The 144,179-nt window shown below is 45.4% G+C and overlaps 1 protein-coding gene across 1 annotated transcript; it reads left to right on the plus strand.

The window, feature by feature from the left end:
• Positions 1 to 21,613: 21,613 nt before the first annotated feature.
• SRD5A2 (steroid 5 alpha-reductase 2) lies at positions 21,614 to 115,353 on the plus strand. Its single transcript, XM_063919759.1, has 5 exons — positions 21,614 to 22,000; positions 90,364 to 90,527; positions 92,154 to 92,255; positions 94,372 to 94,522; positions 114,866 to 115,353. The coding sequence occupies exons 1-5, from the start codon at positions 21,720 to 21,722 to the stop codon at positions 114,930 to 114,932; spliced, it is 765 nt and encodes a 254-aa protein (XP_063775829.1). The 5' UTR covers positions 21,614 to 21,719; the 3' UTR covers positions 114,933 to 115,353.
• The last annotated feature ends 28,826 nt before the right edge of the window (positions 115,354 to 144,179 follow it).

Here is a 144,179-nt window from a genome sequence, read left to right on the forward strand (position 1 = left end):
GAGTGGGTGGCTGACCGTAAACCTCCAAACCAAGAGTCAGCAGCCCGAATGACAGATGAGTATCTTGCTAACCGGGTCAGATTGTAGGCACCCAGTGTACAGCAACCAGGAACACAGAGAATGGGAATGAGAAAGACCCAGAAAACCAGACCATTATCTGCCCCAGCTTACCAGAGGGATGCCGCATCTCGACACTCACTAGTGCAACAGTCCTATCCCCGCAGATGTTACCAATGTGATCAGCCAGGGCACATGCAGAAGGATTGCACCCGGTCTCGAGGACCTTATGTGGGAGCTCGTCCTGCCCCAGTTAATGTGGTCTACCAACCAGTGGGGGAATTTGAAAGGGAATATCCCCATCCTGATGCACCAGAGGTGATGGATGGTGTGTATGTGGTGTACTTGGTAGTGGGGGAGGGATGCCAAACTCCCAGAAACATGAAAGGTCATTTGCAGTCTGGGTGGATGACCAGGAGGTCCAGGGTTTGAGAGATTCCGGAGCCTCCCTTACCCTCATAGAACCTGACCTGGTGTCGGTAGACAAGATCCTGGAGGACCAAAGGGTTAGAATCGCTACGGGATATCCCAGTAGACCAAGTGCATCTGGACTGGGGGGCAGACCATGGCCCTGTGGATGTAGGAGTTCTTAGCAGTCTGCCAGCAAAAGTCATTCTGGGAAATGACCTAGGACAGGGACTGGTCACACATTTTGTTCAAGTGGTGACCAGGAACCAAGCCCGGAGAATGACCCCCTCAACAGAGACAAACTCTGCATCTTCTTCCACCCTGGGGCCTGCTCTCACTCAGATCCAACACACTACTGCTTCTGAACCCAATCCACAGGTGCTGAGTATGCCCATCGCTGAGAATGATATGTTTATAAATAGGAGTACTGCAGTTGACCTGGGGGAGGTAGATAGAAGTGAATTCAGAAAGCTACAGAAAACTGACCCCACCTTAGCCAAACTTTAAAGTGCAGCAGATAGTGGGTTACCTAACTCTGAAGGGTATAAGGTAGGATGGGTGAACGGGCTGTTGTATTTGAATTTCTCCTCATAGTGATGATCTGGACCATGGCAGTGCCTTGAAGCAATTGGTGGTTCCCCAAAGATATCGACTGCAGCTGTTGACCTTAGCCCATGACATACCAGCAGCTGGACACTTTGGGGTCAGGAAAACTCTTGCTCGAGTTTTGAGAAGTTTTTTTTGGCCCAAGGTATCCCATGATGTGAAGTATTATCGAGCTTCCTGTGATACCTGTCAGAGGTTAGGCAGTATACCACAAAGAGCCCCTCTACATCCTTTACCTATAATTGGGGAACCCTTTCAGCAGGTAGCCGTAGATATAGTCGGGCCTCTTAAGATTCCTAGTCATTCAGGAAAAAGATATATTCTTACCCTCATAGACTTTGCAGCTCGATATCCCGAGGCTGTAGCACTCTCCTCTATAGATGCAGAGCATGTAGCTCAGGACCTGAGTGACATATTTAGTAGACTGGGCTATCCCCAAGAGATTGTAACGGATCAGGGGGCCCAATTTCAGGGGGAATTGTTACAGACATTATGGGAAAAATGGGGAATACGTCCCTTAAGGACCACCCCCTATCACCCACAGACTAATGGATTATGTGAGAGATTTAATAGAACCCTCAACACCTGTTGCAGGCTTATGTGTAATCAGAGGGGAGGGACTGGGAAAAGGCACTGCAGCAGCTCCTGTTTGCATATAGGGAAGTGCCACAAGACTCTACTGGGTTTTCCCCCCTTTCAATTGTTGTATGGCCGCAGGGTCAGAGGACCACTGGATCTAGTCTGTGAAAGCTGGGAAGGAAGCTTTATTGATCATGGTCAACCCATCCTGCAGTATGTGGCACAGATGCGTGAAAGGATGGCGAGGTTAATGGCCTTAACACAAACAAATCTCCAAGGGGCACAGGCCCGCCAATATGAATGGTATAATCAGAATGCCAGACTCAGGGAATAACATGAGGGACAGAAAGCAATGGTGCTTATTCCTGTACGCAATAATAAATTACAGGCTACCTGGGATGGCCCTTATACTGTGGTAAAACAGTCAGGCCCAGTGAATTACATTGTTGCCCTGGATAAGGCTGGCCGACAAGTCGGGTATTTCCACATTAATCATCTCAAAGCTTATGTGGAAAGAAATGTAGCAGCAATGGTAGTATGTTGTCCCCCCATGGAAGCCCCTGAGTTAGACCCCTTACCTGATTTGTTAGAAGAATGCAAGAAGGGCAAAGGATTGGAGGCAGTCCAATAAGGGGAAGAAATAAATGTGTTGCCCAACGTCAGGACATGGGGAGGTGTTAATGGCCCAGGCTTTGCAATTTACATGTATTCCAGGAACCACCACCCTCACTCAGCATGTGGTAGATACAGGGGAGGTCAAGCCCATCCGGCAAAAACCATACCGAGTCACACCTGAGGTAACAGACAGCTTCAAAAGGGAGATTGATGAGATGCTGGAGTTAGGCGTTATTGTGAAGTCCAATGGGCAGCCAGGGTAGTCTTAGTTCCCAAGAAGGATGGGACCACCAGGTTGTGTGGATTACCGACGTTTGAATGAGGTGACTGTCACAGATGCATATCCCATGCCCCGGGTGGAAGAGTTGTTGGAGAGATTAGAGGGAGCCACCTATGTAACCACTCTAGATTTTAGCAAAGGATACTGGCAGGTCCCCTTAAGTCCAGAGGCCCAAGAAAAATCTGTGTTTACCACTCCATTTGGGCTTTATCATTTTTTGTCTATGCCCTTTGGTATGAAGAATGCCCTCGGCCACTTTTCAAAGAGCTATAGATGTAATGCTGGAAGGGTGTCAGGATTTTGCACAAGCATACCTAGATGACATAGCTATATTTAGTTCTTGCTGGGAAGATCATCTATCACATGTGGCCGAGGTCCGCAGGCGTATTTAGCAGGGTGGGTTAACCATCCTTCCTGATAAATGCCAAATAGGAATGGCTGAGGTGCAATATCTGGGTCACCGAGTGGGAGGGGGTAAGATTAGACCAGAGCCAGCTAAAGTGGAAGCCATTCTAAACTGGCCAAGAGCTTCCAATCAAAAACAAGTAAGAGCATTTGTAGGAATAGCTGGCTACTTTAGGAGGTTCGTTCCCCAATACAGCACATTGGCCAAACCTTTGACTGACCTGACCAAAAAGAAATATGCTAGACAGGTTGCATGGTCCCCTGAGTGTGAGAGTGCATTTGTGGCCCTGAAAGATGCTCTCTCCAGTGCCCCAGTACTAGCTGCCCCCGACTTCTCCAAGAAGTTTATTGTTCAAACTGACGCCTCTGGTTGTGGTTTGGGAGCAGTGTTAAGCCAAGTAGGGGAGGATGGCCGTGACCACCCTGTGGTATATTTGTCCCGTAAACTGGTAGATCGGGAAGTGGCTTATGCCACCATTGAGAAAGAATGCCTGGCCATTGTGTGGGCCTTGAAAAAGTTACAACCGTACCTTTATGGACGAGAATTTATGGTGGTGACTGACCACAATCCACTTCATTGGTTACAAAAGACAGCTGGGGACAATGGGCGATTACTACGATGGAGTCTTGCCTTGCAAAGTTTTAACTTCTCCATCTCTCACAAAAAGGGCCGTGAGCACACCAACGCCGATGGATTATCTAGGAGAGAAGAAGGAAAAAGCATTGCACCTGGTAAAGGTCACATGGCTGGTCCAGGAAAAGGATCCAACCCTGCTCCCTTGATTTAAGAAGAGGAGGGTATGTGACAGAATCTACTGTTCAAGGTCCATTCTGACAATGTTGTAGTACAGAATTGAACCATCAGCTATTGTTCTTAAACAGGGCCAGGTGTGATGTTTTATGCTGGACCAGTCACTAGACACTAATAACAGGAAGCTGGGAGCAGTTGGAGCCCTCTGAGGTCACAAATGACTATAAAAGGTTAAAACAGGGAGTGACTGGCTATCTTCCCCCATCACCAAGGGATTAATTGCATCAAGATCCCATTGTTCTCCCCTAGGACTGAGTCAGACACTGGGGCATGAGAATAGCAGGGGGGATCTCTGCATGACTCATCTATTTTACAGACCCTCATTGAGCTCTACCAATCAGGTAGGACCTTTCCTTAAAACCACCCTTGGCAGGAGGGACTTTGGTGGTGGAAATTGGAATGTTGTTTAAAAAGGGAATGCAAGACATCTCCAGGGTGTGTGTGAATTTGGCTTCTAAAAGCTACTAGTCCTGGAGTCTCAGCTCCTGCTAGTGTCCTGAGGATTTTGCCTGGGAGCATTGTGGCTACTGGATTACCAACTTTTCTCCGGATATGCAGACTTGTTGGCTCTGCTGTGTGAACACTGCTTGAAACTCCTGTGATCCTACAAAATTATACTACATCCGGACAAGAGCATGTGGGAAAGTGCTGGGAAGTCTGACGGTAAACTGCTGTTTATTGGGACCTGTTGTTCTGGGGTTAATTTCAAATGTGTTTATCTTATAGTTGATTTAGAGAGCTTGTACTAAGTAAATCTCTAATAAATATATTGTTATATCTTTATCTGTCTCCTGTCTGCGTGACCTGACCCAGAAGTCCTGGAGTACACTCTGAGTTTATGCTCTAATACTCCTGGTCTTCACAATTAGTGTGGTCCTCTTATATTATCTTTCATAGGACAAAGAGCCTGTATGTGCTGCACGTTCTAATGGATAGTCAGTTAAGAACTATGGTGACTACCCTTTATAAATCTTAATGCCACTGCTAGTTATTATAACTCATACTTGGGATACATATACCTACAATCACGAACATGGTCCAGGATGACCATGTCTGATGCAGGCTGCAATTAGTCACGGCCCATTTCTTGAGTGTCTTCACTAATATTAATTCTCAATATGAGGGAATGTCGTGTACTCAATACCGGTAACCTGGTATATCATATGGCGCATGCAAAGTGCCCAATAATTTTACCCTGGTAAACACACCACTATTTCTCCCTAGCAGCTCTGAATGCTGTAGGGAGTTAGATCGTGTGCACGTTATAAGTACCATGTCTGACTACTTTTACACTGTTAGGTAGGAAGTGGTAATTGTCACTTTTATAATGGTTTTCTTCACGGTTTGTCCTCTATTCACACTTTCATTTATTGCCAAGCTGTGGCATATTTCGATAAGGATAGATGTCTTGGTATGACATTGCGTCTTAAATATAAACCAATATGTGACAATCATCACATGTTTGCTGATCATTAGGCATTATGAGTTTTTCACACTTCTGCCTAATATATAGTGGATCCGTTATTATATCCGGTCACATCTAAGAGTCCGACTACTTCCTAGTGTACTATCTAACTCCCTACAGCACTCAGAGCTGCTAGGGAAAAATATTGGTGTTTACCAGGGTAAAATTATTGGGCACTTTGCATGCACCATACCAGGTTACTGGTATCGAGTACACGACATTCCCTCATATTGAGAATTTATATTAGTGAAGACACTCAAGAAATGGGCCATGGCTAATTGTAGCCTGCATCAGACACGGTCAACCCGTACCATGTCCGTGATTGTAGATATATGTATCCCAAGTATGAGTTATAATAACTAGGAGTGGCATTAAGATTTATAAAGGGTAGTCACTATAGTTCTTAACTGACAGTCCATTAGAACGTGCAGCACATACAGTCTCTTTGTCCTATGAAAGATAATATAAGAGTATCACACTAATATTGGAGAATATGCGGTACCTATATTTATACAATATCGATGAACACCATCATTATATTATATATAGTAACACACGTAGAGTCACAGCATTTGCATAGGGGGTCCACTTTTTATTGATCTTGCAAAAACTCTGTGGAATATATAGGAAACACTTGTAACGAGATATTACCATTGGAGATGGTACAAATCATCTACAAGTTTATTGAGAATTACTTGCAACCAATAAATAAAACAACTATATACATTTACAATCACTCCTGAGTGGGGCTATTAAGCCTTTATTGGTAGAGGGGCATGACAGCCTTTATTTAAAAAAAGTTTCTCTCTACCACAGTGTATTATAGTAGCTTTGACTATTTAATTCTATTTTAGGTGCACTGTCTCTACCACAGTGTATTATAGTAGCTTTGACTATTTAATTCTATTTTAGGTGCACTGTCTCTAGCATTACTGATATCATACAGCTTAGCATATAATAAATAGTGGAGTTTAGTTATGAATTGATCAATGCATGAAGCTGCAGCCCCGCAGCAAGGGACTCCACTCTGCTGCAGTACCTAACACTATAGGGGTTGAAACCTAGGGCACGGGACCCCCCAAAGAAGAATAGTTCAGAAATGGGGTGGCTCCTGGGGTACGGGAAGGGGGGGTACGGGGCCTCCTGGACTGCCGTGGCTGGGCGACAACAGGGCATCGCAGCATTACATTTAATTTGGCACTTTCACCGTTTGTTTATTATACATGTTACACATTTTTTTCACTTATATTAATTCACCCCATAACACCCCTTTTTTTCTCACCTATCCCTTAATCCTTCTCACTACACATAATTATTCCCTGCGATGCCCTGGGGTTGCTTGGCTGTGGTTTTTTGGGGGGTCCCGTGCCCTAGGTTTGAACCCCTATAGTGTTAGGTACTGCAGCAGAGTGGAGTCCCTTGCCGCGGGGCTGCAGCTTCATGCATTGATCAATTCATAACTAAACTCCACTATTTATTATATGCTAAGCTGTATGATATCAGTAATGCTAGAGACAGTGCACCTACAACACCCCCCTTTTTTCTTTTGTAGAACTACAAGTCTCAGTAGGTAGCACCTCACATTACTGGCAGCTATAGGTGTGCAGTCTAAGGCCCCTCCCTAGCAAACTAAAAGTGTTTTGTATAGACACACCTGAAGGAGTGAGACACCTTCATTCTTAGACTTGCACCCACCCGCACCTGACCCTCATTTATTTTAACTAGGGTACCTAGCATGACTGCACTTGTGAATGTGGCACAATTTTAGGTAAGTCCAATTATTCAGAAGAATAGGTCAGAAATGGGGTGGCTCCTGGGGTACGGGGCCTCCTGGACTGCCGTGGCTGGGCGACAACAGGGCATCGCAGCATTACATTTAATTTGGCACTTTCACTGTTTGTTTATTATACATGTTACACATTTTTTTCACTTATATTAATTCACCCCATAACACCCCTTTTTTTCTCACCTATCCCTTAATCCTTCTCACTACACATAATTATTCCCTGCGATGCCCTGGGGTTGCTTGGCTGTGGTTTTTTGGGGGGTCCCGTGCCCTAGGTTTGAACCCCTATAGTGTTAGGTACTGCAGCAGAGTGGAGTCCCTTGCCGCGGGGCTGCAGCTTCATGCATTGATCAATTCATAACTAAACTCCACTATTTATTATATGCTAAGCTGTATGATATCAGTAATGCTAGAGACAGTGCACCTACAACACCCCCCTTTTTTCTTCTGTAGAACTACAAGTCTCAGTAGGTAGCACCTCACATTACTGGCAGCTATAGGTGTACAGTCTAAGGCCCCTCCCTAGCAAACTAAAAGTGTTTTGTATAGACACACCTGAAGGAGTGAGACACCTTCATTCTTAGACTTGCACCCACCCGCACCTGACCCTCATTTATTTTAACTAGGGTACCTAGCATGACTGCACTTGTGAACATGGCACAATTCTAGGTAAGTCCAATTATTCAGAAGAATAGGTCAGAAATGGGGTGGCTCCTGGGGTACGGGGCCTCCTGGACTGCCGTGACTGGGCGTCAACAGGGCATCGCAGCATTACATTTAATTTGGCACTTTCACCGTTTGTTTATTATACATGTTACACATTTTTTTCACTTATATTAATTCACCCCATAACACCCCTTTTTTTCTCACCTATCCCTTAATCCTTCTCACTACACATAATTATTCCCTGCGATGCCATGGGGTTGCTTGGCTGTGGTTTTTTGGGAGGTCCCGTGCCCTAGGTTTGAACCCCTATAGTGTTAGGTACTGCAGCAGAGTGGAGTCCCTTGCCGCAGGGCTGCAGCTTCATGCATTGATCAATTCATAACTAAACTCCACTATTTATTATATGCTAAGCTGTATGATATCAGTAATGCTAGAGACAGTGCACCTACAACACCCCCCTTTTTTTTTTGTAGAACTACAAGTCTCAGTAGGTAGCACCTCACATTACTGGCAGCTATAGGTGTGCAGTCTAAGGCCCCTCCCTAGCAAACTAAAAGTGTTTTGTACTATAGACACACCTGAAGGAGTGAGACACCTTCATTCTTATAGGCCCTACACACATGCCGATATTCTGAAAGATATGAACGATCTCGTTCATAAATGAACGAGAACTCGTTCATATCTTTCAGTGTGGAGACTCCAGCGATGAACGATGCGCGGCCCCGCGCTCGTTCATCGCTGATCTCCCGTCGGCTGTGCATGCAGGCCAATATGGACGATCTCGTCCATATTTGCCTGCACTTCAATGCAGCCGGGTGACGGGGGGAGTGAAGAAACTTCACTCCCCCCGTCACTGCCCCCCCGCCGCCGGGTTGCTCGTCGGCCGTATCGGCCGTCGGGCACCTCGGCGGCGCATTGCCGAGTGTGTAGGGCCCCTTAGACTTGCAACCACCCGCACCTGACCCTCATTTATTTTAACTAGGGTACCTAGCATGACTGCACTTGTGAATATGGCACAATTCTAGGTAAGTCCAATTATTCAGAAGAATAGGTCAGAAATGGGGTGGCTCCTGGGGTACGGGGCCTCCTGGACTGCTGTGGCTGGGCGACAACAGGGCATCGCAGCATTACATTTAATTTGGCACTTTCACCGTTTGTTTATTATACATGTTACACATTTTTTTCACTTATATTAATTCACCCCATAACACCCCTTTTTTTCTCACTTATGCCTTAATCTTTCTCACTACACATAATTATTCCCTGCGATGCCCTGGGGTTGCTTGGCTGTGGTTTTTTGGGGGGTCCCGTGCACTAGGTTTGAACCCCTATAGTGTTAGGTACTGCAGCAGAGTGGAGTCCCTTGCCGCGGGGCTGCAGCTTCATGCATTGATCAATTCATAACTAAACTCCACTATTTATTATATGCTAAGCTATATGATATCAGTAATGCTAGAGACAGTGCATCTACAACACCCCCCTTTTTTCTTCTGTAGAACTACAAGTCTCAGTAGGTAGCACCTCACATTACTGGCAGCTATAGGTGTACAGTCTAAGGCCCCTCCCTAGCAAACTAAAAGTGTTTTGTATAGACACACCTGAATGAGTGAGACACCTTCATTCTTAGACTTGCACCCACCCGCACCTGACCCTCATTTATTTTAACTAGGGTACCTAGCATGACTGCACTTGTGAATATGGCACAATTCTAGGTAAGTCCAATTATTCAGAAGAATAGGTCAGAAATGGGGTGGCTCCTGGAGTACGGGGCCTCCTGGACTGCCGTGGCTGGGCGACAACAGGGCATCGCAGCATTACATTTAATTTGGCACTTTCACCGTTTGTTTATTATACATGTTACACATTTTTTTCACTTATATTAATTCACCCCATAACACCCCTTTTTTTCTCACCTATCCCTTAATCCTTCTCACTAAACATAATTATTCCCTGCGATGTCCTGGGGTTGCTTGGCTGTGGTTTTTTGGGGGATCCCGTGCCCTAGGTTTGAACCCCTATAGCAGGGACGTGCAGTCAGGGGAGGCAGTGCCTCCCCTGTCATTAATGAGTAAGATAATACAAAGAAGATGCATATGACACATATTCTGTGTCATATGTATCTTCTTAATATTATTCTTAGGATTGCTCCCTTCTGTATGTGTTTGGGAGGCACCGATCGTGGTGCCTCCCGTTGTCACTGGGGAAAGTATGGGGAGCGGGGGGCGGGGACTAGCCTTGGGCTGTAAAAGCCCATTGAAAATATATGGGAAAGCGGCACCATTAGAGGTGCCGCTTTCATACAGGGACGTGCTTTCAACCTATGAAAGCACGTGCCTGTCAGTGAGGCCACAGTGATTGGCCAGCGGATCCGTCACTGGATCCGCTGTCAATCACTGTGTGGGCGACGCCGGCGGAGGAGGTGCGGGCGGCTGGATGCGGCGATGGTGCGGGCGGCGGGATGCGTCGGTGGTGCGGGTTGCGGCGGTGGTGCGGCGGCAGAAATGTACCTTTATCCAGCAGAGTTTGGCAGCGGAGCGGTTCCAGTTTCAAAAATGGCGCCTCAGCGTCATTTTTGAAATTCAAGATGGCCACCGCGAGCCAATCACGGCTCGCCGCGTCATCGGCCCACCCCCTCGGCTGACTTATATAAGTCAGCGCGAGGCGGAGGAGAGTCAGTCCGAAGGCAGAGGAGGAGCTGTGAAGAGCTCCTGAAGAAAGAAGACGCCGCAAGTCCTGGCTGGGCGGCGGCTATGCAAAAGAGCTTAGCAGCCGCCGCCCACCAGGTGAAGAAGACGCTGGAAGCCCTGGGGAGGTGGCGCCCCCCCCCCCCCAGGTAAAGACGCCGGAAGCCCTGGGAAGGCGGCGGCCACGCAAAAGAGCTTAAAGGCCGCCGCCCCCAGGTGAAGGTCCGGTTTAATAAAGCTTATTTTCAAGACGTGTGGTGTTTTTATTTTAATATTTTCTTTACAGGTGGACTACAGGTGCCAGCAGGCCCTTTATGTCCGGGCATGCTGGCACTTGTGGTTCTCCAAGTGCCAGCATGCTGGGGCAGGCTTGCTGGGACCTGTAGGCTACCTGTAAAGAACAATATTACTATTCTTTGCAGGTGGACCACAGGTGCCAGCAGGCCCTTTATGTCCGGGCATGCTGGCACTTGTGGTTCTCCAAGTGCCAGCATGCTGGGGAAGGCTTGCTGGGACCTGTAGGCCACCTGTAAAGAACAATAGTAACACAATGAACCCCGCACCCACCGCTACCAGGGGTGTGGGGCATAGCACTGGGCTATCAGCCCAGTGCTGGTTATTGCTCGGGAGGGGGGGACCCCATTTTTATTTTTTGGGGTTCCCACTTTCCGAGGAATTCCAACCCTGGGCTGACTGGCTGGGGGGGCAGATTAATGTTATGGCAGGGGGACCCCACACTGAGTGTCTCCCCTGCTATGGCATTACTCCCCCTGGCTGGTTCTGCCTAGTGCTGGTTTTACTGATGTGTCGGGGTACCACACTTTTTTTTTTTTTTTTTGGGGGGGGGGGGGGGTTTGGAGGGCTTGTTAGCTGCCAGTGCCTCCCCAACCAGTGACCTCACCGCACGTCACTGCCCTATAGTGTTAGGTACTGCAGCAGAGTGGAGTCCCTTGCCTCGGGGCTGCAGCTTCATGCATTGATCAATTCATAACTAAACTCCACTATTTATTATATGCTAAGCTGTATGATATCAGTAATGCTAGAGACAGTGCACCTACAACACCCCCCTTTTTTCTTCTGTAGAACTACAAGTCTCAGTAGGTAGCACCTCACATTACTGGCAGCTATAGGTGTGCAGTCTAAGGCCCCTCCCTAGCAAACTAAAAGTGTTTTGTATAGACACTAGAGATGAGCGGGTTCGGTTTCTCTGAATCCGAACCCGCCCGAACTTCATGTTTTTTTACACGGGTCCGAGCGACTCGGATCTTCCCGCCTTGCTCGGTTAACCCGAGCGCGCCCGAACGTCATCATCACGCTGTCGGATTCTCGCGAGGCTCGGATTCTATCGCGAGACTCGGATTCTATATAAGGAGCCGCGCGTCGCGGCCATTTTCACACGTGCATTGAGATTGATAGGGAGAGGACGTGGCTGGCGTCCTCTCCGTTTAGAAATTAAAATAGATAGGAGAGTGAGAGTGAGACACTTCATTTACTTACTGGAGCTTAGGAGGAGTTATACTAGTGACTGATGACCAGTGACCTGACCACCAGTGCAGTTTTATAATTTATTATTATTTAATAATCCATTCTGTTCTTGTTCTCTGCCTGAAAAAAACGATACACAGTGACTCAGTCACACTCACATACCATATCTGTGCTCAGCCCAGTGTGCTGCATCATCTATGTATAATATCTGACTGTGCTCACACAGCTTAATTGTGGGGGAGACTGGGGAGCAGTTATAGGTTATAGCAGGAGCCAGGAGTACATATTAAACAGTGCACACTTTTGCTGCCAGAGTGCCACTGCCAGTGTGACTGACCACTGACCACTGTGACCAGTGACCTGACCACACTGACCACCACTATAGTATATTGTGATTGAATGTCTGCCTGAAAAAGTACACTCGTCGTGTGACTTGTGTGGTGTTTTTTTATTCTATAAAAATTAAAAAACTCATTCTGCTGACAGACAGTGTCCACTCCAGCAGGTCCGTCATTATATAATATATACCTGTCCGGCTGCAGTAGTGATATATATATATTTTTTATATCATTATTTATCATCCAGTCTACTAGCAGCAGACACAGTACGGTAGTTCACGGCTGTAGCTACCTCTGTGTCGGCACTCGGCAGTCCATCCATAATTGTATACCACCTACCCGTGGTTTTTTTTTTCTTTCTTCTTTATACATACTACATCTCATTATCATCCAGTCTATATTAGCAGCAGACACAGTACAGTACGGTAGTCCACGGCTGTAGCTACCTCTGTGTCGGCACTCGGCAGTCCATCCATAATTGTATACCACCTACCCGTGGTTTTTTTTTTCTTTCTTCTTTATACATACATACTACATCTCATTATCATCCAGTCTATATTAGCAGCAGACACAGTACAGTACGGTAGTCCACGGCTGTAGCTACCTCTGTGTCGGCACTCGGCAGTCCATCCATAATTGTATACCACCTACCCGTGGTTTTTTTTTTTCTTTCTTCTTTATACATACTACATCTCATTATCATCCAGTCTATATTAGCAGCAGACACAGTACAGTACGGTAGTCCACGGCTGTAGCTACCTCTGTGTCGGCACTCGGCAGTCCATCCATAATTGTATACCACCTACCCGTGGTTTTTTTTTCTTTCTTCTTTATACATACTACATCTCATTATCAACCAGTCTATATTAGCAGCAGACACAGTACAGTACGGTAGTCCACGGCTGTAGCTACCTCTGTGTCGGCACTCGGCAGTCCATCCATAATTGTATACCACCTACCCGTGGGTTTTTTTTTCTTTCTTCTTTATACATACTACATCTCATTATCATCCAGTCTATATTAGCAGCAGACACAGTACAGTACGGTAGTCCACGGCTGTAGCTACCTCTGTGTCGGCACTCGGCAGTCCATCCATAATTGTATACCACCTACCCGTGGTTTTTTTTTCCTTTCTTCTTTATACATACTACATCTCATTATCATCCAGTCTATATTAGCAGCAGACACAGTACAGTACGGTAGTCCACAGCTGTAGCTACCTCTGTGTCGGCACTTGGCAGTCCATCCATAATTGTATACCACCTACCCGTGGTTTTTTTTTCTTTCTTCTTTATACATACTACATCTCATTATCAACCAGTCTATATTAGCAGCAGACACAGTACAGTATGGTAGTCCACGGCTGTAGCTACCTCTGTGTCGGCACTCGGCAGTCCATCCATAATTGTATACCACCTACCCGTGTTTTTTTTTTCTTTCTTCTTTATACATACTACATCTCATTATCATCCAGTCTATATTAGCAGCAGACACAGTACAGTACGGTAGTCCACGGCTGTAGCTACCTCTGTGTCGGCACTCGGCAGTCCATCCATAATTGTATACCACCTACCCGTGGTTTTTTTTTCTTTCTTCTTTATACATACTACATCTCATTATCAACCAGTCTATATTAGCAGCAGACACAGTACAGTACGGTAGTCCACGGCTGTAGCTACCTCTGTGTCGGCACTCGGCAGTCCATCCATAATTGTATACCACCTACCCGTGTTTTTTTTTTTCTTTCTTCTTTATACATACTACATCTCATTATCATCCAGTCTATATTAGCAGCAGTACAGTACGGTAGTCCACGGCTGTAGCTACCTCTGTGTCGGCACTCGGCAGTCCATCCATAATTGTATACCACCTACCCGTGGTTTTTTTTTTCTTTCTTCTTTATACATACTACATCTCATTATCAACCAGTCTATATTAGCAGCAGACACAGTACAGTACGGTAGTCCATGGCTGTAGCTACCTCTGTGTCGGCACTCGGCAGTCCATCCATAATTGTATACCACCTACCCATGGTTTTTTTTTTCTTTCTTCTTTATACATACTACATCTCATTATCATCCAGTCTATATTAGCAGCAGACACAGTACAGTATGGTAGTCCACGGCTGTAGCAACCTCTGTGTCGGCACTCGGCAGTCCATCCATAATTGTATACCACCTACCCGTGGTTTTTTTTTTCTTTCTTCTTTATACATACTACATCTCATTATCATCCAGTCTATATTAGCAGCAGACACAGTACAGTACGGTAGTCCACGGCTGTAGCTACCTCTGTGTCGGCACTCGGCAGTCCATCCATAATTGTATACCACCTACCAGTGTTTTTTTTTTTTTTTCTTCTTTATACATACTACATCTCATTATCAACCAGTCTATATTAGCAGCAGACACAGTACAGTACGGTAGTCCACAGCTGTAGCTACCTCTGTGTCGGCACTCGGCAGTCCATCCATAATTGTATACCACCTACCCGTGTTTTTTTTTTCTTTCTTCTTTATACATACTACATCTCATTATCATCCAGTCTATATTAGCAGCAGACACAGTACAGTACGGTAGTCCACGGCTGTAGCTACCTCTGTGTCGGCGCTCGGCAGTCCATCCATAATTGTATACCACCTACCCGTGGTTTTTTTTTCTTTCTTCTTTATACATACTACATCTCATTATCATCCAGTCTATATTAGCAGCAGACACAGTACAGTACGGTAATCCACGGCTGTAGCTACCTCTGTGTCGGCACTCGGCAGTCCATCCATAATTGTATACCACCTACCCGTGGTTTTTTTTTTCTTTCTTCTTTATACATACTACATCTCATTATCAACCAGTCTATATTAGCAGCAGACACAGTACAGTACGGTAGTCCACGGCTGTAGCTACCTCTGTGTCGGCACTCGGCAGTCCATCCATAATTGTATACCACCTACCCATGGTTTTTTTTTTCTTTCTTCTTTATACATACTGCATCTCATTATCATCCAGTCTATATTAGCAGCAGACACAGTACAGTACGGTAGTCCACGGCTGTAGCTACCTCTGTGTCGGCACTCGGCAGTCCATCCATAATTGTATACCACCTACCCATGGTTTTTTTTTCTTTCTTCTTTATACATACTACATCTCATTATCATCCAGTCTATATTAGCAGCAGACACAGTACAGTATGGTAGTCCACGGCTGTAGCTACCTCTGTGTCGGCACTCGGCAGTCCATCCATAATTGTATACCACCTACCCGTGGTTTTTTTTTTCTTTCTTCTTTATACATACTACATCTCATTATCAACCAGTCTATATTAGCAGCAGACACAGTACAGTACGGTAGTCCACGGCTGTAGCTACCTCTGTGTCGGCACTCGGCAGTCCATCCATAAGTATACTAGTATCCATCCATCTCCATTGTTTACCTGAGGTGCCTTTTAGTTGTGCCTATTAAAATATGGAGAACAAAAATGTTGAGGTTCCAAAATTAGGGAAAGATCAAGATCCACTTCCACCTCGTGCTGAAGCTGCTGCCACTAGCCATGGCCGAGACGATGAAATGCCAGCAACGTCGTCTGCCAAGGCCGATGCCCAATGTCATAGTACAGAGCATGTCAAATCCAAAACACCAAATATCAGTAAAAAAAGGACTCCAAAACCTAAAATAAAATTGTCGGAGGAGAAGCGTAAACTTGCCAATATGCCATTTACCACACGGAGTGGCAAGGAACGGCTGAGGCCCTGGCCTATGTTCATGGCTAGTGGTTCAGCTTCACATGAGGATGGAAGCACTCAGCCTCTCGCTAGAAAACTGAAAAGACTCAAGCTGGCAAAAGCACCGCAAAGAACTGTGCGTTCTTCGAAATCCCAAATCCACAAGCAGAGTCCAATTGTGTCGGTTGCGATGCCTGACCTTCCCAACACTGGACGTGAAGAGCATGCGCCTTCCACCATTTGCACGCCCCCTGCAAGTGCTGGAAGGAGCACCCGCAGTCCAGTTCCTGATAGTCAGATTAAAGATGTCAGTGTTGAAGTACACCAGGATGAGGAGGATATGGGTGTTGCTGGCGCTGGGGAGGAAATTGACCAGGAGGATTCTGATGGTGAGGTGGTTTGTTTAAGTCAGGCACCCGGGGAGACACCTGTTGTCCGTGGGAGGAATATGGCCGTTGACATGCCTGGTGAAAATACAAAAAAAATCAGTGTGGAGGTATTTCAACAGAAAAGCGGACAACAGGTGTCAAGCCGTGTGTTGCCTTTGTCAAGCTGTAATAAGTAGGGGTAAGGACGTTAACAACCTCGGAACATCCTCCCTTATACGTCACCTGCAGCGCATTCATAATAAGTCAGTGACAAGTTCAAAAACTTTGGGCGACAGCGGAAGCAGTCCACTGACCAGTAAATCCCTTCCTCTTGTAACCAAGCTCACGCAAACCACCCCACCAACTCCCTCAGTGTCAATTTCCTCCTTCCCCAGGAATGCCAATAGTCCTGCAGGCCATGTCACTGGCAATTCTGACGAGTCCTCTCCTGCCTGGGATTCCTCCGATGCATCCTTGCGTGTAACGCCTACTGCTGCTGGCGCTGCTGTTGTTGCTGCTGGGAGTCGATGGTCATCCCAGAGGGGAAGTCGTAAGCCCACTTGTACTACTTCCAGTAAGCAATTGACTGTCCAACAGTCCTTTGCGAGGAAGATGAAATATCACAGCAGTCATCCTGCTGCAAAGCGGATAACTGAGGCCTTGACAACTATGTTGGTGTTAGACGTGCGTCCGGTATCCGCCGTTATTTCACAGGGAACTAGACAATTTATTGAGGCAGTGTGCCCCCGTTACCAAATACCATCTAGGTTCCACTTCTCTAGGCAGGCGATACCGAGAATGTACACGGACGTCAGAAAAAGACTCACCAGTGTCCTAAAAAATGCAGTTGTACCCAATGTCCACTTAACCACGGACATGTGGACAAGTGGAGCAGGGCAGGGTCAGGACTATATGACTGTGACAGCCCACTGGGTAGATGTATGGACTCCCGCCGCAAGAACAGCAGCGGCGGCACCAGTAGCAGCATCTCGCAAATGCCAACTCTTTCCTAGGCAGGCTACGCTTTGTATCACCGCTTTCCAGAATACACACACAGCTGAAAACCTCTTACGGCAACTGAGGAAGATCATCGCGGAATTGCTTACCCCAATTGGACTCTCCTGTGGATTTGTGGCATCGGACAACGCCAGCAATATTGTGTGTGCATTAAATCTGGGCAAATTCCAGCACGTCCCATGTTTTGCACATACCTTGAATTTGGTGGTGCAGAATTTTTTAAAAAACGACAGGGGCGTGCAAGAGATGCTGTCGGTGGCCAGAAGAATTGCGGGACACTTTCGGCGTACAGGCACCACGTACAGAAGACTGGAGCACCACCAAAAACTACTGAACCTGCCCTGCCATCATCTGAAGCAAGAAGTGGTAACGAGGTGGAATTCAACCCTCTATATGCTTCAGAGGTTGGAGGAGCAGCAAAAGGCCATTCAAGCCTATACAATTGAGCACGATATAGGAGGTGGAATGCACCTGTCTCAAGTGCAGTGGAGAATGATTTCAACGTTGTGCAAGGTTCTGATGCCCTTTGAACTTGCCACACGTGAAGTCAGTTCAGACACTGCCAGCCTGAGTCAGGTCATTCCCCTCATCAGGCTTTTGCAGAAGAAGCTGGAGACATTGAAGGAGGAGCTAACACGGAGCGATTCCGCTAGGCATGTGGGACTTGTGGATGGAGCCCTTAATTCGCTTAACAAGGATTCACGGGTGGTCAATCTGTTGAAATCAGAGCACTACATTTTGGCCACCGTGCTCGATCCTAGATTTAAAGCCTACCTTGGATCTCTCTTTCCGGCAGACACAAGTCTGCTGGGGTTGAAAGACCTGCTGGTGAGAAAATTGTCAAGTCAAGCGGAACGCGACCTGTCAACATCTCCTCCTTCACATTCTCCCGCAACTGGGGGTGCGAGGAAAAGGCACAGAATTCCGAGCCCACCCGCTGGCGGTGATGCAGGGCAGTCTGGAGCGACTGCTGATGCTGACATCTGGTCCGGACTGAAGGACCTGACAACGATTACGGACATGTCGTCTACTGTCACTGCATATGATTCACCATTGAAAGAATGGTGGAGGATTATATGAGTGACCGCATCCAAGTAGGCACGTCACACAGTCCGTACTTATACTGGCAGGAAAATGAGGCAATTTGGAGGCCCTTGCACAAACTGGCTTTATTCTACCTAAGTTGCCCTCCCACAAGTGTGTACTCCGAAAGAGTGTTTAGTGCCGCCGCTCACCTTGTCAGCAATCGGCGTACGAGGTTACATCCAGAAAATGTGGAGAAGATGATGTTCATTAAAATGAATTATAATCAATTCCTCCGTGGAGACATTGACCAGCAGCAATTGCCTCCACAAAGTACACAGGGAGCTGAGATGGTGGATTCCAGTGGGGACGAATTGATAATCTGTGAGGAGGGGGATGTACACGGTGATATATCGGAGGATGATGATGAGGTGGACATCTTGCCTCTGTAGAGCCAGTTTGTGCAAGGAGAGATTAATTGCTTCTTTTTTGGTGGGGGTCCAAACCAACCCGTCATTTCAGTCACAGTCGTGTGGCAGACCCTGTCACTGAAATGATGGGTTGGTTAAAGTGTGCATGTCCTGTTTATACAACATAAGGGTGGGTGGGAGGGCCCAAGGACAATTCCATCTTGCACCTCTTTTTTCTTTAATTTTTCTTTGCGTCATGTGCTGTTTGGGGAGGGTTTTTTGGAAGGGACATCCTGCGTGACACTGCAGTGCCACTCCTAGATGGGCCCGGTGTTTGTGTCGGCCACTAGGGTCGCTTATCTTACTCACACAGCTACCTCATTGCGCCTCTTTTTTTCTTTGCGTCATGTGCTGTTTGGGGAGGGTTTTTTGGAAGGGACATCCTGCGTGACACTGCAGTGACACTCCTAGATGGGCCCGGTGTTTGTGTCGGCCACTAGGGTCGCTTATCTTACTCACACAGCTACCTCATTGCGCCTCTTTTTTTCTTTGCGTCATGTGCTGTTTGGGGAGGGTTTTTTGGAAGGGACATCCTGCGTGACACTGCAGTGACACTCCTAGATGGGCCCGGTGTTTGTGTCGGCCACTAGGGTCGCTTATCTTACTCACACAGCTACCTCATTGCGCCTCTTTTTTTCTTTGCGTCATGTGCTGTTTGGGGAGGGTTTTTTGGAAGGGACATCCTGCGTGACACTGCAGTGACACTCCTAGATGGGCCCGGTGTTTGTGTCGGCCACTAGGGTCGCTTATCTTACTCACACAGCTACCTCATTGCGCCTCTTTTTTTCTTTGCGTCATGTGCTGTTTGGGGAGGGTTTTTTGGAAGGGACATCCTGCGTGACACTGCAGTGACACTCCTAGATGGGCCCGGTGTTTGTGTCGGCCACTAGGGTCGCTTATCTTACTCACACAGCTACCTCATTGCGCCTCTTTTTTTCTTTGCGTCATGTGCTGTTTGGGGAGGGTTTTTTGGAAGGGACATCCTGCGTGACACTGCAGTGACACTCCTAGATGGGCCCGGTGTTTGTGTCGGCCACTAGGGTCGCTTATCTTACTCACACAGCTACCTCATTGCGCCTCTTTTTTTCTTTGCGTCATGTGCTGTTTGGGGAGGGTTTTTTGGAAGGGACATCCTGCGTGACACTGCAGTGACACTCCTAGATGGGCCCGGTGTTTGTGTCGGCCACTAGGGTCGCTTATCTTACTCACACAGCTACCTCATTGCGCCTCTTTTTTTCTTTGCGTCATGTGCTGTTTGGGGAGGGTTTTTTGGAAGGGACATCCTGCGTGACACTGCAGTGACACTCCTAGATGGGCCCGGTGTTTGTGTCGGCCACTAGGGTCGCTTATCTTACTCACACAGCTACCTCATTGCGCCTCTTTTTTTCTTTGCGTCATGTGCTGTTTGGGGAGGGTTTTTTGGAAGGGACATCCTGCGTGACACTGCAGTGACACTCCTAGATGGGCCCGGTGTTTGTGTCGGCCACTAGGGTCGCTTATCTTACTCACACAGCTACCTCATTGCGCCTCTTTTTTTCTTTGCGTCATGTGCTGTTTGGGGAGGGTTTTTTGGAAGGGACATCCTGCGTGACACTGCAGTGACACTCCTAGATGGGCCGGTGTTTGTGTCGGCCACTAGGGTCGCTTAGCTTAGTCATCCAGCGACCTAGGTGCAAATTTTAGGACTAAAAATAATATTGTGAGGTGTGAGGAATTCAGAATAGACTGAAAATGAGTGTAAATTATGGTTTTTGAGGTTAATAATACTTTGGGATCAAAATGACCCCCAAATTCTATGATTTAAGCTGTTTTTTAGTGTTTTTTGAAAAAAACACCCGAATCCAAAACACACCCGAATCCGACAAAAAAAATTCGGTGAGGTTTTGCCAAAACGCGGTCGAACCCAAAACACGGCCGCGGAACCGAACCCAAAACCAAAACACAAAACCCGAAAAATTTCCGGCGCTCATCTCTAAAGACACACCTGAAGGAGTGAGACACCTTCATTCTTAGACTTGCACCCACCCGCACCTGACCCTCATTTATTTTAACTAGGGTACCTAGCATGACTGCACTTGTGAATATGGCACAATTCTAGGTAAGTCCAATTATTCAGAAGAATAGGTCAGAAATGGGGTGGCTCCTGGGGTACTGGGCCTCCTGGACTGCCGTGGCTGGGCAACAGCAGGGCATCGCAGCATTACATTTAAATTGGCACTTTCACCGTTTGTTTATTATACATGTTACACATTTTTTTCACTTATATTAATTCACCCCATAACACCCCTTTTTTTCTCACCTATCCCTTAATCCTTCTCACTACACATAATTATTCCCTGCGATGCCCTGGGGTTGCTTGGCTGTGGTTTTTTGGGGGGTCCCGTGCCCTAGGTTTGAACCCCTATAGTGTTAGGTACTGCAGCAGAGTGGAGTCCCTTGCCGCGGGGCTGCAGCTTCATGCATTGATCAATTCATAACTAAACTCCACTATTTATTATATGCTAAGCTGTATGATATCAGTAATGCTAGAGACAGTGCACCTACAACACCCCCCTTTTTTCTTCTGTAGAACTACAAGTCTCAGTAGGTAGCACCTCACATTACTGGCAGCTATAGGTGTGCAGTCTAAGGCCCCTCCCTAATTCTATTTTAATATACCCTTTATATTATAATTTCACCCTTTATTATTTTTTTGTTTTGTAAATTTCACCTTATTCACATTATGCAATTTTTTTTAAAATGTATACTAATAAAGACTGAACTTTTTATTGTTGTCCCAGTACACCCACGATTGAGCTCTTCTTTTCTTTGTGTCGACAGTAATAGAGGTGTCTGTTTCCTAACGTAGTATTTATAGTGAATGGAGAGGTGGATATGAGAGCACTGCATAGCTAAGTCTAACACTGCAAGTGATCCTGAGTCATCATCAGACTGAATAATGCAATGCACCCAGAACCCGGACTTCTTCTTCAGTATTTTACTGTTCTTCGTTGGACTATTGTTTCTTTTCAAACAACTGACTGAGCCTGCAGGTTATGGAAAACATGTACAGAGAAAAGCTATTCAGCTTGGTGTTCTTGTTCCAGCAAAGTATGGTTGGTTTATCCAGGAGTTACCATCATTTCTAGTGCCTTTATTGGTGACACTATACAATCAAGGCTGTGATACTGTGGGACGTCAGATGCTCTTCTTCATGTTTTGTGGACACTATTTTCAAAGGTAAGAAGAAACTTACTAATTTAACAGACATTATTTGTGAAATAAGCTGTTTTCTCACAAAATTCCAAATGCATGTTTGCCTTGTTCAGCACTCCATCATAATGAGAAACATATAGACCTACTAAAGTTTTGTGTCTTAAATGCACTGAAAACGCAAATATCACCTAAGACAATATATGGCGAAACTGCATACTACCCTATCCAGAGCAAACATTCATTTCTACTAGTGTTATTGTGCAGCACTTTATTTATTATTCCATTCATTTATTAACAGTTACTTATGTAGTGGCAGCATATTCCGTTGCACTTTACAACTGGAAACTAAACAGTAATAACACAAGACTGGGTAATAGACTGAAACATTTGCTCAGATTTTTTTCATTAGATTTATATTGTGCTGTGTTATACATTCAGAAAATTAACCGAACATGAATATTTAGAGAATGTAACTGTCCTCCACAACACCCCCCAACTAAACAATGTTTCAACATTTGTACTGTAATATAACACGTTTTCAAGGACAGCAAGTATGAATTCAGTCCCATTCTTTCCCTAACAATAATTTGGGGGAGGGATGGAATCACTTGTATGTCCAACAGAAAACAATATTTCTTCATACTCGTAATATATAAATGAATATGATTATATTTCCAAACAGAACTTTTCAGGTAAACAAATTAAAGTAATGCTTTTACTGAAATAAAACAACAAACAGACCCAGCCCCCATTCAGGTCTCTAACTCACTTCTTTGTCCCTCACTATATTTGTGCAGCTAGACTGCATCACTGTCCCAGTCCTGTCTCTGACAGGTACAGTAAGATTGAGGTCAGTATGGGCCTGGAGCTGATATTTCTGAAGGGCCTATTGTGTACCACGACAGGGAGTGTGAACAGCACTGTGGCATTGTGACTAATGATGTGGAAGGCGTGACCAGTGCTGTGGGCGACTGGCCTTTATGGGGAGGTAGTGTCATTGGTTGTGGACCGCACCTACCTTCAACTACCTCAATCTCCCTTCACTTATATAAGATCTATCTATCTATCTATCTATCTATCTATCTATCTATCTATCTATGTCCCCCCCCCCTTCCCCCAACCTGCTGACTTCCCCCGTTAGTGCCCATTAGGAATAGCTCTGAAAGCTGACAGAAAAAGGGGAGTGCGATTAGTGGCACAACCAGGGTCCAGAGCTAAGTTCCATGCCCCTTTACCAGTCAGGAAAAAAAATAAAAACCATGCTGCCTGCTCTGCAATGGCAAAACCATCGACTATCGGTGGTTAACCGTCAATGGTTGGTTAATGGCCTTCCTAGTACATATTGTCTATTGCTGCAATCTACCAATGGAAATACGGCATGACGGCTGTGCGATACTTAGCTCCTTGATGATACTGGCACGAAGTGGTGAGAGTATTCTTACTGCTTCATTGTCCAGTCCAGGTCCTCTAGGTATGGTTGACCTGGGTTTGTTGGATAACACATGCACACTGTACTGAAAGCCTGGACTTGAGCTTTCAGTGGCAGATTCACAAAGAATAGAAAAAAAAAAGTATTGCCCAGTAGCTCTTGGGGACCACTTCAATTACAATTAGGTGAGTGAGTTGCCATAGCAACAGCTGGAAACACCAGCAGCTGTGACCAAACTCGCCCCTCTCGCAGCCTGCCCTTACACTGGACTTGTTGATTTTTGTACACAGCTCTATGGGGCTAGTGTACAAGTCTGAATCAAGCCCAATGTGCAAAAGGAAGCTACATAGGGTAATGACAAACCACAAATGTAAGGTTTAGGTAATGAACAGCTTGGTGCACAGAGCTAGCACCATACTTGCCTATCCTCCTGGAATGGCCGGGAGGCTCCCGAAAATCGGGTGGCCCACCAGAAAGGTGGGCAAGTCTCCCGCTTTTGCTGGCAGCCAACCACACTCCCCCCTCGGCCGCCCACAGCAGATAACAAGTGGGCGGTCCGAGGGGGATACAATGACGCGATTCGCTCTGAATTGAGTCATCTTAGTTCGCCCCCCACTGTACAGTGCCTGTTTTCTAGGCACTGTCTAGCAGGGGCGGGGCCACGATGATGCAATCATGACGCCACGCCCCTGGACTGCTCACTTTCCCTGCCGGCCATACCCCCGGACTACCCACATTGCCGCTGGACATCCCCCAATTAGCCTACGATGCTGCAGACTCCCTGAGGAGGGTGCAGCAAGGTAGGCACCTATGGTTAGCACCTCACACATAAACACCATGGGCCAGATTTAATGAAGTCCGAGTTGGCTGGAGGTGCAGGTTCCCTGCCGAACTTTGACGTTTTTTTAAAGGGACAATCGTTTACAAAGCAAAACCATGCCTTGAAAATGATTGCCCCTTTAAAAAAACGTCAGAGTTCGTCCGGAAACCCGCACCTCTGGCTAACTCAGACTTCATTACATCCGGCTCCAGGGGTTCAAATTCAAACATTGGATCATGTCACAGAACACAATGTGATAGTTATATTTTATGACAACAAATCCTTTACTTCTTGCTGTACATTTATTATAACCACCATTACATCATTGTACATATATAACATGCTTCAGGGGCGTTTTTAAGAGAGGAGGCCAATGTGCAGCCTCCTTTGCCCAGGCCCCCTCTAGCCGTAAGAACATTAGTGTCTGAGCACTTGGGGCTCAGACTCTAATGAGCACGCGCAGATCTCCAGGAAAATGACGCTACTGCCATTTTATTGGTGATTTCTCTAGTGTAAAAAGAGGAGGGGGCTCCTATCAAATTGGCGCCTTTAAGCTGCCCTTAACTACGTCCCTTCCTGAAAGAGTCACCACACTTTCAACGAATAAACAATATAGACAAAAGAGTGGAAAGGATATGGCTCTTGGCGCTATATCGCGATATTCAACACTTTACATGTACATATATATTAAACTTTACACAATACGTTCCTCTGAATGGATCCCCAGGTGATTTCTTTTCTTCTTTCAATGTTCATCCAGTGTTATATCCCAGTGATATGAATCATATGTAAAAATAATATATGTGTAGAACAGTCTCAATTTCTCAAGAAAGTCTCTTTTTTAAAACATCATACAGTATCATTCAGATGAATAAATGAAACGTGATATGGGCGTACCCCGACTCACACAATTCAACGTGAAGCTATGTATATAAAGGTATCTTTTTGCCACCACCAGACCACCAATTGTACTGTGTTTGGGTATGCCAATCTAAACACCGCACGTCCCTACTATGTACTAAGCCTTGGAGAGAGATAAAGTACCAGCTTCTAAGTGCCATGTTACAGGCTGAGGGGGAGATGTACTATGCCTTGAAAAGATATACATTTGACGGTGATAAAGTACCAGCCAATCAGCTCCTTTGAAAAATGACAGTTAGGAGCTGGTTGGTTGGTGCTTTATCTCCCTTCACTTTCTCTCTCTCCAAGGCTTAGTACATAGACCCCTATATACAGGGCTGTTTCTAGACAATTTGGCTCCAGTGCGAGCAGGAACAAAATGCACGCCCCCCCATAGACATTCAAAAGTACGCCCCCCCCTCCCCCCCTCCCCCCTAGACATAAAAAAAAAACTATTTGTGCACGCCAAATGCACACTAACTCCCTGTGAGGGGGCATGGCCTCACTAAAATGGCCATGGTCTTGCTAAAATTGGAATGGCCTCACAGGAAAAGACACCCCAGTTTTGCACCAACAGACCTCGGGCACCACAGGAAAAAACAACAACATTCCACCATATTAAGCCCCACACAGAAATGCCCCGTGCACCATATTATGCCACACACCACAATACCCGTGATACAGTATGCTCTACAGCAAAACCTCTAATTACTTTTAAATTACCTGCTCATTTCCAGGGGGTTCATACGCTGGGTGTCATGCTCATTGCCAGGAGTTTCATGCGGTGGGTGTCATGCTCGTTGCCAGGGATTTCATGCTCCTGGCGTCGTGCTTGTTGCCAGGGATTTCATGTTTTTGATGTCATCCTCATTGCCAAGGGTGTGTAATGCTCGTTGCCAGGGGTTTCATGCTCTGGCTTTGTGTAATACGCTCGTTCTCAGGAGTGGGTAATGCTCATTGCTAGGGGTAATGCTTGTTGCCAGGGGTGTAGCAGTACTGGCACCAGCACGCCAGCACTGCTATCCTGCTCCACCTCCTCCCGCCTATAGTACTCAGCTCGGGGGGCGGAGTTTCGCAAAATTACACAGTTGCGTTGTGACGTCAGGACATAACCACATCATTCCGTGAAACTGCACCCCCCAAGCGGAGTACTATGGGAGGGAGTAGGCAGAGCAGCATAGGAGCCTGCAAGTGCCGCGACAGGTGTCATGTGCTCGCCCACCACTAAAAACGGCACTGCCTATATATTACATTATAGCAGACACTCCAAAAATGTTAATTCAATAAAATCATCTTTACTCTGGATAAAGAGGCTTCATGATTTCAAATATTGATATACCCTGGTTGCAAATATTGCTCTGGATAAAGAGGTTTCATGATTTCAAATACTGATATACCCTGGTTGCAAATACCCCAACTCAGACAGCTGTGAGGCCAGATTAATCAGGGTGATAGACTATGGTGGAGATGTATGAAACCTTCCAGAGAGATAAAGTAGAGAAATTGCCCATAGCAACCAATTAGTTTCTGTCATTTATCATAGTCTGTAAAATGACAGTTAGACATTAAATGGTTGCTATGGGCAACTCCACTTTATCTCTTTTTCCAGAAACCTAGTATTCAGACTATGGGGTAAATTTACTAAGGTGGGAGTTTTTTCAGAAGTGGTGATGTTGCCCAAAGCAACCAATCAGATTCTTGGGTCTATTCATGAAGCAATGAAAAGTTTAGAGAAGTGAGCCAGTGGAGAAGTGGCCCATAGCAACCAAGCAGTATTGAAGTAACATTTATAATTTGTATACTATACATTTGCATGGAGCTCTTTTCACTGCTTCATGAATAGACCCCTCTTTCTAACTATTGTCGTCTAGAAGCAGCTAGATAAACCTGATTGGTTGCAATGAGCAACATCACCAGTTCTAAAAAACTCCCACCTTAGTAAATGTACCCCTATGTATTGGAACCTTTTCTCCATGGCAGCTTGAGGACGGGGAGAGTGCCCCAACACTCCCACGAACACTGGATACAGGGGGTCATTCCGACCCGATCGCTCGCTGCAGTTTATCGCTGCGCAGCGATCGTGTCGGAATTGCGCATGCGCCGGTGCATGCCGGATGGCCGAAGGCCGTCATTCAGTAGCGATCGCCTCTGCCTGATTGACAGGCAGAGGCGTTCGCAGGGCAGGAGGGGGCTGGACGGCGGCGTTTAGGGGGGCGTGGTCCGGCCAACGCAGGCGTGGCCGGACCGTTGGGTGGGCGGGCCGCGGCGGCTGCGTGACGTCTCACGCAGTCACTGCGGCCAGTGGCAGCGACAATCAACTCCCAGCCAGCCGCAGGAGCTGCGCTGGTCAGGAGTTACTCCACAAATACAAAAGCATCGCCGCTGTGCGATGCTTTTGTATTTCTGCGGGGGGTGAAACTGGACTGACATACAGGGCGGACTAGCCCTGTGCTGGGCGTCCCCCCGCATGTCAGGGAAGATGATCGTAGCTGTGCTAAATTTAGCACAGCTACGATCAACTCGGAATGACCCCCACAATGTAATGTGAAACATTTCCTGGGTAAGCATTTGCTTGCATCCAGGGCCGGCAACAGAAATCTTGAGGCCCGATACAGGGATATCTCTGGGACCCCTCAGATTATATATATATATATATATATATATATATATATATATATATAAACGACTTTTGGCAGCACTCCCAGGTACAAATAACTCAGTCCCGGTGCCCTCCTAGACCCGCAGAGCCACGGGTCAATACAACAGTCCACTGTAGGCGGCACACTGGTCACAAAAGGTACAAAACAGCAGGTTGCAGCAACAACGTTTCGAAGTTTATTCTTCGTCCTCAGGTTACAAAATAACAGAGAAAGACATACCTTTTTATTCCCCCCACACATGTGCAGTGAGCTCCAGAGTGGTTCTGGCATTCTGACGCCCATTAGTGACATCATCCAGCCTCCCCGCCTACCAGAAGCATCACACTGAGATAGTATCAAAATACTATCAACAAGTAGTATAGTGAAAATGACTCACCTTACATTTAAAAACATTTCAGGACTCACAGTTAAAAACAACACATAAGACAGAGACAGATGCGGTGTATATACAAAACAGCATGTGCAGTCACCATCTAAACTCCACAGCTACCCCCACAGGTGCTGATAATCGTCAAAGACTTGCTCATTAACTCATTCAATGCTTCACATGATGGATACTCACTACATGGGCTATAAGAAACTATGTAAACCCAGAGATTCATTAAGCCCTTTAGGTGCTAGGGTCTGCAACTCATAAATCCATTTAGATTCTTTTTGCAACAAACGTAAAGATCTATTACCCCCTCTTAATCTAGCTGGTTCATGATCAATAATCATATATTTTAGGCAGGCTATGCTGTGCCTAGCCTGCATAAAATGACGAGCGACCGGCTGGTCACTTGTACCATGTTGAATTGCATTCCTGATGGCCATTTTATGATTAGCCATACGCTCCCTCAATGTACGGTCGGTTTTACCGATATAATGAAGTCCGTAAGGACAACTGATCAGATAGATGATAAATTTAGTAGTACATGTGACTCTATAATTAATACTATATTTCCTACCACTAAACGGATGATTAAAGGTATTGCCAGTCAGAAGAGACCTACAAGTGATGCAATTTAAACATCTAAAACAACCCTTGCGCAGGGACAAAAACATATTTTGTTCACTTTGACTGGATTGTAACCCCGTTACATCTGTTTTGACTACCCAATCCCTTAAATTTCTTCCTCTCGTATAAGTGGGCATGATAGTGATATCAGTCAGATTTAGATCTTTGTCGGTCTGTACAATTGGCCACAACGCTTTCGCTGTACGGGCAATTGATGTACTATCAGTGTTGAAATGATTAACCCATGGTAAGCGTTTAGAAACAGGTTTCGTTTTCTTAGATAGCAACAGGGAATGTCTATCCTGCATAAGGGCTTTCCCTTTTGCTGCTACCAATTCTTTCAAAGGATATCCCCTCTGTCTAAATTTTACTATCATATCATCAATTTGAGAGATAGCATCCTGTTTGTTACTACAAATCCTCACCGCCCTCAAAAACTGAGAATAAGGCAGGCCTAATTTAGAGGAATGAGCATGAAAACTCTCAAAATGAAGTAAGGTGTTGCGATCAGTGCTTTTATGATATAAACTCGTAGTCAATATACCATCAATACACTTAATCTGAACATCCAAAAAATTCACACTTTCCTTGCTGGCATTAAAGGTGAACTTAATAGGGTGTTCAGACAAATTGTGAGTGTTGACAAAAGAACAGAATTCCTCCTCTGTATGAGACCAAATAATCAACACGTCATCTATGTAACGTAAGTACAAAAAAATTGCATCAGATACAGCTATATCATTAAAGAAAATTTCTTGTTCTGCTGTAAACATGTATGCATTTGCGTACGACGGGGCCACAGGGGACCCCATCGCACAACCAGCAGTCTGCAGGTAAAACCTGCCATCAAATACAAAGTAGTTGTGTGTCAAGGTCATATTCAAAAGATTCAACACAAAATCAATATCAGGACCGGAGTACAAGCAATTATCCTGAATTAATTTGCGAACTGCCAATAAACCAGCTTCATTGGGGATTACCGTATATAAACTAGCAATATCAACACTACATAAAATGCTACCCACAGGAATATTCTTCAAGGATTGTAGATGATTAATCAATGAAGTAGTGTCTAAAAGATATCTATCACGGTTGACAATACACGGTTGCAACAATGAATCCAAATAAGTTGCCACATTTTGAAATAAGCCCTTGCGGGCAGCAATAATAGGGCGACCCGGTGGATTGTCAAGCCGTTTATGAATCTTAGGTAGTAAATATAACACTGGGACTACCGGATGTTCCACAATCAATGCCTTCATAAGTGTATTAGAGATAATCCCCGACTTTACTGCCATCTCTAATTTATCATGTAACGCCTTGGCATACCTAGTGGTGGGGTCACCTTCTAAAGCTCTATACACAGATGTATCACTTAATTGCCGGTACAATTCATCTTTATAAGTACCCAAGTCCTGTATCACAATACCCCCACCCTTGTCGGCTGGGCGTATTGTGATATCTGTATACGATGACAAATCTCTCAAAGCATCATACTCAACTTTGCTAAGATTATTATAACCTTTGATGTTCAAATGGGAAATCACATCACTAGATACATTATGATCGAGTAAGCGTCCATAGGTTTTAATAGCAGCATTATATGATACTGGATCAAATTTGCTGCGATTTTGTAAACGAGACAATTGGACAGGTAATACTTCAGTCACAGTAGGGCTCTGACTCGACCATGCCCCATTGAAATGTTCATGTAACTTCAATTGTCTGTTCAGCTTATACTTCTCAATTTCCCATTGTAATGGTTTAAATTTAACTGTAGGGACAAATGACAATCCCTTGCTCAAAACCTGTAATTCAATAGATGTAAGAACATGAGAAGATAGATTAAACACTATTTCTTCCGGAATAGAGGGGGTCGACCCACTCTGCCGCGACCTCGACCTTTTCCACTGGCCGCCACGGCGCGTCCACCGCCTTTGTCGTTGGCAACATCTTGGGTGCGCACCCCCAAAGGGGAATGAGAGGAAGATGGAACATTATCAGAAGGAATATCGGAATCACTGTTGGTATTTCTCTCTGCTGACGAATCAGATTGCCACATCTGTTTATAGTTGCGTTGGCGATAGTAATGTTGGCGTTCATTGCGGGTCCCACTCGCCCAGGTATATACACGGTTCTGTTCATAATCAGAATTCACTTTCGCTAATTTCTTGCGTTTAAACTGGATCAAATCTTTACGGTACGTAGAAATTTGATTCTCCAATTTTTCCAGCCAATTACATCTGGTATCACTGGTGACAATGTCTTTATATTTGGTCTCAAACACAGAGATCTTATCTCTTGAAACAGCCAGTTCACGTGTCGACTCTTCAATAACCAGCAAGAGGAGATCAAAGCTGCACTTATTGAGTACCGCTATCCAGCGCTTACAAAATGTGGTGTTAAACCGGCCAATAGTCGGTGCGTTTCTAATTCTGAATCCCCGCGGTATACGTTTTTCTTTATAATAATCACTGAGGGTAATACCGTGATAGAGGTAATCCACCTCTTTTTGTTTCAGTTTGAGCCAATCTCTGTATAGCAACTCAACAGATTGTATATCAGAATCATCAGCTAGACCTTGATCACGTAATATTGCCTCAGCCTCTGTCTCTGAAAAGGTGAGTGTAGACCCCTGAGTCAGCAATGAAAGATTGACATGGTCGACCGCATCTGTGACCCCAGACACTTTCACTTCAGCCATGAAGTGAATCTAAATGGATTTATGAGTTGCAGACCCTAGCACCTAAAGGGCTTAATGGATCTCTGGGTTTACATAGTTTCTTATAACCCATGTAGTGAGTATCCATCATGTGCAGCATTGAATGAGTTAATGAGCAAGTCTTTGACGATTATCAGCACCTGTGGGGGTAGCTGTGGAGTTTAGATGGTGACTGCACATGCTGTTTTGTATATACACCGCATCTGTCTCTGTCTTATGTGTTGTTTTTAACTGTGAGTCCTGAAATGTTTTTAAATGTAAGGTGAGTCATTTTCACTATACTACTTGTTGATAGTATTTTGATACTATCTCAGTGTGATGCTTCTGGTAGGCGGGGAGGCTGGATGATGTCACTAATGGGCGTCAGAATGCCAGAACCACTCTGGAGCTCACTGCACATGTGTGGGGGGAATAAAAAGGTATGTCTTTCTCTGTTATTTTGTAACCTGAGGACGAAGAATAAACTTCGAAACGTTGTTGCTGCAACCTGCTGTTTTGTACCTTTTGTGACCAGTGTGCCGCCTACAGTGGACTGTTATATATATATATATATATATATATATATATATATATATATATATAATCTCGTGGAGATCAGCAGCACTCCGTCCAGAAGTATGGTAAAGTTATTAAGCCGGTGCCCTCCAAGTAACTACCCCAAATGGGGTGTCCATAAATAAATATAGCAATCAGCGGCACTCACGGCTCCCCGATAGGGAAATGAAGACTCTCAGTCGTTGTGCGGTCAACGTTTCAATGTTATTGAGTTTAACATTTTCATCAGGACATAAACATACATAGTGGAAACACATACCTTTATACCTGTCCAGGGGAAGTCCGTGGCGCCCGCCGTCCGCCGGGTCTCGGTCCTCAAATGATGACGTCGCGGAGCCGCAACAGCCGCGGCGTCACGGAAAACCCTGGAACACCTGTGTGTGCTGATTGCAGCCGAAGCTGCGTGATACACAATAAAAATCAAAAACATATAAACACAATCATAACTTATACATGCTGGAAACTAACTTGGATATTTTGCAACGTTGTGGATTCACATTAACAGAGATATAGCTGCATAAAGTGGCATGGATGGATGCAATGTGATGCATGATCTAAAATAAACAGCAGTAATGGGGTCTATACAAATTAACCCAATACATCTCCTAGTTAACCCCATAAGGGAAATACATACGATAGCCAAAAAATAATAGGGAGGACTTCCCAGGTTATGATCGTCTAATGTTATATTGCTTGGTTCTATAGACCAAACTTATAATATAGCGAGAGGCCAAATTGTCTGCCCGTGAACCCACAAGTACAGAATATTAGAGAAAACAGTGTAAACCCGAGTGCTCATTGAGTCCTCTGGGCGACAAAGTGTCTAATAAGAAAATCCACCAGGCTTCAGCTTGAAGTAACCTAAGTCCCCTATTGCCACCACGTTTGAGTGGAGGGACATGATCAATAATTTGATGTTTAAGAACAGCTAATGAATGTTTGGCATTTAAAAAATGTCGTGCGACGGGTTGGTCGCTTCTACCAGTGGTTAGGGCTGCTCGGATCGATGTCCGATGTCCGGCCATGCGTTCTTTGAACGAGCATTCCGTCTTGCCGACATAATGTAGCCCGCAAGGGCAACTTAACAAGTATATTACATATTTGGTGGAACATGTAAGTCTATAACGTATTTTGAACCGTTTGCCTGTATAGGGGTGGCAAAAACTGGTGCCTACTATCATATGATTGCACGTAGTGCAACCCAGACATTTAACACATCGAGCCCTTTGTGGATTTAAAAAGGTTGTGGCAGTGGATATTTCCACCAGCCGTAATATCCACCACCACAACCTTTTTAAATCCACAAAGGGCTGGATGTGTTAAATGTCTGGGTTGCACTATGTGCAATCATATGATAGTAGGCACCAGTTTTTGCCACCCCTATACAGGCAAACGGTTCAAAATTGACTTGTTTTAAGGACATTACATCAAAGTTGGATCAGCCTGTAGTGTGTTTTTCCACTGTAATTTTGAGTGTGACTCCAAATCCAGACCTCAGTGGGTTAATAAATATGATTTCCGTTGAAGACCGGACCATGCACCGCGCCGGTAGACGTGCGTCTTCTCCCATCCGGCTCACACATCCCGGCTGCTTCACTGTGAGTGACCTGACGAGTTCGGCTTTTACCGGTGCGGTGCATGGTCCGGTCTTTGACTGCAGCAGGTTTGGTGGATAGCCTGGTGGATTGTTTCATGTGTTTTAACTGGCCCAAAGAGTGGGTCTTTTATGGTACGAGTCTTTTATAATCCATGGAATGTCCTGTTTTTAATTTATGTGTGAAATAAATTACTGGGCGCATTCTCCTGATTTTTTCCAGATATATATAATATATATATATACACATATACACTGCTCAAAAAAAGAAAGCGAACACTTAAACAACACATCCTAGATCTGAATGAATGAAATATTCTTATTAAATACTTTGTTCTTGACCTAGTTGAATGTGCTGACAACAAAATCACACAAAAATTATCAACGGAAATCATATTTATTAACCCATGGAGGTCTGGATTTGGAGTCACACTCAAAATTAAAGTGGAAAAACACACTACAGGCTGATCCAACTTTGATGTAATGTCCTTAAAACAAGTCAAAATGAGGCTCAGTAGTGTGTGTGGCCTTCACGTGCCTGTATGACCTCCCTACAACGCCTGGGCATGCTCCTGATGAGGTGGCGGATGGTCTCCTGAAGGATCTCCTCCCAGACCTGGACTAAAGCATCCGCCAACTCCTGGACAGTCTGTGGTGCAATGTGGCGTTGGTGGATGGAGCGAGACATGATGTCCCAGATGTGCTCAATTGGATTTAGGTCTGGGGAACGGGCGGGCCAGTCCATAGCATCAATGCCTTCATCTTGCAGGAACTGCTGACACACTCCAGCCACATGAGGTCTAGCATTGTCTTGCATTAGGAGGAACCCAGGGCCAACCGCACCAGCATATGGTCTCACAAAGGATCTGAGGATCTCATCTCGGTACCTAATGGCAGTCAGGCTACCTCTGGCGAGCACATGGAGGGCTGTGCGGCTCCCCAAAGAAATGCCACCCCACACCATTACTGACCCACTGCCAATCCGGTCATGCTGGAGGATGTTGCAGGCAGCAGAACGTTCTCCTTGGTGTCTCCAGACTCTGTCACGTCTGTCACATGTGCTAGTGAGAACCTGCTTTCATATGTGAAGAGCACAGGGCGCCAGTGGCGAAATTGCCAATCTTGGTGTTCTCTGGCAAATGCCAAACGTCCTGCACGGTGTTGGGCTGTAAGCACAACCCCCACCTGTGGACGTCGGGCCCTCATACCACCTTCATGGAGTCTGTTTCTGATCGTTTGAGTAGACACATGCACATTTGTGGCTTGCTGGAGGTCATTTTGCAGGGCTCTGGCAGTGCTCCTCCTGTTCCTCCTTGCACAAAGGCGGAGGTAGCGGTCCTGCTGTTGGGTTGTTGCCCTCCTACGGCCTCCTCCACGTCTCCTAATGTACTTGGCCTGTCTCCTGGTAGCGCCTCCATGCTCTGGACACTACGCTGACAGACACAGCAAACCTTCTTGCCACAGCTCGCATTGATGTACCATCCTGGATGAGCTGCACTACCTGAGCCACTTGTGTGGGTTGTAGACTCCGTCTCATGCTACCACTAGAGTGAAAGCACCGCCAGCTTTCAAAAGTGACCAAAACATCATCCAGAAATCATAAGAGCTGAGAAGTGGTCTGTGGTCACCACCTGCAGAACAACTCCTTTATTGGGGGTGTCTTGCTAATTGCCTATAATTTCCACCTGTTGTCTATTCCATTTGCACAAAAGCATGTGAAATTGATTGTCAATAAGTGTTGCTTCCTAAGTGGACAGTTTGATTCCACAGAAGTGTGATTGACTTGGAGTTACATTGTGTTGTTTAAGTGTTCCCTTTATTTTTTTGAGCAGTATGTATGTATGTATGTATGTGTATATATGTATATATATATATATATATATATATACACACACACACATTATTTTATAGCGCACCAAATTATTTTGCGCAGCAAGTTCTGCGCTATAAAATAAACTCTCCCCAATGACTCCATGCTGAAATCCCAGCTCTTCCACCCCATCTCAAAGCCCTGTATACCCTACACAGTACCCAGACACCGCACAGCAGATACCATGTGGCCCTCACACCCCACCAGAAGAAGGCGGTGCAGGACACAGGAATCCTGGCCAGCAGAGCTGCTGCCATGTTCTGTAACTGCCTGCAACAGAGCTGGACCAAGAGGAGCAGATGCACAGTCCTGCCATACAGTCACTGTGTGTGAGAGGCTCCTGTCATTCTGAGGCTGCGGCCACACTGCCTACAGCTCACTTCCCTATTTGGACAAGATGGCTCACAAGCCTGCCATGCACTAAGGGGTGTATCCTTGAGGCCACTCTGATCCACTCTGATCCTTGGGGCCCTGTACAGGTGTCCCCTTTGACCCCCCCCCCTCCCCCCTGTCGCCGGCACTGCTTGCATCAGTGGTGCAAGTATGCGGGTACCAGGGCCGTAACTAGGGGGGGGCTAGGGGGTCACGCGCCCCGGGCGCTGGAATGAGGGGGCGCTAGGGAGGCTGTTTTCGGAGCCAAGATTATCTGAGGTTACCGCGTGCTGTGCCTGCAGACGCCAACAAACAGCAGCTGTCAAAACCTGACAGCCTATCGGGTGCCAGCTCCAGGGACGCGTTCGGATTCTGGCTGCCACGTCGATGCGTGATGTCACACGCATCACGCATCGACGGAGGAGAGGGAGAGTGGACGGACTGGAGAGAGGAGTCTGGCTGGCGGGGTTGAACCCATGCGCATAGAGCGCGGGACTGATAAGGGCACGCTGGCTGCAATCAGTGACAGTGAAAGAGCCACTGTCACTCACGCTGCAGCATTCCGCACTGGATTCTAAAGGCTCCTCTGACAGGGGAGCTTTCACGGAGACTGTATGTCTCTGGCAGCCCTGAGCACACAGCCCTCCCCCATGCCTGGGAACACAGTGCAGCGTCAACTCTGAACGAGAGGGAGATGGAGCGGACCTGTGACAGACAGACAGGAGATTTAGAAGGTATATATCTCTGGCTGGCAGACAGCTCCCCCTGTACAACGTGTGTGTATGTGTGTGTGTCAGTATGCATCTGGTCCCTATACAGTGTGTGTGTGTGTGTGTGTGTGTGTGTGTGTGTGTGTGTTTGTGTGTCAGTGTGCATCTGGTCCCTATACAGTGTGTGTCAGTGTGCATGTGGTCCCTATACAGTGTGTGTGTCAGTGTGCCTCTGGTCCCCATACAGTGTGTGTGTGTGTGTGTGTGTGTGTGTGTGTGTGTGTGTGTGTCAGTGTGCATCTGGTCCCTATACAATGTGTGTGTGTGTGTGTGTGTGTGTGTGTGTGTCAGTGTTCATCTGGTCCCTATACAGTGTGTGTGTGTGAGTGTCAGTATATATCTGGTGGGTCCCTATACAGTGTGTGTGTTTCAGTGTGCATCTGGTCCCTATGCAGTGTGTGTGTGTGTGTGTGTGTGTGTCAGTGTGCATCTGATCCCTAAACAGTGTATCTGGTCCCTATACCGTGTGTGTGTGTGTGTGTGTGTGTGTGTGTGTGTGTGTGTGTGTGTGTGTGTGTCAATGTGCTCATATACAATCTGTTTTTGTGTCAGTGTGCTCATGGTCTGTGTGTGGGTGTCAGTGTTCCCCTGGGACCTGCACTATATGTGTGTCAGTGTGCCCCCTATACAATCTATGTAATGGGTATATATATATATATATATATATATACACTGCTCAAAAAAATAAAGGGAACACTAAAATAACACATCCTAGATCTGAATGAATGAAATATTCTTATTAAATACTTTGTTCTTTACATAGTTGAATGTGCTAACAACAAAATCACACAAAAATTATCAATGGAAATCAAATTTATTAACCCATGGAGGTCTGGATTTGGAGTCACCCTCAAAATTAAAGTGGAAAAACACACTACAGGCTGATCCAACTTTGATGTAATGTCCTTAAAACAAGTCAAAATGAGGCTAATTAGTGTCTGTGGCCTCCACGTGACTGTATGACCTCCCTACAACACACACAAGTGGCTCAGGTAGTGCAGCTCATCCAGGATGGCACATCAATGCGAGCTGTGGCAAGAAGGTTTGCTGTGTCTGTCAGCGTAGTGTCCAGAGCATGGAGGCGCTACCAGGAGACAGGCCAGTACATCAGGAGACGTGGAGGAGGCCGTAGGAGGGCAACAACCCAGCAGCAGGACCGCTACCTCCGCCTTTGTGCAAGGAGGAACAGGAGGAGCACTGCCAGAGCCCTGCAAAATGACCTCCAGCAAGCTACAAATGTGCATGTGTCTACTCAAACGATCAGAAACAGACTCCATGAGGGTGGTATGAGGGCCCGACGCCCACAGGTGGGGGTTGTGCTTACAGCCCAACACCGTGCAGGACGTTTGGCATTTGCCAGAGAACACCAAGATTGGCAAATTCAACACTGGCGCCCTGTGCTCTTCACAGATGAAAGCAGGTTCTCACTGAGCACATGTGACAGATGTGACAGAGTCTGGAGACGCCAAGGAGAATGTTCTGCTGCCTGCAACATCCTCCAGCATGACCGGTTTGGCAGTGGGTCAGTAATGGTGTGGGGTGGCATTTCTTTGGGGGGGCCGCACAGCCCTCCATGTGCTCGCCAGAGGTAGCCTGACTGCCATTAGGTACCGAGATGAGAACCTCGGACCCCTTGTGAGACCATATGCTGGTGCGGTTGGCCCTGGGTTCCTCCTAATGCAAGACAATGCTAGACCTCATGTGGCTGGAGTGTGTCAGCAGTTCCTGCAAGACGAAGGCATTGATGCTATGGACTAGCCCGCCCGTTCCCCAGATCTGAATCCAATTGAGCACATCTGGGACATCGTGTCTCGCTCCATCCACCAATGCCACGTTGCTCCACAGACTGTCCAGGAGTTGGCGGATGCTTTAGTCCAGGTCTGGGAGGAGATCCCTCAGGAGACCATCCGCCACCTCATCAGGAGCATGCCGAGGCGTTGTTGGGAGGTCATACAGGCACGTGGAGGCCACAGACACTACTGAGCCTCATTTTGACTTGTTTTAAGGACATTACATCAAAGTTGGATCAGCCTGTAGTGTGTTTTTCCACTTTAATTTTGAGGGTGACTCCAAATCCAGACCTCCATGGGTTAATAAATTTGATTTCCATTGATAATTTTTGTGTGATTTTGTTGTCAGAACATTCAACTATGTAAAGAACAAAGTATTTAATAAGAATATTTCATTCATTCAGATCTAGGATGTGTTATTTTAGTGTTCCCTTTATTTTTTGAGCAGTGTATATATATATATATATATATATATATATATGTGTATTGTATTTTAATTATTATTATTTTTATACATAATTTTTTTGTTTGTGTTGGGGGATGGGGGGCGCAGATTTACTGTCTTGCCCCGGGTGAGAGAAATCCTAGTTTCGGCCCTGCGGGTACACTCGTGTACGGAGTACCCTTAAAAATTTTGCCCCCAACTCTGACACGTCTAGCAGATGCCAATGCCAACAGTGTGACAGCCTTCCAAGTAAGAAACTTGACCTCAACCTCCTGTAAAGGTTTGAGCCAATCCGATTGCAGGAACTGCAGCACCACGTTAAGATCCCAAGGTGCCGTAGGAGGCACAAAGGGAGGTTGGATGTGCAAAACCCCTTTCAAGAAAGTCTGAACCTCAGGGAGGGAAGCCAATTGTTTCTGGAAGAAAATGGACAAGGCCAAAATCTGGACTTTTATGGAGGCCAGGCACAGGCCCACATCCACTCCTGCTTGGAGGAAGAGGAGAAACCGTCCAGGTTGAAACTCCATCGTAGGAAACTTCTTGGATTCACACCAAAACACATACTTTTTCCAAATACTATGGTAATGTCTTGACGTTACTCCTTTCCTAGCCTGTATCAGGGTAGGAATAACCTTGTTCGGAATGCACTTCTGAGCTAAGATCTGGCGTTCAACCTCCATGCCGTCAAACGTAGCCGTGGTAAGTCTTGATAAGCGAACGGCCCCTGTTGCAGAAGGTCCTCTCGAAGAGGAAGAGGCCTCGGATCTTCCAGCAGTAACTCCAGAAGATCCATGTACCAAGCCCTTCTTGGCCAGTCCGGAGCAATGAGGATCACCTAAACTCTTGTTCTTTTGATTAGTTTGAGAATCCTTGGGATGAGCGGGAGTGGAGGGAATATGTACATTGACTTGAACACTCACGGAGTTACCAGGGCATCCACTGCCACTGCCACAGACCTGGAACAGTACTGCCGAAGCTTCTTGTTGAGGCATAAGGCCATCATGTCTATTTGAGGTATGCCCCAAAGACTTGTCACCTCTGTGAACACCTCTGGGTGTAGGCTCCACTCCCCGGGATGGAGATCGTGTCTGCTGAGGAAGTCCACTTCCTAGTTGTCCACTCCCAGAATGAAGATTGCTGACAGTGCCACCGCGTGTCTTTCCGCCCAGAGGATGATTCTTGTTACCTCTGACATTGCAGCCCTGCTCTTCGTTCTGCCCTGTCGGTTTATGTAGGCCACTGTTGTTACATTGTCCAACTGAACCTGAATGGCCTGATCTTTCAGAAGATGTGCCGCTTGTAGAAGACCATTGTACACGGCCTTTAGTTCCAGAATGTTTATTGGAAGGATAGATTCCAGACTTGACCACCTTCCCTGGAAGTTTTCCCCTTGGGTGACTGCTCCCCAACCTCTGAGACATGCATCCATGGTTAGTAGGATCCAATTCTGAATCCCGAACCTGCGGCCCTCTAGTATGTGAGAGGTTTGCAGCCACCAGAGGAGAGAGATTCTGGCTTTCGGAGACAGACGTATCCTCTGGTGCATGTGAAGATGAGATCCCAACCATTTGTCCAGGAGATCCAGTTGGAAGGACCGTGCATGAAATCTTCCATACTGTAGAGCCTCGTAAGAGGCAACCAACTTCCCCAGAAGGCAAATGCACTGATAAACCGATACCCGGGTTGGCTTCAAGACATCCCAGAACATTGATTGTATCACCAATGCTTTCTCCACTGGTAGAAACACCCTCTGCACTTCCATGTCGAGGATCATCCCTAGGAAAGACAATCTCCTTGTCGGCTCCAAATGTGACTTTGGAAGATTCATGATCCAGCCATGAACCCGGAGTAGTCGAGTTGTGAGAGCAATGCTCTGTAACAACTTCTCCCTGGAAGATGCTTTTATCAGTGGATCATCCAGGTATGGAATTATGTTCACTCCCTGCTTGCGGAGGAGTAGCATAATTTCTGCCATAACCTTGGTGAACACTCTCGGTGCCGTGGAGAGGCTCTGTTGGACTGATAGTGACAGTCCAACAGAGCAAATCTGAGATAAACCTGGTGTGGCGGCCAAATTGGAATGTGGAGGTATGCATCCTTGGTATCTAGGGATACCAGGAATTCCCCCTCCTCCAGACCTGAGATCACCACTCTCAGAGACTCCATTTTGAACTTGAAGTCCCTCAAATAGGGGTTTAAAGATTTTAGGTTCAATATTGGCCTGACCGAACCGTCCGGTTTCGGTACCACATATAGGTTTGAGTAGTAACCCATGTTTTTCAGATGATGTGGAACTGGAACAATGACATTTGCCTTTTCCAATTTTTGAATGGCTTCCTGTAGGATAGCCCTTTCTATCAGCAAAGCTGGTAAGCCTGATTTGAAGAATCTTTGAGGTGGGAGTTCTTGAAACTCCAGTCTGTACCCCTGGGACACAATATCTTGCACCTAGGGGTCCAGGCCTGATGACTCCCAGATGTGACTGAAATTTCTTAGTCGTGCTCCCATCTGCCCGATCTCCAGGCTGGGAGGTCCACCGTCATGCTGAGGATTTTGAGGAAGCAGACTAGGCTTCTGTTCCTGGGCACCTGTTGGTGTAGCTTTTCTGGATTTCCCTCGACCACCTCTGAAGAAAGTGGAAGGGGGCTTGGACTTTTTAACCTTTGCGGTCCGAAAAGACTGCATTGTAGACATAGGAAAAGATTTTCTCGTCAGGGGAGTGGCGGAGGGAAGAAAGGTTGACTTACCCGCGGTTGCCGTGGAAATCCATGTATGCAATGCCTCCCCAAACAGAGCCTGACCTGTGAAGGGTAGGTTCTCCACACTTTTCTTGGATTCCGCATCCGCAGACCATTGGCGTAGCTAAAGCCCCATGCGTGCCGAGACAGCCATGGAAGACGTCCTTGCATTCAGATGACCAAGGTCCTTCATGGCGTCCACCATGAAACCTGCAGAATCCTGTATGTGACGTAAAAACATTTCAATGTCCCTTCTATCCAGAGAATCTAATTCCTCTAGTAATGTGCCTGACCACTTTACTATGGCTTTAGAAATCCATGCACAGGCAATAGTGGGCCTTAACGCCACACCTGAAGCAGTGTATATTGATTTGAGCGTAGTCTCAATCTTGCGGTCTGCCGGTTCTTTCAAAGCGGTAGACCCAGGGACAGGTAAAACCACCTTTTTAGACAATCTAGATACAGAAGCGTCTACTATAGGGGGTTTTCCCATTTTTTCCTATCCTCCTCAGGGCAAGGAAAAGAAACGAGAACCCTCTTTGGAATCTGGAATTTTTTCCAATGATTTTTCAAATAATGCGTTTAATTCCTTAGACGCAGGAAAGGTAAGGGAGGCTTTCTTATTGTCTGTAAAGTAAGCCTCCTCAACCTGCTCGGGTACCTTGCCAGTAATGTGTAAAACATCCCTAATAGCCTCAATCACGAGCTGCACTCCTTTAGCAAGTGATGCTCTCGCCCTCGTATATCCCCATCACCGTCCCCCGTTTCAGAGTCGGTATCTGTGTCAACTTGCTTTATTTGGTGCAAGGGCATGTTTCTTTGGGTAAATACCAGGGGATTTTGATGAGACAGTGGGAGCAGAATATGACAAAACCTCTACAGATTTTCTCAAAACCTGTGTTTCAGTCTCATTATGAGCTATCCTAGATAAAATCTAGGATATCATTCCCTTAATAGAAGCCACCCACGGTGGTTCGGTTTCAGAAGGCTGAGACAATATATTGCATTCCTGAGTACATCGAATAGGCTCCTCTGGAGAAGAGATACTCTCTGCAGCACAGGACACAAAGTACCTAGACATGGTAATGTGAGATATATGAACACACAGACTGTGATGATAGTGTATTAGAATGCTTAATATTTGTAGACACTCCCTTACTAACATGTGTAAGCCTGAATCTTCAGTGATGGTCCCTAGGACCAGGGGGATGCTGGGAAGTGGGTGGTCCAGTGTGCCTGTAGTTGGTGATGGAATAAAGCAGCACAGCGGTGAACTCACATGTCTCTGTGTCCTGATGACTGGATTTACAAACATATGAACAAAACAAACACACACACACACACACACACACACACACACACACACACACACACGTGGACAGTTTCCCCACAGAGTATTTCAGAGAGACACAGAGTATGAGGAGCCAGCACACAAAGCTCCCCAGTAGGCAGTTATATGATAACTGCCTGGCGCTGACTGTAATAACGTTAAACAGTTAACAAAACACTCTTCCTCCCTTCTATAACCCCCTGGTACCGCACAGGATAGCTGGAGTTATGTGGAGGATTAGCGCTCCAGGTCAGCATCTCTCTGTGTGATCTGCAGGGAGAAAATGGCGCTGGTGAGGGCTCGATCCACTCTGAGGAGAAGCCCCGCCCCCTGTAATGGCGCATCTTCCCGCACTTATGGTATTATACTGGCCTGAGGTGAAACTGCAACTAACAGTAGTACAAGCCCCTGTAGCCTTCTGTGACCAGTTTTTAGGGTATTGCGCTGGCCCAGGGCACCCCTCACAGCGCCGCACACATGTACCTCTGAGCCCTCCGGTGCGCAGCATCAGCGCTGCGCTCCCACCCTAATGCCGCCATTCTCACCGGATCCCCGCTTACAGGGGCGCTGGCATCCTACTCACCACCGCATCTTCTGGCTCTGGTAGGGGGTGGCGGCAGTGCTGCGGGAGCGAGCGGTCGCCTCAGGAGCTCAGTGTCCTGTCAGCGGAGATAGGGGCCATTAACCTCAAGGGTTGGATCCTACTCCCCCCCTAAGTCCCACAAAGCAGGGAGTCTGTTGCCAGCAGCCTCCCTGTACCTAGCAATCTACTAAAAAATAATAAAACTAGAAAAGCCCCTAGGAGCTCCCCTAGCTGTGACCGGCTCCACCGGGCACATTTTCTAAACTGGGTCTGGTAGGAGGGGCATAGAGGAGGAGCCAGCCCACACTATTAAACTCACCCCATGGTACTAATGTGGACCCCAGCATCCTATAGGACGTAAGAGAAATAATAGGTACCAGCTGCAGGTGAACGAGCCTGGAAATGGCAGCAACTTATCCTATTACCATGCAACAAGACAAAGCAGTAACAGGTGGCTTCTGATGTTGAAAAGGAATCCCTATACCACAATGGGAAAGTAAACCGCTCCGGTTGCTCAGGAAGAGTGACACTGACCATGGTCCAGCAGGGCAATAATTGATACAATAGTACTGCAACAAGTGGAGGTCACATACTACAGTACAGCTGTTTGTAGCTAAGGAAAATTGTGGCGTATGTAGGAAAATTATTATATAGATGTACTTCGCTGTTGTACTTAATTTTTACAGTTTTCTCAGGCCACATCTAACATAAATCGTGTTGCTGAATGTAAGGATTCTACTTATTTGTCAGCCTGTACAGCTTACACTGGCTTTCAGCAGGAAATTATGGGGAACCACACACTGTATTATACATGGCCAGTGGTGGTACCTGTACCGCTGTCTGTCCTCCCATTCTATTACTATGTCAGGATGGTGATGGCAGATGCGGTAAGCAATAAAAAATACACTATTATTCAGATACACAGATTTTTTCTTATTACAACTACATGCGCAAAAAGGGACCCTAAGTTGCCAAATCTATGCTTACTGCTGCCGGCCATTATTGCTGAGCCAAATTATTGCATGCAAACATTACTGTTGCTGTCTGCGATACACTGTAGAAAAAAACAATCAACAAATAAAAGTTGTATGAACTCTAAGGAAAAGGTTAAATGTAATTTGGATATTTTTTCCAATGTTTTTCAAGTGTCAGGCCCTGAGTCGCAGCAGGCTTGCCAGGATGCCACTTATGGCCATGACATGAATTTAGTGTCAACCAACATTGCTACTGAGAAATTGGGCAGTTTCTCTCTGGCTACTTTAGATTATTTCTCCTCTGCTGAGCCGTCAAGCCATTTTATTGGTTGGAGTTTATTTTGCTGTTTACTGCAGCTTCTCAATAGGAAAATCACACCTCACTGACAATTAATTACTTGGTTGGATTCCAAGAGGTTGCCTCTTAACGGGAGTCTATTCATGCAGCAATGAAAAGTGTGAATCAGCCACTGGAGAAGTTGCCCATGGCAACCAATCAGCTGCTACGTATAATTTTATAGAAAGCACCTTTTAAATGTTACCTCAACACTGATTGGTTGCCCTGGGCAAGTTCGCCACTGGCTCGCTTCTCCACTCTTTTCATTGCATCATAAATCGACCCCCATGAGTACTCCATGTATTTAAAGAGCTGGAAATCTTACTAGGTCAAAAACACTCATGGCTCATGGCCAATGGCATAACTGGGGATCGTGGCCTCATGGCTTGCCACATTTTCATTACTCTGGGGACATGCCCAGCAATTCCGGAGATGCTGGGTTGCCCACAGAGACTCTCATTACACTGCTGGCTCCTCCTCGATGACAGGAGTCGGGCACTGCACAATAATGTAACAGTACAGCAACTGGCTCCCGATCACTGAGGAGGAGTCAGATGTTGGAGTCACCCTCTCAGAGGGTGATACCTGGTGCAGTCCACACCCCTGAACCCCTCTAGTGACACCAGTGCCCATGTCAGAAGGGATATTCCTCTTCCCTGATAACATGGAGAAATCACTGAACTTCACTGGAACAGTAGAAGAAAAGGAAAAAGAAAGCATTCAATTATTTCGTATCAGTTATTTTTATAGCGCAAACATATTCCACAGTAGTTTACAGTGAATAGTTGGCCATTCACAACAGTATACCAATATATATTTGGATTGTGGGAGGAAACTGATTACCTGAAGGAAACCCCTGGTTCCCTCAATACTATGCACACCCTCCCAGCATACCTGATTTAAATCATCAGTTTACATCTCTATAACTTGCATTCCTTTGAACCATGGCTAAACTGACCTAATCTAGTCACATGACCTTCTGCATCATAATAAAAAAATCAAAATAGGGGGGAGGGCGTGGCTACGACGGGCATGGAGTAGCACACTGGCTATGTAGCTCTCCAGCTTCATAATCCGCCTAAATATATCCTGAGACCCCCCCTGGGGCTGCAAGTTGGTCTACACCTGGCTATTACGTTGCTATTACCTGGTGCCCGTTTTTGAGTTGATCCATCTCCTGCCGCCCGCTGTGTGCAGTGATTATCGTGAGGCCGGGAGGAAGCCGCATCACGTGGGCCGCCGCTCTGCTCCTGCTTACCGCTGCACTGTGCACCCGGCCGGATACCTCTCTCCGGTCCTCCCCGCTGCCTCTGCCTGTCTGGAGCTGTCACCGCCACTTCACCCTGCATTATAGCGACGGGTTTCCATCCGCCCGCTGGCTTCTTCTACCGCAGCTGTTTAGGAGATCAGGGGACGGCCGTGTCACGTGCTCATCCCGCCGCTGGTGGGCGCGCATATTCGGCTCCCTCTCCCTTTCCCTCCTGCTGAGTGCCCTGACTGTCAGTTGTCCCTGTGATATTGGGACCAAGTTACCCAGTTACCTCTGGCTGTGTCCTGTTCACTGCTTGCAGGGCCGCCTTTTCGTATGGGCTCAATGGGCTCTTGCCCAAGGGCCCCAGGGGTAAAAGGGCCCTAGACTGATAGCTGAGGGTCCGCTCTTTCCAGGGGTACCAGATTTTTGAAAATCGGCCCTGGGGAACCAAAGATATCCGACTTCAAAGTAGTGGTCCCCATCCATGCCTGTTAATTTTTCTTCCCATCCAGATATCTCGGGTTCTGTCTGACATATAGTTTTTCTAAGGATATATTTCAAAAGCTGGGACTCTCCCCTTTTGGTGGACACTAGCAGCTTGTCTCTACTATGCCCAGAACCAGAGATATCAGCCTTCCAGCAGCTGGTCCCTGCTCCAGCTCCACACGCCTAATGTGCAGTTTTATATTTTCGTTGGTGGATTGCTCTGGCTCCTGAACTCTGATCCCCAAGTTCCCAGAACCTTCTGAAAGGTGGGACTGTCTAGTTTTTTTTTATCCCATGAAAACTAAGAAATCTGTTTCCAGGAACTGGAGATATCTGCAGTCAAGAATACTGCCCTCCCACCAGAAGATGATTAATATTAAGCCCACTCCACTATCGACCCCTTCTCTGCGTATTAGACACCCCCTACCACCCTGGAAGTCATGTACCGGGGCACCTTCATTCAGCACAATGTCCCACATTCTACAGTTTAGTGTTCTCCCTAACGCTCCATCTGTGCAGTAAAGGAATAATTAGCAGAAATTATTGCTCCTGGTCTTACACGTTGAGCAGAAGACAGAACACCCCTTCCACCCGCGGGACATAAAAGCTGCCACTGATAGCACCCCCCACCCCTGCCGCTGATGGATTGTTAGGGGCCCCAGTGCATTGCTGTGCCCAGGGGCCTACACTGCTGTTAAGACGACTCTGACTGCTTGGTATTATCTGTGGGTCAGTGCAGCCCAGTCTCCCCTGTGACCTGTTACCCTCAGTTATTTCATTGTATGTGCAGCTGTATGGGAATCTCATACGGATAACTTTGGCTGTACAGTCTTATTGGGATTATCTATTGATTCCTATTGCATATCCTGCACACTCTGCTACCTCCCTCCCTTTACTGGTCAATCCTCTGCAGATTTCCCCCTACTGTCTAATTGCTGCTGCCTATAATGGTTAAACATCATCATAACTCTGCAGCTTCGGCTAAATTGGAGAAGTTTTCCAGGAACCCCCCTGCTCAGCAACAGCTGAGGGACGATTCGCGGCCTGCCTCCTCACCGCCGTCTCCTTCTTCTAGTTCCTCCTCTGCTGAGTCATCGGATGCCACTTTGCAAAAAGTTTTGGAGGCGGTGACGGCTAGCGAAGCCAGACTTGCGGACAAGATTGGCCAAGTACAGGTGGATTTGTCTATTATACATCAGGACCTTCAGAGGGTGCGGGAGCAAGTTGGAGAGGTAGAAACACGCGTCTCCACGCTCGAAGACACGGTGTCACCGCTTGGAAGGCGCACTACCACCCTCGAATCCCAAATGGCTGAGGTGCACAAAAAATGATCAGATATGGAAGGACAATTACGCCGGAATAATGTACGCTTTATTGGCTTGCCTGAAAAGGAAGATGGAGCTCACCCCGAACAGTTCCTTGAGAAATGGTTGTTAGATACGTTCGGCGCAGAGGAATTTACATCACACTTTGCAGTGGAGAGAGCCCACAGGGTCCCTATGCGTCCATTACACCCTGGAGCGCCTCCTCGAACATTTATTGCTAAGCTTCTTCATTACCGTGATTGGGACGCTATCCTGAAATTGACACGCACCAATGGCCCCCTCAAATGGAATGGAATCCAAATTTCGGTATTCACAGACTTTGCAATCAGGGTACAGAAGGACAGGGCCCAATTTATGACGATCGAACGAAGGCTCCGCGAGCTTAACTTAGCTTATACCATGCTTTTTCCTTCCAAACTGCGGGTGGTTGCCAATGGAGAAATACACTTTTTTCCCACTCCCTGAGAGGCAACAGTCTGGTTGGATAGACATTTCCTGGCTCGGAGAGCTCTTGCTGATGACTGAACCCTGGAAATATGTTCCTTCCGCTGCAAGTATCCTATGTAGCCGTACGTCGCCCACTGCTGCACTGCCGATGCAGGGGCGCTTGGCTCTGTTTAATTCTGTTTAATTCTGTTAACTATTTTGCCTAGTTACACGAGCCTTACGAGTTTGCTGTTCGTTCAATTTATTCAGCTTTTCTATCTGTTTGTTATATGCCGATTGTATGCACCATGTGGGTTTTTTTTTCTTTCTCCATTTATAACTATGGCATCATTAAATTCTTGGCTCCCCCTTTTATAGCTACTGAGGTTAGTATAGTGTGTATGTTCTAGTTTGCCACAGTTTGTATACCCTCTGTTAGGGTTGTTTTGGTTTAGTTCGGGAACTAGGTATGCTACAGTTTCGGGGTGGTGTACAGGGTGGGGGCAGGGTTTTTCTTTTTAAGTATTGTTTGTGGCTTCTGTACTGCAGGTTGCATTGTGTATCGGATATTGGTGGTCATTCCGAGTTGTTCGCTCATTGCCGATTTTCACTATGCTGCGATTTGTTGCTAAATGCACATGCGCATGGTACGCAGAGCGCATGCGCTTAGTTATTTAACACAAAACTTAGTAGATTTGCTGGTGTTCGTGCAACGCTTTTCAGTCGCACTGCTGATCGGTGAATGATTCACAGGAAAGGGGCGTTTCTGGGTGGTAACTGAGCGTTTTCCGGGAGTGTGCTAAAAAACGCAGGCGTGTCAGGGAAAAACGCAGGAGTGTCTGGAGAAACGGGGGAGTGGCTGGACAAACGCAGGGCGTGTTTGTGACGTCAAACCAGGAACTAAACGGACCGAGCTGATCGCAATCTAAGAGTAGGTCTGGAGCTACTCAGAAAATAATTATTTAGTAGCAGTTCTGCTAATCTTTCGTTTGCTATTCTGCTAAGCTAAGATACACTCCCAGAGGGCGGCGGCCTAGCGTTTGCAGTGCTGCTAAAAGCAGCTAGCGAGCGATCAACTCGGAATGAGGGCCATTGCTATAATTATGATACTGTTTGCCCTTGCTATTGAGCCGTTGGCCTGCTTGATATGTGCTAGCCGTGACATCTTGGGACTCAGGGTGGGAGATAGAGAGGATAGAATAGCATTGTATGCTGATGATTTATTATTATTCGTGGATGATTACGTCACCTCTATGCCCAAGCTCCTGGATATGATAAATACTTTTGGAGATTACTCCGGACTTAAAATCAATTGGGATAAATCCTGTATTACTCCGCTTAAGGGTGAACCCCGGTGTTTCCTTTACTCCCTCTTCCACTTCGTTGGGTGGTTTCCTATAAATATTCGGGGGTTTGGGTGTCAAATAACTCCCTTGCTTATGCCTCTCAACATTGTGCCGCAGATAGCCTATCTTCGCTCCAAAGCCAAGGTCTGGGGGAAATTGCCCTTGACTGTTACAGGCAGAGTCAATCTGATTAAAATGGTATTTTTGCCCAAGCTCCTTTATGTTCTCCAGCAATCTCCTATATATGTTAATCTTAAAATATTTAAACAAATTTATGGTCTGTTGTCATCATTAATATGAGCTAACAAGAGGGCGCGTTTGAAGCTCGATACTTTGTCTAGGCCCAAATTGTCAGGTGGTTTGGCCCTTCCTATTTTTAAATTCTATTATTATGCTGCTCAGCTGGCGCACATCTGGGACTGGGTTAATGATTCTAACCCTCTTGCTTTACACTCACAACTGATATTGCAGGAGTACCCGGGCGGCACACCCCTTCAAATGCTTCTGTGTGGTCAGGTCAAAATGTCTAAGGTCCCCTTGATAAGGCAGGCTATTCTTATTTGGAAAGCGGTGCACTCTGTTTTACGGGGTCGGGGTGTGGATCCGGTTACTCCTTTAGATAATACCTTTGGATTTCCAGAGCTGTCCACTTTACAAACCAGGGAGGTGTGGGGGAGGTGGGGCATAACTTCTCTGGGGCAGCTATATACGGGGGATGTACTTAAAACTTTTCGACAACTCCAGCAAGACTACTGTATGCCCTCCTCCTATTTCTATCGGTTCTTGCAGTTAAGACATGCAATCAATGCTCAGTTTTCTGACTCCCCTCCGCTGCTTATTGACTCCCCTGTCAAGTCTCTGCTGCAAACCCGAGGTAACCGACATTTCATATCTGGTACTTATACGGCTATACTTCAGTCCCATCACACAGACCCGCTATCCTCTCTTAGAATTAAATGGGAATTAGATTTGGGTCTCCTTACGGATGAGTTCTGTGAATGTGCCTTAGGTTCTCCCCGCTCCTCTACCACTAGCATCAGATACCAACAAATTCAATTATTTGTCCTTCACCAAGTATATATTACACCTGTGAGAATATTTCATTTTGGGGGTACCCACTCCACGAAGTGCCCTAAGTGTGGCTCGTTATACGCCGATTTGTGGCACTTACTATGGTTATGTCCTCTTGTAGCAGCATTCTGGACCGGCGTTACTAATACCCTGGTGCTAACGGGCCTTCCATTGTCTGTTTTTACCCCTGCTGTATGTGTCCTGTCTTCTGTGGAGGAGGAGACTCTGGACGCCTCTGGCAGACGCTATATAATTACTGTGTGTGGGTTGGCCAAGGTGTGTATTGCCAGACTGTGGCTTGCCAGTGAGGCCCCAGTGCTGCAGTCTTGGTTGACTCTTGTCAATGATACAGCAGCACATGAGAAGTTTGTTTACCTGGCTAGGAAAGTGCAAAATAAATATTATGATATCTGGGGTAGGTGGCTTGAGTCTCCTTACTCGACCAGTCGCCGGGACTGATCTCTTATTCAAAATGTTTTCTTCTGATTCCTGTCGGGGGCAGGGTGTGTATATTGTTATGACGGAGTAACTGTTACCATCTGGGCACTGCTGGCGGCCTGAGGGCACCCACACATGGGATTACCTGATGCTTGATCACCCGGCTGTATATGTTAATTCTTTCGCCGATGCCTGCTAACCTGTATGTTTTGTGTTTGTCTAGGCCATGTACTGACTGTTGGGTAGTACAATGCTACATTTCTCCATACCACTCTGTCATATAGCCATTAAACGAACAAGGAGTTAGGTCAAATCAAACAAAGTGAATCCACACACAATGCTTTTATTTTTATTGTATTTCTTTTTTTCTCTCTCTTTCTTTTCTGCTTTGCGTGTTTGTTTATTTTGTTTATTTTCTTACGCTTAAATGTTTGTTGTTGGTTTTTGTGTGTATGCATAACTGAAAAACTCAATAAAAAATATTGAATAAAAAAAAAAATCAAACCAGAGTTAGATTTGGGTGTGGTTGTTCACACTGAAATCTAAATTGCAGTATAAAAATAAAGCAGCCAGTATTTATTTATCATTCACAGAAACAATATAACCCACCCAAATCTAACTCTCTCTGCACATGTTACAGCTGCCCCACTTGCAGTGCAACATGGTTTTGCCCATTAGTGTGTTTTTTGTAGAGATGAGCGGGTTCGGTTTTACTCGGTTCTCAAAACGGCATCTAATTGGCTCACGGATGTCACGTGTTTTGGATAGCCAATAAGGTTCGGTTTTGAGAACCGAGTAAAACCGAGTAAAACCGAATCCGCTCATCTCTAGTTTTTTGGTTTGCTAACAAACCTGTATAACCCCCTATGTGCTGCCATGAGCAGGCATTTCAGGGTCCGATATGGAGGAAGTACAAGGAGTAGAAAGGCAAATCTTAACCAGTGGCAGAGCCATGTGGAAACTGAGCAGACACCGAGAAGGCCTTGGTACACAAATATTTTATGCACTTCATAGAGCAAGAGTGCCATATGTCTGTACATTAATGGGACCATGTCAGTAATGGGACAGTCTAAAAATCTTACATAGACAAGCCAGGATCTACAAGGGCTACTGTCTGTCCCTCTTGCTAAGCATTGAGCACCAACCACCTACAGATGGAGCCTCGCTCATCTAGCCTTCTCTGTTGCGCCTAGGTGCACCAAGGTTTATTAGCATAAGCCTTTCATCTATTGTTCTCAGCTGCAATACAATACAGAGAGAACAATAAAGGGATTAAGTCATTACAGCAAGGGATTAAGGGGGTGATTCAGAGTTGATCGTAGCTGTGCTAAATTTAGCACAGCTACGATCAGGCACACTGACATGCGGGGGGACGTCCAGCACAGGGCTAGCCCGCCCCGCATGTCAGTCCCTGCCCCGTCGCAGAAGTACAAAAGCATTGCGCAGCGGCTATGCTCTTGTACTTCAGGAGTAGCTCCCGGCCAGCACAGCTCCTGCGCACTGTCCGGGAGCTACTCATCGCTGCCCGGGTCACAGCGGCTGCGTGTGACATCACGCAGCCGCCACAGCTGGCCCCCAGCATGGTCCGGCCACACCTGCGTTGGCTGGACCGCACCACTTAAACGGCGGCTTAACGCCAGCCAGTTTTCAGTGTCAGTAGCAGCCATCCAGCTCAGTTACAATCCATGAGGAAATGTGCCCCATGTATATTCAGGGTGCAGAGCCGTAACTAGGTGTGTGGCGAGTGTGCTCAGCCCAGAGCATAAGGCACTGTAGGCGTGCACCGTGACCTGGTCAGCACCCGCAATCATCAGTCTGTCTGCCGCCGCCCAGCAGCTTGCCATCCCTCATTAGAATCCGCTTCTGTGTCTGCAGCGTTTGGCTGGGAGGAGACTCTCTCTCCCCGGTGTAATGTGTAAAACTATCTGGCGTAATATGTAAAAGGGAGTTCTACCTGGCGTAATGTGTGACAGGGGCTCTACCTGGCTTAATGTATAAAAGGGGTTCTACTTGGTGTAATGTGTGTAAGTGGCACTACTGTGCAGCGTATTTTGAATAATGGAGCCTATTGTGTGGCGTAATATGAATTAGTATTATTGTGTGGCCACGCCCCTTCCTCGTGAAGCCACGCCTTATATTTTTTTACGTGCCTACGGCGCACACTGGCCCTGTTTTAAATATGTTTCTTGCACACAGCGCTAAAATGTCTAGTTACGGCACTGACGCTGAGCCACCACCTGGGCAGCTGCGTCAGCCATCGATATAGAATGAGCAGCGCCATCTGCAAAGCACAATAGAGACAAACTAGTACAATACCTATGGGCAGCACAGATGGTGTATTGGTTAGCAATACTACCTCACAGCACTGCGATCATGGTTTCAATTCCCACCATGGCCCTAACTGTGTGGAGTTTGTACATTCTCCTCATGCTTGAGTGGATTTCCTCTGGGTACTCCACTTTCTCACACAAATCCAAAAGTATACTGGAAAGTTAAAAATTTACCATAGCATGAAGGTGTGTGCCAATATATTTGTATAGCCAATATATTTAAACAGTGACCATCAAAAATAGCATTTAAACAAACCTAGCACTAAATCAGATAGTACCTCTCATTGAAAATAAAATATTACCCAAGACAATAGTAATAGAGTAATTCAGGATATATGCAAATACTCACATGGTTAATAGGACAATAGTCAGTGACAATACTCACATGGTTAATAATAATACATACTCAGTGGTTAATAGGACAGAGCAAGTAATTAATGAAAAGCTCAGGTCAAGCAGTAAAATATTACTACCTAATATAACTAGACAGAAAAGAAAATAATTTAATAACAATAAATATTAGAGATGTAAAAAAAAAAAATGGCTGATGACTTGTAATTGTAAAAGGAACACCAAGGAACAGATCACCATTGTAGCTGGAGGCTGGGATTTATCAATCGGCATGGTCCTGGCAAAGAGGAACATTAGACAATTGCAGGAGTGGATTGGCCATAGAGCTCATAGCCAAGATTCTTGGTGGGCTGGTGTGCACGTGGGACCTGTTCTGTTGGTTGACATGTGAGGGGTGGTGCTGTGTCATGGTTACACGATATACCTCTGGTGCGTGAGGTCACTTCTACAATTTTTCCAGGTTGCATATAGAGACGTTGAATTGATCACATTGGAGGCCATACTCAGATGAATGATCTGCACACTGCATAGAGCAGGTGAAAGTTTCAATGGTGCAACCTATGATGGCGTCTAAAGACATACAAAGCATAATTGCAGCGTCTGTAGACACTGAAAGTGGGCGTATCTGTCCTTGCATATTTGGATGCATGGATGTACACCAGGGAAGGGCATTGTAGCATTATTAGCATAATGTAACAAAAGCAACTGCAGCAAAAGATGCAAGGGAGGATGCAACTGCGTCCACCTCGGAAGCAGACCACATGAGGAGGAATCCCGTCTCCTCAACAGATCCCACACTCACAACAGACCCCACCCCTATTGGGGCTGCTTCCATAAATTTCCCGGGCTGGTTTTCCATCCAAATCCGACCCTGGCCAATTGGAATAGATATGGGAACTAGTCCATGTACGGCAGTAGTCAGGGCCGGATTAGACCTCTATAGGCCCTAAGCACTTAACAATATATATATATATATATATATATATATATATATATATATATAAAGACAACTCTAATCCATACAGCGGCACTCGGAGACTTGTGCAAAATTGTAGAAAGTGCTTTTAATGAATCATAGTTACAATTTGCATTCCAACGTTTCGGGGCATAGACCACCCCTTTGTCAAGGTGAGCAAACAAGAATATATGAAACACAACAGTATCTTTATCTTGCGCCAAGGTCAAAGCAGCACAACGGGAGAGGTCCCTGTTGGAGGACCTCAATAGCATACAGAATAAAAAACAGTTTCCCAAGTGCGCTAAATAAGACTGTATCTACAATGATTCTTCCAGTGTTATTTCCATAAGTCAGAATTGAATACTGGAGAAGATTTGTATCTGGGAACCTTTTTCAAGGTGCGAGCTTTAGAGGGAGTATCTTCACAAACTATGCTGGAAACTCCTGACTGACAAATCCAACGCGTTTCGTCTTATCGACTTCATCAGGGGTAACAAATATATAAAACAGGCTTATTTGCCATTAATAGATTTGTGTGTGGAGAATCACAACCTTGGATATAGTGATAAAAAAGGATTCTCTTAAGTTCGCTCCTGATAGGAGCTTTCTTGGTGGTTCCTTTTAGGAATCCTAATGGTCCTAGATATAAAATTCTGCCTTAAAGATAATTATTCGAGACTCCTTTGTGGAGCTCCTTATAGGGACTATTGATTGAGGTTCCCTTTAAAAATACTGGCAGTCAGATTTTGACGCACTGAATAAGATATCCAGATCTTACAATCAGGACTATTTCTGATTCAGGTATTAGCCCGTATATAGAATACTTCTAGGAAAAAATACTTCAAAAAGTATAAAGCTGATTTGACAATCACAACGCAATGAAAACCTCCTCAGTAAAACTCACAGAATGGATCCTGAGAGATTCTGGCTGTGAATGGAAGTGGCAGAGTGCACTCTGCCACTTCCATTCACAGCCAGAATCTCTCAGGACATCTTTGTGAACACTATATGAGGAATTTTATGTGAAAACTGTATTTGTTTTAACATGTGTTATTAAAACAATTTTTTACTAATTGGCCTTGGGCCTCTTGTTTGGGTGACCATCTTGGTGAGGGGTGTCCGTTACAGGTTCCCAGATACAAATCTTCTCCAGTATTCAATTCTGACTTGATTGTAAGATCTGGATATCTTATTCAGTGCGTCAAAATCTGACTGCCAGTATTTTTAAAGGGAACCTCAATCAATAGTCCCTATAAGGAGCTCCACAAAGGAGTCTCGAATAATTATCTTTAAGGCAGAATTTTATATCTAGGACCATTAGGATTCCTAAAAGGAACCACCAAGAAAGCTCCTATCAGGAGCGAACTTAAGAGAATCCTTTTTTATCACTATATCCAAGGATGTGATTCTCCACACACAAATCTATTAATGGCAAATAAGCCTGTTTTATATATTTGTTACCCCTGATGAAGTCGATAAGACGAAACGCGTTGGGTTTGTCAGTCAGGAGTTTCCAGCATAGTTTGTGAAGATACTCCCTCTAAAGCTCGCACCTTGAAAAAGGTTCTCAGATACAAATCTTCTCCAGTATTCAATTCTGACTTATGGAAACAACACTGGAAGAATCATTGTAGATACAGTCTTATTTAGCGCACTTGGGAAACTGTTTTTTATTATATATATACCAACAGTCGAAATACTGACTCCGGAATGCCGACAATACTAGGAATGTCGACACCGGCATTCCATATAGTGTAATAAGCCCGGCACCGGATTTCCAACCGCCGAGATCCCAATCAAGCGCATGAGTAAGCCGCAGCCCCCCCGCCCCCCGGTTAGGTTTAGGCTGCTGAGGGAGGGTTAGGCTGTGGGCAGGAAGGGTTAAATTTAGGCTGCGGGAAAGGAGGGTTAGGTTTAGGCTGCGGGGAGGGAGGGTTATGTTTAGGCACCCCCAAGGAGGATTAGGGTTAGGTTGCAGGAAGGGAGGGTTAGGTGGGTGGGGGGAATTAGGTTTAATTTGTTGAACCTAAATCCCCCACCACCAGGGAGGGTTAGGGGGCACCACCAAGGAAGGTTAGGGGGCACCACCAGGGAGGGTTAGGGGGTGGGGGGAATTTAGGTTTAATTTGTTAGAAGGGAGGGTTAGGGGGCCATTGGGGGAAGTTGGGGCCATTGGGGGAAGTTGAGTATATTTACTTCCCCCTTTCCGTATTCCGACCACCGGCATTTTAATCCCAACCCATTAAAAGAAGGATTAATAATTTTGTTATAAGTCAATTTATCTACCAACAGGTTTTTGGAGAGTGGGAGAAAACCCACGCAAGCGTGGAGAACATACAAACTCCACACAGATAGCTATAACTGGAAATTGAACTTGTGATTTCAGTAATGTGAGGCAGCAAGGTTTTAAAGTATTTTCTAGTATTAAATAGGTTCACTACTATTCCGAACAGCCACAAGTAAACTTCAAGCACAACTTCAAAAACCTCACTCCTGCTATTTGTTTATGTCTCGCAAGAGTGGTCACTGGCGTTGTAGAGATACCTCAAAAAACCTTGTAGGTAAACATTTCAACATAGATCAAAAGGAACTTGAGTAAAATAGGCTACTAGCATGATTATATGTGCCTCAATTATTGTTAATAAAGGTTACAGTCATCAAAGTATAATAGAAATAACCCTCAGTAGAATGTTCAACAAGTAGGCAAACAATTGCACCTAACGTTTAAATGTCTTGATAGGATGGATGCACAAGGATAGGCTGTAGAAACTAAGGCAGTGGTTCCCAAACTTTTTTGAATCACGACGCCCTAGAGTATCAGAATTTAGGGCCCTACACATTGGCCGATCCACCACCGAGCTGCCCGATGGCGGATACGCGACCCGGTGGCGGGGGGGCAGTGACGGGGGAGTGAAGTTTCTTCACTCCCCCTGTCACCTGGCTCCATAGCAGTGCAGGCAAATATGGACGAGATCATCCATATTGGCCTGCATGCACAGGTGACGGGGCACCAGCGATGAACGAGCGCGGGGCTGCGCATCGTTCATCGCTGGTGCCTCCACACTCAAAGATATGAAAGGTATCTCGTTCATTAATAAACGAGATCGTTCATATTTTGAGTGATGTCGACCAGTGTGTAGGGCCTATTCGTTTCACGGCACCCCTGGGCCAAAAGTTTCTGATCGAGAAATTTAGAACAAAATATAAAATTAAGGGGGTAATTCAGACCTGATCGTAGCAGCAAATTTGTTAACAGTTGAGCAAAACCATGTGCACTGCAGGACCATGTGTGGCAGATAAAACATTTGCAACGAGAGTTAGATTTGGGTGGGTTATTTTGTTTGTGTGCAGAGTAAATACTGCTGCTTTATTTTTACACTGCAATTTAGATTTCAGTTTGAACACACCCCACCCAAATCTAACTCTCTCCGCACATGTTATATCAGCCCCCCCCCCCCCCCCCTGCAGTGCACATGGTTTTGCCTAACTGTTAACAAATTTGCTGCTATGATCAGGTCTGAATTACCCCCTAAGTGAATTGTGTCTATATGTCATCCTTAGGTTCAAACGTTTGGCTAGGGAAAAGATTTGCCTCTGTTTGTCCACATATTTTATGATTGACAGCCACCGTCCAGCATTGGTTTTGCCTATTACATTGACCATAAATAATTTGAATTGGTCCAGGACCACCAACCCGAGGCACCCCTGCAAGTGTCCTGAGGCACCCCAGGGTGTTGTTTTTTTTTTTTTGAAAATGTATTTAAAAAAAAAAAAAAATCACATGTATATAAGTATTCACAGCCTTTGCTCAATACTTTGTTGGTGCACCTTTGGCAGCAATTACAGCCTCAAGTATTTTTGAATATGATGCCACAAGCTTGGCACACCTACTGTATCTTTGGGCAGTTTCGCCCATTCCTCTTTGCAGCACCTCTCAAGCTCCATGAGTTTGGATGGGAAGCAGTGATGCACAGCCATTTTCAGATCTCTCCAGAGATGTTCAATCAGATTCAAGTGTGTGCTCTGGCTGGGCTACCCAAGGACATTCACAGAGTTGTCCTGAAGTTACTCCTTTGCTATCTTGGCTGTGTGCTTTGTTTGTTGTGCTGCTGAAAGATGAACCATCGCCCCAGTCTGAAGTCAAGAGCGCTCTGGAGCAGGTTTTCATCCAGGATGTCTCTGTACATTGCTGTATTCATCTTTCCCTCTATCCTGACAGTCTCCCAGTTCCTGCTGCTGAAAAACATCCCCACAGCATGATGCTGCCACCACCATACTTCACTGTAGGGATGGTATTGGCCTGTTGATGAGCAGTGCCTAGTTTCCACTAAACATGACGCCTGGCATTCATGCCAAAAAGTTCAATCCTTGTCTCATCAGACCAGAGAATTTTGTTTCTCATGGTCTGAGAGTCCTTCAGGTGCATTTCGGCAAACTCCAGGCAGGCAACCATGTGATTTTTACTAAGGAGTGGCTTCCGTCTGGCCACTTTACCATACAGGCCTGATTGGTGGATTGCTGCAGAGATGGTTGTCCTTCTGGAAGGTTCTCCTCTCTCCACAGAGTAATGCTGTAGCTCTGACAGTGACCATCAGGTTCTTGGTCAACTCACTGACTAGGGCCCATTTCCCCCGATTGCTCAGTTTAGACGTCCGACCAGCTCTAGGAAGAGTCCTGGTGGTTCCGAACTTCTTCCATTTATGGATGATGGAGGCCACTGTGCTCATTTGGACCTTTAAAGCAGCAGATATTTTTGTGTACCCTTCCCCAGATTTGTGCCTCAAGACAATCCTGTCTCTGAGGTCTACAGACAATTCCTTTGACTTCATGCTTGGTTTGTGCTCAGACATGCACTGTCAAGTGTGGGACCTTATATAGACAGGTGTATGCCTTTCCAAATCATGTCCAATCAAATGAAATTACCACAGATGGACTCCAATTAAGCTGTAGGAACATCTCAAGGATGATCAGTGGAAACAGGATGCACTTGAGCTCAATTTTGATCTTCATGGCAAAGGCTGTGACTATTTATGTACATGTGATTTCTTAGTTTTTTTTTATTATTAACAAATTTGCAAAGTATCAAAAAAACTTTTTTTCATGTTGTCATTATGGGATATTGTGTGTAGAATTTTGAGGGGAAAAATTGAATTTATTCCATTTTGGAATAAGGATGTAACATAACAAAATATGGAAAAAGTGAAGAACTGTGAATACTTTCTGGATGCACTGTACCTGCAGAAACCCACTTATACACCTATCTATAGGTGTCTAGCTGTATCTGTGGCAGGATCCTAAAAGTGGCACAAAAATCGGGCCTGCAAAAAAAAATTGTAGAATCCTCTCTATGATAAGCAAACTCTGGGCCTGATTCAGATATCGGTATAAAAAACTTTAGAAACAATGCGCAATAAAATTTGGTGTGCAACTACAACATGTACAAATAAGTGCACATCCCAAGGACACTTAAAATCAAATGAAAGAGATAATGAATATTTTGTACATCCATAAGAGCGCTCTCCAAATACCACATTTAGACATTCGACACCATTGTGTGACATTTATAGGCAAAAAACTGATTCACCATAAATAAGGAACGTCCTCTAGTCTCCCTTGAACAGATATAGCCAAAGATTGGATGAAATAATCTTTTTCAGGGGTATTCTTAAAAGTGAGTAAATTCTGTTCCTTAAGTGCTTTAATAGACCAGAAAGATACATGTCTCCTTTCCCCCATGCTATATTAAGGATTAATAGAGACACTTAAAAAGCACAAAACATAGTGTAGCAATCCTTTAAAATGAATACATTTAATGCAACAGATTGCACTTACAAAAAACACAAGTTAAAACAGCATATCACAATAATCTCCATAGGACATAGCAGCATTCGTAAATCACCCTGGGGGATCCCTGGATCCACAGATGGTCTGCCAGTGGATAGGTTCCAAGCTACAGATGCCCAGTTCCACACAGGAAAAGCACCTCCCCAAAGAGATAAAAAGGTCCTGGAGTCCACAAATAAAACACAAGAGACACACTTTCACGTGTTTTATTTGTGGACTCCAGGATCTTTTTATCTCTTTGGGGAGGTGCTTTTCCTGATTCAGATATGCCTCCCACATTCTGAGATAGCTTAAAATGGTTTTATTCTCTGATCCATTTCCAATTAATCAGCATTATAATAATTACAGTGATAATTACTTGGAAATGTATAAAAGAATACACTGTGTAACAAGCTCACTGGAATAGTGGTGGAAGGCAGGTATAGTTGCCTTAGGTTTCTTACATATGTATTTTAAAACCCCTGAAATGTTGAGTTTTTGGCTTTTACTAAAAGCTGGATAAGGGGTCATGGGATTGGATATGAGAAGAGAAGGTGGGTTCTCTATCCATTTATGCCTAGTTTGGGTCTTTGGGCTATTAGCCTCACAGAAGGGTAATTAGGGCTTTCAGCTGTAGGTGTGCATTATGCTGTCAGCCTGATCATCTTTCTCTTACACTGCCTGGGGAAAAGGAGAGACTATGTAGTCTCTGTGAGTGAAACCTGCTGTTAAAAACCAGTGAGCTGTGCCACGTAAAAAAAATCTTGTATATTTTTTAGTGAGTTGGGAATTATCCTGTGTTTAGTTAGTGCCGGATGCTACAGTATTTTATTTTGATGTTTATTTTTATTTTACTGCACAATAAATCTGGTTGAGGCCAGTTGCACGAAACCAACGGACTTGTGTGATCTCTCAGCTGTGGCGCTCTGCCATCTACCCCAGGAGATGGTACCTCTTTCCCTGACCCCCTTACAATGAGGAGGAGTATTGGCTTGCATGTGAACTATACATAAGTGAAAGTAGCAGCAACAACTTTGAGAGCCCTGCAGAAAGCAGGTCTGTGTCTGCCTGGACTGAAGCTAAAGATATGGCACAGAGTTTAACTGCAAATGCAATACTCTGCAGAGGCTTTTTCATAGTGTGATACATGCAGGGAATTGTGGTGTGTCACATACAGAAGCAAGTCCAAGTGGTACTTTGTCTGCACGATTGTGGAAACTTGTACAGTTAAAGAAGCAGGCCCACCCTTTTTGGAAACCAGTACTGATACATGTCCTGGTTGAAAGTGGCTACAAAATCTTTGGAAAAACCTGACAAAAGGGAGGATTTAATTAAGGCCTTGCTACAAGCTACAACAGCACAGCAGGAAGCCACCAGGGTACAGCAAGAAGCCACCAGGCAACATCAATTGGAGGTTGAGGAGATACGGAGGCAACAGCACCAGGACTGTGCAATTGTTAAAGAGGGGGTGCAGCATCGGCCTGGAGATGCTTCCCCAAATCTCCCAACCAGCTCCAGCTCCATACAGGCTAGTTATTTCCTTCAAATGACAGATACTGATGATGTGGAGTCGTATTTGACCACATTTGACAGGACGGGTGAGTGGGAGAGTTGGCTTAAATAATAGTGGGCCAACTGTGCCTCAAAAAGCTTGTTTCGACTTAAGTACTGCAGATGCTTTGGACTATGAAAAACTAAAAACAGAGATTCTGACTCATCTGTTGGCCCGAGCGCAACATGTGCATTGCTCGGTGCACTACATAGACGAAACTCCATGCTCTATAATGCATGACCGCATCCTCCTGACCAAAAAATTGTTATAACCAGAGACATCAACTGGGCCTCAGATGGTGGAAAGAGCTGTCATGGACCGTTATTTGAGGTCCCTGCACATGGCTTTGCGCAAGTGGGTGAGTCATGGGGATCCTAAGATTGCTGGCCAGTTAGCATAGATGGTGAAAAAGGTATCTGGCAGCAGGGGAACTACTGACTATACCGCAGCGGGCCTTATATCCATGACAGCTCACTACAGTAAAACTCGATAAGAGTTATTCCATGGAGAAAGGGTCCTGGGCGGTTAAGAGAACACAAAAATTAACCATGTTGGACCTAGCTCATGGTCACATCACAGCAGGACACCTAGGGACTGAACAAAAAAAAACACTGAGAAGGTTTTGAAACATTTATTTGGCCCGGTGTATACAAAGAAGTCTCTGAGTTTTGTTCTTTCTGTCCCGAGTGCCAGTATTATGCTCCCAGACCCCATTTCATAAGTCCCCTAGTGCCCATACCTGTTATAGAGATCCCATTTGACAGGATAGCCATGGATCTTGTGGGGCCCCTGTTAAAGTCTGCTTGAGTGCTTAGCACCCCCCCCCCCCTCCTCCGCACTAGATAATAAGCACTGCAGCTCCCGCTGACCATAACCCTAATGACAAAACAAACAAAAGTGACGGGTTTGAGGTGACAGTGAGCAGAATAGAATAGACAGACAAACCATGACTTGTGGACGCAAGCAACGATGGTTGGCATGGGGTGGGGTGTAGGGAGCAAACAGCAGGAGAGAGACAAGATCAAAGTCACCAGTGAGAAAAATGGAGACAGAGAAACAAAAAACTGGTAGTAGGGAGAGAATAAATTAAATAGAATAGATAGAATAGGATAGGAAGAGAGAACGAAGGCAGAGGGCCCTGTCTGCTGAGGCATCACTCGGTGTGCACTCTACATTATTACACCCAGCCCCACTAGAGTTTTGGCTGCCCGGAAGGGGGTTTGGTCTAATTTAAAAGGGGTGTGACCTCTCAGGATCTCCTCTCCGTCACTATGGGGGGGCATGTCCAGCTTCCCGGAGATGCTGGCTACCCCAGGAGACTGGACAGTGTGTAGTGCCAGCTCTTTATCTGTGACAGGAGCCGAGTGCTGCAGGAAATTATCACACTGCATCACCCGGCTCCTGTCACTTCAGAAGAGTCGGCACTTTGGTGTCACCCCTTGCGAGGGTGACACCTGGGTGAGGGCTGCAACCCCGCCCATGATTTGTGATGCCACTGCCTACCTATGAGAGCTGGTGAGAGAGGGTAGTGGTCAGATATGCTGATTAGAGAGCTATTAGAGATTGAGGAAAAAATGGGACTTGAGGGATCATTTGAAGGTGTGGAATCTGGCAGAAAGTCTGATAGAGCAAGGAGAGAGTTCCAGAGTAGAGGAGAAATTTTGGATGCAGGAGTGAGAGGAAATGACCAGAGCAGAGCTACAGATGTAGCCATGCTCATCCAGCCCGCAGCTTGGTATATTTGCGGCAATGCAGGAGCAGCAAGTGTGCTCGCTACTAGGATGCTCTCATGCGTCTAAGTACACACATCCATAGGAATACATGAGTGGAGTACTATGACACGACTCAGCATACTAAATCGCACCCGTGCCTAGATGCAGCACATGTGCCCATGCATCTAAGTTGCACGATGGATAAGCGTGGCTACATCTGTAAAACAAGTCAGAAGAATGGAGAAGCATAAGGGAGTTTAGACAGAAATAAGGTTGGATGCATAGGAGGGAGTTGAGTAATTGAAGGATTTACTGTATATGTGAGAGTGAAGATTTTAAACTGTTTTTTTTTGTGGTGGGTGTAGAGCCATTGAAGCAGAGTCCAGGTTGAGTCCAACACAGAGCAGTGAGATAGGTTAATAAAATGGACAGAAGCTTTAGATAAACAGCAGTTGGACGAGAAGTGTGAGAGAACGGCAGTAGAGGAGGAGATTGCAGTGGTCGAGACAAGAAATGACAAGTGCATCGATGAGAGTTTTGGTGGCATCTATGTAACACCCCGGGGGGTTGGCGAGTATGTCTCAGTGGTTGGAAGAGGTATTACAGATGTTAAGTGGCTATGTGACAGACCTTTTCCCTAAAGTGTTCTTCCCTGTACCTTATCTGTAGTACCTTGCTGAGAGAGGTAGGATAGATTGATATGCAACAGGAATGAGACAGCAATTCCAACAGGATGACTTTTTGTTGAGCTGCAATGAATTTTGGATTAAAGAGGATGATTCGTTTTTTTTGGCAAAAATTAGACAATCACAAGAATGAGATGGCATCAAAGGAGGTTGGTAAATCACATTTGACTTTAGCTAACGACATGCAGGAACATTTATTAATTCAATAGGACAATCAATCTAATCACAGATCTCTGCATATTACAATATAGCACAATAATGTGGGCGATGAGAAGATTGACGAAAAATACAATTCTCAATGACAGTTTCTATATTCCTAGATTTCCCTAACAAGGATGTTCAGTCTTCGCTGGCAAATAATGTTGGAGCTCTCTTTATTTCCTGAAATGCCATGATTTTGCAATGGGGTTGATGGCACATATAAGCACGATGGATTAACAAGAATGTCACTATAATTCAATGTATGTAAAGAGGATAAAACTAGCGAAGATATATTAGTGTCTCTCAACAAATGCAACTTACTTAGTTGTAAGGGTTATAAATAAACACAGCCCTTTCCCTATAAAGTAACTTAATTTCACTTGCACGAATGACTCAGTCTCTTTCTCCTTAAAGATCACTTAAATATGTTTTCAGCTGTTCTTGAACAGAGTGTGTTTGTCTTAATAACAGTTTTCAAGCAGGGGCTGGTTTGTAGGGTGTTGCTTTGAAAGGCTGCATTACAAGGCTTTTTCCATTTACAATGCGCAGTGTGTGACAAATGGACACTTGTGCTTGCCATTTTGTTTGCCTTTTGCTTACAACAATAATACCCCTTTCAGACCGACAGCTATGAACACGGGTTATTGGCACATGAGCACGCATAACCCGTGTTCATGTGCAGTCTGAAAGGTGCCAGGGGAAAAATACCAGGTCGAGTGACCCAGTATTTCAACCCTGATAGCAAGCAGGGTTGAACTCGTGTTCAACCTGGCTTGCTGTGAGGTGTGAACGGGAGCCGGGTTGATGCGCCTGAGGTGGGTCGCACCCTGGGAGCTCCCGTGTCAGGCTCCCAGGTGCGACCCACCTTAGGCATTCCAAAAGGGGTATAACAGTCTCTGTGTACTCAACCAGAACTTCTGTGGTAGAGGTACTTACTAGCTGGACCTGTCTCAGTAATTCCTTGCTGCAGAAGATGGCCGCAGTGTCTGCACCTTTCAGTAGGCTTGGCATTGTCTGGCTGTGACGTCTCACGCCCACTCACCTGGCTCTCTGCACTTTGGTAGCATCCCACTGCTTCTGCTCTGCAGTGCTGCTCTCACAACCCAGCATGACAACATGGTTTACATCCATTACTCAGCTTCCGCTCCGCTCGTCACTCAGCGTGTTCAGCACTCCAAGTACTTACATCAGACTCCACCTTCTTCTTACCACAAGGCTCCTCTGCTCCCAGACTCCCTTGTCCAATATGCACTCACCACATGGAACATGTGACCAGGCTTGTGTACATCTTTAACCCCTGCTGCACCAGCATTTCACCTTCTCCAGCTACAGACACTGTAAGTCAGCTTTAAAGGGGCACACACACACCACTTCCAGGGTGCCACATCTATGGTGAGGAAAGATCTTATTCCAGAGATTTTGCAAAGGTGGAAGCAACAGGATTGTTATATAGACTAAGTGTGGGGAGTGAAAGAAAAGAGGGGTTGAGGATGACACACAGGTAGTGGACTTGAAGGACAGAGGAGAGGTTGGTACTGTCAACAGATATAGAGGGCAGGCAGTGGCGTATTTCCCATTAGGCACGTGAGGCACGTGCCTAGGGGTGGCACTTGTTTGGGGGGAGGCACTTGGATACTTGTGTGGTGCTGTCAGTCCAAAAAGCACCAGTGACTGCAAAATCTTTCCACTGTACTGTACCATATGCCATCTTGAAAGGAGTGTAAGCGGGCAGGACATGCACATACTGCCCCTGTAAGTTGTCCTACTTAGTAAATATGTACACATTATTAAAACAAAAACAAAAAATGTTTTAGTGGCCTTTTCTTTATTATTCTATAAAATTAGGCAGGTGGGGGGTGGCTGTTACTGTTGTGCCTAGGGGTGCCCTCACCCCTAAATCAGCCCCTGAGGGCAGGGAATGTGACGGTGTCCTAGATTCGGGGAATACAGTTATATCAAGTTTAGACATATTAGGACTAGAGATGTGCGGCGGGCACTTTTCGTGTTTTGTTTTTGTATCTGGATCCTCGCTCGTGTTTTGGATCTGGATTGGTTTTGCCAAAACTACCCTTTTGGGTTTTGGATCTGGATGATTTTTGGAAAAAAAAAACATATAAACTGCTAAAATCACAGAATTTGGGGGTAATTTTGATCCTACGATATTATTAACCTCAATAACATTAATTTCCACTCATTTCCAGTCTATTCTGAACACCTCACAATATTGTTTTTAGGCCAAAAGGTTGCACCGAGGTCACTGGATGACTAAGCTAAGCGACCCAAGTGGCAGGCACAAACACCTGGTCCATCTAGGATTGGCACTGCAGTGGCAGACTGAATGGCACTTTTAAAAACTAGGCCCTAGAGAGAACATAGTGTAAAGAAGAAAAAGAGGTGCACCGAGGTTGCTGGATGACTAAGCTAAGTGACCCAAGTGGGCGGCACAAACACCTGGCCCATCTAAGAGTGGCAGTGCAGTGGCAGCCATGATGGCACTTTTAAAAACTAGGCCCAAAGAGCACATAGTGCAAAGAAGAAAAAGAGGTGCAATGAGGTAGCTGGATGGCTAAGCTAAGTGACACAAGTGTGCGGCACAAACACCTGGCCCATCTAGGAGTGGCAAGCAGTGGCTGAATGTCGAGAGTGGCACGCAATTTTTTGAGCCACCGACAGCATCTCCTGCACGCCCCTGTCATTTTTCTTTTTTTTTTAAACAATGGTTTTTTTTATTAAGTTTCAAATACAGAAGAAAGAAATGTACACTTAACAGACACCGTACAAAAAAGCAATGTTGAGCGTACCAAAGAATTGAATGTATCTCAATAAACAGTGTACAGAAATTATTGAATCAAGCATAGACATAAACATACACATAAAATAAAAACAAAAAAAGGAAAGGTAGGGGAAGAAGAAAAACAATACAGTACATTGACACATGAGGGGAAATGTATAGACAAGAGTCAAGACAACATATATGTCCAGGGGTGCAGCATACACAGGCATTGAAACATAAAAACGAAGAAGGGTATTGTCACAATCCGGGTGTTTGGTCGCCATTTTCTACCAGTTAGGTGTCTCCTGAGATTGGCTCAGCGTGCCAGGCCCGGGTCATAACTATGCTTTAATTACATTTCATTTTTATGTTACCTGTAGCGCCGGCCCAGCTGCCTTCTTAGTGTTTTCTCCTGACTTGGTATGGCGCTCTCAGCCCCGTCGCGGCCGTCACTGCCGCGCCCGTGATCCTGCCGCATGGAGATTGGTGTGACGTGCTCTGTGAACCGCGGCCGCCGCTGTCATCCCTGTGGCCACTGTGCGTGTAGCGTGGAGTCTTCTGTTGCAGCGGCCTCCGCCGCCATTGTTGTTTGGCACATGGTTCTTTCCCATTCAAACTCTGTCAATGGGCGCAGCCATGATGGATAAAGTCAGTTTTCTTATCAATCCGCAGCGCTGCTGGTGCCTGTGTCAAGTGGTTAGCCAATGCCTGCTCACCAGCGAGTATAAATATCCTGTCCCAGCACCCAGGAAATTGTCAGTGCTTCATTTGTCTTTTCAGTGAATCCAGTCTACAGCTACACTAGAGACTCTCCTGTGTTATACTCTGCAGTACAGCCTGACTCCCCTGTGTCTACACTCTGCAGTGCAGCCTGCTTCTCCTGTGATAACTCTCTGTGGTGCAGCCTGCATCTCCTGTGATAACTCTCTGCGGTGCAGTCTGCTTCTCCTGTGATAACTCTCTGTGGTGCAGTCTGACTCTCCTGTTACTGCACCCTATGTTGGCAGAGTATATGCTTTGGCTAAACAGTAGCTATTCTCCAGCAGAACTCCATTCACATGGTTCTCAGTATTCCACATTACAGCTAAGTGCTATTCCTGCGATCTCTAGCATCATTTCATATTCCTTCAACCTTCTCAAGCATCACTAAATATCTTCAACTACTCTTTCAAGTACTGTTCTCAAATCAGTTGAAGCCCAGAGACTTTCCTCATGTTTATTATTCAGTTGCACGTTTCATGACTTTTATTATTTAATAAAAACCCTTAAATTCACTTTCAGTTATCGTGGTCACGCCTTCGGGCAGTGGTGCTGCAGTCCTATCATCCCTCCTAAATTTCCAGTACCCGTCAGCCCCTACAACTGAGCCTTCCCGCTACCAACACCAGCCCTCAGTTGTGATAGTAAGCACTGACCTAATGGAGCCGGTTGGAGATCAAGTCCAAGGGACTAGGCCAATGCAAGAACTGGCAGCCCGCCTTGAACATCAGGAGGCTGCACAAGGCCATGTCATCCGATGTCTTCAGGACCTCTCCTGCTGGCTGGATGAAATTCAAGCAACCCTCCGTGGGTCAGGGGCATCCAGTGTACCGACTGTAGCACCTACGGTGGTGTCCCCATTCACCATACCCATTTCTGCTCCACGTCTCCACTTGCCGACACCTGCTATATATGACGGATCCCCGAAAGCCTGCAGGGGTTTCTTAAACCAGTGTGAGATCCACTTTGAGTTGCAACAGGGCAGTTTTCCTACAGACCACACTAAAGTTGCTTATATAATCTCTCTTCTCACTGGCTCCGCCCTCGACTGGGCATCACCTTTATGGGAAAGGTCAGATACGCTGTTGTCATCCTACTCTGACTTCGTGGCAACTTTTAGATGCATCTTTGGTGAGCCAGGCCGAGTATCATCAGCGACTTCTGAAATCCTCCGGCTACGTCAGGGGACACGAACTGTTGGCCAGTATTTAGTTCAATTCCAGACTTTGGCATCAGAAGTTTCCAGGAATGAGGAAGCCCTCTATGCAGCTTTCTGGCAAGGCCTGTCTGAACGTATTAAAGATGAGCTCGTTACTAGAGACTTGCCCTCGAAATTGAATGAGCTCATATCGCTCTGCACCAAGGTTGACCTAAGGTTCCGTGAAAGGGCTATAGAGTGAGGCAGATCAACAGTTCATAAGATTCCTTCTGCTCCTCCTCCTCGCCAGCCATCTCAGCACAGAGACGAACCTATGCAGATAGGTCACTCCCGATTATCTCCAGCTGAGCGCAGAAGACGTCTATCTCACCATCTTTGCCTGTATTGTGCTGCACCGTCCCACCTCATTAACGCCTGTCCCGAGCATCCGGGAAACTCCAAGTCCTATCCCGCCAAGGAGAGGGTCGGCTAGCAGCAATGAATTCCTCTCCGTCTTCAAGTGACTGCAACCTCTCAGTTCCTCTTCAGGTAGCTCAACGTACCAAGAATCTAATTGATTTGTTGGATTCTGGAGCAGCCGGAAACTTTATTACTGAGAGGTTCGTTAAGCAGTGGTCTCTACCCACTGAGAGACTTTCTTCTCCTATATCTTTAACTGCCGTGGACGGTAGTAAGATTTCCAATGCAGTGATTACCTCCAAGACCCTACCTATCCGTCTGACGGTAGGGATTCTGCACACCGAACTGATTTATTTCCTGGTAATCCTGAGGGCCACGCATCCTGTGGTTCTAGGCCTCCCATGGCTTCATTTGCATAACCCTCAAGCTGATTGGAGGACTACCCATATCCTGGCATGGGGTCCTTCCTGTTCTGAGTCATGTCCACGCAAAGTGCTTTCAGTTTGCAAATCCTCTTCTAAATCTCCTGATGTTCCACCTACTCCATATCAGGATTTCACCGATGTATTCAGTAAGTCTTCAACTGATATTCTTCCTCCCCATAGAGAGTGGGACTGCCCTATTGATCTCATCCCAGGGAAAATTCCTCCTTGTGGACGCACATATCCATTGTCATTGCCTGAGACCCACTCTATGGAAGAGTACATTAAGGAAAATCTGGCTAAAGGGTTCATCTGGCCTTCATCTTCTCCAGCTGGCGCAGGCTTCTTCTTCGTAAAGAAGAAAGTTGGTGGCCTGCGGCCTTGTATCGACTACCGGAGTCTGAATGACATCACAGTGAAAAATCTGTACCCAGTGGAGCCACCATCTTTACAAAGTTAGATTTAAGGGGTGCTTACAATCTCATCTGAATCCGAAAGGGAGACGAGTGGAAGACCGCTTTTAACACCCGTGACGGACATTATTAGTATCTCGTCATGCCCTTCGGACTCAGCAATGCTCCCGCAGTATTTCAACACTTCGTGAATGAAATCTTTAGGGACATTCTCTATCGACACCTTGTGGTTTATCTCTATGATATCCTTATCTTTGCGAATGATCTGGAGGAACATCGGTTCTGGGTGAAACAAGTGTTGTCCCGTCTCTGTACTAATCATCTGTATTGCAAACTGGAAAAATGCGTTTTTGAAGTTAAAGCCATCCCATTCCTGGAGTATATTGTGTCCGGTTCTGGCCTGGAGATGGATCCCGAGAAGCTTCAAGCTATTCAAGATTGGCCGATTCCTGTAACCCTCAAAGGCATCCAGAGATTTCTAGGTTTCGCCAACTACTACAGGAAATTTATTAGAGACTTCTCCACCATCGCAGCACCTATTACTGCGCTTACGAAGAAAGGTGCTAACCCTTCCAAGTGGTCAGAAGAAGCTGCTCAAGCTTTCCATCAGTTGAAACAGAGGTTCATCTCTGCTCCAGTATTAAAACAGCCAGATACTAGCTCACCTTAGAGGTGGATGCCTCTTCTGTTGGAGTGGGCGCAGTCCTGTCTCAAAGAACCAATGATGGTCATCTACATCCCTGTGGGTTCTTCTCTCTGAAGTTTTCCCCGGCTGATCGTAACTATGGCATTGGTGACCAGGAGCTTTTGGCTATCAAGTTTGCACTGGAGGAGTGGAGATATCTGCTAGAAGGCACTTCTCATATCATCACCATTCTGACGGATCACAAGAACCTTTTGTATTTAAAAAATGCTCAATGTCTTAACCCTTATCAAGCCAGGTGGGCACTCTTTTTCTCCAGATTTGACTTCAAACTTCAGTTTTGTCCTGGGCCACAGAATCGTAAGGCTGATGCCCTCTCCCACTCTTGGGAGCAAAAAAATTAGTCTGAGTCTACTGACAAGCATTACATTATTGAACCAGTGGCGTTCTCCGCAGTGAGGTTGGACTCTATGTCCCCATCAGGGAAAAGTTTTGTAAAGCCGGCTCTCAGAAGAAAGCTCTTGCATTGGGCACATTCCTCCCGCTTCGCCGGACACGCAGGCATTCAGAAGACCTTAGAAATCGTTTCCATACTGGTGGCCGACCCTGAAGGACATTACTGAGTTTGCTGTGTCATGTCCAAAATGTGCTCAGCACAGTGCCCCGCCAGTCACCCGCTGGGCAACTGGTTCCATTATCTGTTCCTCATCATCCGTGGACTCATTTATCTATGGATTTCATCACGGATCTCCCTATGTGTAATAAGTTTAACACCATCTGGGTGGTAGTTGACCGGTTCACCAAGATGGCTCATTTCATTCCTCTCACCGGTCTTCCGTCAGCTTCCAAGTTGGCACAAGTCTTCATCCAAGAGATCTTCAGATTACATGGTTTGCCAGAGGAGATTATTTCCGACAGAGGTGTTCAGTTTGTGGCCAAGTTCTGGCAAAGTCTCTGCCAGGCTCTCCAAGTCAAGTTGAAGTTCTCTACAGCCTATCACCCCCAAACCAGTGGGCAAACTGAGAGGGTGAATCAGGACTTGGAGGCCTTCCTCCATATCTATGTATCATCTTCCCAAGATGATTGGGTTCAACTTCTCCCATGGGACGAATTTTGCCACAACAATCAGTACCATTCTTCATCTTCCTCTACACCCTTTTTCACCAACTATGGGCTTCACCCAAAAGTTCCAGAGTTCCAACTGCTTCAAACAACATCTGTGCCTGCAGCTGATATCACGCTTCGGCAGTTTTCTGACAACTGGAAGAATGTCCGAGCAGCTCTTCTGAAGGCGTCCTCCAGGTACAAGAGATTTGCGGATAAGAAGCGAAGGGCAATACCTGCTCTTAAAGTTGATGATCGTGTCTGGTTATCTACAAAGAATTTAAGATTGAGGGTCCCAAGCATGAAGTTTGCTCCCCGCTATATTGGACCTTTCCTGATTGAACAAGTCATTAATCCAGTGGTTTACAAACTTCAGTTACCTCCATTTCTAAGAGTTCCTAAGACATTCCATGTTTCACTCCTCAAGCCAGTAATTCTGAATCGTTTTCACTCAGCGCTTCCCTCTACTCCCAATGTCCAGACTCAACGTGGTGTTAAGTAGGAGGTTGCCAAGATCCTAGATTCACGCCTCAGATATTGTCATTTTCAATATCTGATTGATTGGAAGGGCTACGGTCCTGAGGAACGTACTTGGACGAATGCATCAGATGTCCATGCTCCTAAATTGGTCCGGGATTTCCATGCCAGATTTCCTCGGAAACCTAAGAAGTGTCCTGGGGCCACTCCTAAAGGGGTGGGGGTGCTGTCACAATCCGGGTGTCTGGTCGCCATTTTCTACCAGTTAGGTGTCTCCTGAGATTGGCTCAGCGTGCCAGGCCCGGGTCATAACTATGCTTTGATTACATTTCATTTTTATGTTACCTGTAGCGCCGGCTCAGCGGCCTTCTTAGTGTTTTCACCTGACTTGGTGTGGCGCTCTTAGCTCCGTCGCGGCCGTCACCGCCGCACCCGTGATCCAGCCGCATGGAGACTGGTGTGGCTTCCTCTGTGAACTGCGGCCACCGCAGTCATCCCTGTGGCCGCTGTGCGTGTAGCGTGGAGTCTTCTGTTGCCGCGGCCTCCGCCACCATTGTTGTTTGGCACATGGGCCCTCATTCCGAGTTGTTCGCTCGCAAGCTGCTTTTTGCAGCATTGCACACGCTAAGCCGCCGCCTACTGGGAGTGAATCTTAGCTTAGAAAAATTGCGAACGAAAGATACGCAATATTGCGAAAATATTTATCTGTGCAGTTTCTGAGTAGCTCGAGACTTACTCTTCCAGTGCGATCAGTTTAGTGCTTGTCGTTCCAGGTTTGACTTCACAAACACACCCAGCGTTCGCCCAGACACTCCTCCGTTTCTCCAGCCACTCCCGCGTTTTTCCCAGAAACGGTAGCGGTTTTTCACACACTCCCATAAAACGGCCAGTTTACGCCCAGAAACACCCACTTTCTGTCAATCACACTCCGATCACCAGAACGAAGAAAAAAACCTTGTAATGCCATGAGTAAAATACCAAACTTCTTAGCAAATTTACTTGGCGCAGTCGCAGTGCGAACATTGCGCATGCGCAGTTTGCGGAAAATCGCTGCAATGCGAAGAAAATTACCGAGCGAACAACTCGGAATGAGGGCCATGGTTCTTTCCCCTTCAAACTCTGTAAATGGGTGCAGCCTTGTTGTATAAAGTCACATGTCAGTTTTCTTACCAATCTGCAGCGCTGCTGGTGCCTGAGTCAAGTGGTCAGCCATTGCCTGCTCACCAGCGAGTATAAATATCCTGTCCCAGCACCCAGGAAATTGTTAGTGCTTCAATTGTCTTTTCAGTGAATCCAGTCTACAGCTTCACTAGAGACTCTCCTACAAAAGAGGGCAACTAAAATGGTGCATGGCCTACATCACAAAACATACCCAGAAAGACTAAGAAATCTCAATATGTATAGTTTGGAGCAGAGAAGGGAAAGGGGGGACATGATAGAAACTTTCAAATATATGAAGGGTTTTAACAAAGTCCAGGAGGGAAACATTCTCCAAATGAAGAGAAGCAATAGGACACAAGGACATGCACTGAGACTGGAGGGGGGGAGGTTCAGGGGAAATTTGCGGAAAAATTATTTCACAGAAAGGGTAGTGGACAAGTGGAATAGCCTCCCATCAGAGGTGGTAGAGGCTAAGACAGTAGAGCAATTTAAACATGCATGGGATAGACATAAGGATATCCTTACAAAGAAATAAGGATCAACTAAGGTTAGTGATAAAAAATAATATAAAAAAATAAGGGGCAGACTAGATGGGCCAAGTGGTTCTTATCTGCCGACAAATTCTATGTATCTATGTTTCTATGTTTCTCCTGTGTTATACTCTGCAGTATAGCCTGACTCCCCTGTGTCCATATTCTGTGGTGCAGCCTGCTTCTCCTGTGATAACTCTCTGTGGCGCAGCCTGTCTCTCCTGTGATAACTCTCTGCGGTGCAGTCTGCTTCTCCTGTGATAACTCTCTGCGGTGCAGTCTGCTTCTCCTGTGATAACTCTGTGGTGCAGCCTGCCTCTCCTGTGATAACTCTCTGCGGTGCAGTCTGCTTCTCCTGTGATAACTCTCTGCGGTGCAGTCTGCTTCTCCTGTGATAACTCTCTGTGGTGCAGTCTGACTCTCCTGTTACTGCACCCTATGTCGGCAGAGTATATGCTTTGGCTAAACAGTAGCTATTCTCCAGCAGAACTCCATTCACATGGTTCTCAGTATTCCACATTACAGCTAAGTGCTATTCCTGCGATCTCTAGCATCATTTCATATTCCTTCAACGGTCTCAAGCATCACTAAATATCTTCAACTACTCTTTTGAGTACTGGTCTCAAATCAGTTGAAGCCCAGAGACTTTCCTCATGTTTATTATTCAGTTGCACGTTTCATGACTTTTATTATTTAATAAAAACACTTAAATTCACTTTCAGTTGTCGTGGTCACGCCTTTGGGCATTGGTGCTGCAGCTCCTGCACATGTCTAGGAGTCCTATCATCCCTCCTAAAGTTCCAGTACCCGTCAGCCCCTACAACTGAGGCTTCCCGCTACCAACACCAGCCCTCAGTGGTGACAGGTATCCATTACGGCTAGCTAGTTTCAGAATGTGGAGAATTTAAAATCGACGTGTTAATGGAATCACTAAAAATTACGGAGTGACCCTGTCTCTCCCGGAATTCACTCCATTTAAACCATCTCACATGGATGGAAGAGGGCGATGAAGAGTACACACAACCTGCTGTTTCGAACAGAAAATGCTTATGGGTATTATTAATAATAGTCTGAATGCAAGGTATTGACTGCGATTTCCACAAATGACCTATTGCCGCCTTAGTAGATATTAAGATATGGCCAACAATATATCTATCGCAACTTGTAAAGCATGTGGTGAGTAATGAAACAGGGCAAACACAGGTTCGAGTGGCACATCCGCTCCCAACACTTTCCGCAGAAGAGAGAATACTTCCGGGGGTCGTGGTTTGGTAGCCATTGCAAATAGACGTGCTGCCCTGGGGCTCCTGCCGGCAAGACACCACAGCTCCTTTTAAACCCCCTGGCCGTGCTCCAATCCCCCATCTATGTGTCCCCCTATGACTTGCTACCTCATCCCCTATAGAAGGCAGCATTCGCGGAGCCGGGAGAGGCACTAGGACTCTCTGCGGGTTGCGGCCTGCCTCCTCCACACAAGCCGAGACCTGGATTATTAAGCCTACCCGGAAGACGGACCGTCGGACTCCGTAAGCCTCCCTGATCCCCCCTGCGACCCAGAGACGCTCGCACTGTTACCTGTCGCACTCACCGCCGGAGTGACTGTCTACCTGCTCCCACTGTGGACCTCCGCTGCAGCCGCCGGTCTCACCTCTCCCTGTGCCGGACGGACGTCCGCCATCTTGCGGCTGGCAGCTTCCTCCGCTCTGATAGCTCCGTGAACCCCGGTGAGTGGTCCTCTCCCTGCGTACTGCACAGTGCTTGCGGAGGGGCTCCTGCTGAAGCCGACGGTCTCCTCTCTTCTGGTACAGCTGGGAGGTTGTACTGCTCTGCCGTGGTGGTGCCCGGCAGTCTAGGTTTCCCCCTCCACTGTCCCCTGCTGCCTTGCACATGGTGGGAAGGCATCCGATATTGATATTAGCATACCTATGGGTATTGGGGACACTTACACCACGCTACCCTTGGTGAGGCTCCCAGGACCCATTAATCAGCACAGGGCCAGTCTTTCAGTGTAGCAACAAAGTGCAGCCTGGCTCCCTAACTGGCTACTCTCCCCTGGCAAGGGGTTGTATTGCGGGTCATGTACTCTGGTGTATTATCCACTCCTGACTTCTCTACCTTGGGTAGCGCTGTATACTATATCTGTGATTCTAACATGGTGTCTGCTCCCTCATAGTAGCCTGATGAGCTGAGAGGAAGACGTCTGTCGGGAGAGCTTCCCTGTCACTCGCCCTTAAAATCCCCTCTGCCCGGGCTGCCCTGACAGCCCCGCGGCCCCCTGCACTACCTAGGCATGCCCTGTGCCCTAGTACCTGCTATCTGTGAGCCTCGGCACCAGGGGACATCCCCGGTCAACAGTGTTATTTCTGAACAGTGAGTCCCTCATTGACTAGTGTGAGATGCTGCGGGTCAGGTCTCTCTGCTTTTCTATTAGGCCATCTACCTGGAGGCTCTAGCAATTTTGATGTGTGTGTGAGTGGCATGGACATTGCCACCTCAGCTATTGATACTCTATAACTTGTTGGAAACCCTGGATACAACTGAACGGTTTCCCTCTGAGTACTATGGGCTCCCACTGAGGCCTTTATCTGTATTTGCCCAGAGTCACTCCGCCTAGGCAACTATGTAATAGTTTTTTATTTTTTCATACAAGGCTTTGAGCATACCCTGTTCTCCGCTCCCCGTACCCGGATGAGTTACCATTCCTCGCATGTTATATAAGAGGAGCTGTGGGATGGGCTGAGATAACAGACGAATCAATGACACCAATACACTTCTTGTTTGTAGTGGAGACATAACTCATATCAACTAGATATCCTACTGTTCCTAGAGTTGACATTCTTCAGAAACCCTGAATATGGCCAATAAGAATTGCAAGGCGCCCCCTGGGGACTCAACCACCTTTTTTGTTCCAATGCGTGGCAAAAATACGAATCAGCAACCTGCTTCACCGAGGCTCTCTCAGGAACCTACTGCCTCCCCACCTGGGGCTAGTTCCGCTGTGTTTACTGACTCTGATCCTTACGATTCTCTAGTGCAAAGGATAGCTACCACCTACAGAGTGGAATTACGTGCAGCAATTCAAGACCTTAAGACGGAGATATCCTCCCTGGCTACTCGGATACCTTAGAACAGAAAACAAATGAGATAAGTAATTACCAGCTTGTCCTCACTCACGAGGTTTCCTACGACCTATGCACAGAAGTTGAATTTCTGCATGAGCATGTAGAGGATCTTGCAAATCGCTCGCGCAGCAACAATCTACGGATACGCAACGTTCCTGAGTCTGTTGACAATGTCGCCCTCCCTGCTTATCTCAACGGCCTGTTTCATCAACTCCTCCCAGATCTTCTTAATGATCAATTTTTGCTGGACAGAGCTCACAGAGCCCTACGAGCGAGACCCCCGTCAGATCAACATCAGTGAGACATTATTCTTAGAATGCATTTCTTCCATATTAAAACGAAAGTCCTCACAGCATCCAGGGGAATGTCAATGATATCCTATAAAGATTCTCACCTCCTCATGTTTGAGGACTTGGCCCCCTCTACCTTGAAAAAGAGACGCGATATGCTGCCCGTCACTAAAGCTCTTCGTAATCGCAAAATCCTATATAGATGGGGTTTTCCATTCTCTCTCCACTTCTCCCTCAACAGCCGCAACCATACTGTGTAAACTCCGGATGGGGGTCTCGACACTCTTCAAAGATTGGGGCTCCTTTAGACTCCCCCCTCGTCGCCTTCTCCTGATTCTCCGAGAAGTTCCGGGTCGAAACCCCCCCACGTGCTGAATGGTCGACATCATGAGCTGGATTCGCTCGATCCCTCAGACACTCACCCTGTTCGAGACTCTCTTTTTCTTCTCCAGGTTACGGTAGCTATCCTGCAGTTGTTCTAGATAACTATTAGTTTAGTTTGATTGTGATTACACATGATTTGTTTCTGCCTCCTGGATGGAGACATGGGGCTCCCTGACCGCATTACTCTGGACTCTTAGTCTTAGCTGCTCGCTAGGCCCTCGATGTGTATTAAGCTACTACCTGCGGAATGGCCTTGTGTCCCTGCTCCAGGATGCATTGACTAGTGCATTTAAATCATATAACTGTTTTCTGTTAGCTGCTGATGGCTGCCTTCTCTACCTGTTTATATGTACTTATTTTACTGTTATATTGAGACATGTTTTTGGCTACACTCGGCCGCCTCCTTGTTAGGATAGCCCTGCCCTGCCTTGTACACCTTTCCATATATATGCTAGACCATACGTTTGGAGTACTGCTTGGGATTGCTCTGGTTGAACTCACATTCTTTCCTCTAGCAGCCTCCCCCCCCCCCCCCCCACAACACTCCGAACCCCCCTATACGGTCCGGGGTTCCCTCCAGTGTTGTTTTTCGTGTCTTTAAGACTGCGACTTATCTTTGTTTCTGGGTTGGCCGCCTGGCCACCTTCCCCTTTCAGCTCTACCCTACCTTTGCCCTGCTCCCCTAGTCCTGTTTTAGTGCAGCGTTCAGCGATGACTCCTATTTAGCCAATTCCATCACTGGTACCCTCCATGACTTTGAATATCCTAACAGTAAATGTGAATGGCCTGAACTCGCCGCGTAAGCGCACTACGGCCATTCAGTTCTTTATAAGCCAGAAAGCCCATATTGTTCTTTTACAGGAGATGCACTTTCAAACTACCCATCCCTCCATGGCCTCTCGTACTTACCCTCAAGCTTTCTATTCCACTACTCCCAAGAAGAGGAACGGCACTGCCATTCTTCTCCGTAACACACTCACTTACACAATTGAAACCTCCTTTTCTGATCCTAAGGGTCGGTTCACTATAGTGGTACTACATCTTGGTCACTCCTACTTAACAATTGCCTCAGTGTACGCCCCCAATATGGAGCAGGGTGCCTTTCATAATATTTTTTTTCCCACAACTTGACAAAATAACTAGAGGCCGTGTTGTTATAGGGGGTGATTTTAATGCAGTCCCAGACCTGTGCTGGGACCGTACACAATCTCGTACCCCGAGTTCCTCGACTGTCAAAGAGTCCAAAAGACTCGCAAGCTCTATAGCCTCAGAGGGCTACTTCGACGCATGGAGTCTTTTATCCCGCTGAACGTACTTATACTCATTACTCGATACCTCATGCTCTTCACTCCAGGATTGACCTTTTCTTAATAGATGCTAGCTCGGTCCGTGATTTATGTAAATCCTGGGTGTTATGCACACCAGTGCCTGCAGGAAAGTACTAGTGTCAGAACTGTTATGCACTCCAGTGTCTGCAGGAATGTACTGGTGTTTGAACTGTTATGCAAAACAAATGGACTCACAGACAAACTGGGGAATATGACATAACGTACACAGAAGGTGATAGGGTAACAAAATACACACACAGTGAACAGAGAAGCCCAGAGGCTAAGGAACTGGGTATCTCCCTTGTATTAGAACTGCTCAGATGTAAAAAGCAAGATGTTGTGTTTTAATACGTAGAGAACCCGAAATGCTGTTGCTAAGGGCAACAGCAAAACCCTAAAGGGTTACCAACGGGTGTGGCAGTAAACTCCTTGGTCAGAGATGGAATGATAGACACAAGGAGAGCCTCCACAATCCTGATTCTCACTTGCAGTGCACAGGTTTAAGCTTACTGCCACTAAACTGACCCCTGACACCTAGCACAGTGAGACAGGATTAGACAGGCAAGTGTTAGAATACAGCCGCAAACTTGCTAAGTTCACAGAGTAATAACAGAACCCCAGCAAGCTAAACGACTGACTCCAGTCTTACTGCTAGGTCTGGATTGGCAGAGTGTAATACCAAATCCCCAGGCCTATTTGCAGTAAGCAACAAACAAATACAAAGCTACACAGTACTGGCTAACTTTCATGAACTGACTAACCAACAGAGATTCAGCAGCATCTGCTTACCCTGAAAAGAGGCCTTATAAAGCAGGTGCTGTCCACGCCCCACTCAGACCTCACAGACTGTGAGCACAAAAACCAGCACCGGATCCCCTGCCGTGCACAGAGCCTATAACCACTGCACAGCAAAAGACCCGAACCGGAGTATCAGCTGCGCTCAGGTTACTCCACTAGCACTTGTCTCCCGGTTGCCATGACGACGTGGCAGCACAGGGCAGGAGACCCTAACAGTACCCCCCCTCTGACGAGGGGTCAAAGAACCCCTACCACCGGGTTTATCGGGGAACTGCGAGAAGAAAGAGCGTATCAGTCTGGGGGCATGAAGATCACAACTGCGCACCCACGACCGCTCCTCCGGGCCATACCCCTTCCAGTGCACCAAAAATGACAGCCGACCCCGAACCACCTTGGAGTCAAGAATCCTTTCAACAACAAACTCCCTCTGGCCACGTATCAGAAGAGGGGAAGGTCTTCCACTGGAAGAAGGATTACTAATCGCCCGTTTTAAAAGGGAACAATGAAATGTTTTATTGATACCCAAAGAACGGGGCAGATCTAACTGAAATGCCACCGGATTGATAACCCTGGTGATCTTATAAGGGCCGATGAACCGGGGCCCTAACTTATGAGATGGCTGTCTCAACTTCAAATTCTTGGTAGACAACCAGACGAAGTCTCCTAATTTGAAGCTGCAGGGTCTTTTCCGCTTATCAAAAACCCTTTTGGTCACTAATGACACAGACACAAGGGCTTTCTTCACTTTCCGCCAAATACCTCTAAGGACCGAAACCACAGAGGAACCACCAGGCGTGGAGTCCAGGGGGTCAAAAGAATTGGCCTTAGGATGATGCCCATACACACAAAGGAAGGGAGAGATCCCTGTAGCAGAGTGAGCCGCGTTGTTATAGGCAAACTCCGCCATGGACAGATGAGCAACCCAGTCAGTCTGACACTTGGAGACATAACACCTGAGGAACTGCTCCAAGGACTGGTTTACCCTTTCAGTCTGCCCATTAGACTGTGGATGGTAGCCTGACGACAAGCTGACAGAAATCTGGAGATCGGAACAAAATGCCCTCCAGAATTTGGCCACAAACTGGGATCCGCGGTCAGAGACCACATCAAGTGGCAACCCGTGGAGACGCACAACATGCAGCATAAATAATTCAGACAGGCGTCTGGCTGATGGCAGCCCAACCAGTGGAACGAAGTGCGCCATCTTCGAAAACCTGTCAACGACAATCCAGATGGCTGTCATCCCCGAGGATTTGGGCAAGTCCACCACAAAATCCATTGAAATGTGAGTCCATGGCTTAGATGGGATAGAGAGTGGATGTAATGGGCCAACAGGAACCCCTCTAGGAGTCTTATTTCGGGCACAGATGTCACATGCCCGAACCCACTGATCCACATCCTTAGCCACCGAGGGCCACCACACCGCCCTAGATAGCAACTCCCGAGTTCTGGCAATACCCGGGTGACCTGCCGACTTCTTGGCATGGAATTCCAGGAACACTCGCTGTCTTAACCTAGGAGGCACAAACAAAAGACCTACCGGAAGGTCTGGAGGAGCCTGCTCCTGTGCTCTAAGGACTAATGATAAGAGGTCCTGGGTAATGCCCACTTTAATACATGATGGGGAAACAATGGGCAACGGCTCCTCGGTGGTCTCCTGGATTGGAGCAAAACTCCGCGAGAGCGCATCAGCCTTGATGTTTTTTGACCCAGGGCGATATGTTATCAAAAAATTAAAGCGAGCAAAAAACAAAGCCCATCGTGCCTGCCTGGCATTGAGACGCTTCGCTGACTCTAAATATGCCAGATTCTTATGGTCAGTGAGAATTGAGACCACAAACTTAGCCCCCTCAAGCCAGTGTCTCCACTCCTCGAGTGCATCCTTAATAGCCAACAATTCCCGGTTACCCACGTCATAATTCATCTCGGCAGGCGAAAATTTACGGGAAAAGTAAGCACAGGGATGAAGGCGATTATCAGACACTCCCATCTGAGAAAGCACTGCCCCAATACCCATCTCAGAGGCATCCACCTCCACCACAAAAGGACGCTCTGGATCTGGGTGTCGCAGCACCTTGGCCGAAACAAATGCCCTTTTGAGACGGGCAAAAGCCGCTTTAGCCTCACAAGACCAGTGAGCAACATCCGCCCCTTTCTTAGTGAGTGCCACCAAGGGCGCAACTATAGACGAAAATCCAGCGATAAATCGTCTATAAAAATTCGCAAAGCCCAGGAAACGCTGAAGCGCCTTCAAACTAGTGGGCTGCACCCAATCCAGGACTGCCTGTACCTTGGAACCCTCCATTTGGAAACCTTCTGGGGAGATAATATATCCTAGAAATGCGATTTGCTGAACTTCAAATTCGCACTTCTCCAGCTTCGCCCCAAGCCGGTGGTCTCTGAGTTTCTGGAGGACTAAGCGTACATGCTTCCGATGTTCCTCCAGGGAATGGGAGAAGATTAGGATGTCATCTAAGTATACAACTAAGAATCTATCCAAATATTCCCTGAGCACATCATTCATGAAATCCTGGAAGACTGCCGGGGCATTACAGAGCCCAAAAGGCATCACCAAATATTCATAATGCCCTGAGTGGGTATTAAAGGCAGTCTTCCATTCATCCCCCTCTCTTATTCGGATTAGATTGTACGCACCGCGTAGGTCAATCTTAGAAAAAATGGTGGCAGTACGAAGCTGGTCAAACAAGACCGAAATGAGAGGCAGTGGGTATGAGTTTTTAATCGTGATACGGTTCAATTCCCTGAAGTCGATGCAGGGTCGCAACGAACCGTCCTTTTTACCCACGAAGAAGAACCCCGACCCAACTGGAGACTGTGAAGGTCTGATAAATCCCTTAGCCAAGTTCTCCTGAATGTACTCTGCCATAGCCTGAGTCTCAGGACGTGACAGGGAGTACAACCTGCTCTTGGGAAGCTTAGCATTTGGCAACAAATCAATGGCACAGTCATAGGGGCGATGGGGAGGTAGTACCTCTGCAACTTTTTTGGAGAACACGTCCGCAAAATCTGCATAACACCCTGGCAATCCTGGCAAACTTAGCTGCGAGAGCCTGACTGGAAGGCTCAAGCAACTCCTGAAACAATCAGTACCCCAACTAAGAATCTCCCCAGAGACCCAGTCAAATTGAGGATTGTGGGCCCTTAACCAGGGTAACCCCAACACCAATGGGGCAAAAGTACAGACAGTCACATAAAAGGACAATTTTTCAGAGTGTGTGGCTCCAATAAACAAAGAAATCTGGCTAGTGCAAGAGGTAATTTTACCTTGGGATAATGGTTCCCCGTTTAACCCACAAATCTCAATTTCCGATGCCAAGGGTACTAAGGGAACAGAGTGTTTTAGGGCGAATTGGCGGTCCATAAAAACCCCGTCGGCCCCACTGTCCACAAAGGCCTCAGTCTTGACAGTTTGACCGAGGATCTTCAAGGTCACCGGAATGATATAAGTCTTCTTGGGAAATTCTGACTTCTGGCCTGACAGGATATTTCCCATCACCCTCAGGCCCTGAAGTTTTCCGGCTTTTCTGGGCATGATACTACCACATGACCTTTATTCCCACAGTACAAACACAACCCCTGCTGTCTCCTCCGCGTCTTCTCACGCGAGGAGAGGCGGGTAGCCCCAATCTGCATAGGCTCCTCAGAAAATTCCTCAGAGTCTGAGGTTCCCTTGGGAAGGAAGGAAATCTCAGTCTCCCTTTCAAGCCTACGCTCTCTCAGCCGTCTATCCACCCGGATGGATAACTGCATGAGTTGATCCAAGCTATCAGGCAAGGGATATTGTACCAGTTGGTCCTTTATCTGGTTAGAAAGACCTCTTCGGTACTGGTGTCTCAGGGCTGGGTCATTCCACTGGGTATCATGGGCCAACCTCCGAAACTCCGTACAGTAAACCTCAACTGGCCTTCGCCCTTGCTTAAGGATCGAAATCTGAGCCTCGGCTGAGGCCGTCTTGTCAGGGTCATCATACAACATGCCCAGTGCCGTAAAAAAAGCATCAACACTTTTAAGCGACGGACAGTCAGGCTGCAACCCATATGCCCAGACCTGTGGGTCTCCTTGTAGCAAGGAAATCACTATGCCCACCCGCTGAATCTCCGACCCAGAAGACTGAGGCCTAAGCCGGAAGTATAGCTTGCAGCTCTCCTTGAAACAAAAGAACTGCGAGCGATCTCCAGAAAAACGATCCGGGAGATTTACTTTCGGCTCCTTAACCCCTGCAGGTGCTGCTGCTGCGGGAGCTCCGCCAGCAGCCTGGGAGGTGTGCATTTTAATGGACAAATCATTAAATTGTCGAGTCAGGACCTGCACCTGATCGACCACCTGTTGCAACGTATTTTGAGGGGTATGCTCCATATTCCCACAAAATTTCAACAGGAGTATTAGGCTGCTGAATATGTTATGCACACCAGTGCCTGCAGGAAAGTACTAGTGTCAGAACTGTTATGCACTCCAGTGTCTGCAGGAATGTACTGGTGTTTGAACTGTTATGCAAAACAAATGGACTCACAGACAAACTGGGGAATATGACATAACGTACACAGAAGGTGATAGGGTAACAAAATACACACACAGTGAACAGAGAAGCCCAGAGGCTAAGGAACTGGGTATCTCCCTTGTATTAGAACTGCTCAGATGTAAAAAGCAAGATGTTGTGTTTTAATACGTAGAGAACCCGAAATGCTGTTGCTAAGGGCAACAGCAAAACCCTAAAGGGTTACCAACGGGTGTGGCAGTAAACTCCTTGGTCAGAGATGGAATGATAGACACAAGGAGAGCCTCCACAATCCTGATTCTCACTTGCAGTGCACAGGTTTAAGCTTACTGCCACTAAACTGACCCCTGACACCTAGCACAGTGAGACAGGATTAGACAGGCAAGTGTTAGAATACAGCCGCAAACTTGCTAAGTTCACAGAGTAATAACAGAACCCCAGCAAGCTAAACGACTGACTCCAGTCTTACTGCTAGGTCTGGATTGGCAGAGTGTAATACCAAATCCCCAGGCCTATTTGCAGTAAGCAACAAACAAATACAAAGCTACACAGTACTGGCTAACTTTCATGAACTGACTAACCAACAGAGATTCAGCAGCATCTGCTTACCCTGAAAAGAGGCCTTATAAAGCAGGTGCTGTCCACGCCCCACTCAGACCTCACAGACTGTGAGCACAAAAACCAGCACCGGATCCCCTGCCGTGCACAGAGCCTATAACCACTGCACAGCAAAAGACCCGAACCGGAGTATCAGCTGCGCTCAGGTTACTCCACTAGCACTTGTCTCCCGGTTGCCATGACGACGTGGCAGCACAGGGCAGGAGACCCTAACACTGGGTGACTCCTATTGTTTGGTTTGACCACCTGCCCATTTCCCTTGCTATCTCCTCGACTCAGTCTAGCTCTCCGACATTTCGATGGAGGTAAAATTCTTCCCTTCTGTTAAAAAAAGATTATATTACCCAAACGAACAAGGCAGTGGAAGAGTTTTTCGCTTTAAATGTGACTAGCGAGATCTCTCCGGCTATCGTATGGGAAGCTCATAAGGCGTCCATACGAGGTCACTTTATATCTTGAGCTAAAGCTCAAAAAATGAAGGATAAGCAAACGGTGGCAGACCTAGAACGCCAGATAGCCGAGCTAATATCTAAACACCAGCAGTCTCCTAAACTGTTAATCTATAGTAAACTTCTAGCTCTGAAAGGCCAACTGTATCAGATTCTTTCCGCTAAGGCGGCTAAGATCATGAGATGGCTGCAACATAAATTTTACACTAAGGGGGATAAAGCTGACTCTCTCCTAGCCTCTCGCCTCCGTGTTCGGTAACAGAAGAATATAATTCTCTCCCTGAAAGACTCCCAACAAAACCTTACTTACGACCCATAGAAGATAGCACAATGTTTCAAAGAGTTCTATCACTCCCTTTATAATTTACCTAGGCCGGCGAGCGATTTACGCTTACAGGAATGTATTGATGAATTTCTCTCTAGCTGCTCCCTTCCAACCCTTTCTGACTCACAGGCTCAGTCTCTGAATGTAGATTTCACTGAGGATGAGCTTGAGGGTGCAATTAAATCACTCAGAAACACATCAGCGCCCGGCCCTGATGGTCTCCCTGCCATTTATTATGAGAAGTTTGGTAACATACTGACTCCTACGCTAAAAACACTTTTTAATGCTGTCATAACGGGCACTCCTTTCGATAGCGCAACAACAAGAGCAGAAATTGTTGTTATCCCGAAGCCTGGTCGCGATCATGTGGTGTGTGATAGCTACCGTCCCATCTCACTCTTGAACTCCGATCTCAAGTTATTTGCGAAAATCTTGGCTAATAGACTTGCTCAAGTGATCACCTCCCTGGTTCATCCTGACCAGGTCGGATTCATCCCTGGAAGGCAAGCCTTTGACAATATCAGACGGGCAGTAGATACCATTCACTTCTCAGATTCTCGCAAAGTTCCATCTTTAGTTATGGGACTGGATGCAGAAAAAGCATTCGATCGTGTATCATGGCTTTATATGGATAGGACCTTACAATGCTTTGGCTTAGTGAACCGCTTCCTCACAGGTATTCGGTCCCTTATTTATTCCCTGACCACATATGTTTTAGTGAATGGGTTAATGTCACAATCTTTCCCAATTAGGAACGGTACCAGACAGGGTTGCCCATTGTCACCTTTAATATTTGCCTTGATGGTCGAACCCCTGCCCTCTAAAATCCGTGTGTCCAGAAATCTCAGGAATTACAATAGGCTCTATTGAATTCAAAATTTCGCTCTACGCAGACGACATCCTACTTACTCTATCAAAACCTCTCATTTCCCTTCCCAATCTCTTTAAGATTATACGAGAGTTCGGGACTTTTTCAAACTTTAAAATTAATGCCTCCAAAACGGAAGTCTTAGATCTTCACCTTGACCCCTCTCTAAAAGCATCATTAGCCAATAGTTTTGACTTTGACTGGAAGAAATCTCGCCTGAAATACCTAGGCATACATCTTACCAGACAATACTCTCAACTATATGTGGCTAATTATCCTAGTCTAATTGATACAGTCTCTACTGATATTCATAAGTGGTCAGGCCAATTTATTTCATGGATGGGATGGGCCAACACTCTGAAAATGAATATTTTACCCTGTTTGCTATATCTTTTTCAAGCTCTCCCAGTGGTGGTTCCCTCACATGTCTTTCTAAATTTGCAGAGAAAATTCTCTCATTTCCTGTGGTCTGGTAAGCGACCCCGGGTGCGTTTCAAGACTCTATACAAAGGCACCAAGGAAGGTGGTTTAGGCGTACCGAACATTAAACAATATTTTTACGTGGCTCATCTCTCTCAAGCTGTACTATGGCACTCAAATACTCCCTCGCGTAGATGGGTCCAGTTAGAATCAGCAGTTGCCCAGATGTTCTCATTATCCTCCGTTCTTTAAACAAACTTATATAAAAGTCTTTAAACAAACTTATATGCAAGTATTTCATGTATGAAAATGTATATTTTATGCAACAATACGGTTGCATGTCTACTTCTAAAGGAGATTAGATGTCTCTGCAGCTCTGTATGGCTCTCTCCCATCCAGAGCTCTAGCCAGCGTAACTATCAAGTACAATTCTCTCCTTGCCCATCCTGTCAGTATTTCAATACATTGGAGCTTGGCACTGACAGCTAATGCCATTGTAGCATATGGGTTACATTTGATACATTTTTCACTAAAAGGGATTGTAATGTGCACTTACGCATGCTCTGACAGAGGTCAACACATGTACAATAGCCTGTGTCAGGGTTCAAACCCAGAAGTAAAGTGACTGCATTACTTTACTTGTCACACATTGCAGGGACAGGCTCCTATGCATGTTTAGTTTAGTTTAGTCCCTGCATGTATAGTTTGGTAAAATCTTACTATACATAATTTGCTATTGTCGTGATATGCTGAGAATAAGAAATTTTACTTATCGGGACTAATAATGGAATTTGCCACCAAATCTTTTCATACTACAACAGGTGTTCTTAACTTCAAAATGCTTATGAGGCATATTTATCACAGTCCGCATCTCAGATGTGGATGGGATGTGATAAAATAGCCCAAATCCACAAAGCGATGTTTGGATGTATCTAATATTACATGCAGGGACAGAGCTTGCGAGAAAGCTAAGTCCCTGCAAAACCACCCCCCACACAACTCAGGGTATTTCTCACACAAAAAAACACCCCAAGAGTGTGACCACTCATGCACCACTGGCTATCTCCCCCCCCCCCACCAACACACACACACACAGCGACCCACTATGCTTACACTTACCTGTACTAATATGCTCCCAGGACCGGTGATCAGTGATCTCTGATCATCTGATCCTGTTCTCCTGCTGTGACCCGTTCACAGATCTGTGCAGTAAAAAGAGATGCCGGCTGAGACGTTACAACAGTTCACTTTATTGTTAAGATGCCTGGGGTTACAGAGCACAGTGATTAGCTGACTAACTGCCCTTATCGGATCAATGATCACACTGGGTGCAGGTGACCTGTGATCAGCATGTGGTCTATCAATTTTACAATTAGATTTTATTAAATCTGAAGCACATCACCTTTGCCATTATAAGTATGGGAAAAGTGGTCTGCTTATTAAAAAATGCGATTTTAAAGGGCTTGGAGGAAAATTTTGCTAATTCTCCTCCAGTCGCCCATTAGTACATTCTGGTGATACTGAAATAAAGTAAAAAGGTTTTCACATTATTTTAGTAAAATATTACTGATAAATATGCCTGTATGAGATTATGGGGTCATTCAGACCCGATCGCACGCTAGCTTTTTTTGCAGCGGTGCGATCGGGTCTGAACTTTGCATGCGTTAGATCCGCAATGTGCAGGCACGTTTGTTTGTGCAGCTCTCAGATAGAACAAAAAATGAGAAACCAGTGCGCAATTAGAACCAGAGATGCAGCCCAAATGTGTGTAACTAAGTGTACATCCAAACACTAAAATTAATGGTAGAGGGAAGGTGTTACACATACATGTGCGCTCAAAGGAAAAAATATTCCACCATAGACCAGTATATTTCTGAAACAATAATCACCCCAAAAGTTTCCAAAAGGTGCTGTTTCCACATCTATAAGATATGTGACCACCCCCACACAGCATGTGTTTGAGGTTGAACACCGAGACAAAAAAAAAAAAAGTAGTGCAGTGATCCTTTTCAAGTGGTGATTTTAATAAACCAATGTACTTACAAACAAATGGATATAAGGCAGCGTTTCACAGATAGTTCCATTGGGCATACAGCTCGGCACAAGATACCTGCACTACCTTTTTTTTTTTTTTTTTGTCTCTGTGTCCAACCTCAAACACATGCTGTGGTCACATTATATCTTTTAGGTATAAATACAGAGACGGTGGAAACAGCACCTTTTGGAAACTTTTGGGGTGATTATTGTTTCAGAAATATACTGGTCTATGGTGGAATATTTTGCCTTTGTGCACCACATGTATGTGTAACACCTTCCCTCTACCTGTGCAGCTCTCTGCACAAGCGATTGCACTCCTGCCCAGCGATTACCCCCTCCCCCTGTAGGCGGCAACTACCTGATCGCAGCACTGCAAAAAACCACCTGCGTGCGACCAGATCTGAATCACCCCCTAAAAACCTCAGTTTGCTGAAAGTAATTTCTGTTCTAAGTTACTTACTATTTTTTTTATATTCATAGAATGTTGTAAAATAGATTTACTTAGTGTTTCATACAATTCTTTTCTTGTCAACCATCAATTTTCTCTAGGACATTTATCTTTTCTTCTCTCACAAGAGGAAGTCCTCTGCCTTTGCGCATAGTACTTTTGGCTGTGGTATTTTGTACCTACAATGGTTTCTTACAAAGTCACTGCATGATTTACGTTGCTGCATACCCCCACGATTGGTACAAGGACATCAGATTTACATCAGGTAAGTAGTTATTTACAATATATTTTACTTGTTTAACCAATTACAAATTAAAAATAGAAGTTTTTGCATATGATTTTTTTCTAAATATATAATACTGTCCCAAAGTTGGTTGTCTTAGGCTGTGCCAGTAATCATTGTGCCAAACACAACTCCTAATGGGGTTTGTATTCTTATTATAGAATACATCTTCAGTAGATCCCCTTGCTCATCATATGGAGCAATATTTTCAAATGTTTTTGTTGGGCAATCTTGCTTCCCAGCACAAATGCCAAGCGACAGGATCACTTGCCAAATTTTAAGAAATTCGGGCATCTGGGGAACATGTATCAAGCATGTAAAAGAGTGGAGAGATTGCCCCTTAGCAACCAATCAACTGCTACCTATCATTTTACAGAATGTACTTAATAAATGCTGCCTCAAAGCTGATTTATTACTATGGGCAAGTGGTCCACTTCTACATTCTTTTCACTGGCTTGATACATCTCCCCCTCTGTTTCATAGGCTAATCAGGAATCAACGCGAATGCATGCTAGCCATAAGAGAAGTATAGATGGTGTCACCATGACGTGAATTGCCCTAATTACAGTAAATCTTATATATTTGTGAATACTGCTGTTTCATCAGTTTTACATGACATTTAATCAGGTATTGACTACACCAACAGAAAGCATTTCATGAGGCTTTGTTGGGATAAGGACTATCGGGCCTGATTCAGATGTGGACGGAGTGCGTCCTGCGCTGCAAAGATAGTCAGTATTTTGCGCATTCGCAGGACCTGTTCTGTGCATGCATGAATGGGTTCTGTGACACAGGATGGCAGCAGACTGTCAGTCAGATTGTCAGTCTGCTGCTGTTTGGAGGGCAGGGAGGTGGTGGTGATGGCCTCAGTTTTCCAAAATGGAATTGTGTTTCGCTGCCATTGTGGGGGAGGGACGAGTCCAGGATCTCCGTCAGAGGACAGATTTCCTGGCCTTCTGGTAGCACCTGCGGCGGCTTCCTTGTGCAACCCCATTCGTCATGCAGCTGGCCGATGGTGTCGGAAATGATCAGATAAAAATTGTGCTATCGCTGCTGCTTCTGTGTAAGCAGCAACAGCAACTCCAACCACATCTAAATCAGGCCCTTTGGTAATTCATATGGGCAAAGCCACCTTCATCTTCTATTTCGTGTCATTGTGCATAACTTGTTTTTATCATGTATCCATGTACAGTGCTGACATATTAGAAACATAGGGTAATTATACAATTATTGTTTTGCTTATTATTGTATTGATATTATTTACATTTTTTACTACTCATTTACTAAAAGGTTGATTTTTATTGCTTTAAAATAGATCAAAATAGATCAAAATCTATATTGTACTTCCAGGGTCAAAACACACATTTCTTAATATTAAAAAACGTATATATAAAAAAATAAAAAAAACAACCTACAGTATACCTGGACCTCCGGGACAAACAGAAGGCAGAATTTAAAACTGAACACATCAATTATAAGTTAATATTAACTTACTGTCACTGTGTTATTTACAGTATTGTGAAATAAAGCAAACAAGTAACCCTAGAAAAAAACAACCAGTGCATTAAAGTTATTTAACTGTCTGTAATTATTAATTCCCAATTTCAGGGGCTATTGTTTTCTTCCTTGGAATGGGTATTAATGTACATAGTGACTATATTCTGCGCAAATTAAGAAAACCAAGTGAAGTCACCTACAAGATTCCACAAGGTAAGATATGATATGGTAATGGTTATGTATACACAACGCACTCCACATCTCTGCTCTTCCTCTGTTACCTCATCTCTACACCGATAACCTTCTCCCAATCATGCATCCAAGATTTCTTCCCTACTGTTCTCCTCTAGAACTCACTTCCGTGCCCTATCAAATTCACTTTCATTCTGCATTGTTTCAAACATACCCTGAAAATGAACCTGTTCATTAAACCACATCAGATCACCTCATACTTACCTGCTCTCCTGAAACATCAGGGTGACTCCTAAATTTTTGTCTTAGGCATTCTGCTCTTGGCAGTCCACTGCCAACCACTTTGTGGGTGAAATGGGCAGTACAGGTGACTTGATGACGTGATTCTCCCATACATAGGTTGCTGACCTGTTAGTTGGTTGCAAGGTCACCAACCCAGAGCTTGTGTGGACCAAGCAGTTGGTATGCAGCAGAATAATCATACTAGCAACAAGTATCCAGCAGAATAAAGGCACAGACAGTAGCAGGCTAGGTACAGTCCAGGTGCAACAGGTATCTAGCGGTAGCTGTATTAGAGGCACAAGCAGTGCCAGGTTAAGTACAGTCCAAGTCAAAGTATTTAGCAGAGCTAAGGGTACAGGCAATAAGTGAGTCAAAGGCAGCTAGGGAATCAAAATCAGGTATTAGCAAGATTTAAGAGCACTTGAAAACAGCGCAGGTGCCCAGACATCCAGCTCCTGTGTTCCAGGATACTGTATCCACCTGTGGTATGATCCACAGGGTTTCATGTCATCATGTAAGGGAATGCTTTGTGGAGGCACACCCAATTTTCTTCATGTGAGACAGGCTATGGGGGAGATTCAATTAGGTACGGGGTTTACCCCACTGCAAATTGAACATGTTGCCTGATTCAAAAGCCCCAGAGGGATCTATAAGTTAGAGCGCATCAACCTAGGGTGTACAGCGCTGGTAAATGATGAATAGTTAAATAGCTGTGGTTTTTTGGGGGTATTTTTTTTTGTGGTAGAACTACAGGTACCAGTGGGCCCGTTATTTCCCCGCATGCTGGTACTTGTGGTTCTCCAAGTACCAGCTTGCAGGGGAGGCTTGCTGGGACTTGTAGTTCTACCACAAAAAATATTTCTTTTTTTACACAAAGGCTATCAGCCTCCCATCCACCGCCCATGGATGGGGGGGGGGGGGGGGGCCTCGGACTTCATCCCTGGCCCTTGGGTGGCTGGAGGGGGAAGGAACACCATGATTTAAGGGGTCCCCACTCCTCCAGGGAACCCCAGCCAGGGTTGACTAGTTGGGGGAGTAATGCCACGGCCGCAGGGACCTATATAAAAATCCCCCCCCCCCCAGCTGTGGTATTATCTCTCTGTCTAGTGGAGCCCGGTACTAGTTTAAAAAATACGGGGGATCCCTACATCTTTTGTCTGCCATATTTTTTGAACCAGGACTGGACACAGAGCCTGGTGCTGGTTGTATAAATATGGGGGGACCCTACGCAATTTTTCCCCTGTATTTCTGTATTTTTACAACCAGGGCCGGCTCAAAGAGCCCGAGGCTGGTTATGCTTAGGAGGGGGGACCCCACGCAATTTTTTCCTTTCCCACAGATAAGCATGCACGGATCTCACTGATCCGTGCATGACTATCCAAACAAGCCAGGAAAAAGCAGGTCTATTTTTTTGCTGTTTTTGTTTCCGATTTGCAAAAAAATACGACCACAATTGAACATTCAATGACAAACACCAAAATACGAATGAATAGTAAATCACCGTGTTGTATGAACTAACAGCCGCGTTTGTCCAATGGTCTATTAATTTGTATTTCTGCCCTTTGCCGTGAAAACCATTACGAATAGCCCCAACACTGCCGAGATTTGTGCTTAGTAAATTCCCATGTTGACACTTTGAGAGAAAAAAAATTCGGACAAAATCGGGACTTTAGCAAATAAACCCCATTGTCTACGGGGTTGTTGAAATGTGATCAACCCCTTTAATGACGGTACTTGTTTTGGTGAAGCATTCAGTTGCAGAAAACATTACATTGTGTTTTATACCAGATAATATAATCTATAAAATGAATATTACAGTACAAATGAGAATATCATATATATATTTTTATTATAGGAGGAATGTTTAACTATGTGTCTGGGGCGAATTTCCTGGGAGAAATTGTAGAATGGTTTGGTTATGCTGTAGCAACATGGTCTCTACCAGCATTTGCCTTTGCTTTATTTACCTTGTGTTCTATTGGTCCAAGGGCTTATCATCATCACAGGTGAGACATAGTAACTGCCTATTCTTTAGTTTCTCAGCTATTTACTACTAGTGTACAAATGCACAAAATCTGTATCATACCAGCAATGGAATATTTGTTATCATGGGTTATTTTGCACTCTTCCTCTGTATAGTATAACAATCACGCTTTTGATAAAGCCTGTCTGTAAAAACCTTTCTGCCCCTGTTGTAACTGTGAAGTTCTTCAGAGATAATTAACAAAAGCGTAATTCAGAGATGTTCGCAAACCAATGGTTTACATATATCTCAGATGTTTACTGAATTGCACATGCGCAGGTCCCGTTTTGCACATGTGAAGATCAGTTCCTGTGTCTTTGGACACAGTGTCCGCTAAGCCACAGTCTTATTGACATGCTGTGGATGTTTGGGGGTGGCAATAGAGAGCGTTCTTGAAAATGGGGCATGTTGGCTAAGACAGCATCTGCATTGGAGCTTCACTAGCCCCATCAGCATGAAAACACAGACCATCCTCAGTAACCTAAGGGTTGACTTGTCTGGACAGAGACAGTACGCCTTTTCACATAATGGACTCAGACGGCCACCTCCTCTCCACCATTACTCCTCTCTCCATTCATGTGCGGACCAATTCTCCCCAGTGTTCACAACACTTGAGTAGTTGATTGCAAGGTACCTATCTGCTTCAAAACATCTACCATTAACCCAGTCCCTAAAAAGCCGAGGATCACAGGCCTTAATGACTACAGATCAGTCGCTCTGACCTCTTTGGTAATGAAGACTTTTGAGAACCTCATGCTGACCCACCTCAAGGATACCACCAACTTCCTTCTCGACCCACTGCAGTTTGCCTACAGATCCAACAGGTCAGTACAATAGACAATGCAGTTAACATTGGACTCCAAGCAGTACGTGATTCTGGGTAAGTTAGTCTCGGAGCCCCGGGACCATCAGCACTGGAGCCCCACAAGGCTGTATCCTATCTCCCCACTTTTTCTTTCTCTACACTAGCAGCTGCACCTCTAGCCACCCATCAGTCAAACATTTGAAGTTTGCAGATGACAGAAACCTAATTGGATTAATCTCCAAAGGGGACGAGTCTGCCTACAGAAGGGATGTTAATTACTTGGCTTCTTAGTGCAGCCAGAGCCACCTGGAGCTGAATGCTCAAAAAAACTGCGGAGATGGTGGTAGATGTCAGGAGGAGCCCTGCGCTGACTACCCCCTCCTCATGTGTGACTGCTCAGTTAACTCTGTAGAGTCACTCAGATTCCCGGGAACTATAACATCCAAGGACCTTAGGTGGGAGAACATCACCTCCATCATTAAGAAGGCACAGTTAGAGGATGTTTGTCCTGACGCAGCTGAAGAAATTCAACCTGCCATAAAAAATGATGGTCCAGTTCTACATGACCATAACTGAGTCCATCATCAGCTCATCGATCACCATCTGGTATGCAGCTTCCAGTGCCAAGGATAAAGTCAGACTGCAGAAGATCATACTGTCAGCTGAGAAGGTTATCAGCTGCATCTTGCCATCTCTCCTAGATCTATACCACTCCAGGACCAGGAGAGGGCAGGGAAGATCATCGCTGACCCTTCCCACCCCAGTTACCACCTCTTTCAGAGATTGCCATGTGGAAATAAATTTTGCTCTATTAAGTTTAAAAGCTCACACCACATGAACAGTTTCTTCCCCATCGCAGTGGGGCTCATCAACAAGCTCCCTGCCTCTCACTGAATATGGGCTTTACCTTCCTTCCTCACCCCACCCTTGCTTATACAAGTGCACTTATTATATTGTATTTATATTTATTGTAATTTTTTTGTATAACTTTTTAGCTATATCTTATTTATGTACCAACCTCACCAAGTTAATTTCCTTGTATGTGCAAATGAACCTGGCAATAAAGAGAATGCTGATTCTTACTCATGGCCCTCATTCCGAGTTGTTCGCTCGCTGCTATTTTTAGCAGAATTGCTAATGGGCTAAAATCCGGCAGTTCTGCGCATGCGTATGCACAGCAGGGCGCACGCGCTAAGCAATTTTACACAAAACTATGCTATTTTACTCACGGGCGAATTAAGCTTTTCAATCGCTCTGCTGATCGTAGTGTGATAGACAGGAAGTGGGTGTTTCTGGGCGGAAACTGGCTGTTTTCAGGGAGTGTGCTAAAAAACGCAGGCATGCCAGGTAAAAACGCAGGAGTGGCTGGAGAAATGGAGGAGTGGCTGGCCGAACGCTGGGCGTGTTTGACGTCAAACCAGGAACTAAACGGACTGAGGTGATTGCAATCTAGGAGTAGGTCTGGAGCTACTCAGAAACTGCAAGGAAATTGCTTTTGTTAGCAATTCTGCTAATAATAGCAGAATTGCTAATCTTTCGTTAGCAATTCTGCTATGCTAAAATACACTCCCAGAGGGCGACGGCTTTGTGTTTGCATTTCTGCTAAAAGTAGCCAGCGAGCGAACAACTCGGAATGAGGGCCCATATCACTAGAGCTACAACTTCCAGTAGCTCCTGCGGTACTAAGCGATGCACATCTAAGCTATAACAACATCTATGCTGTACTAGAAGCTTGGTTGTCATGATATTATCAATTTTGTTGAAAAATGAATTCATAAAAAGAAATGTCTTCATTGCCTGAAGTTTAGGGGCCATGAAACTTAAGCTTCATTAGTTTTAATATAGATCTGCCACTGGTCACAATACTAAATAACTTCTGTAGTGGGTGGACTGGCATCATCACAACTGCAGTGACTATGGTTACCTCATATATACACTCTATGGGGGGTATTCAATTAGTGCAGTTTTTTCGACCAGTCAAAAAAACTGCAGTTTTCGCCTGGTTTTAGGTCGAATTTACATTAAAAAAAAAAACAAGTGGCGCTTGACAATCATATAATAAGAAACATTTATTAAATGTACATAAAATACAATAAAGCAACCTCCCGGCTGTATGATAGAATATTAAAACAACACAATAATATTAATGAACAATGTGATGTGGCTAAACACCTGATATATGATAATGGCACTGTCAAAGTCAGAAAAATATCTCTATGCACACTACCATATTTGCACCTCACACAGGTCCGTACTGCGCATGCGTACGCTCTCCCGTACGTGCGCATACTCACAGTCGCGGGCACCCGCAGGCGCACGGTATGCGTATTTACGGTAGAGTTTATGTGATCGTAGCGTGCGACTCAATCGTTACATATTTTCACTATATAATGTATTTTGTAGATCATGGTCCCTTTGATAGATTCTGAAAGTTTGGTTAATATAGAATGTTCGTGAACAGAGGAATCCCTCTTTGTTTGATACGAAGGGTCAGACAGGAGTAATACAGTGGTGTTTAGTACCCATCGGAAGAGTATTTAATTAGCAATATTCCGGTGTTGGTTTGAAGCGGATTAATCGCTCGTGCGAATAGTTATGGACATAAGAAGTTTATGAACATTTACTGTATTTGCACTTACTTATCCATGCGGCGGGAAACCCAGTTTCCCTCCCACCTGAGCTGTTGGAAATAGTCACGGCCCACCTGTATGAATCAACCTATGACCTTTTGTTATAATGTGAGGAGGAATTCCTGTGTCCAATGAACAATGAGATTGTAGGGACCATTGAATTGTATTGTGTGTGGGGCATAAATAGACAGGCCGATCACATCCAGCTCTCACTCTTCAACGGTTCTCATTGCTGATAATCGGGAGCTGGATGTCCAGAGGCGCATGCGATCGTTTCCTTTGTGCGTAAGTTTTCTCCGCAACTATATTGATCATCTTGTTATTGTGGGCCAATTTCTCTCTCTCTCTCTCTCTCTTCTCCTCTTTCTCTCTTATTTTCCCTTAAATAGTAATTGTATTATATTTCCTGTGTAGTTATCTGGTTAGGTAGTCTATGTTATATTGTAGTGTATGATTTGTATTTGTATTAATTCTTTTGCAAGTATATCATTCATAATATATATATTAGGCGTTGGACCCTGAGCACGGTATCTGTGTATTTCTTATAGTGTTAAGTATTCTCAGAGCGTCGGTGACGCTAGAACAGCTTTAAAGGTAATAAGGTTATACTGTGTTGCATTTACACTCTATCATTACACTAAGGTTTTACTGCACAATACACTGTTTATGGTTTAGATACAAAGGTTTAACATTGTGAGCGTTAGCGCCGCTGGTGATCTCCTCGTGGTCCCGAGCGTCCGCTACGCTATAGCGAATCATTAAGTTAGTCAGCAGCCAATAGCGTGCTTGCCCGTGATCTCTTGGCCGTGAGCGAACGTGACGCTTGAGCGTCTCGACTACGGCTAAGCGATTGTTACGCAACGTGCGTACCCTTACGGTACTTCATACGTAGATAGCGTACAGTGTTCTTAGACCTCATAAAGGGTATTATATAAGATAAATATTTAGCTTTATCAATTGCGGGCTCGTCCTGTCCTTCACACATCTGCACTAGGTAATTTCAGCAGACATTATCCAGCAGCAAAGGGCGGGAGATCATATTCCTCGTAGTGCTGTTTGGATAAGCGTCTGCTTCTCTTAGTAAAGGGTGCTAAAGGAATCCGGGAACCGGAGGTAAGAACAAAACGATAGTGTCCTTTTAAAACTGTTTATTTCTGTCTTGCGTACACACGCACGCATATCTGCATTTCTTTTCATTCGTGTATTTTCATATATCACTCTCCTGTTTGCCATTGTATAATTGATAAACGTGCTAAGAGAGATTTGCCGCTATTTCATAGTTTAAGAGTAAAAAGGTAATACAGTTAAAGTATAGACAAACACAGCTGTGCCTGAGAGACAAGGCGAAGTCAGTGTGGTGCGCGGTAGATGATAAAGGATCATCTACATTGATAAACGTATAAATTGTGTTACGGTGGATCTTTGCTTTGCGTACACGTGTCTCTAACAAAGGACTGAGACTTGCGTACGTAACCCAAGGGCCGACGCACGCAGCGTATATTACGCAACGGAGCGTACGGGTACGCCCACGTAACTCAAATCACAAGTGTTAATTTTTTTTCAACGCGATAAATAGCGCAACGCGGTAAATAACGCAAGGCGATAAATCGCGCAAATCTATTTTAACATTCGAAATTTAAATTAACAGATCCTTCTCCTAATTGGTAACACATCTGGTCTAAAGAAAATTTCTGCGCAGAAATAGAAATAGAAACAAAAGTGTATATGTGGTGAGTGAGTGTTTGTTTTTACAATTTTTGAGGTTGAACCACAAGAAAAGTCGAGTTCTCGTGAGGTACATGCGTGTAAGTGACGTACATGGTGGCTAGGGAGGCATCCCTGGTTAAAACATACAATTTGAGCATTAGAGTGTAGCAGACCAGGAGGTCATACTGTAACAGACCAGGAGGTCATAGCAGACCAGCAGGTTCAGGTACAGCAGACAAGGAAGTCCGCTATACAGTCCACAGGCACAACACCAAGAAAGGGTTGGTGCAACACCCATATAGGCCATACAAGCTCTGGCTGAAGGAATTCGCAGCCGTAATTTTCGATTCCGTTGGTCGCTCAGTACATAAGATTAGTTGCTTATGTGCTGAACGATTGTACCGCACGTAATTGTGTGCATTAGTAAACCTGACCGGTACTATTTGTGTACGAAGGTCATAAACGCTATTTGTACATTCTAACGTGATTTGTGTAATTTTTTTTATTTTAAGGGAGGTTCGCTGCTCACTCAGGAACTATCCAACAACCAATAGTTACTGGAAAGAGTAAGTGTTCTTCGGATAACCCTCGCAGGTTCCAGTAAATAGAGGTTCAGGTCGCAGGGGCCCTGGGTCGAGTACGCCAGCACCATATCGGTGTGATCAGGTCGTATTGGTCGGCGTGGGCGAGTGAGTGGGGTACTCGGTAAACCGCCACCGTCAGCCTATTTTGAACATTTTGGTTTGCGTAAGGGTTGGCTGAATAAAGCAACACCTTCGAACTATGGGGGCCACTTGTTCAGGTAGGGGGCGATCAACCTCGGTTCGGGTTGATTCAGTGAACCGACCAGTCGGGTCGGCAAGGTACGTAATGTGTGAGAAATACGGAAGTCACACAGAAGCTTTATGTGATGAATGGGAGAGAATGACGGTACATGACGGGGAGAAATTCCCAAAAGTAGGTAGCTTCAGCCTAGAAGTGTTACAAAATTTAAGGAGGAGGATATGTCTCATTAAATCAGCAAAGAGACGAATCAAACATTACGATTATTTGCAGTTGTGGCAACAGGAGGGTGACATACAGAGAGGATTGGCTCAGGCGGCGGGATCTGGCTCTATCAGGAAACTGATCGCCACGGCCCCACCGCCACCATATATATCGGGAGAAAAATTGGTTGCGGAGAATGACGCATTAAGGTGTAACAAACAAACACTTAGCTACTGTGTAAATGTTAAAGATAATGTTAACCAATTAACCAATGCAAGTATTAACCCGTGCAAGTTGTACCCTGTTTTGAACTTTCCTCAGGAGTGTGATCAAGAGGACGAATCGGCAACAATTTCAGCGCTCTCTCTAGCAGCCACCATAGCAGAGACCACAGTAGGCACAGCTTCACCCCCGAGATTAGTAACGAAAGCCCCTAGCGGAGGGATAGGTGAGGTCGTATCAACGGGTAAGTACGGCACCATACACTATGCTGAAACTATTTCACCACAGCCTGTAGAATCTACACAGAATGAGGTTGTTAGAGTTAATCCTGTTAAGGTAATAGTAGTTCCAAATGGGAAAACAGACACTTCAGGAGTCACTCCTGTTAGGAACATTGCCATGTACAGCCCATTTTCCCGAATGGAATTAAGGACCATAGTGTCTGAATTCCCTGACCCTAGAAAAGACTTAGTTGCCAGCCAAAAATACATCAGAGACCTAGGTAACACTGTAGAGCCCAACAATAAAGACTGGCAGATATTGCTGAGAGCATGTTTACCCTCCAATGTCGACGCAGCTCAATTTTTAGCTGACTGTGGATTAGATCAGGATGTACCTCTTACAGAAGTGTACAACAAAGACAATGTAAAAAGAATAAGTTTACAGTTAACGGAGTATTTCCCAGCCGTAGTTAAATGGAACAAAATATTCTCCATTAAACAGAAGGAGTCAGAAACAGCTGCAGAGTATTTTCACAGAGCATCATCAGAAATGGCAAAATACACAGGCATAGAGGACATTAAAACAAACATAAACCATCGAGAAGTAGCAGTATCGGTACTGATGGATGGTTTAAAAGAGTCATTGAAGACTAGGGTACAGACCACACAACCATGTTGGCGAGGTCTGTCTGTGGCTACTTTGAGAGAGGCTGCTATTGATCACGATAGGAACATCACCAGACACAGGGAACAACAAGGTGATAAGTTAATGGCAGTAAGTATACAGGCCCTGACCACAAGGCAGCCTTTGTTTATATCACCAAACCCTGTGGGTAAGTCAAATGTGGTTACTTGTTATTCTTGTCATAAACAGGGACACATGGCACGAGATTGTAGAGTGAAGAATTCACGAAACTCATACCAACCCCCTAGACAACGACACGACACACGACATTGGGATCAGGGTCCGCAGAAACGGAGTTATGAGCCACATACAGGGGAAACAAAAAGATATCCCCCGAACAGAGACTGGCAAGCCTCTGGTAGCTCCCAATTAACTCCATCACAAGTAGTTGCTGCCAGCGGGATTCAGGGAGGTCACCATACCCAATAGGGGTGTGGCCATACCTGTAATCTGCAGCCAGTAAAATTGATTGCAAGTCTTCGGAGTGAACCAGAAATTGCAATCAATGTAGCTGGTAAATCATTAAACTTTCTTGTAGACACAGGGGCGGCCAAATCAGTGATAAATTCGACAGTGGGCATGAGAACCACTGGTAAGACAATTCCAGCCATAGGGGTAACGGGAGTAGTCCAGCACTACCCTGTTAGCAAACCAGCCGAGATTACAATAGGGCCTTTACATACCAAGCATTCCTTTTTGCTGGCTGCATCGGCACCGACTAATCTCCTGGGAAGAGACTTACTGTGTAAAATGGGGTGCGTCATTTATTGTACTCCTGAAGGTGTATTCTTGGACATACCTGAGAATCACGCTCAGGAAGTGCGAGACATGTTAGACTTCCCATCAAAATTAATGTCACATACCATTATGACAAATAGGACTCCATCCCAAGTAGAAGAAATGACATCTCAGATACCAGAGTCACTTTGGACTAAAGATGGACAGGACACTGGATTAATGGCAAACGTAGCTCCGGTAGTTGTACAAGTAAAAGATGGTAGGATAGCTCCAAAAATCCCACAGTACCCTCTGAAGCCAGAGGTGGAGTTAGGAGTGTATCCCGTAATAGAGCGCTTGCTACAACAGGGCATTCTGGTAAGAACGTCCAGCACTGCCAATAGTCCCATCTTCCCTGTTAAAAAGAGTGGGGGGAGGGGTTACCGGCTAGTGCAGGATCTAAGGGGGATTAACAAAATAGTTGAGAGTCAGTTCCCCGTAGTGCCAAATCCAGCTGTCATCCTAATGCAAATCCCTCCCACTGCGAAATTTTTCACTGTTATTGACCTCTGCTCCGCTTTCTTTTCGGTACCTCTGCACCCTGACAGTCAATATTTGTTTGCATTTACATACAGAGGAGTCCAATACACATGGACTCGATTACCACAAGGATTCATAGATAGCCCAAGTATATTTTCTCAGGCTTTGCATGATTGTTTACAGTCTTTTCAACCAGAGAGTGGATCAGTATTGATACAGTACGTGGATGATCTACTACTGTGTTCTGATTCATTGGAAGCATCCCTGAAGGATACGAAACAGCTCCTGTTTCATCTTTCAGACACAGGACACAAGGTTTCCAAAGACAAGTTGCAATTATGCCAAACTAAGGTAAAATATTTGGGACACTGTCTAACACAAGGACTGAGACACCTGACCGCTGATAGAATTCAAGCAATTAGAGACATGACTCTGCCACAAACCCAGCAACAGATCAGAACATTTTTAGGAATGTGTGGGTATTGCCGTAACTGGATCCCAGGGTTTTCCATTCTAGCGTTACCCTTGCAGGAGATGGTCTCCTCAAACAAACCTGATCGGATTTCGCATACAGACGAGTCTGAGACAGCATTTGAGAGACTTAAACAGTGCCTAACGCAGGCACCAGCATTGGGTATGCCAGACTATGGGAAACCCTTTGAACTATACGGAACAGAAAGTGCTGGTTGCGCGGCAGGCGTACTAACCCAAAAGCACGGTGATGCCAGCAGGCCGGTAGCATATTACAGCGCTCAGCTAGATACGGTAGCGCGATCCCTCCCCACATGCTTGCGAAGCGTTGCTGCGATAGCATTGCTAGTAACGAAAAGCGAAGACGTCGTGCTAGGTCACAACCTCACAATTCATACACCACATGCAGTGTCAGCCTTGTTAAATTCTGCCCAAACCAGACATGTCTCATCAGCGCGGTTTACAAGATGGGAATTGGCACTAATGGCCCCCGTAAACATCACCATAAGGAGATGCAGTGCATTAAATCCTGCAACATATCTCCCAGGTGTGCCTGGACAGGCACAAAGGGTGGAGGATGAGAGTGGTGGGGAAGGAGAATTTAATACAAAGGAAGACACACATGATTGTATGGAATATTTGACCCAAAATTTTACCGCAAGGCCTGACATCAGTGACAACCCACTGGAAGATGTAGAACTTACGTTCTACACGGACGGTAGTTGTCATAGACAGTCAGACTCGGGAGACTTGTGTACTGGATATGCAGTCGTAGATGACCAAGGCACCATAGAAGCGGAACCGCTAGGCCCACCTCACTCAGCCCAGGTTGCTGAACTGGTCGCCCTAACCAGAGCATGTGAATTGGCTAAGGGCAAATCAGCCAATATCTACACCGATTCTAGATACGCATTCGGGGTAGTCCATGATTTCGGAGCCCTATGGCGCCTCAGAAATTTCATGACGGCAGCTGGTACACCGGTAGCGCATGCAGCTCATATAAAAAGGCTTCTAACAGCAATACAGGAACCCGACAGAGTGGCTGTTATCAAGTGTAAAGCACACACATATAGCCAAGACCCAGTATCACTTGGTAACAGCCGAGCAGACGAAGCTGCTAAGTTAGCAGCTGCTACCCCCAGACAGACAGACACCACACAACTGATGGTATTTAATACCATCAACACACAGAAGTTGTGTGAGATGCAAAATTTGTGTTCCACACAGGAAAAGGCAGTCTGGAAGGCAAAAGGATATGGCCAGGAGTCCTCAGGACTCTGGACGGATGGACACGGTAAACCAGTGGCCCCCAGAGCATACCTTCCATGTTTAGCTGAGGCAGCTCACGGGCTGACTCATCTGGGCAAGGAAGGGATGTGCAAGTTGGTAAGAGCATATTGGTGTGCCCCAGGATTTTCATCTCATGCGAGTAAAAGAGCAATGTCATGCCTTACCTGTCTGAGAAAGAACATCGGAAAGGCAATACCTACAGAACCATCTCATATCCCACCTGCAGGCGGCCCTTTCCAGGTAATACAGATTGACTTTATTCAATTACCCCCTTGTCGAAATTTGAAATATGTACTTGTTTGTATAGATGTTTTCTCAAATTGGGTCGAAGCATTTCCAGCGGCCACAAATACCGCTATGTTTACTGCTAAGAAAATTGTGCAGGAATTTGTATGTAGATATGGTATCCCTAGAATTATCGAAAGTGATAGGGGTACCCATTTTACAGGTGATGTCTTTCAAGGAATGTGTAAATTGATGGGAATTGATAGCAAGCTGCACACTCCATACCGTCCACAGGCGAGTGCTAAAGTGGAAAGAGTGAACAGCACTATTAAAAATAAACTGAGTAAAGTGATGGCAGAGACAGGATTGACATGGCCAGAAGCTTTACCCATTGTACTGTACAGCATCAGAACCACTCCCAGGTCCCCTCTTAATCTGTCTTCCTTTGAAATCTTGTTTGGTCGACAACCGCATGTTATGATTAACCCTCAGGATGATTTGAAGTGTAACAATGAAGTGACTGTAAAATACTTGATTAACATGAGTAAACAGTTAAGGAATCAAAATGATAATCTGAAGTTAGTGATTCCTGATTTACCAGATAGTAATTGTCATGACATTGAACCTGGGGATTATGTAATGATACGGAATTTTCTACGCTCAGGTTGCCTTATTGACAGGTGGGAAGGACCATACCAGGTCTTATTGACTAGCACTACAGCATTGAAGGTTGCTGAGAGAGAGACTTGGGTTCATTCGTCCCACTGCAAGAAGGTTGCTGATCCAGAGAGGCCCCGTGATAAGGAACAGACGGTAGAGGTTGTATCACTGGAGTGTCTGTTCCAGGAGGATTGAGGCGGCACCTGAGCATTGAAAATCACAAGACCAAAAGCAGTTGTCGATCCCCTGTTCCCTTTTATTGTTTTTCTCCAACTTCCCATCCCCTCTCCCTCAAATTATTTTTTCCCCCTTCTCATTCTTCTCCGTTTCCTCCTACAAGATGGACTTGCCCCAAGAGACTGTGATCCGGATTTTCCTGTTGACCATGATGTTGACCAGAGCAGTCTGTTCCGGCGAGAGTACCATGGAGGTCGAGAGAGGTTCTGGAATGGGTTCTGATGACAGAGATGGAGGCGTAGTTTTCCAAGAACAACATAATCAACAAGCAAAGGCGAGTATCAGAAAACGATCCGATAGCATTGACCATAGAAGGAATTGTGAAGGATTGTTAGCTGAAGAAAACTGTATCTGTCGGCTCTGTAACAATGTCATTGAGGATGGGTGCATAAAGAAATGCCAATCCAGTTTTAATATCCATATGGACCGGCATCCATTGAGTGACTATCACTCCTTAGTGGGTAGTGTGTTAAATAAAACAGATTGTTGGGTATGCTCTCAAGTACCTCAAGGTCATAGCAAATCAGGGCTAGTACCATTTCCTTTAACGTTAGGGGAGGTACTTGAGTTAAGTGGTGGGAGACCGGTGGACAGGAGATTTAATATCTCCAGCCCTCCTAGTTTGAAGCTCCACCAATACCATGTGGATAGGTCTCTAGTATGCTTTAACATCTCCAATCCCCGAAAGCCGGGAAATTGGGAAGTGTCATGGAGTAATCAAACCATGACCTTTTCGCATAGAGCAGATAGAATGCCTACAGATACAGAGCTTATACGCCACATAGCCAGTAGAGGAAAATCTTTCCGGTATAGGTATACCTTAGGAAATAGGATTACGAGAGTTGGAGAGGTATCACCAGGATACTGTGCACATATCGTACAACCTGATACGTGTACTAAGCAGATGGAAGAATTAGGGTTAGGAGATTTCACATGGAAGGTGTGTAATACGGTTATGTCCTACTCCGTCCCATATGTTCTCCCCGATGATGCATATTTCATATGCGGGAGAAAGGCGTATAAGTTGCTTGCCCCAAACTCTGAAGGATTGTGTTATATTGGAAAAGTACTGCCTGAAGTAATGACTGTATCACATGACAAAATGAAAGACATACACCGTGTTGCCCAAACTCCTTATACTCACACCCATTACGAGCACGTAGTTAAACGGCACCTGATAGAAAGAACAGAGCAACCGGCCTCTGACATGATCCATGAATCCACCGGGATTCAGTTTCTAATCGCGTTAGACATCACTCGCACCGCCAGAGGAGTGTTGAATTATAAATACATATCTGCGCTCGCCAATTTGTTAGATAATATCACTGAAATGTATGATGACACGTTTAGGTATACTGGAAGAGAACTTCAGGCTTATAAAACAGAACTGGTACAGCATAGAATGGTTCTTAATTACCTCACAGCAGTGACAGGCGGATATTATGTCACACTGGCAACACAATACGGCGTGAAATGTTGCACATATATTACGAATAGCACCGAGGACCTGGTCGAGGTCATAGACCAAAAGATGGACGATATTCTCCAACTGAAGTGGGAATTTCGCAGGAGACACAATCTCACTCTTGCTGCTGTAGGTAATGAGCTGACTGGTTGGGTGTCATGGTTGAACCCGCGAAATTGGTTCTCTGGTTTAGGAGACTGGGCTCAAGGAGTCATAATGGATGTTGGGAAGTTTCTCCTATGTATCTTAGGTGTTATCATAACGATTGGTTTGATATTTAGATGCGGTCAGGCTTTAATGAGGTGCAATCGTCGTACTAGGGTAATGAGTTTAAGGAGTGAGGAAACTGTAATTCCAATGGACTTGATTTATGACCCAAATGTAGAAACAATGATGTGATGAAAATGCGATTTCTACGGTCCGTTTCTTTCACCTGTTTTTCCGTTTCCTCCAAGGTAAAAAGACCCACTTGGACGAGGAATTTGATGAGCCGATATACAGACAACAGATTAAACAGATTAAAGAAGAAGTTTTGACAACCTGATACACAGATTTTTGATGAACTATGCCATGGATCCCCAGTTTCCCTAGAAATTTTAAAATTACGCTAGCCCAACACTTTTGTAAATCTATGGACATTGACAGCTTTTGCTCGCACCTTATGGGCAAAAGCACAAAGAAGACTGCATTCAACAGACACCAAACAAGACCTCAATCGACGAATGTACATTTACCTGACATAGAATACCACCGCATTTACCGTAATTATGTCTTTTCTTCATTTCTACAACCCTCAGGTAATGACACACATAGTCGATAGGGAATACAGGCACAGATATCAGCGATCACATATCTCCCCCATTCATGTATCATCAACTAAAATGTGCTCACCCATTTTGTTACAACCAAAGCCGAAAAGAGCTCGGTAAAGTTTGACAGCCCATCCACAGACCCGTACCACGGGATAAGAAGGAATTCAAATGTATACTTCGCAATACCTCGAAGCTTGATTTAAAACACGTACGGCATGATGATACATGACCCCCAAGCACGGATTCATACACACATGCTTCTGCTATCTCACTAGGTCATACCCTTTTCCTACCTTCTCCTCTCCTCCCCTACCCAACCATGTAAATGTATTAACCCCTGACATATATTTTTCTCTTTTTGAAATGTTTTAGAAGGTGGCAGTTATTGTTGACTGCCAAAGGGTGGACTGTCAAAGTCAGAAAAATATCTCTATGCACACTACCATATTTGCACCTCACACAGGTCCGTGCTGCGCATGCGTACGCTCTCCCGTACGTGCGCATACTCACAGTCGCGGGCACCCGCAGGCGCACGGTATGCGTATTTACGGTAGAGTTTATGTGATCGTAGCGTGCGACTCAATCGTTACATATTTTCACTATATAATGTATTTTGTAGATCATGGTCCCTTTGATAGATTCTGAAAGTTTGGTTAATATAGAATGTTCGTGAACAGAGGAATCCCTCTTTGTTTGATACGAAGGGTCAGACAGGAGTAATACAGTGGTGTTTAGTACCCATCGGAAGAGTATTTAATTAGCAATATTCCGGTGTTGGTTTGAAGCGGATTAATCGCTCGTGCGAATAGTTATGGACATAAGAAGTTTATGAACATTTACTGTATTTGCACTTACTTATCCATGCGGCGGGAAACCCAGTTTCCCTCCCACCTGAGCTGTTGGAAATAGTCACGGCCCACCTGTATGAATCAACCTATGACCTTTTGTTATAATGCGAGGAGGAATTCCTGTGTCCAATGAACAATGAGATTGTAGGGACCATTGAATTGTATTGTGTGTGGGGCATAAATAGACAGGCCGATCACATCCAGCTCTCACTCTTCAACGGTTATCATTGCTGAAAATCGGGAGCTGGATGTCCAGAGGCGCATGCGATCGTTTCCTTTGTGCGTAAGTTTTCTCCGCAACTATATTGATCTTCTTGTTATTGTGGGCCAATTTCTCTCTCTCTCTCTCTTCTCCTCTTTCTCTCTTATTTTCCCTTAAATAGTAATTGTATTATATTTCCTGTGTAGTTATCTGGTTAGGTAGTCTATGTTATATTGTAGTGTATGATTTGTATTTGTATTAATTCTTTTGCAAGTATATCATTCATAATATATATATTAGGCGTTGGACCCTGAGCACGGTATCTGTGTATTTCTTATAGTGTTAAGTATTCTCAGAGCGTCGGTGACGCTAGAACAGCTTTAAAGGTAATAAGGTTATACTGTGTTGCATTTACACTCTATCATTACACTAAGGTTTTACTGCACAATACACTGTTTATGGTTTAGATACAAAGGTTTAACATTGTGAGCGTTAGCGCCGCTGGTGATCTCCTCGTGGTCCCGAGCGTCCGCTACGCTATAGCGAATCATTAAGTTAGTCAGCAGCCAATAGCGTGCTTGCCCGTGATCTCTTGGCCGTGAGCGAACGTGACGCTTGAGCGTCTCGACTACGGCTAAGCGATTGTTACGCAACGTGCGTACCCTTACGGTACTTCATACGTAGATAGTGTACAGTGTTCTTAGACCTCATAAAGGGTATTATATAAGATAAATATTTAGCTTTATCAGCACCAATTAGAAGCAAATATTAAAAGCTCATTTGCCGATATTACCAAAGGTGTCCCGGATTGTGCAGAGTTCAAAGTGTACACTGAGGTGTACAGCTGCAAAATAACTTCCAAATGGATAGCTCACAGTTATATGCTTATAGAATTTTACATGTAGCACAAAGTAAATGCGTTATTCAGCCAGTGTGAACAAAGGAAATAATGAGTAGAGATACATGCACCTGTTAGCGCTGGGCAGGAGCTTTCGATGCCTGCTCCCTGGTGCTATCCCGTTGGCCAGGGAAATGTTGAGCACCAGAGCCTCAGCGATGAACGGAGAACGGTGCTGCGGCGCACAGGGAGCTTGTTTATCCGTCCTCGTCCAGACGATGTTGTATCTGAAAGCTCCGTGTCTCCCACACGGAGACCGCTGACTTGTGAAGCCGGAGTAATGACAGGGGTCAGGCCAGATGCACTGACCAGCAGCCCACCTGTCGTACGTGCCGCCAGGCAGTGTGTGAGCGGCTGAAGCTGAAGAGTGTGAGTGGAAAACTGCGGGCTGGGATCTCCGAGCCGCAGCGGTCAGACAAGGCTCCTGTGCGCAGCTTTAAAGGGAGATTGACGTGCACAACGGTGTTGATCCTCACAGAGTAACCTGTGTTCCTTAACGCGTTTCAACGCCAGCAGGGCGTCTTTCTCAAAAGGCCTGGGAGTAGGAGTGTTCAGTTCTTATACCCACTCCATAGGTGAGGCTAATTATCAATAATTAAATTCAACCATTCTCAATGCTCAGGTTAGATGGAATGCTTTTGGCTCCTTCATTTTGGAGCAAACACACATTAAAAGATGAAAAATCAAACAAGGATATTACTATATTAGTGTGGTGAAGCAATACCCGTTAATACAGAACTGTAAACATGCAACACTAAACACAATTTAATAAACGACACAAATAAATTAAAAATGAAGAATAAAAATGAAAATAAAAAGGCAAAATATGAGACTGGGAATACAAAACAAAATAAAATAAAATAGAATATGAGACTGGGAGTAAAACACCATCATCAGGAGTTATAATAGTTCCTGATAACCGTGGCCCTTTACATGCATGTAAATTTATAAAGATACACACAGTCCTATATTATCTTCACAATGATTCTAGACTTTCCATGGTGGGAAGCAGCTTATTTTGTGTAGATCCATATTGCTACACTCAATTCCGATCCCTACTAGCAGCAAAACTAAGTCTAATAAGTAAGAGATAAATCCCCCTACTCCTAACGTAATGTACTTGAATGCAAGAGAGGGGGGAATAAAGGGAGAGAGAGAAAATATAAGAGATACGAGAGGAATGAAAAAAACATAATAATAATAATAGTACCAATAGAATATAATAAAGACTACTTAGGGGTATATGCAATTAGCGGCGAATCGCGGCAATTTTTCGGCCGTTTTTTAATTCGACACAATTCGACCGTCTAATTTCGGCAAGTGGGTGCCAAAATTGACCATATTCAATAAAAAACGGATTCGACAGTCCCGCTGACGAAAAACGGCCGATTTGACGGATTTTGTTCCGATTTTTAAAAAAACGGGTAAAAACGGGAAAGAACACGAAAAAAAAATGCGTGGGGTCCCCCCTCCAAAGCATAACCAGCCTCGGGCTCTTCGAGCTGGTCCTGGTTCTAAAAATCCGGGGGAAAAATGGACAGGGGATCCCCCGTATTTTTAAAACCAGCACCGGACTCTGCGCCTGGTGCTGGTGCAAAAAATACGGGGGACAAAAAGAGTAGGGGTCCCCCGTATTTTTTACACCAGCATCGGGCTCCACTAGCTGGACAGATAATGCCACAGCCGGGGGTCACTTTTATACAGCGCCCTGCGGCCATGGCATTAAATATCCAACTAGTCACCCCTGGCCGGGGTACCCTGGGGGAGTGGGGACCCCTTCAATCAAGAGGTCCCCCCCCCAGCCACCCAAGGGCCAGGGGTGAAGCCCGAGGCTGTCCCCCCCCATCCAAGGGCTGCGGATGGGGGGCTGATAGCCTTGAGAAAATGACAAGAATATTGTTTTTTCCTGTAGTACTACAAGTCCCAGCAAGCCTCCCCCGCAAGCTGGTACTTGGAGAACCACAAGTACCAGCATGCGGGAGAAAAACGGGCCCGCTGGTACCTGTAGTACTACTGAAAAAAAAATACCCAAATAAAAACAGGAGACACACACCTTGAGAGTAAAACTTTATTGCACATCTGCCGACACACACATACTTACCTATGTTGACCCGTCAGCTGCCACGTCTACTGATCCGACGATCCGGGGTACCTGTGAATAAAATTATACTCACCTCAATCCAGTGTCCAGATATAAATCCTCGTACTTGGCAAAACAAATAAACGAACACCCGGACCAGCGGACTGAAAGGGGTCCCATGTTTTCACATGGGACCCTTTTCCCCGAATGCCGGGACCCCACGTGACTCATGTCACAGAGGTCCCTTCAGCCAATCAGGAAGCGCTACTTCGTTGGCTGTATGCGCGTGTGACCTCAGACAGCGCATCGCAAAGCCTCTCCATTACTGTCAATGGAGGGAACTTTGCCGTCAGCGGTGGGGTTACCCGCGGTCAGCCGCTGACCGCGGGTGACCTCACCGCTGACGCAAAGTTCCCACCATTGAGTATAATGGAGAGGCTCTGCGATGCGCTGTCTGACAGCTCAGACGTGCAGCCAATCAGCAGAGTGCCAGGACGTTGCGCTCGCTGATTGGCTTAAGAGACCTTTCTGTGACAGCAGTCACGGGGGGGGGGGGGTCTCTGCATTCGGGGAAAGGGGTTCCATGTGTAAACATGGGACCCCTCTCAGTCCGGCTTGGTCGGGTGTTCGTTTATTTGTTTTGCCAAGTACGAGGATTTATATCTGGACACTGGATTGAGGTGAGTATAATTTTATTCACAGGTACCCCGGATCGTCAGATCAGGAGACGTGGCAGTCGGCGGGTCAACATAGGTAAGTATGTGTGTGTCGGCAAGTGTGCAATAAAGTTTTACTCTCAAGGTGTGTGTCTCCTGTTTTTATTTGGGTATTTTTTTCCCAGTAGTACTACAGGTACCAGCGGGCCCGTTTTTCTCCCGCATGCTGGTACTTGTGGTTCTCCAAGTACCAGCATGCGGGGAGGCTTGCTGGGACTTGTAGTACTACAGGAAAAAACAATATTCTTGTCATTTTCTCAAGGCTATCAGCCCCCCATCCGCAGCCCTTGGATGGGGGGGACAGCCTCGGGCTTCACCCCTGGCCCTTGGGTGGCTGGGGGGGGGGACCCCTTGATTGAAGGGGTCCCCACTCCCCCAGGGTACCCCGGCCAGGGGTGACTAGTTGGATATTTAATGCCACGGCCGCAGGGCGCTGTATAAAAGTGACCCCTGGCTGTGGCATTATCTGTCCAGCTAGTGGAGCCCGATGCTGGTGTAAAAAATACGGGGGACCCCTACTCTTTTTGTCCCCCGTATTTTTTGCACCAGGCGCAGAGCCCGGTGCTGGCTTTAAAAATACGGGGGATCCCCTGTCCATTTCCCCCCCGGATTTTTAGAACCAGGACCGGCTCGAAGAGCCCGAGGCTGGTTATGCTTTGGAGGGGGGACCCCACGCCATTTTTTTTCGGGATTTTACCATTCCATTTAAAAAATAAAATATTATTTTTTTAAAAATATATAAATAATACTTGTGCCTCCCAAAAAGACAAACCAAGTACCTAATCCCTTCTAATATAAATAGATATGCTATTACCAATAAAAAAAACACCAAAACAAACATGTTTTAATTTTTTTTTATTAGATTCACCCACCAAAGTGTGGCGGATTGAAAATGACGAATTTACTGTCTAAAAGCACCGTTGTCGAATTTCCAAACTTCAATTGAATATACTTTTGTCGAATTGCCGCATTTGTAACATTGCAGAAAAGTCGAATTTGACAAATGTCGAATTTCAAAAAGTCGAATTTTGAAAGTCCGTTTTTTTGACGGAAAGTACTGAATTGCATTGTCGAATTATTTTTTTGGGCGAAAAAGTCCCGTTTTTCGACAATTTCGGGAATTCGACCGCAATTGCATATACCCCTTAATTGTAAAAGAGTTTAGGAGAATATCTGCTTATACAAAACTCATGTATGAAAAACTGAAGAGAGAAGGAGAAGCCAGATGAACCAACAGAAAAGATACCAGAGGCTGCTGACAATCACATTACAGTTTCACTCACCAGAGCGCATAGTGCCCTTTTTTTCGAATTTACATTCAGCCTATTCCAGAGGTTCCCAAACGCGGTCCTCAAGGCACCCCAACAGTCCAGGTTTTAGGTATATCCATGGCCCAGCACATGTGGTTAAATCAAATTGACTAAGGTGCTAATTAAGTCACCTGTGGCCAAGCATGGATACATTTAAAACCAGGACCGTTGGAGTGCCTTGAGGACTGCGTTTGGGAACCTCTGACCTATTCAATGCCTGTGCCTTTTTTTTGACTGGTCAAAAAATCTCCCCGGCGAAAACCAAGTGGATCGGCGAATTTGCTGCCGATCCACGTGTATTGTCGAATTTGAGGGTGTTTTCTACAGTCTTTGGGTCTGTTTTCACCCGTGCCGATTTGACAAAAAAAAAAGAAGAAGAAAAGGCATAGGTGAAAATGAATTAAATTGATTCTATTGAATACACTGAGGTTGAATTAGTGCCTATTTTCCGACTGTCTGAAAATTCGGCACTAATTGAATATACCCCTATATCAAAATCTTATGAGGCTCCTACAACACATGACATTATAATTTTTCGTTTTATATATAAATGTATATTATGTATAGAAATTACATTTAGAATTTTGTGTTTCCCCAGGTTTTATCATCAAGAGTTTAAAGACTATCCCAAAGAACGGAGAGCTTTGATTCCTTTCATTTTCTAAGCTAGTGAATATTTTTCTTATGCACCGTAACAAATCATTTAACTGTACATACTGTTTATTTTACTTGTTTTTATTATTTTTTTATACCAAATGTGAATTCCAAAATGTCTTTTTCATTTTATGATTCACATGCAACTGTATATATTTTTTAAATAATGAACTTTTGATTTATCAGATCATTCTCATAATGTATTGCATTTGTGTTCCAAACTCTGCCCTCTAGTGTTCATTCAAAAGAAAGCACAAGTAGGAGAAATGTATTCAAAGATAACTTGCTATTAATGTTCTTGATAATAAAGTTCCTGTAGGACTTTTCGAATTATGGCACACCAGAAAGGCTGTCTACTAGTTAAACTATAAATAACAGTATTTGGTCTTAAACTTACAAAACTCACGTACAATAAAAAATGCACTTATTTGAGTTCTTGTATTAAAGTGTGTCCTTTATTTTGGAGTAAAAGTGCTATAGTAAGCATTTGTTTAAAACCTGTAATCCATTTAATTAGGCAATTTGATTGTGAATTTCATGGGACATATTTAATGGGAAATATTTGCTACCATATTTAATTGGAAATATCTGCTACCACTTCTGTTCAAGCTCTGTTCAAATACCCATGGTATTTTTTTTTTCTTTAACGAACTGACGTTCAAATCACTAACTTTTTACCCAGTGGAGTAAGATTCAGTTGGAACATATAGCAGGATATTCAATTGTGTGAAAAGTCGGTTGGGTGCCTGTTTTTTTCCTGTCTATTAGATAGGAAAAAACAGACACCCAACTGACTTTTCAAACAATCGAATACCCCCATAGAGTTGCTAATAGTTTACAGATATGTAAACAATATATAAGTAATTAAGTAACCTGATACCTCTTATAATGAAAAACACTACTTCCCTATTGTATCTGTAATCAGGGTTGGACTGACCCACAGTGGCACAGGGGAAACCCCTGGCGGCCCCACTGCTTGGGGGCCCACCTCCTACTCTAAGACTCAGGTTCAAGGCTGTGCACTTGAATTACACCTTATATATATGTAACCTTATACTACACAGGACTATGGTGTATTTTCTACAGTGCATTGCTGTTATTAATCTTGTACATTGCACATAGAGGCGGAACTACCGCTAGTGCAACCAGTGCGTTGCACTGGGGCCCGCCTCTGTCCAGAGGCCCAAAGCATGTAATGAGTCAAACCGACTCATTACATGCCACTGTGTGCTGCGGGCAACCGCTGCCCGCAGCGCACAGCCGCCCGGAGAAGAGAGGAGCAGCGGTACGGGGGAAGGAGGAGGAGGGAGGTGGAGGAGGCAACCGCAGCAGCGCTTTGTTACTGGTTGAGGCGCTGCTGCTGCTGCCCCTCTGCTTCACTATAGGCTGTCTTCCGAGAACAGCCTATAGTGAAGCAGAGGGGCAGCAGCAGCAGCGCCTCCACCAATAACACAGCGCTGCTGCGGCTCCCTCCTCCACCTCCCTCCTCCTGCTACTCTCCTGCCCGGGAATCGTCAAGCTGCACCGAGGAGCCTGAGCAAGCGGAGAGGGTAAGTATAATTCTTCTTTCTTTCTGTTTCTTTCTTTCTTTCTGTCTTTCTTTCTTTCTTTCTTTCTTTCTTTTTCTTTCTTTCTTTCTTTCTTTCTTTCTTTCTTTCTTTCTTTCTTTCTGTCTGTCTGTCTGTCTGTCTTTCTTTCTTTCTTTCTTTCTTTCTTTCTGTCTGTCTGTCTGTCTGTCTGTCTTTCTTTCTTTCTTTCTTTCTTTCTTTCTGTTTTTCTGTCTTTCTTTCTTTCTGTCTTTCTTTCTTTCTGTCTTTCTTTCTTTCTTTCTTTCTTTCTTTCTTTCTTGCTTTCTTTCTGTCTTTCTTTCTTTCTTTCTTTCTGTCTTTCTTTCTTTCTTTCTTTCTTTCTTTCTTTCTTTCTTTCTTGCTTTCTTGCTTTCTTTCTGTCTTTCTTTCTTTGTTGGGACTGCCTGCCGCAATGTGTAAAAAGAGGGAATCTGCCTGCCGCTATGTGTAAAAATGGGGAATCTGCCTGCCGCTATGTGTAAAAATGGGGAATCTGCCTGCCGCTATGTGTAAAAATGGGGAATCTGCCTGCCGCAATGTGTAAAAAGGGGGAATCTGCCTGCCGTAATGTGTAAAAAGGGGGACGCTGTCTGCCGTAATGTGTAACAAGGGCACGCTGTCTGCCGTAATGTGTAAAAAGGGGGACGCTGTCTGCCGTTATGTGTAAAAAGTGTACGCTGTCTGCCGCTATGTTTAACAAGGGCACGCTGTCTGCCGTTATGTGTAAAAAGTGTACGCTGTCTGCCGCTATGTGTAACAAGGGCACGCTGTCTGCCGCTATGTGTAAAAAGGGGACGCTGTCTGCCGTTATGTGTAAAAAGTGCACGCTGTCTGCCGTAATGTGTAAAAAGGGGGACGCTGTCTGCCGTAATGTGTAAAAAGGGGACGCTGTCTGCCGTAATGTGTAAAAAGAGGAATCTGTCTGCTGTAAGGTGTAAAAGGGTCTCTACCTGGTGTAGTGGTGCTACTGTGCGGCGTAATTTGAATAATGGAGACTACTGTGCACCGTTTTCTGAATTGGTATTATTTTGTGGCCACACCCCTTCCCCACGAAGCCACGCCACTATGTATTTTTGCGCGCGCCTACGACGCGCACTGCCCCTGTTTTGCATGCAGGAGTGGGGCTCCGATGCCGTTTCTTGCACACAGTGCAAAAATGTCTAGTTACAGCACTGTTGATAGATATCCATTTCTTTGGCCCTGAGCAGCAGGGCCAAATTAACAGCAGTGTAGGCCCCTGGGCACAGCAATGCACTGGGCCCCCTACCCATCCTCCAGCGGTAGGGGTGGGGGGTGCTATCAGCGCAGCTTTGATGTCCCACGGGCAGTAGGGGGTGTTCTATCTTCTGCTCAGCATGTAACAGTAATTTCTGCTATTTACTCCTTTACTGCACAGATGGGGCTAAACTGTAGAAGGGGACATTGGGCTGAATGAAGAAGCCCTGGTACATGACTTCCAGGGTGGTAGGGGGTGTTTAATACGTAGAGGAGGGGTGGATAGTGGAGTTGGCTTAATATTTATCATTTTCCGGTGGGAGGGAAGCTTGCTGGACTGCAGATATCTCAAGTTCCTGAAAATATATTTCTTAGCTTTGAATGGGATAACAAACTAGAGAGTCCCACCTTTCAGAAGGTTCTGGGGACTTGGGGATCAGAGTTCAGGAGCCAAAGCAATTCACCAACAAAAATCTAAAACTGCATATAAGACAAGCTGCCAGTGTCCACTGAAAGCAGAGACGCACAGCTTTTGGCATATAACCTCAGAAATACTCTAAGTCAGACAAAACCCAAGATATCAGGCTGGGAAGAGCAATTATAAAGTGTTAGGCGCCGGGGTCCGCGATGTCCTCGCGGCCCGGTGCCTAGCAACTAGGGACGCCGAGCGTGCTAGCCGCCGGGTCCCTAGCAACGCTGGGACGCCGTGCGCGCGTAGCCGCCGGCTCCCTAGCAATGCAGGGACGCCGGGCGCGCTGAGCCGCCTGGACCCTAGCAACGGGGACGCCACGGGCGGACCGCGTTCCCCGTTGCAGGGTCAATTTAACAACACACACACACACTGGTTTTCTGGGCGTGCAGCAGGGCAGCTGCACAGCATTTAGGGTAATCAGATTCTGAACATCTGATTGGAGGACTCATTGCTAAATACCTTCTCAGTGCTTCACACAGACGCCGGTAATAGCTTCCTGCATGCTGCTTAGGTTTGCTGAACGTCTGTTCCAGTCCTGCTGTGTCCGGTCATTCCTGTCCGCAGAGGTCCTGAATCTTGGAGTTGTCATCTCATCCCAAGAAGTCTTCTGGTCCCTTATTGTCCGCAACGATCGCCAGAGAATCTCGTGTGGTGTTCGTGAGTTGCGGCTTTGCCGTGTGCTGCGGCTCAGCCCGCTTTATTTTGTATTCTGTTTCGGAGCATTGCGGAGGGTTCCGCTTCCACAAGTCCTCTCCGGAACTCGGCGGTGCCGGGTAGAAGAGTGGACAAGTGGGTATTTTGGTTGTCCTTTTGCCCGACCGTTTTTCCGGTGATAGAAAAGAATTTTTTTAATTTTAAAGAATCCTGTAAACTTTATTTTCGTTTAAGACCTACATCCTCTGGTAATGAATCTCAGCGGGTTGGGATTATTATTTCTTTACTCCAGGGGGATCCTCAGACCTGGGCATTTGGTTTAAGAGCAGAGGATCCTGCGTTGTTATCTGTAGACGCCTTTTTTAAGTCTTTAGGGCTCTTGTATGATGACCCAGATAGAGAGGCGTCCGCTGAGAGTCAGCTGCGCGCTCTCAAACAAGGTAGAAATCCTGCGGAGGTTTATTGTACCGAGTTTCGCCGTTGGTCGAACGACTGTGGCTGGAATGACCCGGCCCTGCGCAGTCAGTTTCGCCTCGGTTTATCTGAATTTATTAAAGACAGTCTCCTCCAGTACTCCGCTCCTGAGACTCTCGATAAACTAATGGAGCTTGCTATAAAGATTGATCGTCGTCCGCGAGAGCGGAGGGCTGAAAGAGGAACATCTGTAAGGTCTAGTCCTTGTGTATATTCTTTTCCAGAGGACGTCGAGGAGCCCATGCAGATGGGTCTCTCTCGGCTGTCTCCTGAGGAAAATACCAGAAGACAAAATTCCGGTCTTTGTTTATACTGTGGTGGTAAGGGACATTTTGCTCGTAATTGCCCGAACAAGTCGGGAAACGCTTTGACCAAGTGAATTGTGAGGGGGTTCACATAGGTCTGCAGCTTATCTCCTCGAACAACTCTCTTTTAGTCCCTGTAAAGGTTTCCTTTGGCAGCCTCAGTTCTTTGGTGTCGGCTTTTGTCGACAGTGGAGCAGCAGGAAACTTTATGGATTTAACTTGGGCTAAGACTTTAGGCATTCCGCAGTTACCATTAGATAGATGTATCACCATGCACGGCTTAGATGGTGGTCCGCTTTCCAACGGGGTAATTACTCACCGTACACCTCCAGTAGTACTTACAGTAGGAGCCTTACATTCCGAAGATATTGAATTCTACCTTACACATTGCCCGGCAGTTCCTGTTGTTCTGGGTCACCCTTGGCTGGCCTTTCATAATCCCACCATTGATTGGCGGTCCGGGGAGATTTCCCAATGGGGTACATTTTGTGCTAACGAATGTATTTCGTATCCAGTCAGAGTTGCAGCAATCATTCCAGAGCTCATTCCTGTGGAATACCAAGAGTTTGCCGATGTCTTCTCCAAAGGCAATGCGGACATTCTGCCTCCCCATCGGCCTTATGATTGTGCAATTGAGTTAGTTCCAGGTGCCACTTTGCCTAAGGGGAGATTATATGCCTTGTCTGGGCCAGAAACTACGGCCATGAATAATTATATTCAAGAAAGCCTAAAGAAGGGATTTATTCACTACTGAATGTCGACCTGAAGATATACGCGAAAATATTAGCTAACCGTCTGGGACCCCTGATGCCCGGTCTGGTCCATCCGGATCAGGTCGGCTTCATCCCCGGACGCCAGGCACCTGATAACACTAGAAGGGCCATAGATCTAATATACTCGATTCAAAAAAGGAAATCTCCCTCTCTCATCCTGGCTCTCGATGCGGAAAAGGCCTTCGACCGTATATCGTGGTCTTTCGCCTTTGCAGTCCTTGACAAAATGGGATTCTCCGGAGAATTTTTGGAAGGGATCAAAGCACTTTACCGCTCCCCATCGGCCCAGGTTATGGTTAACGGTGTCTCCTCCTCCAGTTTTGGGATTGCCAACGGTACCAGGCAGGGATGCCCCCTTTCCCCTTTGATCTTCGCACTAGTCATGGAGCCCCTAGCAGCAAGAATCCGTAACAACAATTCTATTCGTGGAATATCCACAGGCCTATCCGAACATAAGATAGCATTATATGCCGACGATGTCCTGATCTCCCTCACAGACCCAGCCCAATCTCTCCCCGCCCTCTTATCCGAGATCACCTCATACTCCCAGTTCTCTGGATATAAAATAAATGTTAACAAAACAGAGGTCCTCAACTTTTATATCCCAGCAGCTCTCAAACAGGACCTTCAGAACACCCTCCCATGCAACTGGTACACAAAGAAAATCAAATACCTCGGTGTGTATCTGACCCACCATCACCACCAACTTTTCCAAGCAAATTATCCCAGTTTATTGCAGACAATCAAAGAGGATTTGGTGGAATGGTCCAGCTACTTTATATCATGGATAGGCAGAATTAACTCCGTCAAGATGAGCGTACTCCCCCGGCTTTTGTATTTATTTCAGACCCTCCCGATTTATGTCCCTACCTACGTGTTCAAGACCCTGCAACGCCAATCCTCCCTTTTTATCTGGAACCATAAGCGTCCCCGCGTTAGACTTAAATTGCTTCAACGCCCCTCCAGAGACGGAGGCCTGGGTATTCCGGACTGTAAGAAATATTTCTATGCTGCACAACTTGCTCAATGCGCACAATGGTGCAACGAGGGAGGGACACGAAAGGTCTGGGTGGGGATAGAGGCAGAGGAGACGGGCCTAGCTACATTATCCTCCCTATTGTGGCTTCACCGAAACCAGCGCCCACGCGCGGCCCTCTCGCACCCCGTAGTAAGCCGCTCATTAGCGACATGGGATCTAACAAATAGACGGTTCAGTTTAGCCCCATACCCATCCCCGCTAATTCCGTCATTTCACAACCCAGCCTTTCCTCCAGGCATGGGTAAAGCCTCGCATACATTTTGGCGCTCGAGTGGTATACTATACGTTAACGATATCACCTCCAATGCTACCTTCCCACAATTCGCGGATATCCGTGAAGGAACAGTAATCCCCTCTTCGGACTTCTTCCGCTACCTACAAATCAGACACTTCCACTCCACCATTACCACTACCCTCCTCCACAGACATTTATCCCCCTTCGAATACATTTGCTGGAAACGCACCAATACCAAGGGCCTCATATCAGATATTTACACCTTACTTGACGACTACCCCATTACATCCCAAGCCCCTCACGAAGCGGCATGGGAAAAGGAACTAGGAGTAACTATAGACAATGAAGACTGGGTAGATATATGGGACAATGCGGCTTCCAGCTCTATCTGTGTGAGAATTAAAGAAAACATCTATAAACTACTCTACCGCTGGTACTATGTCCCTGCCCGTCTACACACCATGTTCCCCAACACTCCAGATGGTTGCTGGAGGGGTTGCACGGACAGTGGCTCTTTCTTACACATATGGTGGGCCTGCCCTAAAATTCACAAAATATGGGGTGAACTCATTACATTGCTTTCGCGCTTACTTGACATCTCTATCCCCCATGACCCCCAATACTTCTTGCTCCCTATGTCTCTCCCAACCCTCAATAGACACCAAAACAAACTATTTCGACATGTAGTTTCGGCAATGACTTGCCAAATTGCCACAGACTGGAAGAACCTGACCCCCTCACCAATGCCGGTGATAATCTCCCGGATATGGTATGTCCACAAAATGGAATATATGACCGCAGTCATACGTAACACCTCGAAACAATTTGACAAAGTATGGTCCCCGTGGCTAAACCTACAACAAGCCTCCTCCCCATTTGTAGCCTGACGCGGTACTCCACGGTCCGGCCCGCCTCCTGCCCCAGAGGACCACCCCTCCACTCCCCCTCTACTCCCCCCTCCTTTTCTCTCCGACTGGAGGCGCTCAGCCTCACCTGCTTTTCTGTCCCCTTTTACTCGATTTCTAAGTATTCTTTTCTTCTCATTGCCTCCGCTGACTCTCTATGACGGAAGGCCACTCCGTTGCCGAGAGTTCCCCACCGCATACATCTTAATTTTACTCTTTTAAAATTAGGGGAAAACAAAAACAAAAAAAGGATCAATTATTTTGTTGTTGTAACAATTTATTGTAACTACATTTGTTCTTTAAACACCCAAATTGTCCGGGTGCTCTGTTACCAATGTAATCTTATTGTGATCCACCCAATAAATTGTGTTTAAAAAAAAAAAAAAAGAAGGGATTTATTAGACCATCAAAATCTCCTTTAAGTGCAGGTTTTTTCTTTGTGGAGAAAAAAGATGGCTCGCTTAGACCATGCATTGATTTTAGGGCCCTGAATAAGATCTCCGTTAAAAACACCTATCCTTTGCCGTTAATTTCTGTACTTTTTGATCAGTTACGTTCTGCTGTGATTTTTTCTAAAATTGACCTTAGATGAGATTACAACCTCATCCGAATTAAATCTGGGGATGAGTGGAAGACGGCTTTCAGCACTCAGTCGGGTCACTACGAATACCTGGTGATGCCGTTCGGCCTGTCTAATGCTCCGGCAGTTTTTCAAGACCTCATTAACGATGTTCTCCGTGACTTCCTAGGGAAATTCGTGGTCGTTGTCAAAGTCAGAAAAATATCTCTATGCACACTACCATATTTGCACCTCACACAGGTCCGTGCTGCGCATGCGTACGCTCTCCCGTACGTGCGCATACTCACAGTCGCGGGCACCCGCAGGCGCATGGTATGCGTATTTACGGTAGAGTTTATGTGGTTGTAGCGTACGACTCAATCATTACATATTTTCACTAATAATGTATTTTGTAGATCATGGTCCCTTTGATAGATTCTGAAAGTTTGGTTAATATAGAATGTTTATGAACAGAGGAATCCCTCTTTGTTTGATACGAAGGGTCAGACAGGAGTAATACAGTGGTGTTTAGTATCCATCGGAAGAATATTTAATTAGAAATATTCCGGTGTTGGTTTGAAGCAGATCAATCGCTCGTGCGAATAGTTATGGACATAAGAAGTTTATGAACATTTACTTTATTTGCACTTTATTACCCATGCGGCGGGAAACCCAGTTTCCCTCCCACCTGAGCAGTTGGAAATAGTCACAGCCCACCTGTATGAATCAACCTATGACCTTTTGTTATAATGCGAAGCCGAATTCCTGTGTCCAATGAACAATGAGATTGTAGGGACCATTGAATTGTATTGTGTGTGGGGCATAAATAGCAGGCCGACCATATCCAACTTCACTCTCTTCAACGGTTCTCATTGCTGATAATCGGGAGCTGGATATCGAGGCGCATGCGATCGTTCCCCTTGTGCGTAAGTTCTCTCCGTAATCATATTGTCTTACTGTGAGCCATTTCTCTCTCTCCCTCTCTTCTCTTTCTCTCGTATTTTTCCTTGATTAGACTTGAATTGTATTGTATTGTATTTCCTGTGTAGTTATCTGGTTAGTTGGTTTATGTTATATTGTAGTGTATGCTTTGTACTGTGATTCCTTTTGCAAGTATAATAGTCATAATACACATAATAGGTTTCGGACCCTAAGCCCAGGTATCTGTGTATTCTTTATAGTGTTAAGTACTCCCTGAGCATCGGTGACACTCAAGCAGCTTTGTAGTTAATCAGGTTACACAAGGTTGCACTTACACTTTGTCTCTACATTAAGGTTTGCTGTGTATTTCATTGCTAAAGGTATAGATATAAAGGTTTAACGTTGTGAGCGTCTGCATCGCTGGTGATCTCCTCATGGTCCCGAGCGCTGCTACGCTATAGCGAATCATTACGATAAGTCAACAGCCAATAGTCTGCCTGCCTGCGATCACTTGGCCGTGAGTGAACGTGACGCCTGAGCGTCTCGATCACGGCTAAGCGATCGATACGCAACTTGCGTACTCTTACGGTACTTCTTACGTAGATAGCGTACAGTGTTCTTAGACCTCATAAAGGGTTATATACACGATAAATATTTAGCTTTATCAATTGGCGGCTCGTCCTGTCCTTCACATATCTGCACTAGGTAGATCAGCAGACATTATCCCTCAGCAAAGGGCGGGAGGTTGTCTCGTAGTGCTGACGGGATAAGCGTCTGCTTCGCTTAGATAAAAGAGTGCTGAAGGAATCCGGGAACCGGAGGTAAGAACAAAACGCTAGTGTCTTTTAAAACTGTATTTTTCTGTCTTGCGTACACACGCACGCACACATATATATCTGCATTTCTTTTTCTTTTTCATTTTCGTATATCACTCTCCTGTCTGCCAGTTTTATAGTCGATAGAAGTGCTAAAAAAAAAAAGATTTGCCGTTATTTCATAGTTTAAGAGTAAAGGTAATATAGTTAAAAGATAGACAAACACAGTTTTGCCTGGGAGATAAGGCGAAGTCAGTGTGTTGTGTGGTAGATGACCAGGGATCATCTACATTGATAAAAATATAAATTGTGTTACGGTGGATCTTTGCTTTGCGTACACGTGTCCCTAACAAAAGACTTGTGTACGCAATCCAAAGGCAGACGCACGCAGCGTACATTACGCAACGGAGCGTCCGGTTACGCCCACGTAGCTCAAGTCACGATAAGTTGATTTTTAACGCAACGCGGTAAGTAACGCAAAGCGGTAAATAGCGCCACAGGCGATAAATAACGCAAGTCTATTTTTGGAAATCCAAAATTTAAATTAACAGATCCTGCTCCTAATTGGTAACACAGCTGGGCTAAAGAAAAATTTCTGCGCAGAAATAGAAATAGAAGCAAAAGTGTACATGTGATGAGTGAGTGTTTTTGTATTACATAAGTTTATATAACTTAAAGGTTGAACCACAAGAAAAGTCGAGTACTCGTGAGGTACACGCGTGTAAGTGACGTGCACGGTGGCTAGGGAGGCATCCTTGGTTAAACATAATATTTGAGCATTAGAGTATAGCGGACCAGTATAGAACAAGACCAGGAGGTCAGACCAGGAGGTCGTACAGAACAAGACCAGGAGGTCATAGTAGACCAGCAGGTCCAGGTACAGTAAACAGGGAAGTCCGCTATACAGTTCAGAGGCACAACACCAAGAGAAGGGTTGGTGCAAGACCCATATAGGCCGTACAAGCTCTGGCTGAAGGAATTCGCAGTCGTAAGTTTCGATTCCATTGGTCTTTCCGTACACAAGCTTAGTTGTTTGTGTACTGAACGACTGGACCGCACGTAATTGTGTACAGTAGTTAGTAATCTGACCTAGTACCATTAGAGTAAAGGGGTCACAAACGCTATTTGTACATTCTGACGTGATTTGTGTAATTTTTTATTTTTCAAGAAGGGAAGTTCGCTGGTCACTCAGGAACTATCTGACAAACCTCACCTTTACTGGAAAGAGTAAGTGTTCTGCGGATAACCCTCGCATGTTCCAGTAAACAACGGTTTTTATAGGTGCCCTGGGTCGAGTGCGCCAGCACCATATCGGTGTGATCAGGTCGCATTGGTCGGCGTGGGCGAGTGAGTGGGGTACTCGGTAAACCGCCACCGTCAGCCTATTGTGAACAATCTGGTTTTCTGTAAGGGTTCGCTGAAGACCTTGATATAGAGATCAGAGGTAGAGCAAGCAACGCCTGCAGAGTTATGGGGGCCAGTTGTTCAGGTAGGGGGCGATCAACCTCGGTTCGGGTTGATTCAGTGGTCCGACCAATTGGGTCGGCCAGGTATATCATGTGTGAGAAATATGGAAGTCACACAGAGGTTTTATGTGATGAATGGGAGAGAATGACGGTACAAGACCGGGAGAAATTCCCAAGAATAGGTAGCTTCAGCCCAGAGGTGTTACAAAATTTAAGGAGGAGGATATGTCTCATAAAATCAACAAAGAGACGAGTTCAGCATTATGATTATTTACAGTTGTGGCAACAGGAAGGTGAGATACAGAGAGGTTTGGCTCAGGCGGCGGGATCTGGCTCTAACAGAAAACTGATTGCCACGGCCCCGCCGCCACCATATATATCAGGAGAGAAGTTGATTACGGAGAAAGACGCACTAAGGTGTAACACAAAATCACTTAGTAACTGTGTAAATGTTAATGATAATGTTAACCCATTAACCCATGCAAGTATTAACCCGTGCAAGTTGTACCCTGTTTTGAACTTTCCTCAGGAGTGTGATCAAGAGGACGAAGCGACAACGATTTCAGCGCTCTCTCTAGCAGCCACCATAGCAGAGACCACAGTAGGCACAGCAACACCCACGAGACTAGTAAAGGCCCCTAGCGGAGGGATAGGTGAGGTCGTATCAACTGGTAAGTACGGCACCATGCATTATGCTGAGACTATTTCACCACAAGCTGTAGAATCTACACAGAATGAGGTTGTTAGAATTACTCCTGTTAGGGTAATAGCAGTTCCCAATGGGAAAACAGATGTATCAGTAGCCACTCCCATAAGGAACATTGCCATGTACAGCCCATTTTCCCGAATGGAATTAAGGACCATAGTGTCTGAATTCCCTGACCCTAGAAAAGATTTAGTTGCCAGCCAAAAATACATCACAGACTTAGGAAACACTTTGGAGCCCAATAATAAAGATTGGCAGATATTGCTAAAAGCTTGTTTACCCTCCAATGTCGACTCAGCTCAATTTTTAGCTGATTGTGGACTAGATTTGGATGTACCTCTTACAGATGTGTACAACAAAGATAACGTAAGAAGGATAAACTTACAGGCCCTCATTCCGAGTTGTTCGCTCGGTATTTTTCATCGCATCGCAGTGAAAATCCGCTTAGTACGCATGCGCAATGTTCGCACTGCGACTGCGCCAAGTAACTTTACTATGAAGAAAGTATTTTTACTCACGGCTTTTTCTTCGCTCCGGCGAACGTAATGTGATTGACAGGAAATGGGTGTTACTGGGCGGAAACACGGCGTTTCAGGGGCGTGTGGATGAAAACGCTACCGTTTCCGGAAAAAACGCAGGAGTGGCCGGAGAAACGGTGGGAGTGCCTGGGCGAACGCTGGGTGTGTTTGTGACGTCAACCAGGACCGACAAGCACTGAAATGATCGCACAGGCAGAGTAAGTCTGGAGCTACTCTGAAACTGCTAAGTAGTTAGTAATCGCATTATTGCGAATACATCGGTCGCAATTTTAAGAAGCTAAGATTCACTCCCAGTAGGCGGCGGCTTAGCGTGTGTAACTCTGCTAAATTCGCCTTGCGACCGATCAACTCGGAATGAGGGCCACAGTTAAAGGAGCATTTCCCAGCAGTTGTTAAATGGAACAAAATATTTTCCATTAAACAAAAAGAGTCAGAAACAGCTGCAGAATATTTCCACCGGGCACTATTAGAAATGGCAAAGTACACTGGTATAGAGGACATTAGGACAAATCCAAACCATCGAGAAGTAGTAGTATCTGTACTAATGGATGGTTTGAAGGAAACCTTAAAGGCAAGGGTACAGACCACGCAACCATGTTGGCGAGGTCTGTCAGTGTCCACTTTGAGAGAGGCTGCTATTGATCACGACCGAAACATCACCAGACACAGGGAGTCGCAGAGTGATAAGCTAATGTCAGTAAGTATACAGGCTCTGACCACAAAGCAGCCTGCGTATGTACCATCCAACCCTGTGGGTAAGTCAACTATGATAACATGTTATTCTTGTCAAAGACAGGGGCACTATGCACGAGACTGTAGAGCGAAAAATTCGCAAAGATCATACCAACCCCCTAGACAACGACACGACACACGACATTGGGAGCAAGGTCCGCAGAAACGGAGTTATGAGCCACATACAGGGGAAACAAAAAGATATCCCCCAAACAGAGACTGGCATGCCTCTGGTAGTTCCCAACTATCTCCCTCACAAATAGTTGCTGCCAGCGGGATTCAGGGAGGTCACCATACCCAATAGGGGTGTGGCCATACCTGTAATCTGCAGCCAGTGAAATTGATTGCCAACCTTGAAAGTGAACCCGAGGTCGCAATTAATGTAGCTGGTAAAACTTTAAACTTTCTTGTAGACACAGGGGCGGCCAAGTCAGTGATAAATTCGACAGTGGGCATGAGAACCACTGGTAGGACAATTCCAGCCGTGGGAGTAACAGGAGTAGTCCAGCACTACCCTGTTAGCAAACCAGCCGAGATTACAATAGGGCCTTTGCATACCAAGCATTCCTTTTTGCTGGCTGCATCGGCACCAACCAATCTCCTGGGAAGAGACTTACTGTGTAAAATGGGGTGCGTCATTTATTGTACTCCTGAAGGTGTATTCTTGGACATACCTGAGAAACACGCTCAGGAAGTGCGAGACATGTTAGACTCCCCATCAAAATTAATGTCACATACCATTATGACAAATAGGAATCCATCCCAAGTAGAAGAGATGACATCTCAGATACCAGAGTCACTTTGGACAAAAGACGGACAGGACACTGGATTAATGGCAAACGTAGCTCCAGTAGTTGTACAAGTGAAAGATGGTAGGATAGCTCCAAAAATCCCACAGTATCCTCTGAAGCCAGAGGTGGAGTTAGGAGTTTACCCAGTAATAGAGCGCTTGCTACAACAGGGCATTCTGGTAAGAACGTCCAGCACTGCCAATAGTCCCATCTTCCCTGTTAAGAAGAGTGGGGGGAGGGGTTACAGGCTAGTGCAGGATCTAAGGGGGATTAACAAAATAGTTGAGAGTCAGTTCACCGTAGTGCCAAATCCAGCTGTCATCTTGCAAATCCCTCCCACTGCCAAATTTTTCACCGTTATTGACCTCTGCTCCGCTTTCTTTTCGGTACCTCTGCACCCTGACAGCCAATATTTGTTTGCATTCACATACAGAGGAGTCCAATACACGTGGACTCGATTTCCCCAAGGTTTCATAGATAGTCCAAGTATATTTTCTCAGGCTTTGCATGATTGTTTACAGTCTTTCCAACCAGACAGTGGATCAGTATTGATACAGTATGTGGACGATTTATTACTGTGTTCAGATTCACTGGAAGCATCTCTGAAGGATACGAAACAGCTCCTGTTTCATCTTTCAGACACCGGACACAAGGTGTCCAAAGACAAGTTGCAATTATGCCAAACTAAGGTAAAATATTTGGGACACTGTCTAACACAAGGACTGAGACACCTGACCGCTGATAGAATCCAAGCAATTAGAGACATGACCCTGCCACAAACCCAGCAACAGATCAGAACGTTTTTAGGAATGTGTGGGTATTGCCGTAATTGGATCCCAGGGTTTTCCATTTTAGCGTTACCGTTGCAGGAAATGGTCTCCTCAAACAAACCTGATAGGATCTCGCATACAGACGAGTCCGAAACAGCATTTGAGAGACTCAAACAGTGCCTAACGCAGGCACCAGCACTAGGTATGCCAGACTATGGGAAACCCTTTGAACTATACGGAACAGAAAGTGCTGGTTGCGCGGCAGGCGTACTAACCCAAAAACACGGTGATGCCAGCAGGCCAGTTGCATACTACAGCGCTCAGCTAGATACGGTAGCGCGATCCCTCCCCACATGCTTGCGAAGCGTTGCTGCGATAGCATTGCTAGTGACAAAAAGCGAAGATGTCGTGCTAGGCCACAACCTCACAATCCATACGCCACATGCGGTATCAGCCTTATTGAATTCTGCCCAAACCAGACACGTCTCATCAGCGAGGTTTACAAGATGGGAATTAGCACTAATGGCCCCCGTAAACATCACCATAAGGAGATGCAGTGCATTAAATCCTGCAACATATCTCCCAGGTGTGCCTGGTCAGGCACAAAGGGTGGAAGGTGAGAGTGCTGGGGAAGGAGGATTTAATACAAAGGAAGATACACATGATTGTATGGAATATTTGACCCAAAATTTTACCGCAAGGCCTGACATCAGTGACAACCCACTGGAAGATGCAGAACTCACGTTCTACACGGACGGTAGTTGTCACAGACAGTCAGACTCGGGAGACTTGTGTACTGGATACGCAGTCGTAGATGACCAAGACACCATAGAAGCGGAACCGCTAGGCCCACCTCACTCAGCCCAGGTTGCTGAACTGGTCGCCCTAACCAGAGCATGTGAATTGGCTAAGGGTAAGTCAGCCAATATCTACACCGATTCTAGATACGCATTCGGGGTAGTCCATGATTTCGGAGCCCTATGGCGCCTCAGAAATTTCATGACGGCAGCTGGTACACCGGTAGCGCATGCAGCTCACATAAAAAGGCTTCTAACAGCGATACAGGAACCCGACAGAGTGGCTGTTATCAAATATAAAGCACACACATATAGCCAAGACCCGGTATCACTTGGTAACAGCCGAGCAGACGAAGCTGCTAAGTTAGCAGCTGCTACCCCCATACAGACAGACACCACACAACTGATGGTATTCAATACCATCAACACACAGAAGTTGTGTAAAATGCAAAATTTGTGTTCCACACAGGAAAAGGCAGTCTGGAAGGCAAAGGGATGTGGCCAAGAGTCCTCAGGACTCTGGACGGATGGACATGGTAAACCAGTGGCCCCCAGAGCATATCTTCCATGTCTGGCTGAAGCAGCTCACGGGCTGACTCATCTAGGCAAGGAGGGAATGTGCAAATTGGTAAGAGCCTATTGGTGCGCCCCAGGATTCTCCTCTCATGCGAGTAAAAGAGCAATGTCATGCCTTACCTGTCTGAGAAAGAATATTGGAAAGGCAATACCTACAGAACCATCCCATATCCCACCTGCCGGCGGCCCTTTCCAGGTAATACAAATTGACTTCATTCAATTACCCCCTTGTCGGAATTTGAAATATGTACTTGTTTGTATAGATGTTTTCTCGAATTGGGTCGAAGCATTTCCTGCAGCTACAAATACCGCTATGTTTACAGCTAAGAAAATTGTGCAGGAATTTGTATGTAGATATGGTATCCCTAGAATAATCGAAAGTGATAGGGGTACCCATTTTACAGGTGATGTCTTTCAAGGAATGTGTAAGTTGATGGGAATTGATAGCAAGCTGCACACTCCGTACCGTCCACAGGCGAGTGCGAAGGTCGAAAGAGTGAACAGCACTATTAAAAATAAATTGAGTAAAGTGATGGCAGAGACAGGATTGACATGGCCAGAAGCTTTACCCATTGTATTGTACAGTATCAGAACCACTCCCAGGTCCCCTCTTAATCTGTCCCCCTTTGAAATCTTATTTGGTCGACAACCGCATGTCATGATTAACCCTCAGGATGATTTGAAATGTAACAATGAAGTAACTGTAAAGTACTTGATTAACATGAGTAAACAGTTAAGGAATCAAAATGATAATCTAAAGTTGGTGATTCCTGATCTACCTGATAGTAGTTGTCATGACATTGAACCTGGGGATTATGTAATGATACGAAATTTTCTACGCTCAGGTTGCCTTATTGACAGATGGGAAGGACCATACCAGGTCTTATTGACTAGCACGACAGCATTGAAGGTTGCTGAGAGAGAGACTTGGGTCCATTCATCCCACTGCAAGAAGGTTGCTGATCCAGAGAAGTCCCGTGATAAGGAACAGACGGTAGAGGTTGTATCACTGGAGTGTCTGTTCCAGGAGGACTGAGGCGGCACCTGAGCCTTGAAGACCGAGAGCTGTTGTCGACTCCCCACTCCCTTTTATTGTTTTTTTTCCACTTCCCATCCCCTCTCCCTCAAATGTATTTTTCCTCCTTCTCATTCTTCTTCGTCTCCTCCTCAAAGATGGACTTGCCCCAAGAGACTGTGATCCGGATTTTCCTGTTGACCATGATGTTGACCAGAGCAGTCTGTTCCGGCGAGAGTACCATAGAGGTCGATAGAGGTTCTGGAATGGGTTCTGATGATAAAGATGGAGGCGTAGTTTTCCAAGATCAACCTAACCAACAAGCAAAGGCGAGTATCAGAAAACGATCCGATAGCATTGACCATAGAAGGAATTGTGACGGATTGTTAGCTGAGGAAAACTGTATCTGTAGGCTCTGTAACAATGTCATTGAAGATGGGTGCATTAAGAAATGCCAATCCAGTTTTAATATCCATATGGACCGGCATCCATTGAATGACTATCACTCCTTAGTGGGTAATGTATTGAACAAAACAGATTGTTGGGTATGCTCTCAAGTACCTCAGGGTCATAGCAAATCAGGGCTAGTACCATTTCCTTTAACGATAGGGGAGGTACTTGAGTTAAATGGTGGAAGACCGGTGGACCGGAGGTTTAATATCTCCAGCCCTCCTAGTTTGAAGCTCCACCAATACCACGTGGATAGGTCCCTATTATGTTTTAACATCTCCAATCCCAGAAAGCCGGGAAATTGGGAAGTATCATGGAGTAACCACACCATGACCTTTTCACATAGAGCAGATAGAATGCCTACAGATACAGAGCTTGTACGCCACATAGCCAGTAGAGGAAAATCTTTCCGGTATAGATACACCCTAGGAAATAGGATTACTAGAGTTGGAGAAGTATCACCAGGATACTGTGCACATATCGTACAACCTGATACGTGCATTAAGCAGATGGAAGAATTAGGGCTAGGAGATTTCACCTGGAAGGTGTGTAATATGGTAATGTCTTTCTCCGTCCCATATGTTCTCCCTGATGATGCATATTTCATATGCGGGAGAAAGGCGTACAAGTGGCTTGCCCCAAACTCTGAAGGATTGTGTTATATTGGAAGAGTATTGCCTGAAGTAATGACTGTAACTCATGATAAAATGAAAGACATACACCGTGGTGCCCAAGCTCCTTATACTCACACTCATTACGAGCACCTCGTTAAAAGACAACTGTCAGAAAGGTTAGAGCATCCGGCCTCTGATCTGATCCATGAATCCACCGGGATTCAGGTTCTGGTGGCGTTAGATTTCACTCGCACCGCTCGAGGAGTGATGAATTATAGATACATTTCCGCACTCGCCAATTTGTTAGATAATATCACTGAAATGTATGATGACACGTTTAGATATACTGGAAGAGAACTTCAGGCTTATAAAACAGAACTGGTACAGCATAGAATGGTTCTTAATTACCTCACAGCAGTGACAGGCGGATATTGTGTTACATTGGCAACACAGTACGGCGTGAAGTGTTGCACGTATATCACAAATAGCACAGAGGATCCGGTAGAGGTCATAGACCAAAAGATGGACGATATTCTCCAATTAAAGTGGGAATTTCGCCGAAAACACAATCTCACTCTTGCTGCTGTAGGTAATGAGCTGACTGGTTGGGTGTCATGGTTGAACCCGCGAAATTGGTTCTCTGGTTTAGGAGACTGGGCTCAAGGAGTCATAATGGATGTTGGGAAGTTTCTACTATGTATCTTAGGTGTCGTTATATCGATTGGATTGATATTTAGATGCGGGCAGGCTTTAATGAGGTGCAAACAAAGTACCAGAGTGATGAGTTTGAGGAGTGAGGAAACTGTAATTAACCTGGATTTGATTTACGACCCGACGATAGAAACAATGATGTGATGAAAATGCGATTTCTACGGTCCGTTTCTTTCACCTGTTTTTCTGGTTTTTCTCCAAGATAACAAGACCCCCTTGGACGAGGAAGTTGATGAGACGCTATACAGACAACGGATGGACCAAAGAAGGAGTTTTGACCACTTGAGATATGGACATTTGATGAACTTTGCCATGGATCCCCAGTTTCCCTAGAATTCTTAAAATTACGCTAGCCCAACATTTTTTTGTAAATCTAATGGCATTGACAAAGCTTATTGCTCACGCTTAATGAGCAAAACAGCGCAAAGAAGACGACTTTCAACTGATACCGAACAAAACTTCAACCGACAGATGTACATTAACCTGACATAGAATACCACCGCATTTACCGTAATTATGTCTTTTCTTCATTTCTACAACCCTCAGGTAATGACACACATAGTATAGGGAATACAGGCACAGATATCAGCAATCACATATTCCCCCATTCATGTATCATCAACTAAAATGTGCTCCCCATTTTGTTCAAAATCCGAAAAGAGCTCGGTAAAGTTTGACAGCCCATCCACAGACCTGTACCACGGGATAAGAAGGAATTCAAATGTATACTTCGCAATACCTCGAAGCTTGATTTACAACACGTACGGCACGATGATACATGACCCCCCAAACATGGACTCATACACACATGCTTCTGCTATCTCACTAGGTCATACCCTCTTCCCACCTACTCCTCTCTCCTCCCTTACCCAACCATGGAAATGAATTAACCCCTGACATATATTTTTCTCCTTTTGAAATGTTTTCAGGAAGTGGCAGTTATTATTGACTGCCAAAGGGTGGACTGTCAAAGTCAGAAAAATATCTCTATGCACACTACCATATTTGCACCTCACACAGGTCCGTGCTGCGCATGCGTACGCTCTCCCGTACGTGCGCATACTCACAGTCGCGGGCACCCGCAGGCGCATGGTATGCGTATTTACGGTAGAGTTTATGTGGTTGTAGCGTACGACTCAATCATTACATATTTTCACTAATAATGTATTTTGTAGATCATGGTCCCTTTGATAGATTCTGAAAGTTTGGTTAATATAGAATGTTTATGAACAGAGGAATCCCTCTTTGTTTGATACGAAGGGTCAGACAGGAGTAATACAGTGGTGTTTAGTATCCATCGGAAGAATATTTAATTAGAAATATTCCGGTGTTGGTTTGAAGCAGATCAATCGCTCGTGCGAATAGTTATGGACATAAGAAGTTTATGAACATTTACTTTATTTGCACTTTATTACCCATGCGGCGGGAAACCCAGTTTCCCTCCCACCTGAGCAGTTGGAAATAGTCACAGCCCACCTGTATGAATCAACCTATGACCTTTTGTTATAATGCGAAGCCGAATTCCTGTGTCCAATGAACAATGAGATTGTAGGGACCATTGAATTGTATTGTGTGTGGGGCATAAATAGCAGGCCGACCATATCCAACTTCACTCTCTTCAACGGTTCTCATTGCTGATAATCGGGAGCTGGATATCGAGGCGCATGCGATCGTTCCCCTTGTGCGTAAGTTCTCTCCGTAATCATATTGTCTTACTGTGAGCCATTTCTCTCTCTCCCTCTCTTCTCTTTCTCTCGTATTTTTCCTTGATTAGACTTGAATTGTATTGTATTGTATTTCCTGTGTAGTTATCTGGTTAGTTGGTTTATGTTATATTGTAGTGTATGCTTTGTACTGTGATTCCTTTTGCAAGTATAATAGTCATAATACACATAATAGGTTTCGGACCCTAAGCCCAGGTATCTGTGTATTCTTTATAGTGTTAAGTACTCCCTGAGCATCGGTGACACTCAAGCAGCTTTGTAGTTAATCAGGTTACACAAGGTTGCACTTACACTTTGTCTCTACATTAAGGTTTGCTGTGTATTTCATTGCTAAAGGTATAGATATAAAGGTTTAACGTTGTGAGCGTCTGCATCGCTGGTGATCTCCTCGTGGTCCCGAGCGCTGCTACGCTATAGCGAATCATTACGATAAGTCAACAGCCAATAGTCTGCCTGCCTGCGATCACTTGGCCGTGAGTGAACGTGACGCCTGAGCGTCTCGATCACGGCTAAGCGATCGATACGCAACTTGCGTACTCTTACGGTACTTCTTACGTAGATAGCGTACAGTGTTCTTAGACCTCATAAAGGGTTATATACACGATAAATATTTAGCTTTATCATCGTTTATTTAGACGACATCTTGATTTATTCTGAATCGATGGAACAACATGTTACCCAGGTGCGTCTGGTTCTTCAAAAGTTACGTGAGAATCATTTATATGCCAAGCTGGAGAAGTGTGATTTTCACGTCACGGAAGTATCTTTTTTAGGGTACGTAATTTCTCCTCAGGGATTTTCCATGGAACCAAAGAAGCTCCAGGCCATCCTTAATTGGGCGCAACCCACTAATTTAAAAGCAATTCAGCGCTTTTTAGGGTTTGCGAATTATTATAGGAGGTTCATTCATTCTTTTTCTGACCTGGTTGCTCCCATAGTAGCTCTGACAAAAAAAGGAGCGGATCCTACCAACTGGTCGCATGAAGCTGAATTGTCCTTCCAGGCCTTGAAACAAGCCTTTGTCTCGGCTCCAGTCCTCAGACATCCTAATCCGGAATTGTCCTTTGTTGTGGAGGTTGATGCCTCAGAGGTTGGAGTGGGGGCTGTCCTTTCTCAAGAGGATCCGGAGTCTCTGGAGTTACATCCTTGTGCCTTTATGTCCAGGAAATTCTCCTCCGCTGAATCCAACTATGACGTTGGTAATCGGGAGTTACTGGCGGTGAAATGGGCTTTCGAGGAGTGGAGGCATTGGCTGGAGGGAGCTAAACATACTATTTCGGTTTTGACTGACCATAAGAACCTGCTATATATTAAATCAGCTAAACGGCTTAATGCTCGGCAGGCACGTTGGGCATTATTTTTTACTCGTTTCAGGTTTATAATCACTTTCAGGCCTGGTTCCAAGAATACAAAAGCTGATGCCCTGTCACGTAGCTTTCTTCCGGTTCACAATGGCAATCCTGTTGTTACCCCCATACTTCCATCTTCGGTCATCCGGGCAGGACTCACACAGGATTTATTTACCCAGTTAAACCAGCTTCAACACCAAGCTCCTAGACTTACTCCTGCTGGTCGTCTTTATGTCCCTGAATTTTTGAGAGCCACTGTTTTAACTGAATTTCATGACAACAAAGTCTCAGGGCATCCGGGAATCACTAAGACATTGGGGTTAGTCTCTCGCTCAGTGTGGTGGCCTAGTCTTTCTAAAGACGTTAAGGAATTCGTTCATTCATGTCAGGTTTGTGCACAGCATAAGGTTCCTTGTTCGTTGCCTATCGGGCAACTCATGCCTTTAGCTGTTCCTCTCAGGCCATGGTCTCATATTTCCATGGATTTTGTGGTTGACCTTCCCCTTTCAGCCGGATTCCGAGTCATTTGGGTGGTAGTGGACCGTTTTAGTAAAATGGCTCATTTTATTGCTCTTCCCCGATTGTCTTCTGCTCAAGGGTTGGCAGTTTTGTTCCTCCGCCATGTGTTCAGGCTTCATGGCTTGCCCACTGATATTGTTTCTGATCGGGGTCCACAATTCATCGCACAATTCTGGAAATGTTTTTGTGCCTCATTGAAGATGACACTGTCATTAACATCTGGTTACCACCCACAGTCTAACGGGCAAACCGAACGAGTCAACCAGTCATTAAAACAGTATTTGCGTTTGTATTCAGCCAAACTCCAGAATGATTGGTCCGAGTTTCTCTCTTTGGCTGAATTTGCTTACAATAACTCTTGTCATTCCTCCACCAAAGAGTCTCCATTTTTTTCAGTTTTTGGTTTTCACCCCAGAGCCAATTCTTTTTTTCATCATTCTCCAGTCTCCTCGCTAACCTTGACCTCCCATCTCAGAGCAATTTGGAAAAAAGTGCACCTTGCTCTCAGAAAAGCGGCCTTCCGAGAGAAGAAATTTTCTGACAGGCTCCGACGTCCTTGCACTTTTAAGGTGGGAGATAAGGTGTGGTTGTCGACTCGCAACATCAGGCTTCGACAATCCTCGGCTAGACTGGGACCCAAATTTATTGGACCGTTTCTTATTATTAAGAAGGTCAACCCAGTTGCCTTTCGGCTACGTTTACCAAGATCTCTCAAGATTGGAAATACTTTTCACTGTTCCCTGTTGAAACAATACGTTTCTTCCAGTAGATTTCCTCGGAGGATCTCTCAGGGTATATCTCCGGTGGATGTACAGGGACAACAGGAGTTCTTGGTAGAGAAAGTTCTTGATTCTAAATTGTCCCGGGGTCGGCTTTATTTTTTAGTTCACTGGAAAGGCTATGGTCCGGAGGAAAGGTCTTGGGTCCTGGATAAGGATCTTCATGCCCCTAGGCTCAAGAGGGCATTTTTTCGAGAATTTCCTCAGAAACCTGGCTTTGGGGGTTCCTTGACCCCTCCTCAAGGGGGGGGTACTGTTAGGCGCCGGGGTCCGCGATGTCCTCGCGGCCCGGCGCCTAGCAACTAGGGATGCCGAGCGTGCTAGCTGCCGGGTCCCTAGCAACGCTGGGACGCCGTGCGCGCGTAGCTGCCAGCTCCCTAGCAACGCAGGGACGCCGGGCGCGCTGAGCCGCCTGGACCCTAGCAACGGGGACGCCACGGGCGGACCGCGTTCCCCGTTGCAGGGTCAATTTAACAACACACACACACACTGGTTTTCTGGGCGTGCAGCAGGGCAGCTGCACAGCATTTAGGGTAATCAGATTCTGAACATCTGATTGGAGGACTCATTGCTAAATACCTTCTCAGTGCTTCACACAGACGCCGGTAATAGCTTCCTGCATGCTGCTTAGGTTTGCTGAACGTCTGTTCCAGTCCTGCTGTGTCCGGTCATTCCTGTCCGCAGAGGTCCTGAATCTTGGAGTTGTCATCTCATCCCAAGAAGTCTTCTGGTCCCTTATTGTCCGCAACGATCGCCAGAGAATCTCGTGTGGTGTTCGTGAGTTGCGGCTCTGCCGTGTGCTGCGGCTCAGCCCGCTTTATTTTGTATTCTGTTTCGGAGCATTGCGGAGGGTTCCGCTTCCACAAGTCCTCTCCGGAACTCGGCGGTGCCGGGTAGAAGAGTGGACAAGTGGGTATTTTGGTTGTCCTTTTCCGCACATATTTTAGTTTTAAGTTAGCTTGTAGCCCCTGGCCTTGTTGCTTAGTTAGAGGGCCCCTTGTTATCACCCTGTCTCGGATTTCCCTTTGTCTCCCATTAAGACCTGAGGGAACATCGGAGTTGGGCAGACGTAATCCACCCTTCAAACGCGGCTGCCATGGGCTCAAGCAACCATAGTCTCGCAAGGGATTTCTGACAGCACGGGTGAGACAACAGAGTTAGGGCGCCAGGGGCTATTTTCCATTCCCGCTCCCTTTCCCAGCATTACTTTCCAGTGCTCAGGTCCTTGTTATAAGATCTCCTCAGACCAGAGTGCTGGAATCATAACATAAGGCTTGGTTGGGGACCACTGCTTTCAAGTCAGATATCTCCGGTTCCCGATGGCCGATTTTCAAAAATCTGGTACCTATGGAAAGAAGGGACCCTCAGCTATCAGCCTAGGGCCCTTATACTCCTGGGGCCCTTGGGCAAGAGCCCATTGAGCCCATACGAAAAGACGGCCCTGCTGAGCAGGTCCCCCTCACCAGATCCTCTCCAGGGGTGAGGGGGTGGACTTGGAGGGGGGGGGGGGGCCAAAGCATTTTGTCGCACCTGGGCCCACCGCTCGCTAGTTCCGCCACTGATTGCACACACTATCAATATTTACTATATATACTTATCAAGAGGCTCAGACCACGCACTCTCTAATGGTTATTCAAACCTCTGTGGAGACTGGCCACACCCCTACACATGGGCCCCTACCACTGCATTCCCCTGGTGGGTCCTGTATGCCCCAGTCCAACACTGTCCGTAATATCTCTTTTCCACCAAAATGCCAGGGCCGACCCGAGAAATCAAACATGGATCCAACCCATGTCACAGCAGCGTCAGACCCCTTTCACAATGCACCTTGGACCTGGGTTATTGCCGGGTGTTTTCTCTGCTGGCGCTTGGAGATGACATCTCCAAATGCTGGTGATCCGGCTCTCTGTATGTTTTCACACCGTTCACACCACAGGCTACCTGGTTGGTGGTGGGTTTAACCCCTAGTATGTACCAGGGCCGGATTCATGGGTAACTCGACCTGGGTTTCACAACAAACTTGGACCCAGGTTGCCCTGGCAATAACCTGGGTTATAAGTTTGATAGGGGGTATTACTGACCTTTATGATTATATAACAAATTTATCTATTCTGATAAGTAAAATGGTTCCTTCAGTTTAAAAGTATCTTAGTAAATTTGAAGTATATGTCAAAGTTGGTTAGATGTGTTACTTATGTATATATATATATATATATATATATATACATACGGTTTTGTTCTGGAAAAAAACAGGGTAATATGTTCTTGATTTAAAGAAATGGACAAAAGATTAAATCATTATTATTATTGTCATTGATTTGTGATCTGCCACATGTTCTACAGAGCAGGACAGTAGGGATAAGCGGACATGCATAAAACATAGACATACAAGGTATACAGAATAAATACAAACAAAAAAACCCCAAAGGATAGAGAGCTTACAATCTAGTGATAAAAGGTAAAAGTTAAGGCAAGAGCAGCAAATATGGCTCAGAGAGTGTATTGGGAAAGTAGTGAGGGTGTAGCAGTTTCAGTTGTATACTGTATGTAGGATAGGAGCTACTAAAAATGTTAGGCTTGGGCAGTCTCAGACATGGTAGCAAATTCCATAGGTGGGTAATGGAATGGGAGAAGCCTTGTAGGTGGGTGTTAGAGAGAGTGTTTAAGAGTAGAGATGAGGCAAAGGTTAGACTGAGCCATAGGCGTGAGGGAGAATGTTTCAAGATGAGACTTGAGAAATATAAGGCAGTGGGGTTACTGAAGGATTATATAGGTATGGATGAGTAATATGAATTGGATTCTTTGGGTATCGGACGAATAAAGGATGTGTAGCAGAGAGAAATAAGTATAACTGCTGCATTTAAAACTCATAGAAATAGAGAAAGATGGGTGAGAGGTATGCCATATAGGTGAATATTGTTATTGTCAATATCGGGATGAGGTGAGAATGGATAAGAATTTTGGTATCATCTTGGGTTACAAAATAATGTATTCTATTAATTTTTAAAGGTTAGAAGCAATAGGATTGTGATGAGCTATTATGAATGTATTCAGCTTCAGGTAGCACTGTTACATTTATGTGAAAGCAGCAGATGAAGACAGGAAGTAAATTTAGGATGATTTGGGTGTTACAGTAGAATTGGTACTGGAGGTCTAATGAGCAAATACACTACAAGAAGAGATGTGCATTGAGAAAAAACATAGGAAAGAAAGCAGAGCCTTGTGGACCATAACAGATAGTGAGAAACACTGAAGTAAATGAATTGGGTAAAAAATGTGTCACTAAAACATAGGAGAAGAGGTTGATCAGCAGTGTTAAACATGGCAGAGTTGCAATGGCAGGCTGGGATACACTGCTACTATGGGGCTGAGTTGAGAAGCACTAAAATAGGTAACTTTTTTCTTTGATGGATGAAGTATTTCCCCTCACCAAACCCACCTCAGTTTCAAGTTGAAAACCCTAAGGTATTAAGTCAAAAGATGAATACCAGAAACACAAACCTTTATACAAAAACTAACAGCAAACAGAGATGGATTTGGCAAAACAGATTTAACAGTGAGTACAACAAATCCTCTTTTCTACATCATCTAATGTGGGAAACATTATTACCATGATGATGTTCCAAAATTGCCCATTGGGGAAGTTATGCTTAGAATTGGTTGAAAATAAAACTTTAAGCCCAAAGCTAGCATCTTTGGATGGGAAAACATTAAAATGAAAAAACTTGGAAAATGTGTGAACAGAAGACCAAGTGGTTGGTCTACACAACTGCTCACCCTTGAAGCACTGATAGATCTTGATGAATGAACAAAAATGTTGGCTTGTACCAGATGATCTAAATCAGAATAAACCTAGCCAACCACAATGCTACAGTATATGGATGCCCCCCCCCCCCCCCCTCCAAAAAAAGGGCAATATTGCAATATTATAATCAATGGGACAGTGGATGAGTTAAATAATAGAGGTGACAATGGACACCCCTGTTTTGTAACTCTCTGCATAATTATTGGGTGCCCTTTAACGCCAGTAACTAATAAAGATGTAGAATTATGTAAATAAAAGTAACCAACTAAGGGGGTAATTCAGTTGTCCACAAAAAAAAAAAATTCAGGTGTTAACAGTTTACACACATATCACGTGTAAACTACAGGTTTCACTTTCACTTTAAACGTCTATTCCAATTGAATTTTCTGTGTTTTCACTCGAAAAGTCGCCAATCATGTGCAACGTTTACACGCTGGTGGGTGTTAACTTTTCACCTTCCTGCCATTTTATCGCACTATTTAAGAAATTCTCAGGCGTTGTCCTGCCACCATTTTGATTCAGCCTGCAGCGTAGAGACAGTACTTGTACAGTGTTTGGATCAATTTGGATTCTGTTGTGGCGATTTCATCCTGGTGAACAGTGACACAGCAGAGCCTTTGCAGCTCGGTGAGGAGAGACAGCTTACAGCATGATAAAGATATATTTGGGCTTATTTCTAGGTAATGTACACATTTTGGTTTTAAACATATACAAATCTGCACCTCACCACCCCTGATTTCGCTTTCACTCAGCCACATTTTACAGCCAGGTACCCCCTGTTCCCATTTTTAATGCCCACCTATGCACTCCTGCACACACTCCACACCTACATAGGCACCTCTGCACCCATATAATAATCCAATAATTATTCCTGATTCTATAACTTCAATTTTACTTTTTGGGTTCCACTAGGACCTGAAAAGGTTCCTAGTTTAACTAGGCATTAAAATCAGCCCAAACCCTTGTTAACTTAATGCCTGTATCTATCTAATTGAATAGATTTTTCCTAGAGATAAGTTAACACATGAAAACGAAACCCGTGAAAAGTTATCACACATAGGCAAAAACAAAGGAATTGGATGGTTCAAAGAAATATTGAGTGTAAAATTACACTTATATCAGCGGATTAAAGGATATAAAGTCCTTTTCATGGCCAAATGAATTTCGCCCTAAACGAACAAAGAATGGGTTAAATTCAAGCGGTACCAAAAACAGAAATAAAGGCTATAGCAATAGTGTTCAGTGCTCTGAAGAGTGTTCTAGCTAAATAGTATTCCCCTAAAGTCCGTACCATTGAGAATTAGCCACAACTGCAGCTATGGCTATGAAGGAAACCCACTTAGTGATCTGTCAATAAGGTTGGAATTATATTCTGAAGTTTAGTTGCCATTATTCTGTCATGATCCGGGTAATTAGTCACCACTTCTCACCTTCTAAGTGCCTCCTGAGACTGGCCCAGCGCTCCAAGCCTGGATTCCACCTCCGCTGTCTGCGTGCAGCAGCTGTACAACATCGCCTCAGTCTTCCCTCTGTGACCCCAGCAGCGCTGTCAAGCAGGGCTGGATTAAGCCTTGGGTGTGCCCGGGGCACTTAAGACAGGGGGGCCCCGATGGAAGGTGGGGGATGTATATTAAATTGTGCATACTTCCAAACATGTCCCATTCCAGGAGGGACAAAATGCTCTCTACCTGGACTTCCCACTTAATATACGATTGGCGTCACTGTGTTTAACCCATTTAATTGATAAGAAAGGTATTTCAACACAGGTGATTGCAATCATAAATTAAGAAGGAAGTCAGGGTTGAGAGCATTTTGTCCCTCCTGGAATAGGTCATGGCGGGAGGTATTGATTGTATATATTAAATTTAAACCAATAGTGTATATTAGTTTTAACTAATAGTTTAATCATGCCTGGGTACTGTTTATAGCTCCACCTAATTGAAAGACAATTATTTTTTAAACTTTTCTTGTAGTAGAACA

Source organism: Pseudophryne corroboree, chromosome 4 (assembly GCF_028390025.1).
Source record: "Pseudophryne corroboree isolate aPseCor3 chromosome 4, aPseCor3.hap2, whole genome shotgun sequence".
Taxonomy (NCBI): Eukaryota; Metazoa; Chordata; class Amphibia; order Anura; family Myobatrachidae; genus Pseudophryne; species Pseudophryne corroboree.

Coding starts and splice junctions, on each gene's coding strand:
- SRD5A2 (XM_063919759.1), top strand. CDS start 21,720: ATGCAATGCACCCAGAACCCGGACTTCTTCTTCAGTATTTTACTGTTC. Junction 22,001..90,363: donor TGTGGACACTATTTTCAAAG/GTAAGAAGAAAC, acceptor AATTTTCTCTAG/GACATTTATCTTTTCTTCTC. Junction 90,528..92,153: donor GGACATCAGATTTACATCAG/GTAAGTAGTTAT, acceptor TCCCAATTTCAG/GGGCTATTGTTTTCTTCCTT.